The sequence below is a fragment of the Nyctibius grandis genome, chromosome 6 (assembly GCF_013368605.1).
Source record: "Nyctibius grandis isolate bNycGra1 chromosome 6, bNycGra1.pri, whole genome shotgun sequence".
Lineage (NCBI taxonomy): Eukaryota > Metazoa > Chordata > Aves > Nyctibiiformes > Nyctibiidae > Nyctibius > Nyctibius grandis.
Window position 1 is genome coordinate 86086196 of NC_090663.1, and position 127028 is coordinate 86213223.

At 48.4% G+C, this 127028-nt stretch overlaps 4 protein-coding genes and 1 long non-coding RNA gene across 14 annotated transcripts; 2 read left to right on the forward strand and 3 right to left on the reverse strand.

The window, feature by feature from the left end:
* Positions 1-8146: 8146 nt before the first annotated feature.
* On the reverse strand, positions 8147-14541 carry CCNG2 (cyclin G2). The gene is made up of 8 exons (XM_068403870.1): positions 14326-14541; positions 14005-14142; positions 12957-13094; positions 11699-11949; positions 11455-11533; positions 11277-11375; positions 10171-10376; positions 8147-9656 (listed from the first exon to the last, which is right to left on the reverse strand). Exons 2-8 carry the CDS (start codon positions 14113-14115, stop codon positions 9530-9532), a joined length of 1011 nt encoding a protein of 336 aa, XP_068259971.1. The 5' UTR covers positions 14116-14142; positions 14326-14541; the 3' UTR covers positions 8147-9529.
* Positions 14542-20806: 6265 nt separating this feature from the next.
* Positions 20807-28464, reverse strand: LOC137665075 (uncharacterized). 2 transcript variants are annotated; one of them, XR_011048440.1, is made up of 6 exons: positions 28341-28464; positions 27802-27955; positions 24487-24786; positions 22937-23013; positions 21993-22106; positions 20807-21183 (listed from the first exon to the last, which is right to left on the reverse strand). It is a non-coding gene; the product is annotated as an uncharacterized lncRNA (long non-coding RNA). The 2 variants fall into 2 exon arrangements; XR_011048439.1 differs by lacking the exon at positions 24487-24786.
* Positions 28465-28811: 347 nt separating this feature from the next.
* On the forward strand, positions 28812-55992 carry CCNI (cyclin I). Its single transcript, XM_068403299.1, has 7 exons — positions 28812-29198; positions 41939-42095; positions 49768-49902; positions 52346-52420; positions 52591-52731; positions 53513-53743; positions 54314-55992. Exons 2-7 carry the CDS (start codon positions 41982-41984, stop codon positions 54770-54772), a joined length of 1155 nt encoding a protein of 384 aa, XP_068259400.1. The 5' UTR covers positions 28812-29198; positions 41939-41981; the 3' UTR covers positions 54773-55992.
* Positions 55993-60295: 4303 nt separating this feature from the next.
* Positions 60296-108072, reverse strand: SEPTIN11 (septin 11). Of its 9 annotated transcripts, XR_011048384.1 has the most exons (13): positions 107988-108072; positions 84607-84721; positions 81060-81255; positions 78984-79170; positions 77130-77291; positions 75733-75829; positions 74568-74736; positions 70347-70479; positions 69526-69713; positions 65972-66031; positions 63509-64506; positions 63345-63412; positions 60296-61589 (listed from the first exon to the last, which is right to left on the reverse strand). XR_011048384.1 is itself a non-coding variant. In XM_068403298.1 (11 exons), the coding sequence occupies exons 1-10, from the start codon at positions 108012-108014 to the stop codon at positions 66016-66018; spliced, it is 1290 nt and encodes a 429-aa protein (XP_068259399.1). In that variant the 5' UTR covers positions 108015-108072; the 3' UTR covers positions 60296-61589; positions 65972-66015. The 9 variants fall into 9 exon arrangements, 5 of the variants coding, with proteins under 5 accessions (XP_068259399.1, XP_068259398.1, XP_068259396.1 ...); XR_011048386.1 differs by lacking the exon at positions 63345-63412 and having other exon boundaries at positions 64398-64506; XR_011048383.1 differs by having other exon boundaries at positions 63345-64506.
* A 4646-nt stretch (positions 108073-112718) lies between these two features.
* On the forward strand, positions 112719-114731 carry SOWAHB (sosondowah ankyrin repeat domain family member B). The gene has a single exon (XM_068404258.1). It carries the CDS (start codon positions 112719-112721, stop codon positions 114729-114731), a length of 2013 nt encoding a protein of 670 aa, XP_068260359.1.
* The last annotated feature ends 12297 nt before the right edge of the window (positions 114732-127028 follow it).

Genomic DNA, 127028 nt, shown 5'->3' on the forward strand with positions numbered 1-127028 from the left:
GTTCAATTAAGTAATCACGGTTAGATACCTTTCCAGAAGTGTACCAAAAAAGATTTGCATACCTTATGCTGGAAATGGGGGAAGAAGTGCTCCTCCAGTCTGGGTTTTCACATCCCATACGGACTGCTACAAACCATAACACACCTATTGCCTAGGTAAGACCTCAGCTGGTGAAGGCCAGGGAAGGCAATAGTGAGCTGGGGAAGAAATACTGTACAGGAACCAAACAGGAAAATATTACAGCTGAGGTAAAAGGAAAGAGAAAACAATTTGCTAATGTTCTGCTATGAGGACACAGCAGACTGCTGGGACACAGGACAACGGAGCTCCTGCACAGAGCTCACCAGAGCAGCCCGAAAAGCAGAGCTGGAGACAAGGGGCAAGGCTACTCCACAGGGTATTAACTGGGCTTGAGGTAGCGTTTTGCTAGGTCTGGATTTTGGGAACCAAACACCAGCAGAATGGATGGCTGTGCAGAGCAAACTGTCACAGCTTCGTGGTATGGGGGACCCATGCTTCAAGGATGGGCTTGGCTGCATGCCACATTGGAGATGACCCACCAGTCACCCTTCACCCTTTAAATTTTCTTTTATATGCTTCTCAAAAGAGTTTATTTTCCTTTAATGAAAGCCTTATGTCCAGAACCTGATGTTCCTTCTCTAGCCTTGATAGGGCATGAAAAATGGCTTCTTCTAAGCCCCCACTCTCTGGAAATGGTGCTCCAGCCTAGATCCTCCTCCCTGCACATACACACAAACCAGCCAGCTCTAAAAATGCTTGTGACTAAAGATAAAATAGTAAAACAGATATTCTCCATCACCTCATACTTTGTGATCTTTGCTTCTGTCTGTCTGCTCAAAACTTTCTGTTAAGACACTAGGCCTGGCCAATTACTCCTGGCTCAATGTACTGCAGGGTATTGCTGCTTCTGAAATGGAAATTAAAAGACTGGCCCAGGCTCAAAGTGCAGATTTGAATTTCAGACTTCCTGAAGTTCAGGAGCATTCTGACTTTGTCTTAATTCAGCCCACAGTTTTGCTTGCTTGTTTGTGTTCAAAAACCTGTTACTAAAGATAAGAACTTACTCAAGCAAGCGTTTGCAAAACTCAGGTGTTGATTAGGTATTTTATATACCAAGTTTTCCCTCTGGCATAACCCTAGGATGTACGAGAGCTGAGTTTTGGAGCTCATGAATCTCTTCAACTCCTTTCGAAAGTAGTGGCAGATGGAGGTGGTCAGCTACTGGAAAAATCACCCTCTCTGCACATAGGTGGAAAAATGCTGCTTGTGTTTCAAATAGCTTCCATAAATCTCCTCTGCTAGGAACTCCAACAGTCCTACTTCACCAGTATTCCTCAAGGAGTTACATTTAACATGGATGCAGCGTGTTGAAGGAGCAATTTCTGTTTCAACAGCAAGCTCTACGATTACAGCCCATGTTGCTGTTGGAGGAGACAGGCCACCTGCCAGCCCCAGTTAGGTGCTTACAGGATCTGATGAAGGTGGACCAGCAGCTGGCTAGCAGACAGGCCATGCTCCCGACTTCAGATTTACAAGAGCTGTTGCCAAAGCAAGTCCCTGGAGCTACCCACCTCCTCCAGAAATAGTGAACCCTGGGTATCCTTGAGTGATACAAAACCCCAAGGACTAATCCAGTCCTTCCACTATTTCGTAGCCAAGATGACACCACAAGACTGAGCCTGACACACGCAACGCTGACGGGGGCAGCAGCCCGGGGATGTGTAGCTGCTTTCACACAGAACTAGTTGCCTGGCTAACGACCAGGCCAAATTTTGCAGGCAGATGTGCGGGGTTTTCCAACCAGACAGGAAAGTGGCTTTACTCAGCTGGGTAAACTTCCAGAGCATAAATATGCTTCTCAAAAACCAGCCTCTTGAGGTCGGGTTTGAAGCACGGACAAGAGGAAGTACAGAAAAGTGTGTGCTGCTGTTAGCTACTTGAGAAAGTACTTTGATCTCCAGAGCTGACAACTAACACCTCCAAGAACCAATACCTTTCACACAGCATTTTATTTGCCTTTTATATCATCTAAGGCACACAGGACATCAACTGAGGGATAAGTACCAGGTACAGAGTACTGTCATATACTACTGCTTATTAAAAAAGGAGTTATTTCCCACTCACAACTCAATAAATAATGCTGAAAGATATAACCTGATCACAGAGCACAACATCAGGGGTGCGTTTCTTATGGAAACTTATGGAAGTTTCTTATGGGTTCATCTCATCTTCCAACATTAAAATGAAAAAATGGAAAAGAATTAAAGGATTGAGAGATTTTACCAATTAATTCAGTGTTATGTGGTTGGAAGAGAGATAATGTTGCCTCACCTGTACAGCAACCTGCTGCTCTGAAAGTGATGGTAAAGTTGTTGGTTGCAGCATAGATTTACCCTCGTTCCTGCTACAGCCCAACGTTTCTAACGCTAGCACCAGTCTCCATAAACTCCTGAGAAGGCTCCCAGGCTTCCTTCTCATTCCAAGGGCACTTTGAAATACTGGCTACTGAGATCTTTCTCCAGACTGCTCATTTGCAGAGCGGGCTGGTCACGCCTCCTGCTTAATTGCATCTAATTCCCCAAACTTACATCTGTGAATACGTGCTTACTGCACGTGCAGCTGCCAGCAGCTTATCTGATCAGTGAAGTAGCAATAAAAAGGTCCCCTCTTTGTACAGTACCATTCTCTGACCATCAGACAAGTTAATTGCCTGCTTTTTCTTCAGCTCCACATCTAAGATCCAATGGTTTTTCTGCTCTGGAACTATGACCTGGCAAGATCAAAGCTTATCAGCAAATACCCTGGGCTGAGTGAAAGCTGCCTGCTGCACCCTGAGGACATGTTACTGTCAAACCTAGCAGAGCTGGGCAGCAGGCTTGGCCCTGTTAAGCCCACAGTCAGCTGTTGTGATTTTGCTCTCTCAGGTCCTACTGTCCTAGGAGTGCTGAAATAGTACCTGGGGAAGAAAGGAAGCAGGGGACAAAAAGCAGCACCAGCCCCAGCTCCTGCTGTCTTTGGTAGCTGAATCTGGCTGGAGGCTCTGGACCAGTGAGCATCAATGTCCACCCGGACTGAGATTTTGCCTCCAGGACCACCTGAAAGGTGGAAGAGGGAAACACTGGAGAATGCACGGTGACGTGTAACCAGGAGCTGTGGACTAAAAGCTCTGATGCTAAATCAATCCAGAGAAAAGCTGAAGGATTACACTTGAGTGTAGGTGCTCAGGAGCCAAGTGTTGCTGCTGGGTTACTTGAAGAAAGCAGAGAAGCAGAGGTTAGACACCAGTGGAAGTTAGAGCCACTGTTATTACCCTGGAAGGAATTAATCCATATTCATCCTGGAGATCTGAGAAGAGTGCTAAGCTACCACCACAGCTAAGTTCTAGTTTATTAAATCAGCTAGTAGATGAGAGGATAAGAACCCAGACATTATTATAGCCAACAAAACAGCCCATAATTATAGTGATCTTTTGTATTTAGCTGTATCCAGGTGAGACTGCTATATGCAAATGGGAATCAGATACACTACACACACAGCAAGTAAGCGCAGGGCACTTAGTTCCCTGCAGTAACATGCCAAGCACACAAAGCAGACGGTGAGATTATCATTCTCATTTGCAAATGGGACAATGACTGAGTAAATTTCTATAGGGTGGGACAGCAGCTACTCAAAAGTCATGTTGAAAAGCCAAGACAACGCTAGGAAGGTAGCCCATATCATCTAAATGCCTTAACTAACCTTTCCAGCCTGTAGGAAACTGCATACCCTCAACAGCCATGGATGACAGCAAAGATGATCCCTTTTCTAGAAAACCATGGCCACAGCCTTAGGAAACTTACCTGCAAGCAGTGACTATCAGTACACAACTAGAATATCAACAAAGATGTTATAAGCACGATCCAACACTTACCACAGTATTCCTCCTTCTTCTCCTTCCCTTCTCATAAAAGAGCACAAACATAGTCCATAGGCTGCTCATAAAAATAGAATGCCTCAGTCTTTGCCAGTTACCCCAAAATCAGCCTTAATAGCAAGCAATAACCATGTAAAATCAAACAGTGTTTTTAGTATAGCCCCAATATTAATACTACAGCTACCTGGTTTGGTAAAAGCTGTGGAGAAAGGAAAATGGTACTAATTTCTAACCATACTTATGAGCAAATCCATGAGATGTGCTCTGTTGGTTCAGATAAGAAAATCTCATGAGCCAGACCCTCAGATCAAAGCCACCCCTTGTGCCAAATGTTCACAGCAGGGATTGTCTTCAGAGAACATCCCCTATTCGACATACCTCGGGCAAAGAAGAGAACAATACTCTGAGAACTAAAGTGGAATTAGAGAGTTTGGGGTGCAAGAGTGAATCCCTAACTTGGGTATAGGAATACTGCAGCAGCTAGGTCAGGGGCAACAGTAGCCTGTGGAGGTAACCCACCAGAGTACACGTCCTGAGAACAGAACAAAACCAAATTCCTTCAACGGAGCCACATTTGACTTCACAACCCATCTAAGTAGCTGTCTCACATTGCAATTACAGCACCGAGAGCATGTGGCTTTTCCCCCCTGCCCAGACAGGATAAAGATAGCAGGATTACATTTAATGGAACAGTGAAAGCTTAGAAAAGCAAAAGGCATCAGAGAGATGGCCTCAGGACAGTGCTCTGTTAAGACAGCACTACTGGATTTGGAACATGGCATTCCAAGAAGAGCTCTCAGCCTCGTGAGCAAGACACCAAAATTGCCTCTCGCAGCACGGTTTGAAGGGCAGCACGCAGCTGCTGCAGGAGCACAGAGCATCAGCTGGGACCTGCAGAGTCCCTTTGCTCTCCTACTTTGCTCTTTGTCACAGAACAGCTTTCCCCTCCTAGTTGTCTGACACTGTGCCAACGTCTCAGGCAAGGAGTTGGCATGTAAACCTCACTTAGCTTATCATCTGCGGCACAAACCATCACCCTACCAGCCTTTGTGTTGGTAATCTTGGCAGGACAGTAAGCCAAAACCAGGTATCACCTCAAGTCCTTTTGCTCCCCAACATAGTTAATGATTGAGCTCTGGATGAAAAAGACTTCACAGATCCGTGGCTCAGTCACTGTACATGAGCAGACTGCTATTCCCATCACAGTAATGTTTTCAAACATTTCTTATAGGAGCACTTCAAGGCCCTGCTGGGAAGAAACAGGAGGCTGAGCCCCACTCCCACCCAAGTCTGCAAGCCCTGCTTTCTCACGGGCCCTTACACATCCCTCCTTTCCACAACAGCTACGCAGCTCTCTGTTTTCAGCTGATTTATCCCTGACAACCGAGAGCTACAGGAAGGAGCTATTTCTATCTTTCTTCTACTGAGAGGGAACAAAGGAAGCAAGAGATTCAGAAATAGACAGAAGGTCAAGGAGGAAGCGTGTGACAGAGGAAGGAGTTGCATTTGCCTTTCTAGCTCCAGAATAAAATTTCTCACCACAGGTTAGTTCTCCCATTGACTTCACTAGGCGGGAACGAAGCCAGCACCGAGTGCTCTGAAAATCCCATCATGAATGCTGCCTTCATTTAGATGTTTTAATAGTGTTTACATCTCTCTGATGAAGACTTACTCGCTGCAGCCAAAAAAAAAAAAAACTACCAACCCACCAGCACTCTTTGAAGGAGAAACGAAACGCTTCATTAATTCAAAAATTGTTGAGATTGCAAATCAGGAACAGAACATACAGGTCTAGAGGCAAGATTACTAATAATTCATGAGCAAAATGCTATGTTTATGCAACACTAAGGATGAGATTTTAATTGCTTATTACTCTAATTGATTTCATTCAGTTGTTATGGCAACTTTCTCCTTTTAGTATATGCACTACACTAGACTCCTACAGGCTTAAGCCATAAAGCAAGGCTGACACATCACAGTTGCAACGTGCATCATAAATAATACTGATTATCTGCTCATATGATACACAGTAGACAGAGAGCAGAGTTAGGGCTGTCTAACACCTTCTAGGCTAATGCTGTGTTGTTATACACTGATAAAGTCTACAGTTTGTCAGCCATCCCAACATGACTTCCATGCTTACCTCCCCCAGTAACTACTCTCGGTTTACACCACTTGGCTCAATGCTTGAGCAAAAACAGTGGCCAGTTTGTGAAGCAGCTAGTTAGTAATGGCAGTTTTGTCAGCACATACGTTAGACATTATCTCCTCTATAGGCTGACTCTTTTCCAGAAAAGCTTTTAAATAACAGAAATTCAGAGCAAGAACTCAAAACCTGACAGTCAAGACCTGAAGTCAAAATCATGCCTTTTGCCATTTAGAAGAAGGTCAAACTTGTTCAGTTAAACAAGAACACCCAGCACAGGCTTGGTCAGCTATTCTTAAACATCTGCTCCTACTTCACTCTCCTGCCCAGTCTCTCCCCAGTGATGGTGGAATTTACACTGAAAGATTTTCTTGTTCCATGTCTCTTGTTACGCAGTCAAGTGGTGGAGAACTCAAGCTCCCTGTTTAAAAGTCCATTATCATTAGTTATGGAATGACAATTCACTAGAACCACTACTGATCCCTTGCAGCCCAATTCAGCCACAGGAAAGCAGCTGAGCAGTACAGTAACATCTCAAGATCCTCTCAGAAACCAGGGCTCATCTACACGGATGTGAACCTTCAGCTCTGCACTTCAAGTAAGTTAGGCAACACGCTATCCCACAAAGACACAGGGAGTAACATCCCAGAGCTCACACAGAAACCCTACAGCTAGCAGCTGTCCCAGGGGATCTTCCCCACAGAAACATTCCCTTTCAGCCCCCTCAGCCCCCACCCAAACCAGCCTTACTGACAAGGCAGTTATGAAAATGAGCACGGATTTAAACTCTGGAGACTGCAAGCGTTCAAAGCTTCACCTCACGGCACAAGAAAGCCCAAAGCAGCATTTGAAACCCATGCACAGCTCTGCTGCTAAAACAAGCCAACCACCAAAAGCCCCATTCTTTGAACAAAGGCAGGCAAACCTCCTCTGAGGGATACACAGCTATCTGACCCAGCGAAATCAAAGGTGAGCCGAAATTATCAAACCACAGAAGTAAACCTGACAACGTTCTTGCAAGCAAATTTCTTTTCATGGGACGAACTTGAAAGGGGCTGCATGGTACACCTCAAGCTTTATTAAACAGACTCATCTCACAAGCTGTTAGTAAACCCAGGGACATTGCCCATGGCTTCCCACCTTCCCAACAGCCCACCTACGCAGCACGCGGATTATCTGCCGCCTCCCGAGCGAGGTGGTTGCTGTACTGAAGCGACCTGAGTGGGCACGTTTGAAGTGGAAGCTGAACGTCTTTGCTGCAGCAGCTTTCATGTTCAAAGCGGTCACGAGAGACAGCAAGGAAGCCGTTGCTCTTCGAACATCACAGCATGTATTCCAAAGATGAACAGTCCCACTATACAATTGACTTTCAGTGGTGCGTGTGAGTTATTAGACAGAAGGGAATTTCATACAGAATTTAGGAATACCAAGTGTCCATCCCTCATCTGTTCTATGTGGGAAGTGAGAATCCCATCTATCATGATGCTTACAGCCATCTCAGCAGGCAGCTGAGTGCAGGTCTGGCTCCCTCTTTCAGTCTTTCTACAGCTGGGAACATTTTTCCAGCAAAAGCCATTTACAGCCCCTTATTCCTTAGTTTTTGTACTATTTGGGAATACTTTGGCAAGATGGTCTAGATGGGACAAAAAGGAAACAAGCTCAGGTTTGCCTGTGATGAGTTACTGGAGGTATTTCAGATTGCCAAGATGCAGACACATCCTGAGACCAGGTTTCACTCAGAAGACTTGCAACAGCAGCAACCACCAATCCATCAAAACCCAGCACACTTTGCCTGCTCCTAGTGGGAGCTCCCACTTGCCAGATGTGCGTGTGTGCCACTCACCACACTCACCCCACCACGACTGAGCCCAGCTGCTGCTGGGTGATAAGCGGAGGACACCTCACACAAGCTTCTAAAACTGATAGAGGCAAAGCTGAGAAGAGATTCACATCCAGCAGCAAGTCACACAGAAGCCTCTCCTTTTTCTTGGCAAGCTGCTTACCAGTACCATATAAAGCAAAAAACCAGCCAAAAACTTCAAGTAACCAACCATCACTCACACCAATTAACAAATACAGCACTTGGTTTATTTTTGTTCTCAACTGAAACAAGACTCAGTAGGTTGGGTACCTGCAACCCGAGTACTCCATTGCAGAAGCGAGCTTCCAGGCGCAGAGACTTGCAGTATTCAGATGTACAGTATTTATATCATACAGAGTACACAATAAATTACTATCTACATGCAACATACCTACAAAAAGTTACATACAATGTAAAAAAATACAGTATTTTCTGCTCGTTTTTTTTTGTTTTAAATTTTTTTCTGTACATTTTTTTCATTTACATTTTTATATACATTTTTGTAAACTTTTTGTGTTTTTATAAAACTGAAATCACTAACAGTTACCAACTCACGGCACCGCTCTCACCATCCTAAAGCAATGCTTGCATCTACAAAACAGCCTTCAGCTTGATTGCTCCTTCATTTCTACTTTGGCACCAACACACCTCACACCATTATTCTGAGCTAATTAGTCTGCTTGCTACCTAGCCATGTTCTCAACGTGGAGAAACGCAGTCAAACTTCAATTTGTGCTTCAATAAAAACCGTTCAGGAGAAACCATGACATTAATTACTTCATCAACATCACATTTACCTGATATTACTTCATAATATCAACTCTTCCTGCACTAACTGCTTTACATAAGCATGCAAACACACCTGATTATGACTCAATCAATAACATGAATATACTGAAAAACAACTACAAGGGTTAAATATTAAAAAGAATGTAGACTTATCAAGATTTACCATGTTAAGTCTAAGCTAATAGTATGGACTGACAAGATTTTAAACACACTGAAGTATACAAGGTCAATTTCAGTGTAAAAACATCTGTCTGAAAGAAAATATGAAATTATTCCCTGCCACACACTTTATACTAGCCTTTAGTGAAAACTAGTATTGACTACAAACCTCCTTCTTGCCAGTCATACTCCTGTTGTGAAATAGGGATTCCTGAAGTTTATAAAAACCAAGCTTTAAAAAAAATAAATCTACTTGGAGTACACAACTCAAGATCCTGCTGAAAAGGAGCACAGCATGTGAAGTGTTAAAGCAGTTTCAGTATTTGGCCCCTCTGACAGTAAATCATTTCAGCCTGGTACTATGTGTACATCTCATTTCACATGACCTACTCAGCCAGTTTCATCGGATCCCAAAATATTAAAGGATGGAGGGTACCCTCAAGAGAACTGGGAACTTCAATGAGATTTTTTCTTCCTTAAAAATACAACAACAAAAGGCAGGTACTCAAAGCATTGATATACCACAGCAATTCTTGCCTTAATACAGTTCACAGATCACCACCTCGTTAATTATTGCCAAAAGACTCTATGGTGCATTAAAAAAATCTCAACCTAGCACAAGAAAGACTTAATGTGAAGACTAACAGCTAAGAGTTTGCCACTTTGTTTTAGGTTTGAGTTCAAAGAAGAAGGTGCCTTCCAGATCACTCGGAGGAGAACTGCTAAGGCTTTCTTCTCCGCTGCTCATATCTTCACAGGAGTCTTCACTAGAAGGAACAGCAGGAAAGGTAATTTAAACACAGCACAACGCCTTGGAAGTGGTAAAGTGCTCCTCAATCCTGTCTTTTCATGCAAGCTCTCCTGTTCCTACTATAACATCCCAGATCTACACGCTCCTCAGCACTAAAGCACTTCAATCATAACAACGTACAATTTCCTTTCTCCTAACACCAAAAATCTCCTGCCAACCAAGAAGCCAGTGTTCACAAGATCAAATAAATTACTTTTAGAAGACTTCAATGCTTTGTAAGCCTCCCTGCCTTAGAAAAAGGAATGCCTCCCCCCACCCTGCAAAGCACTTGTACTTTCTGAACACCACAATGACAATTCCCCATTTTTTTTTCTTCTGTTTAAGACATATTTTAAGTCCATCAGTAATTTCAAAGCTAGCATTTTTTTCCAAGTAGTACTGAATAAGCCTAACTATACAGAGCTGCCATTAACATTTCTAGAAGAGGAGAATTCCCAACAAATTAACCAACTGGTAGAAGTTTTACTAACCTCTCACTTTCATTGAAGCATCCACCCTCTGGTATCGTTGGCAACTCAGGAACACTGTAGTAACTGTTTTGTAGAGTCTGGGCTGTACGTCTCGAAACAATCCAAACCAGCTTTTTATGATCAGGCTTGCAACATTCAGGAGAAGAATAATCTGCTAGGCATTTTGAGACCAGTTCCCTCCAGTAAAGCAGGTCACTATCAGTTATCTGAAAAGCAAAAAGAAAGAATCTATTTAGTCTATTACACACAGGCTTTAAAGATAACCCCTCCCTCCATTTTACCTGCTCAGAAAAGACTTAAGTATCAGTCAAGATGTGAGTCCTAAGTGTGATACTTGGTGAAAGTTGGGCTGCTTTTGAAGGCCAACTCCTATACACCTCCTAGTAATGTCCATGTTGAAGTCTGAGTTAAGCTGACAGTTTGCCTGTCAATTGCTGTTAACACTCTCATTATCACTTCCAAAGGAAAAATTAAACCAAGATGACGCCATTTTAAAATGGAATAATCTCATTATTTCTACTTCCAACCCTCAAGAAATTGGGTTAGTTCAATTTGACTATAAGAGTGAAAAGCTTGGTTTAGACCATCAGCTGATACAGTATGCAGCTAGAAGCTGTAAATCCTATGTTAGTTATTCAGGCAAAAAGAATAACCAGCCCAGCAGCCATTGTACTCCTATGAACTGACTGGAAGTTTCTCTAGAACATACAGCTAGAATTGTACAAGTTAAATCAGCTGCTTGTTAAAGCATGTATTGTGGAGGCATTAGGTCAGCATTTCTTCTGATTTTATACATTTAAGCTCGTTTTTTTTAAACCATAATCCTCTTGCTTGCCAGGCAGCTGCCAAGATGTGTCTGTGCAAAATGACTACCTGACCTCATGCTCTAAGCAGCAGCTCTTTGCATTTGTCATTCTCCCAACAAAACTGTGTTAGTTACAAAGTTGCAGACAGATGCTTTAAGACCCATTTCATGGCTTATTTCAGCTGATGCCAAACAGCACCCGTAAAAATTGCACACCGACAGCAGGGGTCCCTTAAATGTAACGTCGTACATCATTAACTGCACCTCACAACTGCCAAAGCAATCCACAGAAAATATTTACCTTCGAATGCTTTTGAACACGCAGAAGGATCTCAAACAGCTCAACAGATTTCAAAGTCTGAACTTCTAGAGTGAGAAGGCACAGGGCCAAGACAGACGGCTGGAAGGACAAAGAACACTGCTCAACATGACACGAATCAAAACCTACTCAGAAGTCAAAGAAAGCGACTTCTACTTACTTTAGCTTTAGAGAAGACTAGACGACAGTTGCAAGCTTTTAGCTGTGCTTCCAATTTGTCCAGATTCAATACTTCTTTCCTGTAAGACACCCGAGAGAAGAAGCAATTGTATCAACAAGCATTCACTTGTCAGGAAGCAAAAACTAAGGAGCTGCCTCCTCTACAGCCAATGCCACAATCATTTAAGAGGCAGCTAAAAAGGGCTTAAACATACAGACCACCACCAGCAGGCAACTCAACTCACCTCTCTGAGGTATGACACAGTACAATAGCATGGTACAAGTGCAAGAAGGTTAAGGCAGTAGTAGCTTGAAATTCAAAGTGCAACTTCTCTGAAATGATCTTTTCCATCCGTTTCAGGTCGGACACAGTGCATTTACATTGGCTGATCCGGATGATCTCGTGAGCAGATGGAATATTGCATTCTTCTTCCACTACTCGGGCAGCCAGCTGGAAGCAACAAACTCCAATGCAAGATAAATGCTTCGGTTTCACCTAAAAATAAGGGGAAGCACTATGAATACTTCCCCCCCAAACACCGTGCTTATCAAACAGCAACACCAACAGCTCACCCTGTTCTGAATATTCACAGTTCAACAGAGATTTGCTTATCTCAACCAGACCTGATGTCAGTCAGCTCACACACACCTCGTCATAATTAGTTTCATCACTTAAGTTTCAGCAAAACACAGCTGGCAGAGCCAATAAAGCAGTATCAATCTGCCACAGCTACGTCAGAGGAAGGGAAGCTCGACAGCTGAGCACCCTCTATTGACATTGTTCCACATCACTACACAAATAAACTGCAGTGAGAACTGTAATACCCCACTTCTCCAAGCAGCAGCACTCACCCTCATTTAAAGCCCACAGAAATCCAGCCTGAGCCTGTTCTAGGCAGCCCTATCCCTCTACAGCTTGTTCCTACCTCTGTTATTCCCTCCCGTGTACCAGCATAACATTTTGTGCAACCTCAAGGACAGAGAACTGATGCAACTTTTTTTCTGCCAACTTAATAATGGGGAACCAGTTTAAGTTCAAATTGTCTGCCATAAAGCAGCACAAACATGGAAAGAAAAACATTCAGGAAACTATCATTTGGTGTTAGTTCCAGCACTAAGCTAAGCTTTAACACAGTACCTATAAATAGGCTGTAACACAAATTTTGTTCCTTCTTAATTCCTCCTTTCCTAGTCTTTTACAGCTACATGGTGAAGGCTACAGACTTATTAGAGGAAATAACCTCGCTGCTCCGTGCCTTTAGAGTTAAGAGGCCATAGTACAAAATAGTTAATAAATCACAACAATATAAGCTCATCTTGCATGCAAAAACTATCCTCAAGTTTACAAAGGAGTACTTCAGAAATGTTGCTAGCATAGAATGAGCAAACAGCCACACTTATCTCCTCGATCACAACCTTCCCCTTTTTCTCAGACAAGAAAGTTCACAGGAAGCTCACATATTCCCAGCTGACATTAAAGCAGCTCCTCTCCCCGCTAAATACCTTCATAAGAGCCAAGAATCTGTCCAGAATGTTAACGGCCAAAACAAATGTTTCAGTTGCAAAACCGAAAAAGTTGGTCAGACTCCAAAGATCTTCCACCTTGGCATTCCTTTGTCTGGGACACAGAGTATTTTCATTCTACAGCAAGAGAAGTAAAGCCAGAATTATTCAGTGGCAACAGTCATGACTGACCGCTCACTCCCTACGTCATCTTTTACTTAAATCAAAGAGAAGCAATTCTTTTTCCTTAAATATATTTTTTTTTAACTTTAATTTAGATACTTGAGCCTCAAAACACACCCCAGGTACGTAGATTACAGCCACGTCCTGAGCCTCACTGGTGCAATTCCCAGTTTTAAGACAACAGCTACCAAGTGCATACACAGAGACTCCTGACCTTACGGAAACAGAGCTGACCAAGCTCAGCTTTTTCTCCTCTCTCCCTGCACGTCAAGATTTAAGCAACAAAAGTTCTGCTGCCAAAACAAACAAGCAGACTGATTTCAGAGAATGTTTTGTTAAACATTAAAGCCCTTCCCAAAAAAACTCGCAAGCATCCGAAGGAATGCAAGCCTGCCCTAAACTCAGTAAGCAACTCTGGTCATTAACACAGAAATGTTTATGCTTAGTTTATTTTTTTGCTGTTAAGCACTGAATGCTTCTAGGTTCACTTTGCTAACGAAAAGCTGGTAATTTCCCCATTTAATTGCCTACGTGACATCCCAGCTTTCCAACAGCGGTACAAAGCTCTCGAGATGAAAATAATACACTTCTCTTGGTTGTGCTTTCACTCGAAGTTTAAACAACAAATTTTAAACGCCTGAATATTTTACTTGCCCTGTAGGTCATAGTTCTTCGATAACAGTGTATGTTAGTAACTACAGACTGAGTCAAAACAACAGGGAAGTGGCGTTTACAGAGAAAAGCATTAACTTGCCCAAGTTACGCACATCGCCTCGTAGCTCGCAGAGGTTTTTTAAGACACGTATTCCCAGCCCTGAGGCTGCCTGCTCCCCCCGCGCCCACCCCCGCCCAGCTGCCCCCTCACCTCGGCGGCGCCCTCGATGAGGCTGAGCCCCTTCTCTCGGGGCTGAAAGCGCCCCTCCTGCTCCAGGTGCAGATTCAGCTGCTTGAAAAGCCACAGCGCCTCGCTGCTCATCTTCTCCCCGGCCTCCGGATCCTTCACCTTCACGGCAGACACAGGCCGTCAACAGCTGCCAGCTCGCCCCCCTCCCCAGCCCAAGGCCTCTCAACCGCCTCCCAGCCCCTGCCCGGGGGGGGGGAACCCCCACAGCACCGTGGAAGCGAACAAAGGGACCTGACAGGACGCCTCAAGGAGGGGGCAGCCCGGCCCTGCCAGCACACTCACCCGGGGCGGTGGTGAGGGGGCACCGGGCCCCCCCCGCGGCCCTCACCGCTCAGCTCCTCCACGGCGGGGCGGAGGAGGCGAGCCCGGCTCCCGTCACCGCCCGGACGCGGGTCGGCTCCGCCGCTTGCCCCGCATCCAGGCAGGGCCGCCCTGCGCCCCCGCCCGCGGAGGACCCCGCTGGCCTCCCCCAGCGAGTCACGGCACCACCCCCGGCCCCGCCGCCGCGGCCCCGCACCAAGATGGAGGCGGCGCGGCCCCGCCCCCGTGTTTTTGTTCTGGCGGCCCGCAGATGGCCCGCGCGGAGCGCTTCCCGCGAGGCCCGGCCGGTGAGCCGCCGCCGTGAGGTAAAATAGTCCGCCCTCAGCCGCGCACCCTAGGGGTGCCCCAAGAGGGCCCGGAGGTCAGAGCACGGCGCAGCCGTCCAGCGGCACGGCGACTCGGCGGGGAGCGCAGCGGAACCGCGCTCCTCCGGAAGGAGCGCTGAGCTCCGGCGGAGGGACACACGGATGAGCCTCATCACTCCTTTAAAGGGACCCGCGGCGGGGCCGCTGCGGCCGCCGACCCGTTTTAAAAAGTCCGCCCAAACCATCCCCCGCCCTGATTGGCCCGCGCTCCGCCAGCCGCTGATTGGCCGGCAGCGCGGCTTTCCCCCCGCCCCTTCCCCAACCCCACCGAGGGTGTGTTGTTTACCGGCAGCGATTGGCCGCCGACCGAGGGCGGGTCTCTCCTGATTGGCCGGGCCAGTTCTACCCCTGCCCCGCCCACCGCTCCGGCCCTTAGCAACCGTGACAGGGCCGCGGCGGGCGCCTGGCGCTGAGGGCGCCTGAGGGGGCCGAGGGCCGGAGCCCGCCCGTCGCCCGGCTCCAAGCGGCGGCTCCGCGGCCCTGGGGCACACCTTGGGCCGGCAAAGCCGCCGAGAAACACCTCCCGTCCCCGCAGCAATATCGCGCTGTAATACAGCCAAATGCTGACCTGCTGCCCGCCGTGGGGCGGCCTGAGGTAGCTCAGCTCCCGGGTGTCTGCGTAGGCCCCTGCTGCTGTTTCTCGAGGGTTCCAAACACCGTCTGTATTTAAAAAGTCCATTTAAAAGCTTCAAACCACGAGTTAAATTTATCCACAGTCCGTTTCAAAGCTTTTAGGGTGCGCGCTTCCAAGCTTCGCTTCATAATCACCATCCATTTGTGCAGAGTGTGAATCCGAGGGCCGATGCTTCAAGTCGAAGACACCAGTGCCTGTGGACCCCCTAGTCAGAGGCTGCACCAAAGGGCTTCTCAGCCTGCAGCTTAACAGAGCCGTAATGACAAGATAAAAACGGGATCTCGCAAAATAAATCACTGTCTGGAGGATTTGCGGGGCTGTTTCAACGCGTTCCACGTTCTGTCTGTTTTTCGTGGGCAAACACAAAGGAACAAATGTCCCAGGACCAAAAAACAGTGAAACCACAGTGACTCGTGATGTGTACATACTGGAGACAAAAGTCTGTGGTGGCGACTCGAGCAGATTAGCGTTCAGTTTGATCCGGTGAGGTTTCGCAGTTTCAACAAACAGCAAATGTTTATTAAATGTCGCAGTCTGGAAAAATAAGCCGCCTCCTCTACAAAACAGTCAGCAATGTTGCCATGCCAATCTCTGTTTCTAGGCACAGCTCCTGTCTGCTATGCCAGTGATGACAGCCAGCAATTTCTTCTAGTTTATTTTGATGACAAGCGCTCTTAGATTCCCCTAAACATGCACAACTTTTCCTTGGGATATTCCCAGCGCTCTCAGATATACCTGAGCACCCTTAAACACACCATGCTGCAAGGTGAATGAACTGGCACAGCGACTGAATTTGTTTTTTGTGGGATAAAAGTAGTTTTAGGCTCTGAAATAAGAGTTGTGGATCTGCTCCAGTTTGAAGAACAATGATTATTGTTAACGGAGCTGACTTCAAACCGACTCCTTACAGTGGTGTCATCTAGGTGGTGTTTACAGGATGAGGCGCTGAGATCCAGTCTCTGTTATCTAAATGCCCTTGGCGGTCACCACTATTTTTATTTCTACATTCTGAAGTGTATCTTGCCATCACAGAGATGGAGTATGGATGTTCTTCCTCCTCTGACTACTGTATTAAGCCACATAGTGGAATTTCTGTTTACCTAAACGGCAAAAAAGGTTCATTTTGTAAACACACAGCATGGCAATTCTAAAAATGCTAAGTCAGGCATCTACTTGAACACATCCATTCCTTTCCCTTTACTGATTTAAACCTAACAGAACACTGCAAAATTATCATTCATTTATCATGTAATTTGAGGGGGTAAAATCTTGTTACAAGAGCTTGGCTCAACAGCGCTCTCTCTGCAGCCTTGCAGCAGAAGGGCTCATTTTCTACATTAGAAGGATCCCTGCCCCATCTTTGTTCCTCTGTAATTAACTGATCTGTTGCAGAGAGCTGAGTAGGATCAAGAAGAAAAAAAAAAAACAAACCCCAAGGATCCTTATTATATGTGATGCACTCAGCTTTGGGATTAAAAACAGGGAAAATCAGTCTGCTCCCTGTGCTGTCTGGATCTGGCAGAACAATCAAGTGTTGGGGGCAAAGGAGGAGTCATGGTAAGGTCTAGAAATAAAATCTGTGTTTTTTTTCCCTCATGCAAGGAATAATTTTCTTTCAATACAGTATTTATTTGTACGGTGACGACAGCCTTTGAGAGGGGAATTCGGGAGTTAACACTGAACCGGAAGGCTGGTGTGAAATCAACAAAAAAAAGGAATTAAAACTGGAGGAAAACCCATCTGAAATCTTTTGGGATCCTAATAAAAGCAAAGATTTATACTGAAACCTTAATCTCTGCGAGACAAATTTGAAACTAAACAACAAAAAATATCTGTCATTTTTCTGTTGTGATGGGAGACTTCTCAGTGCTGTCAAATTAAATAGGTATTATTTTAATTAGCCTTGCTAAACTATCCTCCAGTATGGCTTGGCAAAACTTGTCCTGGCACCTCTGCACAGCAATTCATCAGCAATAGTTATGGATGGCTGACAGCTGTGCACTGACTAACACAGAGATGTTAGTTGGGCCTTGTGGCATGTGGATTTCCAAACTGAAATGGGATTACAAACCTTCATGATTAAGGGACATGCAGTAATTAACCCTCTAGACACAAGCAGTCTGCCCACTCAACTGCCAGCTGCCCTTGGACACCCAGGTAAGAACAACAGGGGTCGCTTAGAACAATAGTTTCCTTTGAACCACTTAACCAAAGAGCTCCACACGCTTTACAGCCACTAATTAATCTAAGTGCCCCACTGCTATCCCATTATGCTGGTATGGAAGACAGCAGCACCAGGAAAGTAGCAGTGCCCAAAGATGGAAGGCAGAAGTCAGAGTTGTGACTGCCTCTCTTCCCCTAAGACCAAACTGCTGCTACACGATGATTAGGAACTTAATATCTAATTCTCAGGGAAAAAAAAATGTGTCTAGTTTGGCCAACATCCTTGTTTTCTGCAGTGATTGATGGAAAAGACAAAAGCTCACGCATGAATTAGCATTTTCTTCAAATAAATTCAGGCTCATTTCAGAATATGGGTAAAGTCTCAAACATCAAGAGAGCCTGCATCAAATGAGATTAGCCCTAGAACCCTTTCTCCCCTTGAGAGCTGCTTGTTCTTTCGTAACTCCTTAAGAGGCATCATATGGAAAAAAAAAAATCTGTTTTAATTAAATGGGATGATTTGACAGTTCGGTGTTTTCTATTTAACTGAGAGGAGTAAAAGTAGGTTCTTTAAGCAAATAAAATAACCTCAGTGTGTACATTTTATTTTTATATAGAAATATACATATTAGAAAACACATATAAAGGCTTCACGTCTGTATATGTACACACATATAAATGTATCTAAGAAACATTTTGCAGCTTCTGTTGCTTTTAGAAGCAGCGGGGCCAGCGCCTGGTGATACAAACTATCAAAACTGAAGCCTTTGCACAGGCTCCCCCTCACCAGGCTCTTTGTGAGGGACAAGTCTAGGAGCTGAGATGATTCATAAATGTGGCAGAACATAAGAAATGTTCCCCTGACAGAAGCCCCTAAAGGATGGTGGCATTTGATCCCCTGGTAGCCATAGGAGTAACTGTCCCCACTGGTACAGCTCCTGTCTTCAGTATGGAGGAGTGTAATTTCACACTTTTCACCTCGTGGGTCAAGTTCAGAATTCTGCAATAAATGAATTTATTCAGATTTATTACGTGCTTCCTAAAAGATGAAAGGAGAGCAAGGCTTGCTGATCAAGGTTTAATGTAAAGATGAGGGTGGTGTTGGGGAAAAGGTTCACTGGCAACACAAACAAACCTAGAGACGAGCAATGACCATGTCTGTCTGCCTCAGTGACCACACACCGCATTCAAAATAGCTGTTGAAATTAGGAAGGAAGGGTGCAGAAAAAAGAAAATCAAGTTATTTGCTTAGCAGAAAGTATTTTGAGCCGACAAGACCCAAACAGAAATCAATGGAAACGTAGTAAATATAGGAGAAGCTGTTAGAGATAGTGATTTTTGTCTTGCTGCTCCAACATATGGCAAACCAGTGCCGAAATAGCATCTAACAGTGGTAACGGCTAGGTGAGAGGAGTTTCCACAAGAGGAAGCTCACCACAAGTTAGCCTACACAAGACAACTTGTAACAGCACAGCTGTGCTGGTTAGATGTATTGCTTTGCTATTTACATACACATAAAATTATGTATGCATTTAAGGTGGTATAAAGGTGCCACATACTGATACCACATACTTTGTTTACTGAAAAAAAAAGCTACGTATTTATACCATTGCACTGGTGTAAATACCCCTACACCAGCACAGCTGCATCGAAGCCCTGGGACAAGAGGAAGTGTGTCTGTATAATTTAAATCACAAGACTTCCTCGTATACAGAATGCCAAACTACAGCTAACAGAATCACAGAATCAACGAGGTTGGAAGAGACCTCTGGGATCATCGAGTCCAACCGTTGCTAACCACCAAGGGAGCAGCGTGAGACTTCTATAAGGGATGAAGTGTTGAAGGGGACTGCTTCACACCTCCCTTTTCACTGCCTCGATTAACATGTGGTCTGTTTTCATCCAATTTATGTTTTAATGCAGTGTTCTCCTCCCCACCCATTGGATCTGGTTTCATCTGAGGTCCTTTTGGCAGTAAACTGTCTCAGGGGGCATTTCTGATTCCCCTCTGACAGCAGAGAAAGCTAACTTCTGACTCCCAAGATGAGGCTGTTAGAAGAGAGAGATCAAAAAGTCGATTGGAAAACACATCTTTCCTAGAACATGTTCTTCTGTACAGTGGCTGGCATAAAACTTGTAGAACACAGCTGAAAATTTAATTGCTTGTAGTGTTAAAATCTTGATTCTTGAAGGAAATTCCACGTCTTCATTGAGAATTTTCACCATTGCAAAAGGATTTTGTTTCAGGAATAACACCGTGGGTAGACCCCTGCCTATTAGTTCATGGCTCTGAGCAAGCCCATGCTGGTAACCACGGAAAAAGGAAGGAACCAGGAAAGACTCCAAATCTGTGACACATTTGGTAATTTACCCGGTGAATACAAGTATCATTCGTGATTTCTGCACTGGGTGGGCTTAGGTACCCTTGGTATTAGTCTCCCTTGTGAGCTGGCTCAGTCTCACTGATTTCCATTACAGCTGTTGTCAGAAATCTATATTGCATCTCCAAGTCTATTAAAATATTGCTTCCTGTCTTTTTCAGATGATAATATCAGATACATACATCAATTTTCTGCAGGAAGATGTTGCAGGCAGTAGTTGTAATGGCAGCTGAAGATGCAGGCCCAACTCTGATCCCCCTGACATCGTTGTGCAGCGAGGGTAATTAGAAGTCAATAGAATTACACCAAATGCCTGAGCAACGTGCTTCAGTGCTTTTATGGCAATAATTTGCCTTCAGCACAAGTTAAATTGTCTGAAAGGAAGCTCTATGTTTCAATAACCTTGTGCTTGTCTAAGCATGACCACGTAACTAGCAGCTTGCTTAAAGGTCTCTTAATAACAATTTGTTACTGGAAGGTGCGTTTCATTCACTGTATATTTCTGTCACTTATTTCAAGTGGGTGCTTTTATTTAATTGACAAGATAATTCTAGGCAATGTTGTACTTAAGGCTTTTTAAAGTATTTTTTTAGAAAGGTAGTTGTGCATAATTTCAGAAGGCATTTTTCAAAATCGTAAGGGTTCTGCGTAAATGGAATTTAAATTAGTCATTAGAAGTTAAACCAAGAAAAAAAGAGCAGTCACCTTTCTGACTGCAGAATCAGGCAGCTGTTGTGTAAAATGATTTGCTAGGAGGCATTCAGTTACGAGGCCTGGGAATGGATATTTAAAATTTATTTTCAGATTTAACATGGTGCAAATCCATTTTAGATAATTTGGATTAAACACTGAGAGGCCGAAAGACCCTTTGCACAAAGCATCCACAAAACAATAGATACTTCCATCTTAATTTCTGTTCTTTAATCATGCAATGCAAGTATCATGCGAGAAAACAGGTAACAAAGCAAAGTATAGATGTTCTTCACCACAGAGCTCCTACGTGGCTTTTGGGACATGACACAACAGGTCACACATTGCACCTTACACCTCATCAGCTCTTAGCAGAGACCCTGCCTCAGTAGCAGTCAGTGACACCTTCCTGGCCACCAGTCTGATGTCCCCCCTCATTTCCCATCGTGCTGCTCTCCTCTGTGTTAAGACATTCTCACTCCTTACACCCTCGCTTTTCAGATTATCCAGTGTGAGTTCCTGAACACAACAGGCCATTCCATTTCAGTAAGCACACCTTCTGATGCCCCAGGCTTGATTTGAAAGCCTCAAGAGATGAAAAATCCCTTAATTATCTAATGTGCTGTGAGCAAAATACATTTCATTATCCTTTCCCAGGGTTTCTTAAGTTTACCTTCTTCTATGTCTTTTGCTAAAATTGAGTTCTTGGGGGCAATGTCTGTTATACTTTGCATAGGGAAAACCATTAACTGTAAATAAAAAACCATGTCAACCTGTATATTCTTCCCTTTATCAGAGTATACAGAGATTGTCACAAATTATCACACAGAAGGGTTTTTTCCAAATGTTAAGTGTAAAAAATGTCACCCCTCAAGACTAGTGGATTGGTTATTCTTACTCAAATAATTAGCAGCTGGAGTTCTGCAAGTCTCAGAGTCTGCTGATCTTACTCTATTTCCTATGCCAGAAATGCAACATTCAATTTTTCTCCTTTCTTTCCAAACGATAACTGCCTTTAGTCATTTCACGTCGCTTGGTGCATAATGTCCTTCTCATATTTTCCAAATATAATTATATTTTGTTTCACAAGATTAATTGCTCTGTGCTACTGTGCACAGAGATGTACAAATTTCCATGCACAGCACCACAGATGTTTTTCAAGTAACAGCTGCAGGAACATTTCCAGCATAGTTCTATCTTAAGCTACCATATCCAGGCACATTTCACTAACATACTCTTGATACTTGCCAGAAGAAATAATTCAGATGTACTTTCTCAGATGTACAGTCAGTAGGTAGCTCTGCCTGCCTGGAAATATCTGGGTCTAACTCCAGAGTTCAAACTGCTTAACCTTGTGTTTAGGATCACATATCACACGGTTCCCTAAATACTTACAGAGCATGCAGAAAATCCTCCAACACCTTGCCTCATCTGGGTCTGCTCTCCTCCTGCTGTCACTGCAGCCCGTGGCAAAGCTCCCATCTCCTTCAGGGGAGGAAAAGCCAGGCCCTAGCAGCAAGGATTCCAGAGTGAGGACAGGGAACAAAGACTGCTGCGCCCAGTTTTGCTGCCAGGTGATTTTTTTTTAGCAAAAAGGAGTTTATATCACTTTAGTAAAATCTGGAACCTTTCTTCTATCCCAAAGAGCATCAGCAAACATGATCCTGACCCACAGAGAAGTACAAGTCACTATGTTACTGAGCAGCAAATTATCCATTTAAAAAGGCACGTATACAAGTGTCACAGAAATACTATACATTTTGCAAGATTATAAACTGATACAATGCTGATACAAACTATCCAGGACATAAAAAATCCAAATACAGGTGATGGTGCTGACAGTGAAGTATAACCACAGTCAGGTAATTAACATGAACTGCCCTTAAGTAGTCACACGGAGAAAAGAAAGGAATTTTTATGTTCTGGGAGGGAAAAAATATAAGAAAACCTGTATTAAATGAGCCAGAGAGAATTATTTTTTACGATACTGTTACCTTTTCTCCCTTCCTGAAGACCATGATAAAGTTGCTTTAGCTGAAGGCTTGCTTGGAGTAGGTATACTCAAGAGTACACAGCTGTCGTTGCCTTCATTTACCTTGATGCCCATTTCCATGCACTTACCTTACTTATCTTTGTTACATGCTACGTGGAAAACTATTCAGCCTCATTTAACTGCGAAATTAGCCCTGCTCTGAGCAGGAGTTTGGCCTGCAGACGACCCTTCCAACCTCAGAGGTCCCTAGAAAACCTCCAGAGGTCCCTTCCAACCTCAGTTACTCTTCGATTTTATACAATTTATTGCAGTTAACACCCCTAATTTACAATGCCCATTTACTTACTGATCATGGATTGTGAAGGCAGGTCATTTTCTGCTCCTCCTGTACTGCCCCATCACTGCTCTGTTTTGCTCCTAGCACTGTTAAGAAAGGCCATAAGAAATTATATTGTAGTTTAGAAGGTGATTCAAGAAAACACACCTCTTCCAATGAAATTATACAATAATTAAACTTAATGGCAGATGACGACTATTTGAAAAGAGCTTTTCAAAAATTAGGCACCATTTTATCCTTTAGAAGGGCAGGTCAAAAAGGTTTGGATACAGATAGTTATTAAGAAGGATTTTTTTGCCTATAGTAATTTGGATTCAGGCACGTAGATCATATATATCAAACAAAATTAAGGAGAAATGTGCATGAAATATTAGGATCAGCTGTTCCACTGTATCAGTAAAGCAAACTGCAGAAAGTATCTGTTCTGGTTGAGAAAATTACATTATGAGGCCGGTTATTTAGTAAAAATAAATCAGGTAAAAAGGTTAATTTAGTGCCTGCAGTTCTCCTCTCCAAATTAATCACCGAATGTGAAAGAGGTACTTCATTTGCTAAATGTAAGCCTGTATTTCATTGTTCTGGATGAAAGCAGAAGTGTGTCTCGGCGTTACAAGCAGCTCTGTGGTGGGAACTGAGAGTAAGGGAATCGCCCTCAGCTCAAATAGCCGGGTTTGTTTCCCTAGTAAATAATTTATATTCCTGCTGTTAGGAAGAAGTTGCGAGAGACTGTTGGAAAGCAGCGTGGTAACAGCTATGAAGTCCTAAGAGGCCGTGGAGATGTTACACTTGATCTGGCACTCCTGTGGTTCAGCTTATGATGATTTCTCATGTCAACAGACTCCTTTTAACCTGTGATTCTGTGGAGTTACTTACAATCAAAAGCAAGTGGCTACACACCTGAGACTGCCTCTCCCTGCATGACAGCTGATAGCTTCTGATCAGGGAGAGCACTAAAACAGATAGTTGATTTAAAAGAGACAGAACAGATTGCACAACTGCACAATTTGTTGATTGTGCATGCAGCCATGGCTGCTCTTTGTTATCTTTATTTAAAAATGGGTTTAGGTATCTGAGACAGTGTAGAAGCTATTTTATTTATTTGTTAAATTTTTTTTTCTAAAGCTGACAAGTGTTTGGACAGGGAATTTATGTTGCTTTTTTTCTCATCTGTTTTGGAAAAAGTAAACCAACACAGAGTGCTTTGGAAGGGGGCTTGCTTACTGCTAGTGTCTCTTACTGGCCAGATGCTTCTTCCCGTTCCATGCCAGGACAACAATTCAGCTTCAGTTTCATGCATGGAACAGCTGAATTCTGCTTGTGAAACTGAAGCCAGGGTTTGTCTGTCCAGCTGCAGTGGACATCTACATTTTAAGCTGAAAGAAATGAAGGAGCCTGCATCTAGTTTCTTTTTTTTCCTTTGCCACATACTTCAGGCATACTAGATGATTATTTTTTTTCAAAGGGCAATTCATTATTGCCTGTAGGAACAGGCATAGCTAATGTACTTATAAGGTACAACAGTCTTATAATTTGTACATACTGACTTTCACACTACTTACTTGGAAAATTAGCATTCCATTGATTGATTCATTGCACAGAAAGGATAAGGTTTGCAAAAATAACTAGTGAGTTTAGATCAGTTTTCACAGAGGTCAAAGACAGTTCAGTGCTCAAACCTATTTCATTCCTCTTGGAGCGTTCCTATGTGCTGATGATTTTTAGTTGATGAGCACTTACTCCCAGGGAGCTGAGCAAAGTCTTGTTGGGTAATTTCACCATAAACCATTTTTTAGGATTCTCCTCGTTTCCTTCTGTTGCTTTTCCCTATGTTCCACAATATTGTTTTGCAAACTGTGCCTCTGGACAAAGAAAACGGAGTGTAACCTTCTTGGCAGCTTTTGAGAAATTGTATCCCGAGAGTCTTTCATTCCAGTCTTTGAAAAAAAGAGTTCCTCTAAGAAAAGAAGTCTTGCCGAGCTCTGAATAAACCTCAGTATGATATTTCTTCAGTGCTATCAGCACACATATCCCTCCTGATTGCTTCAATGAACACTCAGATGCCTCTGTGAAGGTTTCCTCTACCATGGGCAGGCAGCAGAGATGCTCCAGGCATCTCTCACAATTAATGTGACTTCTGACAAGAGTTCTGCTGCTCACCAGATTTTATGTCCAAGATCATTTTGGAAAAGAACAACAGGATTTTTTCATTAATTTTTTCTCAGGTTTTGTGTGTTTTATTCTTTAAACCAACAACAACACTGCCTGCTCTGGGCTGATCAACACTTGCTTGCTATTTTAAAGAACTCAGGTTAGCAGAAAATATAGGTAAGATATATAATGGTTGGAGTCAAAGCACAAACACAGGAATAACTAGGTTTATTGTGCCACTCTACACTCAACTCGACCAGCTAAATCCAAACAGTAATTCCTATTAAAAGTTTGCATGTCTCCAGCCCCTCGGGATATTCAAATGCTTTCCAAAACATTTTAATTTAGCCTCACAACTGACCTGACACGAGGGTAAATTTATCCTTGTTCTGAACTTGCTGTCTGCATACATATTTGAACTCATCAAGCTTGCTTGCCCATGCTGGACTTGGCGTGCACAGAAGTTGGGTGGATATGAAAATTAGCATTAACCTTTGCATCTGTGGGTTTAACTGGCTGGCCAGAAGTCACGCAGCGAATAGCACTTGGGTCTCCAGAGCAGAACACAGAGCCAAACCACAAGCCCATCTGGTTTTCCCTCTGAAGGGTGTTTAAGCAGCGCAGATAAAAACATCTGCTGGAAAGATACATGCCCTTCCCTTTTCCACACCTCGGGATTTGGCTGGGAGTCCTGTGGCGCCTCTTCATTCCCTCCACTGATCGGCAGAAAAAATCAGGCATAGCGTAAGTTGAAAGGCAAGCACTACAAATGCCTTATGTGGGATTTTCTTGTTTCCACTAACACGAATCTCTCACTAGTCTCATATTTACTGGTTTGTCACCTCCCCAGAGCCCAGTCTGCGTTAAGGCAGAGGCCACGCTGTGCCCGCTGCCCCCGTGCCAGTGCAGTCCTGTCAAGTCTCTTTCTAATAGACGTGCTTCGTTTCCCCCCGCAGGGAGGAACAGGCCTTCTCCCTGCTACCCAAGGGTACTTCTTCCCTGGCTGATGTGGCACTTGGGGGCTTTATACTGTTCCAAGGCTTCAGCTTTTTGTACACTGGATCAAGTCCCTGCGTGTGGAACACCTGCCTGTAATGGGGTAATGGCCTTCCTCCAGGTGCGCTTCATTACATTCACCAGTTAATTTGTTTTCCTAGGTTTAATTTTGCCTCTTTTGCTTTCTCCCTGGGCCAGTTCTTGCTGGTTGTGTCCATCTCTTTCTCAGCAGTCTCTCTAAATCCCTTGGCCTTGGCAGCCACTTACTCATGGCAGCCTGCCCACCATAACCCTCAGCTGCTCTGGGCACACGCTGTGTCTTTCTTCTCAGAGCGTGTAGAACTGTGCTGCTATTTTGACCTCTGGGTGGTTGTGCCCAGACCTAGGCCACCTCCTGCAGAGGCTGGAAGTGCTCCAGGGAGACCTCGCCTTCAGCTGACCACCCTGCTAGGACGACCTGCTCTGAGGTCCCTCCTGCGCCAGGTTACTCAGTCTCCAGGATTTCCTTTGGAAGGAATATCCATCCAGTAGCTGACCAGTTTATCACGCTACTTTCAACTCAGCTGGGTGCCACTTCAACTGTCCCTTCCTACTGTTACTGAGGACAAAGGACTGTGCTCGTACATACCCAGCTGAGGGCATATTCAGCACAAGAGGAATAAAAGAAACTCAGTTGCGGTATGTTAGCACTAGAGGTTCCTGGCAAACCATCAATTCCACAGTCTGCTGGTCTGAGGATGTGCCACACGGCCTCAGGCTCCCAACGCTGACATGGGAAGGGCCCTGATGGAAATCCCTTGAGCACATAAATATGCAAGAACTGCTGTAACTATGGGAGTGGAACAATCTTGGGATGGTGCCAGCCAGACCTCCAGCAAGAATTTCCCAGCTAGGAGCCTCAGCTCAATTATCTTCACGTGGTCACTGGCAGAAACTACCAGTGGGCCAACTGATTTTGGAAAACCATAACAGCTTTACAGACTTCTTAAACACTGATCCTTCAACAATGAGACCCAGAAGAATAAGAATGAAATTGGGAAAGCTAGAGAAAATTCCAGTGGGACTTGCCCTTCTCTGCACCTTCTCAGTTCTAAGAGGCATATCCTATTTCAAGATAATAAGTAAGAAAAATGAAAGGGAGCAGCACACAGCAAGCTTGGATTCGAAGAGCAGTTCACCCTATGCATAGAAGCATTTGGTTGCTGCAGCAAAAATAGCCTTTCGTTTCAGTCTTAGAAGTGTGACCCGAGAGTTACTATAGAAAGGGTTAAAAAAGCTTATGACAGATCAATTTTTAACAAGCTGATTCAGAGATAATTTGTCAGGAAATAAAGAGGAAAAAAATTCTATGCTTGATTTATGTCACTATTCTTATCTCCAGAGGAAATCCTCCCTTGTGCACTGTCTGAACAGCTAATAACTACAGATACTGGAAGGAGTTTAAAGCAAACGAGTTGCCTTTGCTCTGAACTTCTTGCTTTTATCTGTTAATTTCAACCTCTAGTGGTATAGCAAGGTTTTGCCACTCATCTTCACAGCACCAGGATGTTCATGCAAAGTGTTTATTCTGTTCCTGGTCTTTACTGTACAGTATGATTATAACACAGAATCATTGAATGGGTAGGGTTGGAAGGGACCTTAAAGAGCATCTAATTGCAACTCCTGACACACAACACACCCCCACCTCCAAAAAAAAACCAACTTCTGTTACAAAAAATGTGAACACTCACAAGTTTAGTTGTCCAGTTCATAAGTCGAGCGGACAAAAGGAACAAACAGAGCTGTGAGAAAACATCTGGCACTTCAGGCATCTCTATCTTCTGCTGTGAGCTGACTGCCAGAGCCTCCCATCTGGAAACGAGGAGGACAGTGCTGGGGAAAGGCCTAAGGAAGTAAATACACCAAGTAAAGGGTAAATTCCTGCTTCCATCTCGCAGGGCAGTAAATAAAGCAACTGTGGTGGTGACAGGGAGCTCTGTCCCAGCGAACAGCGGCCGGGAGAGGCGGTACAAAGCAGGGAGGCCTGGACGCTTTTGATGAGCGTCTGCAGAAGGTGTTTGTAAATAAACGCCTTCGCTTGTTGTTTCTCCGAGTGTTTTAAATTAAACTTTAAAGCTTTAACCCGCCCGCTGCCAAAGCGCCACAGAGAGGGACGAACTTAAACCTCCCCTGTGGCTGGGGCTGCTGCAAGGAGACGCCCCCCCGCGCTCGCAGGGGAAAGGCGAGCGGAGGGCGGCGGGGAGAGCTGCCCGCCCCGGGGCCCACTCACCCTCCGCGGCCACCGGCCGGGCAGGGCCCCACGGCTCCGTCACACGCGGAGCCGGGGCGGGCAGCTCCCACCGGAGCCCCCTCAGCGCCCTCACGGACACGGCGACAGTCGCCTCCCGCGCGCGCTCCCCACAGCCGCGCACGCGCCGCGGAGGGACGGCGGCGAAGCGGCTTCACCCTCGCGCTCCCTCCGCGCGATCCTTCCGCCGGGCGGCCGGAGGCAAGAGAGTCCCGCCCCTCAGAGCCGCCCCCGCGCCGCCTCCCGCACCGGGGCGCTCCCCGCCGCCGCGGCCCGACCGGGGGGCGGCGGGAGGGCAGCGTGTGAGGGGCGGGGGGCGAACAGAGCGGCGGCCCCGCGGCAGCGCCCCCCGCGCGGCGTTGTCCCCCCCCGCCGTGGTGCTGAACGCTGCGGCGGCCCCGCCCGCGCGGGAGGCGGGATGGGCTGAGGGGAGGCCGCCCCGCCGGCCCTTCTTTCCTCCCTCCCTCCCTCCTTCCCTCCCTCCCCTGCTCCCCCCGGGAAGCGGCTGGCTGCGGGCTGCCTCTCGCTCCCCTCCCCTTCCCTTTTAATTTTTATTTTATTTTATTTTAACCCCCCCCCCCTCCCCTCCTTCCCCCGCGCGGCGGCGGCGGCAGCCAGCCTTCCTCCTCCCCCCCCCCCCTCCCTCACCCTCTCTCGCCCCCGTCGCCGCGGCCCCGCTATGGCGACATGAGCCCGCCGGCCTCTGCCGTCGCCGCCGCCGCCCCGGACATGGGGCCCGCACGGTGCTGAAGGGCCGCGGAGGAGCCCCGCCGCCGTCACCCCCGTCATGGGGTGCTGATGGCCGGGCCCCGCCGGGCACCGCGCCGCCGCGCAGGGGAGGTGAGCTGTGGGGCGGGGGGGGGGGGGTGTGAGGGCGGGGGTCCCCGCAGCGGGATCGGGTGTGCGAGGGACCGGAGGGGGGTTGTGTGTGTGTGTGTGTGTGTGTGCACGGCGCCGGTGTGTAACGATTGTGCAAAGAGCGCATCCCGCGAGCGGTGCATTGTGTGTGCGCAGGCCGTGCCCTCCTCTACCCCCTGCCCCGCCGGTGCCCCGCTGGCCCCTGCCCCGTCCCCCGCCCCGTCCCCGTCCCCCACCCCGTCCAGGGGCTGAGCAGCGCATCTGTGCCCCAGGTGCGACTCCTCGGCTCTCGGTGGGTTTTGTTCTCTTGTCTCCGCTTGTACTTTGTTTGCAGAGATGCGCTGCGCTCTCCCTCCCTCCTTTTTTTGCTCTCCCATCTGCGATGGATGAAGTTTCCGTGAGAGAAGAGCGGCTTTGTGTTCTACAAATCCGTCTCCAAAGGGGTGAACTAAAGGAGTGAGGTCACCGTCGGTTATTTTATGCTGGTGGTAGAAAGCAGACTCGCAAAAAATCCTCCTGAAAACTTGTCCCTTGAGCACAGAGAAACCTGCTCCCTTATTCTCCCCTTTTGACCCTGTGAAAAAGGAACAATCCCACATTTTCCTGCTCCTAAAAGTAAGGGTGTTCGAAGGCAGACTGTTTCAAGCCTGAATTTTAAAAAGTCCTTTTCAGCATCAGCCTTTGTGTGCTCCCAAAACATCCTTTCCACAGTGTGCTGTGACAGCCTGTACGTGGCACAGCCCCTTTAAAAGACAGAAGGGTGAGATTTTTTTTAACAACTAAATACGTAAATTGAGCAAAATGATGATTGTGAATCTCCCCTTGTTGGAGTGATCTCACCTTCTCCCCGCAGGGCTGGCAGATGTGGCTGTGGCCCCCCCAACCCCTGGGGCTCCCCCCCAGCCTGGTGCCTCTGCCCCGATTTAAACCTGGGGGATGTGTCTATGTGGAGCCCAGGTTTTAGCAAGGTGAGACTGGGTAGAAGTTTGTCTCTCAAAAAGCAAAATCAGAGCAGCTTTTCCTTGTCTGGAGGGTTTGATTTTGGGTCCCTGCAAATGATTCAGTTTTGCTTTTAAAGTAGTTTGGCTGGCTCGTAAAGCTGGGGGACGGCTCGCTCTCGTCTGCGCCTGCATAGACCTTGGCGTGGGATGTGGGAAGCTGATCTTCTGGCTTCTCCCCAGCAGGAACTGAACTTTCACATGTATATATATACACTTCTAATTATCCTTCACCCCTGTTTAGAGCTTGTGTATGGTTTGATATGGCAGAACTGATCTGGGATGCTCCTTTTACGGTGATGGTTCTGTATTCTTACCCAGTCCTGTGCTTTGTTTGCTCCGAGTCCTTATTTAAAAATACTCTGAGATTGCCTCTGTCCTTCTGTCATTGCATGAGAAGAGCCTTGCTCTGTCAGGACCCTCTCCACAAAAGGTGGGATGCCTGCTGTCCCCTGGGGCAGTGGAGGGGTGCAGTCTGGGGCCAGCTGCATGGCTCGCCAGGCCAGCTGCGCAGCCTGGCCTTCTGGACTCTTCTGCACAACCAGGTGGTGAAGGGGAGCTCGGGTTGGTTCAGGTGTAGTTTTAGGGAAGGAGCTCACATCCCTGCGTCCTCGAGGCCTCGTGATGACTTTGGCTGAGGGAACAGACAAGTTGGGTGGTGGGACCTGTGTTTTCCAGGGCAATGCAGTATCCAGAGCTATCTATCTGCCATCTTAGGTTAACACTTCAATGCAATCAACATCTACTTTCTAGAGAGTGTTATTTTCCTATTTTCAGATCGTGTTACAGTAATCTTTAGACACGTACCAATTTAAATAGACCTCAGTCCAAGTGTGAGGCTGTTCAACGCCGTTACCTTTGCTTCTGTCATTGCCCTGGGATAAACTTCTCAAGTCAGTAGGTGGACCCGAGTGTTCAGCTTTTCACAGCTTTAAGCATCTCCCCTGTAATTAGCATCTCTTACATTTTCCCTTCTCAGCTTTTCTGCTCTCATCTGTTTGTGTTCCTCACGCAGGCAACAGAAATGAGAACATGAGCAGCATTGGTGTGGTGGAGCGTGCCTTCCCCAAGGGCCTGTGTGCAAGATGCTTTCCTTCACACACCTGCAGCAATGTGCTGGTTAAATTAGTAATTAATCTTGACCTCACACTGAACTGGCTTTTTGGGAGCATGTATATTCACAGGTTTAATCTTTGTGTTCTTACATGGCACTTCTTAGGAAATAAGGTTTGGTGCAGCTGTCATGCTGGTGTAAATTATCCATCTAAACTGGGTGATCTCACAGATGGATACACAATCTGCAGTTTATTTCACACTGCTCCATAGCCAGACAGAGAGAGATTTTAGAAGGCTGGGCAGGACCAGTGGCTTCAGGAAAACTAGACATATTTTGACTGCTGAATGATAACCCTTAGGACTCCCAAGGCCCAAACAGGGAGCAAAATGGGAGTAAAGGAGAAGACATGTATCTTCAGATTGAGTGAAACATGGTTATGGGATCTGAAGGTCCTCCCCTGCAAGATGTAGAATGGGTAACTAGAGCTAACCTGCTCAGGAACAAATGGTGGCTGCTTTCCTTTGCTCCCCTGACTTTCAGTGGGCCTAGCAAGGTACAAACCTGGGTACTTGTCACCAGGACGCTCTGATGAAGCAGCAAGAAATCCAGGCTGGCCATCAAGGAGGTGGATTTCAAGGAGGAGGCTGGTTCACTGAGAATAAAGAATAGTTTCTTTGAGAATCCCACAATAATAGCTATTTTCAAATGCAATAAAAGCAAGATGAAGTCATTCAGATGGAAGGAAAAAATCTCAGGTGTTTTCCATCTCTGTATGAAGCAGATGTGGCCTGAAATTTTTCCTTCCTCTGTGTGTCCTAACTGCAAATATTATCAACACTGACTTATTAACCATAATGGGTATTTGTGCTTGCCATGCAATAAACTCATCTAAAAGCTCACTCGTGAATAACATGTTCCTGCAGATACTCCATTTTGCTCACCAACCCAGACATCAAACATTTTCTTAACCGGGATGATGGGAGGTGCTGGATGAACCCATTTGCCAGAGGCTTTTGTGCCTTTTTGGTGCTATTACGGTGCACACAGCGAGATCCTGTTTCTTGGCTGTGGTAGCTCTTGACTCCAGCAGTGTGTTAGATGAAAACTTGGCTCCCAGAGACTTCAACCTTTACCTTCCTAACAATTTTGACCGTAAATCTTTGTATTTAGCTGTTCCTAACTGAAAAGCCTGCTTCATTTAAGGATGTAACTGCTTTAATAACATAACCATCAAATGCAGCTTAGCCTCCATTTATGAACACGCTGCAAATGTGTCTGTACTTGCACTGATAGGAGCAAAGGAGAACTTTGCACAACACGCTCCGTGGAAGCAGCAGAAGGGGAGCTCTGACTGCCATTCCATACTGCCTCAGACAGAATATTTTCTCTTTAACAGTACCCCCACCTCCCCAAGTTTCCTTCCTTGGCTTTATTTTATTTTAGGCTGAGGTCTGCTGTGTTTTTGTCCAGACTTGGGCATATCAAGGCTGTTACATTGATACTGGTTGGGCAGGAGAGATGTGAACGTAGGGAAGAGCCAGGACTGTGGCCATGCCATCCTGTTTTTGCGGACAGTTGGAATTAGGTCCTCGTCCATATTGTCTCAACAAGACGTTAATTAGTCAGCCAGCTCAAGCTCCTGGAGAATAATTAAGCTTTATAACTGTGGGTTCTCTTTGGTTAATGAGAAAGAGGAGACAGTACCCTCAGAGCCTAAGAATGCTGCTCTGCAGCTACTGTGCTGTACCTCATAATTGATCTATTGTTTGAACAGCAGATAATTCCTCATTTCCTCCTAATTGTCTCTTTTTAGTGCCTCACACTGTATCCTGATATTAGCTGTAATCGCTGATAATTTACCCTGAAGCCAATCAGAATCTGCAAAGCAAAATATTGGCCTTGGTGAACATTTACTCTTTCAGATAAAATTCTCTTTAGTTATTGTCAAGAGGAATCAAGCCATTGTAGTTACATGTTTTTTGGATGTGGGTGTCGAACTGGGTATAAACTTGTTTGGTTTTGTTGCTGTTCATTTATATTAATGACTGACTACTGCCAAAAGACAAAAAGAACTACTGCTGAATCCTGTTTCTCTGTTTTTGCCCATAGAGGCATTGTATTTATTTGGTTTCAGGGGATTATATTACTCAAAAAGTGGTGTGTGATGCTTTAGATCCTGAATGCCTCTTGGCCCCTGCCTGTAGAGAGTTAGCTTTTACGAGCTTGTAAGCCTCTGGCCCTATTTTATGAAATTACTGCTCACACTCATACTTTATGAGCTTGATTTTCCTCAGAGTGACTTCCTTCAAGTTACTGGTGATTTATAACAAGTTACATTGGTGATGGGAGAAGTGAATCATACTCTGCATGTGTTGCTTTTAGGAGACTAGCAGTGAGACATTACATAATGCCAGGTTTGCTTTGCCTTTTTGTTTTTTTTTTTAAAGCTTTCCTGCTCTGCTTTCAGCATTTGCTGCCTGAAGAACCAGCGAGCTGCTCTGGGCATGCAGCTGAGCCCTCACAACTGTGCTCCTTTGAGCCTAAAGCCCCTAAGAGCACAGAATGGTTGAGGCTGGAGGGGACCTCTGAAGGTCATCTTGTCCAACTCCCCCTGCTCAAGCAGGGCCACCTAAAACCAGTTGCCCTGTCTCATGTCCAGATGCTTTTTCAGTATCTCCAAGGATGGAGACTCTACAACCTCTCTGGGCAACCTCTGCCAATGCTTTGTGACCCTCACAGTAAAGAAGTGTTTCTGATGTTGAGAGGGAACCTCCTGTGTTTCAGTTTGTGCCCACTGCCTCTGGTCCTGGCACTGGGCATCACTGAAAAGAGCCTGGCACCCTCCCAGTATGTCCACATCTCTCATGTTCTGGGGAGCCCTGAACTGGACACAGCACTCAGGTGTGGCCTCACCAGTGCTGAGTAGAGGCAAAAAGATCACTCCCTCAGTCTGCTGGCAATGCTCCTCCTGATGTAGCACTTACCCTTCGTGAGTTCCTCTCAGCCCATTTCTCCAGGATGTCAAGGTCCCTCCGGATGGCAGCATGACCTTCTGGCATGTCAGCCACTCCTCCCCGTTTGGTGTCACCTGCAAACGTGCCGAGGGTACTCTCTGCCCCATCTCCCATGACATTAATAAAGACATTAAACAGGACTGGGCCCAGTTTTGACCCCTGGGGTACACTGCTGGTTAACCACCTCCAACTAGACTTTGTGCTGCTGATCACCACTCTCTGGACACAGTCATCCAGCCAGTTTTCAATCCACCCCACTGTCTGCTCATCCAGCCCCTACTTTCACTAGTGTGCCCAGATTTTCCCTAGTCTTCCTTTTGTCACCTATGTACTTGTAGAAGCCCCTCTTCTCTCTGACATCTCTTGCCAGATACAGCTGGGCTTTGGCTTTCCTGACTTCATCCCTGGCCGCACAGTGTTCCTGTATCCACAGAATGGTTAGGGTTGGAGGGGACCTCTGGAGATCCATCTAGTCCTCCGAGGTTACCCAAGGAATTGCCCACTACAATCACACCTTCTTCCTCGAAGTCTTGCAGGGTTTAGGATCAGATAGCCCATATCTTTTGGTTAAAGCCACATCTGGCTCCTCTTTAACTTTAAGGGTGGTAAACTTATTTTGGAGTTGTAAGCTCTGAGGTGGGGCAGGGACCTTCCTTTCAGTGCCAGAAGTCACCACCTTCCACCCTTCCCTTTCTCCAGAGGTTACACTCACCTTGATAGTGGGGCTAGGCACTACCTGCTTCTCTATTGCAGATGGAGGCTGAGGCTCTCCAAGCTGCAGAGTCCCAGAGAAGATCTTCTCTGTGTCCCATGAAACTTCTCGGATGCTGCACAGCCTGCTTACTACCTCCTGTAACTCCTTCCCTTGGCACCACAGCTCCTCCAAGACAACAAACCTCCTGCAGCACAGAGGACCACCTCTCCCAGCCTCAGAGCTGCAGCCTGGGGCTTGGAGGGCTGCACCCACCACCCAAAGCTCTACCTGCATCAAAACCTCCACCCTAGCAGGGGCAGCTACTCCAGCATCTGCCGGGGGAACTGCACCATACCTGAGGACCATACTGGAACAGATGTAGCCAAGTCCCCTTCCATGGCAACCTTTTAAATAAACTACATTTGGTGGTGGTGGTGTCTTGGGCCTGGCTCTTTTATAGACTTTGCCCAAGCACTGGCTAAGAGGGTGCTTGCCCCTCCCTAATTAGGGGGCAGCTGATGATGCTCGTTAGAAGCTGCTGGAACACAGCCTTGTGGCTCCCCTTCCCTCGTCCTTACCTAGCAACAGCAGCACCCTCGAGTTTCTCAGAGGCTTCCCAGGTGCTCCCCAATGATCCTGGACCTTTTAGGCTGGAAACAGCGTAACAATAATGGGCGTCATTTCAGCAAACACTCGTTTGTAGTCGCATTATACCTGTCTGGAGCTTCTGAACAAGGAGGTAGCACCATCTTTGCAGCGTATGACCACAAATTGTCCCATACCATGGTGTGATACCCCGGGGCACACAGTAAAGGCTCCCGTTCCCAACCTGGCAGGCCGAGCTCTGTGTGCCCAACAGCAGCAGGGCCCCTTCCCACCAAAATATTACCCCGAGACCCTTGGCTGGTGGTAATAAACGTTGTGAGGAGGTTACATCTTCGAGAGGCGTCTCGAGTGCATATCAGCAGCCAGGTGACGAGCCCACGGTGTTGAAAGAGTATAAAACGTAAGCGCTGCTTTTGCAAGCGTTCATAAAATGGCACAGAGGGGTTTTGGTTTGCAAAGGTTCTGGTTTTGCTCGATTTAATCCATGCAAGCACACGGCCTCCATCAGTTAATAACTTTTCCTTTGATTTTTAGGTTCAAATAAACCAAAATCTCAAAGCAGAACTCATTAAAGTGTATTGAGGTTCATCTCTTTGCATCAAACACATACGTTATGCAGCTGGAGCTGCTCTCCTCGGGCTGGATTCTGAGCTTACCTTTTATCCACAGTTTACTTGGTGGATTTTTTTTTTTCCCCAGGATTATCTTCCTGTTTTCTTGATGATTTTTTTTTGGTACCCTTAGGGAATGGCGTGAAGAACCAAAAGTGTTTTTGTTTTCTACCACATATTGCTCTACGAATCTGGTGGTGGTGAGAAGAGCGTGCTGCTGGTCACGGCGCAGCCCTCTCCAGAGGGCTCCTGCTCCTCTGCTGCAGTTGCTAAATAGACCCTGGGATTTCTCTGTTTCAAAACAGACTTAAAAACACCTCCCTTCCCTCCCATCAAAAACTCTGCGTTCACTTTTAGCAGTTGCAGACCCGTCTTTTTAGCTGGCAGAGCTGCTTTAAAACATTTGGAAAAATTCTTCAGCTTGGAAAACCAGCACTAAAATGAGGTCAGCTTTATTTGCACTCACAGGAAAAAAAAAAATCTGGTTGGAGGAAGAGAAGTGGCGCGTGTGTGATGTACACGAGCCTGCCTGAGCGACGCTGCCAAAATATCTCCGAGGCTTGTCTTTGTAGCGGGTTGTGGGAGTGAGCTGGGGGTGAGTCAGGGCCCTCTGTGCTCCCCAGCCTGAATCAAATCGCCTCTCTCCGAATTGAGGGCTGGTGGCTGGCTCCTACACAAGTCAGACACGCTGCTCGTTAGATTTTGCTCTCTAAACCCCAGAAACATCGTCCTCTTGGAACTGTTCTGTGGCACAGAAATGATGTAAAGGTGTAAAAGTAGTTTATGCCTTCTGCTTTTTTCTTCTCAGATCTAAGCAACACTGTAGGCATTTACCTCTGTCTGGCATAGATTACCAGGCTGCTTTACTGACACGAGGTGAGGAAAGAGTTAAGCCAAGAGAAAGCCCCAGATACTAAAATTAACATCCATCCCACCCCCCCGCCCACAGCTCTGAAATTTCTCATCACAACTTGCAGTGAGGCGATGTCTTCTAGCAGCGCAAACTGCGTTTGGATCGTTGGAAATCACAGATGGCTGGCTGGAGCTCGGAGGATTTCAGTCTCCTTCCTCTCTTCCTTCTGCTTCGCCTTCCTCCCCCACCCAGAAAAGTAATTTTTCGGGTCATTTTCAGTTTTCTTGCTGCTAAAGCTGAAGATTTGGCTGCTGGTGGCTGAAAATGCTTCCAAGGGCTGCAGAAAAGTGTGTGGTGGTTGGGCTCTGGTGGAATGACCCCTCTTGTCCAGAATACCCACCTGCATTTACATGCAAAGTAAAGGTAGTGGTTTCTAGGCTCTAGTCCTAGAAATCCTGTTAATTGTTTATGAAATGACCTATATTAAAAAAAAACAAACAAAAACTAACCCACAACCAAAACAAAAGAGGTTTTTATTACTGCCCTGAGTGATTTCAGTGATCCCATTTACAGCACAGCTGAATTGCAAGTGGAGGCAGGGGAAAATCAGCAACTGTGTTATGAGCGTGTTCTACCAGTGAACAATAGGTTCTTGTAACTGCAGCTTTTGTCTGCAGGAGGCACTTTTCATTGTCAGTGCAAGTGATTACAAAACCTAAGAAAAAAAATAATTAAAAATCGACTATTTTGCATCCTACAGCAATGCACACCCCTCCAAACTGTCTGCCCCAGTTACTGCAAACACAAAACTGCTTTTGAAAACCGTAGCCTGCAGCACTTAGCAGCGTAAAACTTCTCCAGGGAAACTGAAAGTACCTCTTTAAGTCAAAGTTAGCTATAAACTTGGATCAAAAAGCGAGCTTTATGAGATGGGTTATATTTTATGGACCAACTCAGGGCATTTTTAATAGATATTTCATAGATAAGCAGGTGAATTTTAATGCCTCTCACAAGTGAAAACCTCACACCAAAGTTTTGACTCTAATTTCAGAGCAAGATTCAACCTGCAGCTTGTGACCTTGCTCACAGGAGACGTCAAAACAAAACCCATGCTCTGTCTTGGCTCACTTCTCCTTTCCTAACTTTCCAGTGTAGCCAGTTGACCTTCCAGTGAAGACTAAGAAACTTTAAGAACTATTCAAACAGTGGTTTAAAAACTCCCAAAGTGACCACAGAAAAAAAACCCACACAACCCACCACCCTGGAGCTAAAGTTTAATTTTAAATCAGGGAAGCAGAGGCACATCGCTGGGGTGAGTTAGTCTGTGGGGACTGTCCCAGCTTGGGCAGTTCCTCCAGCCGTGGGGCTCTCGGGCTCAGTCATGGCGAAGTTTTTGGCTGGAGCAAATCTTTGCCATCAGGGCAGGTTTTACCATCTTGATCTGAGCAGAGAGAGGAGAGTGTGGTCCCTCCAAGGTCTTCACCCGACTCCTACATGCTGAATTTTGCAAAGCTGTGCCAGCCATCCCATTTCTCATCCTCTCGCTCTGCAGTGGCTCCCTTGTGTTTTGTGAAGCTCTGCACACATGTAGAGCATGCTGGCATTTTTTTTTATTTAAATGGCATGCATTTATCTGATTAAGAGCTATGTAAATTTAGATGCAAACTCATTTCAGCCCTCGGGGCACTTGGCGAGTTGCCTGGTGTGCTCTTGGTGCTGGAAAAGTCTGTGCACCGCTGTAACTCCAAGGGAAACTTTCAAGCACGTCATTCCTCTTCTTTTTTTTCTGCCTTATAAAGGTTATTGTGCCTCAGCCCTCACTGAATTACCTCCCCAGTTCAGAAAGGAAAGGTTATTTTCCCCTTGGCAGCTCAAGAAGAGTTGCCATCACTGCTCACTAAAAAGGTCCCTTGCAGGGCTGTTGGTATTTAAGGGTGCTCCAGGGACACCCCTGAGCTCTGTGCTGAGGGCATTGACCCGCCAGGGCAGTGCAGGGACAACCTAAAAAGGAATCAGGGTGGCTGAAAGAGCTTTTCTGGGCCCAGAGGCCTGTGAAACCCATTTGTGTTGTAGATATGGTGGGAACGGTGGTCAGTCACAGCAGGAAAAAAAAAAAAAGGTGCCTGAGGATGCTCACTTTGGCCTGAAATTTTTCAAGTGTGTTCTCCAGTGATTGTAGGGGTGGCTAATTGCTCTCTCTTTCCTGCAAAACCAAGGAAGGACCATCAATATTTCATGTTAGGAGAAGTGGTTGGGTTAAATATAGCTACTGCTTTTCCTGACAAGCTCGCTGTCTCCCAGCTCTCAGCTCTGGTCCCCAGCTTTGGCCTGGCCGAGCTTTGGGTCTGGGCTTGACCTCGCTGGTTTTCTCCATGCACATATTTCACCTTGTGCTCACACAACCCTTTAATCGCCGTCTTCTCCAGGTGTGCTCTGAGAGGCTGTAGCTGATGCTCTGTTGGATGTTACCCAGTGAGCATTACCTGGTATGTAGCAACTGGGAATCTGCAGGCTCAGTGAAATAATAAATAAATTGGAAAAAAAAAATATTCACCCACCTTTTGCTCTGCACAGACCTGGAGAAACCTCTTTTTTTTTCTGGGGCTCTTGAGTTGCAAGGTGGGAAGGCTGCACTCCCAGTAGGGGACATGGTTTCTAGGGTCTCCCAGCTCAACTCCTGTCCATCTGCCGGAGGGGACACAGTATTTCACCTGCCCCTGCAATCTGAACTGCTTTTTTTCCATCAGTGTGGGGGTGCAGCTCTCACTGCTGTCCTCATTTCCCAGGGCTTTGGGAGCAATGGTGGGTGATATGGCCCTTGGGAACCAGCCCAGCCCACACTGAAACCTGTGGTGTCTGATGGGAGGATGATGGGAGGATAATGAGATGCTAATGAAGCCCCCCGGGGAAATGAGCTGGGGAGGGGAGGCTGTGAGTGTGCATCCCTGTTTCCCTTTTAGACCCATTTACAGTGGTCTGAGTGTTGCCAGGATCACCCTGAGGTGTAAAAAAGACATGCAAGAGTGAGTAAATGCCCAGGAAGGTGCTGAGGTTCAGGCCAGGTTCTGTTTAGAGGGATGTAGTTTCGCCTCTTCCAGGCAGAGTCTCCCTCTTGGCAGGTGGGGAACTCTAACAGGGATGTTTCAGTCCCCAGCGATACTCAATTAGCCATTTGGGGGCTGATGGGTAGTGACTTTGAGACCTGCTGCAGAGCATTTTGATCCTGTTCAGGATTCTTGGATCCGAGGTGCTCCCTCCACCTGGAAAAATCTGTATATTGCCCCAGTCACCTTGGGTCATCACTGGAAACCTTGTGTAGGGGTGTGCCAAGCCAGCACAGCCTCTCCTTTGTTCATGGAGAAGCATTTGTTTTATAAAAATCTAATATAAAGGGGTTTCTGTTCAGCACTGAGAGCCTTGACGTTTATTTGCCACTTAAAACCTGCTTGGCTGCAAGTGGGACTTGTAGGTTCTGTGTGAATCGTGCCCATTAAAAACTCCTGTAAACTGATAAGGAAAAATATTTGTTCTACACTTTCCCTTACCTCTGTGAAAGCACTCCGAATCCTCATTCCTTCAGAGCTGCTGCTGTTATTATTTATAATAAACTGATTGTTTTCACTGTGAATTTTGTTCCTCTCACTCAACCTGTTGCCTTATTTCCCATAAATACAGCATAAACTGTTGTATTAAGGAGCTAGTCTTTATAAGGTTGGCCAACATCCACCTGTTGAGGATTTCACAAGAGCTCGCAGAAGGAATTGAAAGTTTAAACAACTTTCCCATGGATTTACCCTTCAGGCCTGAATTGTTTTGCCTCAGTGATTTAATACCGGCAAGAAATTTGCGGCCAGAGTAATGGCAGGCAGTGTTAGAACAACTGGAATAACCTTTTCAGTCAGAAAGCAGGTGGTGGAATCTGTTGCCTTTAAAAAAAAATTTAAAAACTCTTGCCTCTGCTTTGTTTTTAGTTTAAAATTTACAAGTTTCTTGACACTGTTAGGCTGAATACTGTAGGCCTTGCAAAAATTTTCTTTGTTGCTTACCCAGCTTGTAGTAATTTCATGCTTTGCAAAGGCTGTCGCTGGGTTTGCTGCTTTTTTCCCTCCTTTAAAACTCATTTTCTATCTAAAATTAGAGATGTGCCCTAAAGTTTAGTGGATCTAACATATTTTCAGAGTGCTTAGACCCGAGAGGAACCTTCCTGAACTCCCTGGTACCTCTGCATTGCACATGAAACAGGTCACAGCTGTGAGAAGCTCCAAACCGTACTGTGCAGAGAGGGAAAACATGGATCTTTTTGTCGGGCTTCAGCTTGTAAATCATTTAAATTCTCAAACAAGAGTTCCTCTGTGCACACAACTCCCTGGTGCTGCTGAGAGCACTGGGGTAAGGCTGGCACCAAGCAGCCTCCAAGGCTGGGATTGCTGAAAATCCTTTGAATATCAGTTTTAACTTCCCTTGAAGTGACAGGTAGACTGGTTTGACCTTCAGCGAGATTTGGGACTTACTGAAGTCCCCTTTTATTTGCTGTACAGCTCCTCCCTCTTCTCAAGTGTTTTTAATAAAACACCCCTGCTTTTTAGTGCTGCTGAAGCAGGAGAGGTCTTGCCTGATTGCCTACAGAAGCAGAAAACCTCGAAGTGGCAGGACTTTCCAGCCCACATAGTTGTTGGAGACCTGTGGACGATTCTGGCCCAGCTTTGTCTGAATCTGAGCTGACTGGTTTGGCTTTCCCTGAGTGGGTTGGCCAAGTACCCGCTCGCTGTCGGTGTCACAGATGAGCCCGTGCCATTTCTTACAGCTTTAGTCACCTTTGTGCTTGCTTTTGCTCAGCTCACCGGCCAGGCGTGCCTCAGTATTTCACCAGGCTGTCTTTGGTTTTGCAGGTGGCTGTATCCAGCTGGGTGGCAGGTGGATCCAAGGGTTACCATGAAGTTTTCAGGACCCCTGGAGAGCCAGAGGTTGTCTCTCCTTCTGGAGATGGCAATCTCTAGGGAAGCTCAAATGTGGAAAGCACATGTGCCGAAAATTCAGCCCAATCAGGTAATGTCTCTTCTCCACATCATTCATCTTAGTAAAGGCATGAGACTATCCTCTGGTGTATTTTTGTGTGAAAAGTGAAGCTGTTGCATGAGTATGTTCTGCTTGAGACCTGGGAAATCAGCCTCTGAAGTAAGTGATTACTTTTTAATTTGAGGGACATACCTGCCATCAGGGGTACAGAACACACTGTACAGCATGCAGTGTTAGGTCTCTGCCGTTGCTTGTGAGAGCACGTACATATGTTATCTTAATTAAATTAATTTTACAAATTGTGTGGGTAATTAACGCGCCTTTCTAGTGGGCACCAACTCTGCAACAGCTCTTAAAAGCAGCTTCATGTTCTTGGACCAAGTTCCCTAATAACAGCCTTGAAATGCTGGTTGCTTTCCACGTGAAGTGACATCTTCCCATATGAACCGTTACCACTAGCTTAGCTCAGGCCTCCTCCTGAACCCTCCCTCACAGGAGGGTCTGAGCTACGAGGAACGGCTGAGGGAGCTGGGGGTGTTTAGCCTGGAGAAGAGGAGGCTCAGAGGTGACCTTATTGCAGTCTACAACTACCTGAAGGGAGGCTGTAGTGGAGTGGGAGTCGGCCTCTTCTCCCAGGCAACTGGCGATAGGACAAGAGGACACAGCCTCAAGCTTGGCCAGGGGAGGTTCAGGTTGGACATTAGGAAGAATTTCTTTTCAGAAAGGGTCATTAGCCATTGGAAGGGGCTGCCCAGGGAGGTGGTGGAGTCATCATCTCTGGAGGTGTTTAAGAACTGGACATGGCACTTAGTGCCATGGTCTAGTTGCCATGGTGGTGTTAGGGCAATGGTTGGACTTGATGAACCCAGAGGGCTCTTCCAACCTGGTTGATTCTGTGATTCTGTGTGAAACAGCACATTCACAGTGACACCCCGACTTTGCTGCCTTTCCCCATTCTGCGCCAGACTCTTCCCCAGTGTAGATCAGCCCAGTTCTGCAGGGTGGGCTGTAGCTGCATCAGCTGAGGCCGGGTGAGGATCTGACTTGGGAAGGCACTGCCTACTTCAGAAAGAACCCCACTGACTGTAGTAAGACTATGGAGCAGAGCCAGGCGCTGGCCTGTTCCAGTGAAGAATGTTCTCGTAGGACTGGAGGAGAATTCAGGGTGGAGGGGACCGCAGGGTGTCCGTAGCCCAACCTGCTCCTCAAGTGTTGCTGTAGGGCCAGCTGGGAGATTGGACCAGGTCGCTCCAGCCTGAATTGTGTTTGTGCCTCTTGTAGAGGAGCACGTGCACTCAAAACCACCTGTGAGCTCCACACGTTTTGTTTGAAACACCATGTGAAACGTGAGGACGGTTATCACGGCGTTTCTGGTACTTTGGCACTGGGTTGGGCAGGAATGACCACGCCAATGGGCTCAGAGCCAGCGTTGCTGCTCTTGATTCATGTGAAATGGTCGTGCAGTTATGTCAGCAGTTGTCAGAGCTAATCAGTGTGCTCTTTGTTTTTTCCCTGTTTCAAACAAGAAGCTGCTGTTGTTGTGTAGAAGCAAATGTGTTTTTAAGGGGCTCAGTATTAGCTTTGTTAATCCACATTTAGGTTTCCACCTAAGTGACCTGGTTGTCGAGGTGCTGAGTGTGTCGTAGCTGTGGCTGTCTTTGGGCACGTACAATTTCACACCCTGGTTTATGGTACACCAGCCTGTTACTCCATGCTGGCAGTATTCCTGGGGTTAGTGATTGTAACGTAGGGAGATAAGATGAGAGCATAACAAGATAGGTGAGGGACTCAGAGAGTGCAACCAAACAGGATTTATTGTGTGAAAATTGCACGGGGACAAAGCGTTTGCATTTTTGTCTGGGTGAAGTTGATCCTGGTGGCTCAGAACCCACCAGCTGCATTAGACAGTCCTCCTGGCAATCCCTCCCTTGCAGGGCTGCGTCGTCACCCTTTGAAGATGAGGTTCCCCACCCGTGCCACGTTCGAGTTGTCAGCCCTGTCTGTGGTGGAGAGCAGTTGTCCTGCTGCCAGGGGCCTTGAGGGGGTCTTAACACCGCTGAGGTTGAGGTTTGCAGCACCTGCTGAAGCGTTGGCCTCAGTGGTCCAAAGCCAGTGTAAAGTTGGTGCTCGATAGCAGAGTCTCAGGTCTGGCCTGGACAGGTACCAAGTTTGTCCTTTTAGTGTGTAATTATGATGATGAAAGACCTCTTCCCCCTCCTCCCCTGCACTTCAACAACATCCCTGAGGTCTGTGCTTGGGAGTGTTTCCTGGCCCTCTCTGCTTGTCACCCTCGGGAGCCTACTCCTGGAATTTCCACCCCCAAAACTTGCCTTTGTAACCTTTTTGCATCCACTTCTGCAGCGTTCGTTTCGGCAGTGTCGCAGTCACGGCCATTCAGGGTGAATTACCCCCTTTTCTGTGGTATCTGGAAGAAGGTCCTACTCCCTCACATCTCCTGCCTTCTCCTGAAAACAGCTGCAGCAGCCTAAAACCTCACTGGTGTGGAACTGGTGTTTATTTCCCATGACAGGCAGGAAATCTGCATCCTCCTGCGTATCAGATCTGGCAACCCGAAGCGCGTGTAACTTTCCATTCCTTGCCACAGAGGTAGGCTGACTACAGAAGGGGATTTAATGTGGTCATTTGGTTTGCAAATGAGAAAACGTGAGTGTGTCTACAAAAAAATCCGATTGGATCTGTTCTTCAGGAGTAAACTTTTACTTTTGACTCTTTAGGAGACATTTTTGGTTCTGATGTTTAAACCCAGAACAAATTCTGTTTCTAAATACGTGTCAGAGTTGAGCTCTTTGAAAGGAAGAAACTCGTAGTTACAGAAACAGGAAGACTTTACATTTTTAGTACAGGATGCAGAACCTGTTGGGGCCTTCAGACCTGATCATGTAGGTGATTTTTCTGTTTCATTTTTACTTTTTGTCTGAAAACTCCCATTTCCTACTGGCATGTCTATTTCTTTTTGTTTCCCCCCTTTAAATGTAGGCCCCTGGCTCGGGGTATCTGCAATATATCAAAGCCAGATGTCACAGGGGCTTTTCATCCTCAATAAATAGCGGGGCTGAGTCTGGAACCCTCCTAGTGCTTCTAATTGTATTTGGTCTTTTTTTTCCCCCCTTCTGTGTGTTTTTTTTCCCTCTCGGGTTATACATTATGCAGGTGACATTCAGAAGTTTTCATGTGATTAAGGTTTGAGAAATCAAGCAGTAAAGACTGGTCAAAGGTTGGTTTTTGAATGTTACCAAGTAACTTTGCAGCAGAGAGGCGTGTAAGCCAAGATTTATTTATTTTTTTCATAGAAGCACAGCATCACTTCTATCATTTCTCCTTTCTAGCCTGTTCTAGCTCTTTCTGTCTGTCTTCTCGTTTGTTCTCTTGAGGAATCAGGAGACCTCAGTTTATTTCCACTTTTTCCACTGTCACAGCACATGACCTTGGGTCTCTTTTAACCTTCTGGTGCCTGTTTTATCCTGCGGGCGGTTCGGAGCCTGGCTTGTGCGGTCGATGCACCCAGCTCTCGTGCTGTGCCGAGCAGCGAGCTCCCTGCCCCATGTTTGTGCACAGAGGGCAGAGGCTGTGCCACCGGAGCTCTGTGCTGTGCCACTAAACCGTGGGCAAACCCTGCGAAACGCCCCTTCTGCGAGGTACCAGGAGAGCACCGCGCGTTCCCAGCTGGTGCAGCTGAGAAGCAGCCCCGTGGGCGTCAGTTGGGGGTGGCTCTGGGTAAAACAAGCGCTCCAGAGACCCAAGGGGACACTGGTTTGCCCTTTCCAGAAGCTCCCAGTCCTGATAAAGGCCACCTGCGTGCTCCCCGAGGAGCCCACAGCGGGAGGAGGCACAAACAAATAGGGCAAAGAGCAAAACATCTCTGGGACAGCAGACACTAAAGAAAAACCATCAGGTAAGGTGTTTTTCCTAGATTAGGCAGCAATAAAATTGAGCCATGTTTGAGTTCACAGATAATGTTTTTATTTTAGACTGCATTTTCCAAGTGTCTCAAGGTATTCTGAGAGATGATTTGTGCTGTGCTCACACTCTGGAGCCTGACTCACGGCCTCCGGCTCTCCCGTCTCATGCGGTGGGCCCCTGGGTCAGGGATGGTAACAAGGTGATGCGGCTGCCAGTAAACACGGGACAACAGCTCTGTGTGCCTCCCCCCATCGCCAGGGCCTCCCGGGCAGCTTTGTGGTGGGACACCTAAGGAGTGGGGTTTGGGGACTGGACAAATAGGGTGTCGGCCATCACAGCTGCTGGAGGCCTCGGGTGCGTGCGTTGGGTGTGTGCCTGTCAGGAATCCCAGTTTGTGGTGGCAAAGAGCTGGCCACACATGGACGGTGAGCAGGAGAAGGCCACGTCTGGGGGAAAGTACCTCCACGCCAAAGAGGAACTTTTGCTTTCCAGCCCAAAGGGACTTTTTTTACTTTCAGCCACTGTAGCGTCTCGGTTTTGCTTTTAATTTTATGTAACTAAGGAACAGCGACCTTGCTGCTTAATTAATTTTACAGTGCTGCGTTTCTATGTGTGTTCCTAGGATGGCATGGGTCCACCTTCGAGGGAGAGGGACAAAGACTGATAGGTTTGTGTGGGAAGCTTGGAAGCAGCAGCAGGGTGTGGGTGCGGTGGGACCTGGTCTCATTCCTTCTGCCTGTCGCTTAAACCGGGCTGTAACGAACTTTCCTAGTGCTGGGGAGGGGGTTTAAATCCACCTGGTCTTCCTGTGAGAGGGAATTCTCCCCCTGCTCTCGTGCTCCTTTATTTGCAGAGACTGGAGCAGACAAACTTTTTGTAGGATTGATGTTATGGCAGAAAAGAGCTGGAGATCCACCTCCCTTCCTTTGCGTCCCCAGATAGTTCTGAGGAGGCCAGATGTGATTTAGGAGCCTTCCTCCTGCCGTGCGTGTACCTAGATGTGAGCTCACTTTGCAGTTGTTCCTTCAGATTAAAGGAACACGGGGACTGGTTTTTGTTGGTTTTAACTTTATATCTTGCCTAGCTACACACAAAGGACAGTTGTTAGCAGGGACTGAGGGTCCAGTTGCTGTTCTTCATGTTATGGCCTCGCCACTTAAAGGTAACTCCTGACTCTGGAATGTTGCCTTTTGGCCTCATGCTGCCCATGAAGGGTGAGAAGATGTGAGGACAGAGCTTGGGAGGGCTGGAGACAGAGAGGCAGCGTGGAAAGACGACCTCCCCCTTCCCACCCATGGTGGTTTTAGGAGAAGGCCTAACCTTTGGCAGGCAGAGGGGAAACAATGCTGAGCCAAGACAGACACCACCAGGAGCTGATGCCCATCTCTGCCAGGCTCCAGCAGGAAGGGGATTTGCCAGGAAGGGAAGGGGATGGGAAAGATCCCAGGAAGGGAAGGGGATGGGGAGCATCCCCCCGAGGCACGGCTCCCCTTCCTGCTGGCTTCACCAGTAACGCAGGACCAGGGCGGTGAGTTACGAGTCAGAGGCAGGTTGTGAAAGTCAAGTTTATTTTGCCTGGTGGGGTGGTTGCAGGTTGGCTCTTCACAGGCACACACCGAGCTTACCTGCTGGATGCACCCAGGTGCTGCACTTCCAAAATAATCCTTTAAGCTGCTTGAAACCTTTTAAGTCTGCAGCACTGCCCAAACCTGCCGTGGTTATAAGCCCTTTTGTACAGCTTTGTCCTTCCATTTAGGAACAGGCCCAGGGAATAAAGCAATAAGGAACCTCACCGTAACTATTGCTCCTCCCTTTTCTGCCCGTGGTAGGTTGGGCTGTGCAGCCCTTGCTTTGCTCCAGCAGTGTGCTCTGGGACAGCCAGTATTTAACAGGGTCCTGCCCCTGGTAGGGCTCACATTTCACCCTTAAATTGCAATAACGATTTTAGAAAGAATCCTTCTTTCTTAGAATTGAGAAAATGCATTTTCTCATCTCTCCTGAAAAACAGTAGGTGCTTTTTAAAAAGCCACGCTATAGTCAAGGGGCATCCAGAGGTCCCACCTCGATTAGACACACAGTCTGAGAGCAGACACCCCCCTGGATCAGACACACAGTCCTGCTGACGCCGTTGCACCGTTGGGGCTTCAGGAGAGAAAAACAAGGCAGGACTTTGTTCTCCTCCGAGGAGCACCTGATCCAGCACCCACGGCACGTGTTGCAGGCAGAGGTAGTATCGCTTTATTAGTACAGCTGGAAGAAACAGCTCTGGATTGTGCAACCCTGTGCCTTCAGACCAGACCCCTGCTGCTGCTGGGCTTTTTCTAAGGGAACTGGGTGGCCGCAGTGTGGTGGGACGTGTGTCCGGGAGCAGCAGTACCCAGCTGGGCACCCACTGTCCCACAGCCCAGAATTCAGCCCCAGGGCTCGAGCCCTGCCACCTTCCCCACCCCTTCTGTCCCCCGCGGTGGTGAAGGGGGGGCTCAGCACCAGCAAGGAAGTTAAGCACAGAGTAAAGGTGTCATGCTGCAAGTGACAAAGGTGTGAAGCCATGTCCTGTGGAGGCCTGGGTGTAATTACAGTTCTGCCTACAACAAGGCTCTGCTTTCACCCATGCTCTTGGCTCCAGGGCAGGAGAGGCAGTAAAACTGTAACGAAGCCTGTTACTGTCTGTGCACGGCACACGGTAGGTACCTTGGGGATAGATGGAGCCTGAAGTATTTATTTTGCATCAATGTTGGGTGTTTTTTATTTTCTAAAATTCTGATACTTCCCCCCCGCCTCCTGTGTTCCTGCTGGGAGGGACAGCTACAACCCAGCCCAGCAGTGAGGGTTGTTTGCTTCTCCACAGTAACTGGTCAGCCAACACTTATTTGGTTTCTTTCTCTCCAACCATCTCAGCAGTACAAGGACCCTGAGCAGAGCAGAAGACATTTTGGGTTCACTTTCGCTTCTGGACCCATCCTTGCTCATCACCCCCAAAACTCCCCCTTGAAGTGAGACCAGACACTTACCTGGTTGAATTGAAAGGCTCCAGCAAAGCTGTAAATATTTCTGAACAAAGTCAGAGAGAAAGATTCGATGTCAATGCCTGAGCTGTGTGTGTGGTTGAAGTTCAGCTATTGTCCAAACAGATCAATGGTGGTGACTTGGGCCAAAAAGTTAAAAAAAAAACCCAAACCCAAACTTTTTTTAGGTGAAATTGTACCTGCTTTACCCCAGTTCACAGTTAACTGCACTGCTAAAGGGCTTCTGTAAGCTGGTTAGAATTTATTTTTTCTGGAATTTATTTTTTCTAACATACCCTGAGCTAAAAATATCCCCCTAATTTGAAGGAAAAACAAACCTTTCCTCTCACAACACCAGCTCAGTCCCTCCCCTCTTCTGCTGGAGAGATGTGCACCCGGCCTGGCTCCCAAGCTGGGTGTAGATTTCTGTGTATCTACGTGGTTCTGAGGAGGTTACAAAAAATAATTAATCTCCTAGAGCTAAACTGGAGAATACCCTGTCAGTATGTGAGATACTCCACGAGATCCCTCCTCTTTTCCCCAGCGTACAGGGATGTTTGAGGTTGTGTAAGGAAAATTCTCTTTTCCAGGGCAGATTTCTTGGGATGGGGTAAGTAACTGCAAGAACAAAGTGGTGATTGAGGCTGGCTCAGGGCCTCCCCTTCCCAAAGGAGGCTTTGTTTCCACACTGAACAGCTCCTGCGGAGGTAAAATGTTTGATCTTTTCTGACTCGCTCAGCCTGTGTATAAGAATAGTTTGTTTTTCTCTCCCACAGGATGTAGCCATTTCTCCCAAGCAGAGGGATGAGGTCATTCAGTGGCTGGCCAAGCTCAAATACCAGTTCCACCTTTATCCAGAAACGCTCGCCCTGGCCATCAGCCTTTTGGACAGGTTTTTAGCTGCAGTAAAGGTAAATATTTGCAGATACATAAACTGAAATAGATTTCTACCACCCACTCAGCTATTTCTGTGTACACTCCGAGTAGCGTGGCTGTACGGAAATGCTTACTTCCCTCCTCTGCTCTCACACCCTCTTCCTCGCTCACACACGTATAGGACAGGACCTGCACTGCTCCAGGAGCTTAATTTTGGGTCACCATCTCTGGAGGTGTTTAGGAAAAGCCTGGACATGGCACTTAGTGCCCTGGTCTAGTTGCCATGGTGGTGTCAGGGCAATGGTTGGACTCGATGATCCATCAACCTGGTTGATTCTGTGTTCCTTTAAGCAACCAGAAGTGTCTGCACAGGTTGGGCTTTAGCTAAAAAGAGAACAGTCTCAACCTAAATTGACTCATAAAGCTAAAGGAAATGCCTGCTAGCCTGCAGGTAGAAACCAAGGCCCAGGGCCCTCTGACAGCAGAGTCAGGGAAAGCCCCTGCTCACTTCTTAATTTCTCTGCTGTTTTAACTGCATTTAATCTCATTTGTACCACCTAGAACTGCTGGGAGCACCTGCTAGCAGCCAACTAGCTGGAGGAAACACATGTTTGAGGACAGGTTTGGGCCTGGCAAGTGTCTTAGTGCAGGGAAATGAAAAAAAGAGGAAAAAAAACAGACAGAGGCAGAAGATAGAGCCAGAGGTGATGCTTTTTTGGGGAGCTGTTCACTACTAACCTGCTCTGTAGCCACTCTGAGAGCCTCAGACTGATGGCAAGTCAGGTGGGTGTGCAGGAGAGAGAGGTAAGCAAGCACGGGTGCAGGCCGCCAAAGTGACAAGGAATATGGGTGCCCGTTTGGTTTTAAGGCTGTTACACCCTAGAAACTGTTTAAAAGAAGTTAAAACTGAGCATTTGGGCTCCCTGCAGCGGGGTCTGCTGCTCTTCTCTCCCTGCGAGTCTGCCACGGAAGCAAGTTAGACGTGGTTTGCACCCGCCAAGTGACTGAACAAACTCTGGGTCAGCCCGAACTCGCTGGCCTTGAGTTGTTAAGTCAGGCTTGGGGCAGCCTTATCTCTCCCCCTGTTTGCTCAGTTACATTCCGTGCTCAGCAAATGTGCCGTCTCGTCTGCACGCGTGTCTGAGCTCATCACCGGCACCGTTAGGTCAGTGGCACAGCCTAGGAGACCTAAGCAGAAGAATATGTTCTTAAGTTTGGTAGAATGCAGGTGTAATCATCCTTTAACCTGCCCTTCCAATACTAATAAATATTGATAATGTTCTAATTACAAGCCATGGAAGTTTTTATTTGTAAGGAGATCTTAAAGCAGCTGATTTAGTGAAGTATTGAGATGGGAAATAGATTTAAATCCCTAATGCCCTCGAGGACAGTTTTTCTTTCAGTAGTTTGCAGCAGCCAAGAAGTCTGCAAAGAAAGGAGCCCCCTGCGTGCAGGAACGCGGAAAGGTGTTGTGTCTGGGTGAGCTTTGTTCAAAGAGCTCAGGGCTTTGTGTTTTTTTCTCCCATAAAGCCAGCATTCCTCTGATGAAGCTCAACTCCTGTTTTTTTACCAGGAAAAAGTTTAGACAAAATTATTGTTAAAAATGATGTGGAAAATATAGGGGGAGAAGCAGCTTCCTTGGTGGTAGGAACCTGCTCTAGACACCTGCTTTTCCCTGCACACGACACAGAAGGTGTCCTTTGCTGTACGTTATTTTGGGCTAACTTAACAACTGTCTTTGAACCTGCCTGTGTGGTCAAGAACAAGTTCCAGTCTTGCCCTAAGGGAATTTTTTCTCTTTCAGTGACACCTGAAAGCACAAGCAGACACGCACACGCACCTCCGCGCCCACGTAGTGGATTCTCTATGTGTATTAAAGTTCAAGTTTAAATGAAAGCCACAGCTCTAGGCATAGCACGGTCCTTTTTAATTAACTGAGTGTAGAGGGGCCCAGCTCTCCCTCCATAACCCCTGGGCCACAGTTTTGAGAACTGCAGTGTGAAATTACACGAGTAGTGATTGTTATGGATGTTTTATACCTCCCTAGGCAAACACAGCATTTTAAAATTCTCTTCTCTTCCTTCCTACTGTGTGTCTGACCCCCAGCAGCACTAACAGCAGAGCTCTGCTGAAGCAGGTGGAGCAGCGATGTTTTTTTGCAGGTGACAACCTCCCCCTTCTGATTTTCTCCTTCCTGGTTCTCCTACACTGCCTAAAAACAAGCTCTTTCCACTCCAGCGCTGCACATCAGTGGGTGCCAGTCAGGATCACGGGGCTGGCAGAGTGTTGGGTCAGGGAGGGTGGGTTTTAGCTTGGCACGGCTTGCCACCGCCGTGGCGTAGCTGGGGGTCAGCCTGCTGGTCCAGAACGCCTTGCAGGGGCGGCTGAGACACAGGGGCTCAGAGAGGATCACAGATAAGATCACACTTAATTTTTGCACCACATTCTCAGAGACTTCTCTGCTCTTCTGTACCCTAGGCCCGTCCAAAGTACCTGAACTGTATTGCAATCAGCTGCTTCTTCCTCGCTGCGAAGACCATCGAGGAAGATGAGGTAATTTTTTGTTCTTTCTACCCGAGCATTGTCTGAATGTGTAACTCCTCCAGCCCTGCCTTTGCTTGCACACGGTGGCCGACGCTTGCCAGGGCAGGAATGAAGCGTTTTATGTGATTTCTATAATTATTGGTTCTCTTGTTTCTTTTGTTTTGTGTTGGCTGTTGCAGAGGATTCCAGTACTGAAGGTGTTGGCTCGGGATAGCTTTTGTGGTTGTTCTCCAGCTGAAATCCGCAGAATGGAGAAGATTATCCTGGATAAACTGAACTGGGATCTTCACATGGCAACGCCACTGGATTTCCTTCATATTGTAAGTATTTACCTTCTTTCTGGTGCCTGTCGGTGTAAATAATGTACCTAGACAAAACCTCTTACCTGTAGGGGGGCACAGACCTCAGGATGTGTTTGTAATTCTAGTTCCTGAAAGAAAAAGCCTTGCCAGAGAATTTCAGAGGAGACTTGTGACACTTTGGGCGCCATTTCCAACACACGGGCCTGCCATCTAACTGTTCTGAGGCGTGTTAGACCATGCACTAAGACTCACAACTCCCAAAACCTTGGCCCTAAGTCTTAATTGCTAGTGGTTTTGCTCAAAGCTACGTGCCAGGCAGCACAAAACCAGTCAGTACAACCACGGAGACAGCACTGATGCTGGGTGTGGTCTGTGCCCGCTGTGGAAGGGCACAGCCAGAGAACCAGGTGAGACAAGACAAAGGGAAGGAAAATGTCATGAGGTTCTCTGTCGAATTTCATCCTCTCTGCTTGCTCGAGGAGTTTTTGTCTAGGATGCCTGAACTGCCAAACCTGTGGTGTTGAGGGAGAAGGGTGGAAGGGGATAGCTGTTTGCAGAGCCCCGAGAAGCCTGGTCCTCAGGCAGGTGACACGTGTGATGGCAGGTCCCACCAGAACGGCCGCACCAAGCTGTTGGTGGGTTTTTTTTCCACGGTGTGGAAATTGCCTTGAAGGTTAAGCTGGAGGATCCTCGTGCATCCAAGACATGTCGCATGCCGTTCTTGGGGCCTGACCTGGCTTGGCCTGTGGGGTTGCCTGCTGGTGACGCCAGCTGCCTCGTGTGCTTGTTTCGCCCCCAGTTCCACGCAGTTGCCGTGTCCAACAGGCCTCAGCTCCTGACCATCCTGCCCAAGCTGAGTCCCTCTCAGCACGTGGCGGCGCTCACCAAGCAGCTGCTGCACTGCATGGCCTGTTACCAGCTGCTGCAGTTCAAGGGCTCCATGCTGGCGCTGGCCATCGTCAGCCTGGAGCTGGAGAAGCTGCTCCCCGACTGGCTGGCTCTCATCATCGAGCTGCTCCAGAAGGCACAGGTGAGGGTCCAGGGGCCGTGTCCTGCTCCATACCCCAGGGATCCGGGCCAGCGGGGGCTGTCAGATCCCCAGCTGCTGATCGCTGCCTGCAGTGACGCTTGTGCTTCAGCCTGGGGGGATCATTAGTTGGGACGGTTTGGCCAAGTCTTGATCTTGACAGCACCCAGTAGGTGACAAAAGGAGGAGCTGTGTGCCCTGACCTGTAGGGCTTTCTGCAGCAGGGACAAAATAACATGCTGGAGAACATCCTAGTTAGCTGCTCAGTTATGGTGGTCTGACAAACACTCAAGCTGCTAAAAATTTGCAGTAAAACCTTTTAATATCTGAAAGGTTTTGTCCCCACACTATTCCCATGAGGTGTAAGGAGGAGCAGGGATGTATCTTATGAAGCCGTCACGTTGGGGGTCTTTTAGGTCCTTTATCACTGTCTCCTCATCCAGCATATCCCTGAGAGGCGGGGTGCAGGGGTGGCCGGTGTGTGCAGAGCCCCAGCCCTGCCCTGGCTGGCAGCCTCCTCTCCGGGGCAGCGAGCCCACAACGCCGGTGTCTTTGCTTGTCTTCCCCCTCCAGATGGACAGCTCGCAGCTGATCCACTGCCGGGAGCTCGTGGCACATCACCTTTCCACCCTGCAGTCTTCTCTGCTGCCCAACTCTGTATATGTCTACAGTCCCCTCCAGCACACCCTGGTGACCTGTAACAGAGGAGCGTTCAAATGCCAGCCCTCCTCTGTCCCAGGGCCAGGGTTCTCCAAGGACAACGGCAGGCCAGAAGTGCCACTCACAGGTACAGCCGCGCTCTACCCGCGCCTGCCAGCTCCCAGCGGCTGCAAGCAAGCCTCTGCCAAGCGTAAAGTGGAAGAGATGGAAGTGGACGACTTCTACGACGGCATCAAGCGTCTCTACAACGAAGACATCGCTCCCGAGGTAGTGGCTCTTGAAAACATGGGCTCTGTTTGCAGCGCTGATGTCTCCAGGCAGGAGGGCAACGTTTCCCCTTGTCCGCCTTTACAGCCGGTGTCTGTCATGTAGCTGTGACCATGTCACCACCAGGTCACCACCTGCTCCAGAAACCAGCAGAACCCGGCACCCTGTGTTCTCAGGGGGGGAGAAGGGGCCATACCTTGTCAGGCTGAACTGAAGGGAGCCAAAAAAAAACAGAAAAAAAAAAAAATCCCAACCCTTTTTTGAATTTTTTTCTTGTGCGGCTAATTATAGTTCCACTATTTAAGCACTTAAAAACACAAAAAAGAATAAAAATCTAAAAAAAAGACCCAAAAACCAACCAAAAAAAAAAAAGTAGCAAAAAATTGTTTCTTTCTAGTGTTGTCAGTTCCACTGTTTTTCTGCTCCTGTGTGTTGTAACCCATTCTCCGTGTCCCAGAGCTCACACCAGTCGTGCAGAGTTGTTCCAGGTTTCCCAGCCAACTAACACCTCTCTGACCCCATCTCCTCCTTGCTCTCCTTCTGCTCGCTCCTCTTTTAATTCTCAGCAAGTCTCATGCATGACCTCCTGTACCAGCTGCCCTTCACCACAGCCGCCTTTGCCCTTTCTAAAGACAAAACCCGTTTTTGTTTCGTTAGCACTTTGGTGTTTAAATGTGAGAATATTTAAAAACTGGATTTAAATAAAAGGTTAGTCAGGAAAAAAGCCAAACCCAACGCTTGCAAAGCTGCTCCACACTCGAGTAATAACCACGGGAGTGTGAACGTACTCTAGGAAACCACTAGGGCTCTGTACCTTACACAGAGAGTCCTCTGAGGTGAAACAGTTTGTATTTTCACACACAGAAAGCAGTTAACAGATTTGGTATCACTTGAACAAAAAATACTATTTTTTTTTATTGTTTGCACCAAGAAATGTTGCACTCTGGATTTGCACCAACTCTTGACTCTCTACGTCAAGTGTAAACCTTAAATTCTGTTTTTTTTCCCCATGTTTATAAGCTTTGTGTGACCAGCACTGCTCGGTGAGGTGCTGGGGCAGCGACGTACGCCTGAGGTTTGCAAGGTGTGCAACTATCAGCCACAGAACCAAAAGACCCTAAACCCTCAAGTTTAGTGTTCATGTAACTCCTAACCAAGAGTAAACCCCTTAAAAACGTGTCTCTCCCATGTTCCACCTCTGTTTCTCAGAATGACCTGTCCCAATTGTAAGCTCTCTCCGCAGCCCTGAGGAAGGTATCGTACGTGGAGCCATTGTACTGATGAAAGCCTTCTGGTAGCAATAAAGAACGTTGTCCTGGATCCCAGCTCTTGTTTGTGCTTTTTGTCTGAGTCCAGGAGCGGTTTTATGCAGAGGCTGCAAGGGAGCTGCTCCGTGCCAGACCCGGGAGAAGGTGGCTTTAGGGGCGCTGGGCAGCCGGGGTACCAGGGGAGCTGCACAACAAACCCTACAGCGGTTCCAGCTTCAGCCCCAGCTCTGGTGCTCCTCACTCCCCCCTCAGTCACCAGGCCCTTCCTGGGACAGCAGGACGCTGCTTCATCTCACCTGCCTGGTAACCAGCTCCTTTTTGGGACTCTGAAGAGTGAAGTTGCCCATGGCCAGGCTGGCTGTAGCTTCCTGCTTGCCTGACATCCCATTTGATCATGAGCTCGTTAGTACAGACTTCGTATTTCTGCTCTTGTCCGTGAGCTCACAGCTTACAGAGCAGATCCTGCTCCCTAATCTCGCCTTCTTCCCGGCTGGCTTTGACCTCGTGCCCTTCAGGAGGAGCCAGCCCCTCCTGCCCCAGCTCTTCTGAGGTGCCATCCTTTTTGTTGGCCACTGTGACAAACCTCTTGGGTTTCAGCTCTCTCCCTGCCCGTGTCCTGGAAACCCCCTCCCGAGGCCTCGTTTCTCCAAGGGGTGTGCGCCTTCCTTCCCTTCCAGCCCTTCCTGCCATCCCTACGGTAGAACCAGCCCCGACCTTTCCTCTTTTCCAGCTTAGTTTCCTCCAGCCTTTCACCAGCACACCCCGAGCAAAACACCCCGTTGCTGAAGGATTTCCACGACACTTCAAACCCACTTCAAGGCACGCATCTTTATCAGTTAAATTACACAGCTTTAAACAAAAATAACTGCCCCGATTCCCAACACTCCATATCACAACGTTAGCGGACTCGACCTCCCTGGCTGCCAAAGGAGCTTTCATGCTCCTGGGTCCCATCCCCAGTCTGAGCAGATCCCCTGTTTGTTCTGCTGGCACCATGCACAAACCCACACCTGTTATCTTCTGCTGGATACAGGCAACTCCACCAACAAAAACCAAGGTTCACACTGACAAAACCCAACCCCTGTTTGGTAGACCTACCTCTGCAGGGTCCTGCTGCCAGGCTGCTGCCCGGCCGTCCTCACGTGGGCCCTGGGACACTCGTGGGCCAGCTCTCTGGCTGTGTTGCCCAGCAGCATCCCACTGCCTTTTGCTTTTCTGGATGCAAAAGGTAAAAATCCCAGTCTGCAGCTGCAAACACACCTCTTGAACTTGCCTCTTCTCCTCCTCTCCACCTCTGCTGTGAACCCGCTCGTTTCCAACGCACCCTTTCAACCCACCCACTAAGGAAATGCTCAGTGGTGCCCGTGGTACCTCGATCCACCCGGAGCCTGGCTGCCCCATTGAGGCGTACGGACGCAGCAGGGCACAGGGGATCACCTTCCAAAGCCACCCGTGCCCCGTGTGCAGGTGCCCAGCTCGCCTGTGAGCCACGGGCAACACATAACCAGACTGGGTGCACCAGCTTAGCCCTCCCGCTCTGCTGTGGACCCGACAGTGCCTCAGGGACTGGCTGGCCTGGGTCTTGGAGGCCAGGGCTAGCACACGGGCCTCCGCAGGTGCCCACGGCAATGTCACGAGGTGGTCTTCAGCTTGCAGCTCTCCTCCTGCTGCTGGTGCTGAGGCCACCCGTGTCCCAGGCCAGCGAGGAGCCCAGGGGACACAGGTCTGCATTGCTGGGTGTACAGATCTATGGTGTTTTGCAGCTAAAAAGGTGATGCCCCAAGACAGGCTTGCCTTGGAAAACGAGACACATCTGAGCAAGACCAGCTCCCCCACGTAGCAAGGTCCGGCTGATTTGGAAATAACCTGCATTGCCAGAGAGAAAAACGATTTCCCACTTCCCACGCTTCCTCCCCACAAAAAACCCCAGGTGATGACACAGTCCAAAGGTGGCCCCCACCCATCCCCTTGTACTGCGGTGTTAGAACATGAGACTGCCCAGGCTCCCTGTTACCCAGCTTGTGCCATGGGGCACGGCCAACCTGGAAGTTGCTCCGAGCTCAGGGTTTGGGGAGTTGCTTGAAGTTCAGTTTTATTCTGCAGCAGTGACAGGAGGGTTAAGCCCGCAGGCATGGATTTAACCTTGGGCACCCGCTCACTCCTGTGGATGAAGCAGCTTTCCCAGCTTTGCTGGTGACACCAAGTGACAAATAACCTCCCTGGACTGTCCAACAACAGGTTTCACACTGCCATCCCCTCCCCATGCTGACACCTCTTCCCCTAACAGCTGCCTGGGATGGAGGAAGCGAGCCAAAGGGCACGGAGGAAGCGAGCCAGCGGGCATGCTGCCATCCCACCCCCCCAGCCCCGAGGTGTGGGAAAGCCTCAGCCACGCTCCCGCAGCTCAGCCCCGTCCAACACGCACGTCTCGCTACCAACACCACCTGCAGTGCCCGTACGTGCCTTCTGCTCTCTGTTGCCCTCCCTCTGCCCCAGTATCCACCACCACCAGATTATGGGTGTCACATATTTCATTCTGTTCCCCCCCCCCTCTCTTAAAACTCCTTACGGCTTTGCCCCCCCATGAATTTACCTTTAAAGAAAAAAAAACACCAGATAAAGAACAACAAAACCCCAAATCAAACCCCAAAACCTTCTGCTGATACCATCTGCCTCAACAACCTGGGGCAACAAATTCCAAAAGTTTACTACCTGCTCTAAGAATGTTACTCCGTGTTTGGGGCAGGTTTCCTTCTAGCTACGTGCCCCTCTGGTTCTAGTCCTGCCCATTTGGTAACTATCAAGTCAGCATCCACCACCACCACAGCTCAGCAGCCTTGGTAACCCACAATCACAGAGGCAGGCTGGAAGGGACCTCTAGAGGACACCAGCTGCAGGCTCCAGCTCACAGCAGGGCCGCTCCTCCCTCTCCTCTCAGCCCTTCCCTCTCCAAGCTGAGGCCTCCAAGCCTCTGCAGTCTCACCTGGCAGGCTGCTGCTCCATCCCTTTTATCATTAGTGCCCTCCTCTACCTCCACTACGTCCTTCTGGAGACATCAAGTCCAGAGCTGCATGCAGACTCAAGGCACCAGCACAGCAAAACTCTACAGCTGCAAAATAAAGGCAGTTCACGTAAGTGTTGGCATTTGGTTTGTACCACTCTGCTTCTCTCTATATAAAGCTTTAAAAACATTTCTACTTGGAGTTTAGAAGTCAACCAACAAAAGGGTTTTGCCCCTCTCCAAACCTTCTTGATGCAGCAGCACTACTGGTGGGTCACCGAGCCCCTCCAGCTGATGAACAACCTCCTCCTGTACAGCCCAGCACTTGCCAAGGGCAGCAGAAATGCTCCTCAAAGCAGAGGTGTCGAGAGCTCCTGGCAAAGCCCAGGGCTGACCCGGCACACAGGAGTCCACCAGGACACTACTTCAGTGCTGCCAACCTGCAGATGTGGTCACGACTTCTCACTGTCACACACAAGATTTCACAGCCGCGGGGCACAGCTCCATGGGTAAGATGATGGGGTCAGTAGCACTTGATGGCCTCCCTGATGGTACAGGATAAAAAAAAACCCCACCACCACCGAGGTTTTTTCCTTCTTACTCGCAGTAAATGATGCCCAGCCAGCCATGGCTGAGCCTGGGCCCTGAACCACTGTCATCAGCACAACGTGGGGGACCTGACACGAGGTAGAGCCCAGCAGAATACTCTGTGCCCATCCATGATAGTGAAGTAAATAACAAGTGACTATTTCAAGAGAGAGTCTAGCACAGGCCAGACTCCTACCACCACCACATAAACCCATACTATAATTTTTAAATGGGGGGGAAGAAAAAAAACCCCGGGCCAGAGACGGTGCTCGCTCTGCACGAGGCACAGGGGTGGCTCAAGACCCAGCGTGCCCCAATCCCTGACTGATTTCAGAAGACACGTGGCTCAGCCCATCGCTTTTGGCTAGATGTGAGCAGCCCCGGGCGCTAAGTCCCACCAGAACACACAGGATTCCCTCCTGCAAGTGGGGCAACCTCTTCCCAGTCAGCAAAGCATCCACAGAGTTTTGCAGAAGAGAAGGATTAACAGAGGGAAGGTTTAATCCAGCAACACCCTCAACCTGGAAGGCATCAGCTCCTCTGCTTTGTCCTCACAATGTGAGGAGTTTCCTAGCCCTGGCTGGCTCGTGGGGAGCGCTGGTGGCTGCAGAGCAGCCCCTCAGCAGGTGCCACCTGACCCACTGAAGCCCATTTTTGGTATTAATGCAAATTCTGTCCTAAGATACATTTGTGCCAATACCCCCAGCCCTTCAGCACGGGATTACACCCTTTACACACCAGGTAAATCGTTACAGCACACGCACACGGCCAATATTTAATCATCTTTCTGACTGTACCTATAAAGTCATTTGGTTGGTTGCAAATGTTTCCAGGATAAACAGTTTTTCTGCTGCTCTAGAGAAATAGCGACCTGGCTGGAGGGAGCTCCTAGGGATCTAACCCTGTCACAGCAGAGCGCTGAAAAATATTGTGCTTCTGAAAAAAACGCAGCAGGTTTCAGCAGAGACCTTTGGCAGCTTGTGCTTCACCCTTAGATTGGAAGAGGCCAAACCTCGACAATTTAATAGTACCTTGTCCATGGCGGGTTAAAGGAGGCGAATTCCTTCATTAAAGTTCACAGATGAGAAGAATAAATCACTAGTATTCGGTTAAAAAAACATAAGTGCATCACCCCACATGAAAAACATCCGAGGAGGATCAGGGTGTCTCCTTCCATCCACCCCAAACCAGCTGGAGGTCACTACACACCAAGTTCACGAGCTTCGTTTTTTTACCTTCAAACAATACTTGGGCACTTTCCAAGCTGAATTAACTTCCAAAGTAAACAAGTTATAAACAACTACCCCACATTCAAGACTGTTAAAAAAATAATCACCAATTAGGCTTCACGAAATATGAAGCCCTCAAACGAAGTATGAGTGAGGCCAGCTCAGGTGTGCAGGAGACACCGACGCTGCTCACACAGAGGAAGATCAGCCAGAAAACAGTAAGGCCTTGGTGGTCCAGAGCAGGCTCCAGCAGCACAACAGGACCCACCATCAGCCGTCTCCGCTTCGTGCGACTGCATACTGACACCAAGGAGTCACCCAGGTCTAAGGACTTATGTTCAGCCCATGTCAGAGGGGCACAGGACGTACTTGTGATGAAGTTGTGGTGTCCAAAGCAGCCAGACTTGATCTTTAGAGGCAGAAATGAAGTCCTCCGGCCATGCACACTCACCCCCATCCACAGTCTCATTCTATTTGTCATGTAGATATCATGGCAAAAGGAAAATGGGGAGGGAGAAAAGCCCAAACCAGCGAACCCAGTGCAGTGTCTCACGTTATGGCCAAGCTCTCTCCTCCGGCCGTCACCTCTGTCATTTTTGGGAGCCTCAACTCTGCTGGAGCCGCGCCGGGAGCGGACAGATCCCCCACAGACACACAGCACAGCGCACGGGTGGAAAACAGAGAGGGAAGGAGAGGAGGGCGGACGTGATGGAGGAATGAGATGGCTCTTCTCGCGGTGGGGCTGCCCGTAGCCGTGGGCTCTTCCAGTGCCCTACGCTCCCCTGGGAGAGAGGGTGTGGGGGCTTTGGCAAGGTGACGGTTACATAAAGAAGAAGCTACAGAAAAAGAGAAAAACAGAAAAGAAAAGAAACAGAGGTTCAGAATTGAAATGAAAAGTGAGGGGGGGGGGAAAGGAGAAACAACATTTTGAAGAAAGCAAGCCATGGAGGAGAGAGTGCACTGGGGAGGGGTCATACAAACCAGCTACACCGGAGAGGCCGGGACCTCTTTGAGACACCGACTGATCTGGAGAACAAGCTCAGAACCACCACAAGAAGCGACTGACAAACACCAGCACAAACCTGCAGACGCCCCTCAAAGGCACAAACCAACCTGCTGGGAAACCTCCCCCTTCCTCCACCCCTCCTGTCACACCATTACAGCGTCACAAAGACCCACACGTTTGGGGATAAATATAGTTCCTCTCCCCATGTCGAGTGTCGGCACTATTGTATGTGTAACCTAAAGCATTCAGAAGAAATAACTGAGCTTGTGCTATGAGGTTATTACTCAATTTGTAATTCAAAAACTGAAATACTTTCACATCAATAAAGTGACAATATCTAACAGATGCGTACATATCGTTTGCGTTAACACTGGATGGAGGATACACAGTTATTCAGTTACAAACATGGGTTATTTTCCAATAGCAAGGTAATAAAGTTCTACATCTATGGTTTAAGGCAATCAGGATATTAAAAACGTATACAACATTTCGACCGCTGTTCACAGCTTGATTTTCCGTTAATTAAAAAACCCTTCATATTTGTACAGCTCCACGCTGACGAGAGCGTGGGGGATATCACACACTGCCAACGCACCCAGGGTCCTCGGAGAAGAGGCAAACACACCTCTAACAGCTTAGAAGGGCAAATGGCAACTGGATTCAGCTGGGCAGATCTGATACGATCACACACAAAAAGACATTTCCCTTCTTGCTTGGGTGTTTGAGGAGAAGCAGGATGAGAGCTACCCAGAGACACGCTGGTCAGGTTAAATAAAGCCATGCTTAGAGAGAGGTACAGCTCTCCGTGAGGGGATTTCAAGCCAGCAAAAGCACACAGAGGGGCTGACCCAAGCTGCAGTTTCCAGGCTGCCGAGGAGCCCGGGGTGGGTGCCAGGCACGGCTTTCCCCCGTCCCCAGCAGATGCGAGGCGATGCATTTAACCACCGTGAGCTCAAACAGCACCTTCCTACTTATTGCCCTCCTGGAAAGTAACGGTGCAACCCCAGCAAGCTTTTGGGGGAGCAAACCCTTCCTCATCTCTGCCTTCCCAGCTGACTGCCAGCCTCTACAGAGCAATCACAGCCCCTCACAGCGACCTGGATTTTGGTTGTTTTCCCATTCCGGGCGTTCATTCCCTGCCCTGGGAACACCATCACCCCAGAAACCCCCCTTTCAGTGTACCTTCCTGCTCCTTTATTTATTCTAAGGTTTGAAATCCACCTTGTCAGCAACACACAGCATCACCAGCTCGTTACCATCCCTGCCTAACGCTCATTAAGTGCTGTGGTGCCTCTCAAGCCAGGCTTTTGCCCCTACAACCCTCCGTCGGCAGCTTCCCCAGCTGTGCAGGCTTCAAGCACGCAGAGCAGCTGTGCAGGGTGGCTTTGGGCAGCCAGCAGGAGCTGGGGGTGATGTTCCCTATGGCCTCAACATCTCAGCAAAAGCAGATTATTGCAGGTAGTTTTAAAGCAGTTGTAACAATGCCACTTGTCAGTAAGTGGACTTAAAGAACCCCTCGTTACAACACAACTGGGTTTGTAGCAGCAGCGAGGTGGAAAGGTGAGTCTCTTACTACTGTACTTACATGCAAAGGGGAAAGCACATCCAACTAGCTTTGAGTGCATCATTTACTCCATGCAGAGTCAGGGGCTACTGTGAAAACAGGCATAAGTGAAGAAGAGAAAAAAGCACAGCAGTAACAAGCTAAACATGGCCCAGGGGTTTAAGGAGAAAAAAAAAAGTCATTACCATCTCATTTGGCAAGAAACCAAACCAGCACCTTTAACTTCTGCAAGTTTACAGTTTATTCCCAGTTTCTCCACAACAGCTTGCTTTTTGCTGGAGAAAAACTCAACCAAAAATACATTAATGCACTTGGCCACAGCTCTCTGTCAAAAAAAATATATATATACAGCTAGACTCAGCTGATTTCCCCTGCCAAACGTCCCTTGAAGGGCTGTTAAATGAAATAGGACAAATAAATGTTAAAATTATGTTTTCTACTTGGCACAACATGCTGGTGATTAAAAAGAGGACATGCACAGAGACAGCTGAGGCAAAGCATACTGCCACGAGCATTCAGTGATGTGTGTATGATGGGACTGTAAAAAGCTCATGCCAAAACCCAAACTTCTTCCTCGATAACTCAAGATTTAAAGCTGGGTTTGCCAGAAGCCACAAGAGCCAGAGTTTCACTTTCCCAAACAACCCCCTAGCAAACCTATTGAACCTGACAAAAAGTGCATCATGGTTGATAAGACCAGGAGGTGCCATTTAAAAAAACCCAAAACAGCAAAAAAAAAAAATAAAGAGAAAAGGCTTGACTATTTTATTTCCAGCTTATTTATCTCCAATCAATTTTTGCTGCCTGTCCACAACATCACATTTAGATATCCTCTTCCCATAGCCATGTTTAAGCAGTGAGGGTTAAAAAGCAAGACGACCCAAAAGCTAACCCCCAAAAACATTTCCCAACACAACACTGCAGAAAAGGTGATAATTCTGCCCTTTTTTTTTTTACCCCCTCCAGATAGGCAAGAAATTTCACCCCAGAAACAAGCAAAGAACTGCAGTGTGTGAGACTTAGGTGGGAAGAGTTATTTTTAAGAGTGCTTTAAAGAAAGAAACAGGCGACTACCTAGCTAGGAGCAGTGGAAATGCTGGCTGTACATCAGCAGAAGAGAAAGAAATCCAGTGGTCACAGGGTAAGCATGGCTCGCCACCTCTTGGGAAGGAAGGGAAAGGCTCTGTCCGAAAAGCAATGGCACAGAAAACACACATTAAACAGACCAATTCCCACACCGTGCTGGCCACAGAGCAAGGCCTGGCTTATCCTACATCTCTCCTTCCACGTTCAAGTGACATCTGAATGGGACATTGTCCCTGGGGAACGGGGAGAATGTATGTCCAGGCTCCCTCTCTCCCTTGACAGAGGGAGCTGGGGGTGTTTAGCCTGGAGAAGAGGAGGCTCAGAGGTGACCTTAGTGCAGTCTACAACGACCTGAAGGGAGGTTGTGGTGAAGTGGGAGTCAGCCTCTTCTCCCGGGCAACTAGCGATAGGACAAGAGGACACAGCCTCAAGCTTGGCCAGGGGAGGTTCAGGTTGGACATTAGGAAGCATTTCTTCTCAGCAAGGGTCATTAGCCATTGGAAGGGGCTGCCCAGGGAGGTGGTGGAGTCACCATCTCTGGAGGGGTTTAAGAAAAGCCTGGACATGGCACTTAGTGCCATGGTCTAGTTGCCATGGTGGTGTCAGGGCAACGGTTGGACTCTATGATCCCAGAGGGCTCTTCCAACCCGGTTGATTCTGTGACATGAAATTCTGGATCCCACAGCTTTGCAAGGCTGGATTTAAGTGCGTGCAGGAACCCTCCTGAAGGCTCTGAGAGGATGCTGAAGGCAGCTTCCCTCCCTGCCCAGGTATTTGACTCCCTAAGGGCTGCTACGTCTTGCTAAGATCATGCACGTTGCAAACCAGGTGCTATTTTAAGCGAGGCTGCAAAGGTTATGGCCAGGCAGGTAACACATGGAAAGCAGTAAGGAGCCATGGTCCTTCTCCCAGGCATTCAGCAGGAAGGGTGGCTGCGAAAACACGCCAGCACGCGACAACAAACCCAAGGCAACTAGTATGACCAAGGCAGACACCAAAACCAGGAGCTAATAAGAAATATCATGCAAATGTAATGGCATGCAAGGTCAGTTAAGCTTGTGTTATCTACACACACGTTCCCCCCTCCCTCTCCCCCAGCAGTGGGACTCATGTTGCTCTAAGACATGAGCTATTGAAGGAACATGGGTCAGACCAAAGGCCAGGGTTTAGCCACGCTGGGCTGCGGCCCTGGTACAGCAGCAGTTCCCTGAGCCTGGCTTCTGCGGGCCCAGGGACCCCTTTGGCACAGGGCTAGTGCAGCCAGCCCGCCAAGAGGGACCTGATCCAGTCAGTGATGCTCATCCAAGCTGCTGACGTCCAGCCCTGACTCTCAGTTCAAATTTGGGGCCAAAAATGATTTACTGCTGCTGGTTTTGACCAGAAAAATACATGGTATCATCACCTTGCCCTTCCACCCACCCCTGAACTTCCAGTTGTTTACAGTCCTGTACCCAATCCTTCTTCCTTCTTGTTCCCACTATGTTATTAGATGAGTTAATAGTTATTCATGTTAAAAAATAAAAATTAAAAAAAAAAGAAAACAGATGGCAGAGACACATTACTGCAAAAGCAGGTGAATGCAGGAACATCCTTGGCTTGACAGGCTTTATGTGAAGCTTGCACTGCAAGTTAAAAAAAAGAACAAAAAACAAAAGAAGTTAGCAATAATAGAACCCAAAATGGAAAAAAAAAAAAAAGAAACCAAAACCAAAGAAAGCTGGGAGAGCCAACACCAGCAACCCTCTCTGGTGGGTGTGCATGCAGATGGATTATGGAATTAAAAAGAAATTAAACCTCTACTCTAGCCTGTGACAAGCAAAAGCAAGAAGAAAAACTGAGGGGGCAGAACTACTGAACCACCAAGCACGTGAGTGAAGGTTACAGTCTATTCTATAGTCTAATATAGAACTATTATATAGAAAGGAAACTAGAAAGAAGTTTTTCAGCTGGATGTCAGAAGTAGCCTGAAATAAACAGAAACAGAGCCCTCCTGGGGGCTGAGGATGAGCAGTAACCCAAGGGCACGTGTTGAGGCACGCAGGTGGCCATCTACCAAACAACAGGCAAGCACCAGAAGGCTGTTTGCTGCTCCTGTTTGGTTTTGCCAAGTCCATTGCCAGGAACCATCTCCAGATTGTTCAGATTTGAAGCACAGTCCCATCCCAAAATTACAGCAGGGGCTTGATAAGGATGCTCAGCCTCACAGCCAGGGAAGTACTTGAGTACATGTCAATTCTACAGTCACGCAAGTGTCCGAGGTACTCAGACGTGCTGTCCTGAAAACAGCACACTCCTGTCATCAGACCAGAGCAGCAACAATTTTAGATGAAAAAAGCATAAGCTACAGGAATCTGAGAAATGGATTACAAAAAAAAAGGTTATAAATAGCCAAGTTGTTCCTACAGGAACAGTCTGGAAATGAAGAGGGCCAGGTTCTCCCTCACGGAGTTAGGCCAGCAGCAGATTTCACCCCGAGCCTTCCCTCCAGCTTGCACAGCACAGTGGGAAGTCTCTGTTGGCCAAGTTGGAGAAATCTGATCTCACCTTGAGAAAAAAGCATCGCTGTGATTTACTTTCTGGGGAGGCTACAAGGATCGTGCATGGCAAGGATTTCCTCTGGCAGCTGCACAAGAGCCACCACAGCCCGTGTCAGCACGGAGAAAGGTTGCAAGCCTTACCTATACCAACTCCAGGTTTTCACTAGAGTGCAAGGAGCAACTGAAAGCCTTTAGAAAAGCCAAGGTGTGCTACAAGGCAGAAGCATCAGCATTTCCCTTTAAAGCCTCTGTTAGTACCTGAGACACTCAAGAACAACCGAAGCAGTTACAGCACCTGGTGTGGAGCCACACTCAAAGGACACACTACAACACGTGCGTTTTCCTCGTGACTGGGTTTCTGTGAACGCAGCAGCAAAGCAGAAGCTGTGTTTGTCGTGGTCTCTGGAAACACCCATGTATCACACCCACCACACTGCATGTGCCAGCCAACCTCACAGAAGCAAATAGTAGCTAACACCAACTACCACAAGGTACAAAACTCCCCAGACCATTATATACTGCACTGGTCTCATATCTAAGAGGTGAAAAATCTGACTGCAGAGTTCTTAAAAATATTAAGCTACCAACTCTATTTAAAAGGATCTTAATTTTTTATTTTTTTTCAGGAAACAGGTCACCATGACCGAGTTCTCCCGTGAGGGGAGACCCGTGTTCCAGCCTCTCCTATTTCAGCACGCGTGGACGTGAGCTGCAGACACTGTTCCCACAGGTCAGCGTGACACTGATGGGTCTGTAACGATCCTTTCCCCAGCAGAGCATGCAGCACACAAGCACTCTATGATAGATTTCAGCTGAAGGCCAGGTTCTCAGTCAGCATAAAGCAGCACGGCTCCATAGGAGCTACGTCAATTCCCATTAGCTGAAGAACTAGCCCTAGGCCCTCCCCACCTTCCCCGGGGAAGCCAGGGGCAGAAGCAACAAATGCCGGGTACCAAACCAGCAGCAGAGACAGGGGACATGCAGCGAGCGCCAGCATAACTTCCCAAAGCATAAAAACACACCAGTATGTTTGCAATCAGACAGGAGCTCCCAGGCTCCTGCTGTAAGACAGCTCAGGCCTGGCTGAAGCTCACAGGTTAGCAAGGAAACACAAGTGTCTACACCACATCCCTACTAGCGTTTTGGTTCTTCCAACAGCAACAGCTTGGTGTTAATGGAGTAGGTTACTCTGCCAGAGCCCAGCAAGGAAGGCACCCCCCTCCACTATCGGCTGGAAGGAGAAGCATGGAACTGTGGGTTTTGTGTGTGGGTTAAAGGAGCATTTTCCAGTGGTATTTGCTGCATCACCATCTTGACAGCTTTCCCCATTGCAGTTATTGACTAGTGCCATCATCACAGGTGACCCAGAAAGGACTGGCGTGAGTATTCCCTTACTGGATGTGGAAAAAGTGGATGGAAATCACAACAGGAGACCTCACAGCAGCCTGTTGCAGGAACCTGCCTTGCTGTGCTATGCAAACAAGCCACGCACAGCCTGCTTCACCTCTGCAAGGTCTGGCTTCACTGTACATATCACATCTAAGTGTTCTGGTCTTTAAAGCACGGTGAAGTAGCCAGTATCATGTAATAAACGTGGATCTCTTGCACTGATAGCAAGCTAAACATACCCACCTCCAAGTACAGGCTGCAAGGAGGAGGTTACGCCAGTTTGGATCAATCCAGAGCTCAAGATTTTCAGCAGAGCTCTGCAGCGACTTAACTCTGAGCCCAGGTCAATGGCCACGTTCCTCCAGTTTCAACGGAAGCAGAGTTAGGTCCAAACCGAGCACATCTGAAAATCCCGCCTCCAAATACTGACCACAGGACAGACACTGTCCACAGACACACTTGGTGCCTACTAAGCTGCTGGAATCTCAAGCGTACTGGAGGGTACAGGATTATATTCCTAGCATATGAATATAAAAGAGTAGAAAACAGTGCCTTTATCTTTACTAAAAGGTATGGCTTTCTTAGCTTATTATCTCAACTCAACACAACCACAAATGCCATTTACCTGCGATTAAGGTACCATAGTAATTTAGGTTTTTAAAAAAACAAACCCCAAACTTCTTGTCTTTAAAGTAAACTTCCAAGTATTCACTTTTGGCGCTAGCATTTCCCATGTAAAAATAACATGGAGGTTTTGGTTTCTAATCTACTTCTACGTACAACTACAACCTTAAGGAACGGGAAGGGGAGACTACTCTTGGGTGAAAGAAAGGACGGGTAAAGACCTCCTTAATAACTTTGGCTGAGGCAGGTAAATCTGAGTCCAGAACATCCCAGAGCTGTTCCAGAAGATGCTGGACAAATGACAGGTCAAACCTCCACCGTCCGATTGCTCTCCCATACCAGTCAGACTTTGACATAAAATTTGAAGGTACTCTTCTAGAGAAGAAATTAAGATCATGTCCCTGGCCCACCCTTTAGAAAAAAATATTTTATTTCATCAGGCTGATAAAAGCCCAGTTTCCAGTCTGGTAATGGGGAAAAGCAAATACAGACATGCAGCAAGAAAGAACAAACAACCTCCCAAACTGTAACAAACCCTACAAAGGACGTGGGTGACATCCGCTTACTTTTTCTTGTCCTTGTCTTTCTTGGTTTGTTGAGAACCTGCCTGCTGAGCCTGTGACTGTAATAGCTGAGCTGCTGCCTTCTTTTTTTGAAAGTTGTTCAGCTCTTCTTCAAGTTCCTTCTTTTTGTCTTCCACTTTTTTCTTCTCTTCTTGATGAGTCCTCTTTAGATGGTCAAACTTTTCGTGAAGCTGCCGGGACAGAGACAACGAGAATGGGACAGGAAGAGAAGAATGTGTCACCCCAATTATGGATAATGATGCCTGAAGTGGTTCTGCTGGCACTGAGGCCTCAACTGCATTAATAACATACCCTACAAAGCAATACGCTTCTCTGGAGCTCTTCTCTGTACTTCTGTAGAAGCACACGCTCCTCCCTGAGGCCCAAGAAACAGCTCCTTCCCCTAGCAGAACGTGTACATTTGCACTGTCCCACAGCAATCAGTGCTGACCCATCGCACCAAGCAAATCACAGCAGGGCAGCTCTGTCATGTCCCTCTATAACTACTCTGAGTGGGACCTACTGTCCTCTGAGAAGTCCTTATCTACTTACTCAATGTCTCCAGATGCGTGCAACTGCTCAAGGGCAGCGCTGGCTGTACCCTAGCTGAAGACCCACTGCAAATCAACATTGCTTTGAGTAGCAAACATATTCTCTCCTTTGGGTGGGACTGAAGAGGTGAGAGAGAAGAGAGGGCTCCCACAACACAGCAAGGACCTTTGCAGGCTTGATGTTGGAATCTGGATGCTCACCTTCTCAGGGCTCTCCCAGAAAAGGCCCAGCCTAAACCCTCATACACATCCTCTCAGTTACAACATACTCACATCTTTCTCAGCTTCCTTCAACTCTGCTTCCTTCTCCTTCACTCGCATGACGAACATCTGCCTCATTTCATCCTCCTTCTTCTGGAGCTCGCCCAGGAATTCGTTCCTCTTTGCTTCGTAAGTCTCTTGGAGACTGTTAAAAACACAGAAAAAACAGTCAGAGCTGTGTTTCAAGCACAGTCATGAGTTTCCAGCCTTTGGCAATCTTACTGCGTTGTATCATCACAAAACATCGTCAGAGATCCATGACTGCAACAGAGGCACCATCACCTCCACTGAAACCAGCCCTACCTTGCTAGGTGGCAGCAGTGGGAGACAAACTGGCCAGCAGAAGACAATCATGGTGTTCAGGACCCTGTAAATCACTCAGCAGGCAGGATGACTATCCCTGAAAATACACAACTACTACCTAAGCATCTACAGCATCCCTGACACTCACGGGGCTTGTGGTTTGAGTCCCACCTTCCCACCTCTCCCACTGTTTGTCCTGAATCTCTTCATTTGAAGTGCAAGATTTGTGGAACAGAGGCCTTTAGCTGTAGAGGGAGGCTAAGCCTTTGCGAACAACCAGCAGCGTTCTTCCTCCAAACCACCACATTACTGAATTCCTTCATTCCCCTCTACTTCTCAGCATTCCTTTGGTTCCCCAGCCCTGAGATACCGCAGCAAAGATTTGGGACACCAAATCTGTTGTCCACGCACCTCTGAGATTTTCAGAGCCTCTTAGGAACTCTGGATGCCAAATTCCTCTTCATTTTATTCCTTAAATGGATTTGGGTCTATCAGCCATAATGATAGTGTGGGAATGATAACTATTTCCCCTGAGATGCTTTCTTGAAAATGCATTTTTAAAATGAAAACTCCACTGATATCACACAGATACGTTGCATCCATGTGCCTAAGGAACACATTAGCCACTGGGCTAGTGGAACATCTTAATCTCATTAAAGCCAAGCTTTTGCCTTTCCTCACAAGTGGTGGAGGTTTTGGTGACTTTTTTGTTGCTTTTTTTTTTTTGGTGGGGGAGGAATGTTGAGCTGAGACTTGACAGATAAGCCCAAGTCTTATGTTTGACACTGCTAATTGATGGGCACTTCAGTTGCCTCCTGAAATACTCCTCAGTCTGCCCAGAACTGCTGTTGCACAGCACTGGCCACACACTGGAGGAATCATGCGATTCCAGCCGACCACACCAGCTTCCCACACACTGAAGCAAAAATGCTGATTCTAAAAATGACAAAAATCTTTTCATGGGAGAACAGGGCAAGAGGCATCTTTGGCTTCTTAACTAAATCAAGAACCAGACCACTCACAGCAGACAGAGATCAGGAGACTCAAATCAACACCTCCCTAAAATTCTGTCTTGGATTAATCCTCTGAAACTTAAATTCATAACCCCTTCTGAAGGGTCTGGCTAGAGAAAACCCTGAGGGCAGATTAGCCTTCACTGCTCAGTGAGCAAAACTGACTCTGCAGTTAGGGCCACACTATACTAGGGAGCAGCAGAGCCTTACGGACCAAAACAGACAGCTCTGCACACTGCTAATCGCATCCTGGATAGCGAGTGATTTCTTGCAAAGCCCATTTCCAAAAACACAATGCCAGGGGATGGGCAAGCAGGAAAAGGCTGGCAGGAGCAAGGATGGCAGTGGCTTGCTGTTAAGTTGCCCCAGGTTCAATGCTAACCAGGCTTCAAGCTTAAAAATTTATCACTAACCTAAAGCCAGCAAACTTAATTCTCTACTGAAGTGACTCTGACTTCCAGAGGAACAAAGTTCTCAGAGAAACTGGCCCAGCACCTCCAGGCTGCTATGAAAAAAAAAAAACCCTTACAGCGCTAAGGAATAACAGTCCAAACCAACTGGGATCCCTGCAGCTTCTCACGGACAGAGGACAAGGGAATTTGCTTTTTAAGCATACAAATAAATGAACCTAGATTACAAAAGCAGCTTGATTCCCCAACACACACCCACACACTGAATGCTGCCCTTGTAAATAATGTCTTTTACAAAAATATTTTGAGAAAATTAACCAGAACAGCAGAGAAACCAGACCACAACAGGCACAGGGCAGCAGAAGGGTCTCTGTGCAACAGACCACCCCATTTCATGGAGCAGATGCCTACGGGGACACTGATGCTCCCTCCTCGCCTCCTGCAGCTGGGACAAGCCCTGCCAGCAAGGTGGGTCTCAACCACCACCAGCCTCCCTTTTTCACACCTTGTGCCAGCACCTACACAGCACCAACGGTTTGCTGGGGTCTTTCCTCCTGCTCACCCTCAGATTTATACAAAGCTCCTTGCTCCTGGCTGAAGAACAGTGGTTCCTGTGGCTCCCAGGGCCTAGACCCAGGGGAAAGGCATGTTTTTGATCCCTGGTCTCCAAAGGAAGAACAGGAAGACCCAGACATACTGTTTTCTTAATATATACATCAGCCTCGACCAAACAGCTTGGGATCATGGGTTTTGTTTGTTTATTGGAGGGAGGAGGCACCCAGAGCAAACTGCTCTGAACCAGCATGTACCAGATGGAGAAATTCTGTACATTTTCATTTCCTTTCTACTTATAGCTTGGTCAAAAGAGGCCTCGTGTACAGGAAGCAATGGAAATTCCTCAGATTCCTCAAAGGGAAGGGCTGAGCCCATCTTAAGCCATTGCTCTCCAGAAAGGAAATCCAATAAAGCTTCACACTTGGGCTTAGTAACAGAAATGGGCTCCACTGATTCCAGCAGAGTTTCTGTGCTACAAAAGAAATGCAGCTGCATAAACTCAGCAAGTAACAAACAAAACCCTGAACTGATGCAAACTCCGTGTCATAGCGCAGACCTTGCTCGGCTCACCGTGGGGTGCTGCTTTCCAGAAACGTGAACACAAGGCCCCCCACTCTGCCTTCTGCTCCGAAGCCCACCTGGCTTTCCCCTGTTGAGGATCAGAGATGAACCATGTCCATGGTGATCTGCCCAAGCCAGCCCGTTTCAGGCATGGGCACGCCAACTCCTGACGTGCACGTGTGTGATGGGGGTAAACCCACAGCGATGCACATTTAATTCTGACTGCCCTCCCCTGGGGCAGAGAGGAGCGTGGGATGCTGCTAAGGCAGCGGGTGCAATTGTTGGGGAGAAGTTGGGGAGGACTGGGAAACAGGAAACCAAAGGAGAAAACAAACACTCCCTCCCAGATTCCCACACAGCTGCTGTCCCTGGCTAATGACTTGGGCTTCGGACCAACAAAGCTGTCAGACAGCATAAACTCTGTGTTTAGTAAAAAGCCAAACCTCAAGCATCACACACCCTCTTCACATCGCACCTTGGACCAGCTGTGAAAGGCTCTAGGAGGGTCAACAGGAACATTTATCCCAGGATCTCCCCTTTGGTAATGATTTATACCTCAACACACGAGTCACCTTCATCTCGGCATGGACAAGCTGCACTTTTCAAGCCCACCAATGCTACGTGGCCCTGACCTGCAGTCGAGCAAGCTGGTTGCAAAACCCAGTTGAGTGTGCAGGGGAGGAAAGGGGGCACTACCGTATCACCTGACCATCTCAAACCCTGCCCTTCTCCAAGAGCAAGAAGTGCCAGGAGGAATTTCTGCAGTGACTAACAAACTCCCTGTTCCACAGATTCACTCAAGTCTCCACAAAGCTCATAGTACTGCCAGTAGAAAGATGAGCATAAGCTTCACTTCAGACTCGACAGTTCACAGGTTTTAGGAAAGCAAGAGCAAGGGTGGAGGGGGAAAAACACAATCAACTTCCCAACCCCAAAATGAGATTCTCCCACCTTGAAAACATGACAAGTCAACAATGTGACCAGTTAACTGACCTTAACTGTTCCCAGACACGCCTACAAGCCGTGACTGGGTACTACCACCAACTCTCCCACTGTGTCTTACAAAACCACGCTCCCTTCCACGGTGCTGAGGACACACAGAAACCAGGGAACAGCAGTGATCCTCACGGCAGGCTCTGCATTACAGCCGCCTCTCAGCCACATAAAGCAAAGGACAGTTTCAAACAAGGACAGCAAAATCAGTTTGAAAAGTCCAGTGAGGAACTGCTCTCCACGCTTAGTGACAGGAGGAGCATTTAGAAACGGGTCATATTCTGCTCTCAAAACACATCCCCTTGAAGCACTCTGGTGACAGCTGCTCTAAGTGATCATTTTGTACAACCAAAACCTCCAGCCTCTGGTTGTACAAGGCCCGAGTTGTGCTTTCCCACCTGAAAGGCTTGCTGTCTGGATCCGTGTCCTTGAATCCCATCTCTTCCAGTTTGCAGCGCCTGTACAGCTCGTAGTGTCGGGTGTGCGTCTGCTCTCTCAAGTCCTCCATGTTCACTCGGATCAGCATCTCCCGCAGCTTCACAAAGTCACAGTGATTTTCATTTTCAACTGCAAAAAACACCATGCAAGAAGAGAATGTTAAACCCAGGAGCCAGGTCCTCCCTTTCCATGGACTCGGGCTCCGGTTTAGCAAGCCTCAGAGTTCTTCAGGCACACAAGCAGAACTCCAAGTCAGCCTGCACCAAAATGTCTTGCTGAAATGGGGGTGAAACCATCCCATGCCAACACACAGGCACCGGTTCAAGGCCTTTCACTGGATTTACAAGATCTCTGTTGCCCATCTGTCACAGAGCTGCTGTCTCTCCGTGCAGTTCTGCACCAGCAAGGTGAGGAGCCATTCGCACACAGGATTTCACTTCCCACTCAAACCCACCCTAAATCCAAGCCACCCACAGGGGCCCAAGGCAGGCAGCAGAGCCTCGGTTTGTAGCAGTGGTGAAAGGCAAGGTTATGAGAAGACCCCACCAGAGATGCTGTACCCTTTCCACGCCAGCTAACCTCACAAAGGAGCCCTAATCCCCTGCTCCTGGCACTCAAGGGAGGCAGCACACAGTACAACATGGCTTCCCATAACACCTTCTGCTGGGAGCAGGGGTTGGTGTGCCATGCTCAGCCCCTGGGTGACCAAGTTGTTCAGCCTGCAGCTTGCTGGGCCATTCTCCAACTGGATCCACAGCTGAAGCCACAAGCAGACCACCACTGTCTCAACCCTGGGCTTCTCAGCACTGGTTGGGAAAGCAAGGACCAGCCCTGTCTTTGGCAGCTTCAGTACAGCCTGGGTTGCAAACACAGCCCTAACCAAACTCCCAGTAATGTTACCCTGCTCTTCCCAAAGCCAATGGCTAGGATGACCCCACCACCCTTCCACCAAATCCCCTCCATGTCTAGATCTAGGTTGCAAAGCTCTGCTTTGAACGAGAAGTCTCAGAGCTGTGATCTTGCCTTCCCAGGACAGATTTTGATAAGGACCATCCAGAGATCAATGCACCTTTCATCAGAATGAGGCAGGATAACAAGGTCTTACTCGTGCTTTCGGTAACATACCCTGCACAACGCCCCAGGGGTACTGCCTGGCTTTGGCCATCTTATTGCCGATCTTCACTTCTTCGGTGCTGCCAACTACGGCAAAAGGAAGGTGGACCTACAAAAGGAAAGGGACAATAAGGTTAGAGAGTTCCTTTGTTGCCTTGCCAGGGATTGTTTCTCAAGAAAGCTGTTTGCTGTGGCAGCTGTGATGGATTTAAGTTGACTAAACGCCTTTGCAATTCATCTGGTGTTTTTGAGGGAGCAACAGGACTGTCTGGAGGAGAAACCTGCTCAGACTTAAAGTCCAAAATCCTGAGCTCCTAAAAACAGGAGAGAGGTACATATTTTTCATGTAATTACAAAGCATGACTATTTTAAGCACCGAAGTCTTACAAATTGGAACTGAATTTGAACACTGAGGAAAAATAACTGTCAAACAATAAAGAAAATGAAGTACATCCTCCCGAGGAAGGTAGGCTAAAAATTGAGGGGGTTTCTGCTGCTAGAAATAACTGCTAATGCTTCCTCTTAAAAGGGCAAAGCTGTGAGCAAGGGGAAGACCAGAGTTGACCCAGCCCTGGGCCGACACGTCTGAGTCACCAAGCTCTGCTACGTCCCAGCCCCTCCGTGGGTGTGGTGGTGACAATGTGGGACCTGCTCCCAGAAGTGTGGCTGCTGCCAGGAAGGATCTGGCCGCTGCCACCAGCCCACTCCCTGCCTTAACAGCAGCCAAAAGGGCTCTGGGAGCGGGTGCCGTGTCGGCCGAGCTGTGGTCACAAGCTGTGTGGGAGGGGAAGAAGCCATGTGGCAGAGAAGATGCGATTAACCAGCAAAGGAGTTTTCCTGCAGCCCATGTGGAGGCCCATGGGAAACGGTTGTTTTCCCTCTGTAAACCCCACTAAAATATCGGGTCTACCCTAGCCCTGTTTGCCCTCAAATCCCACCCCTATCGCTAGGGGAAGGGGGTGAAAGCCAGAGCCCTTGCCGCTGGTGGCCACCGACCCTGCCGCAAGCTGGAACATCGCTGGTGACGCCCCTGCTCTCACCGGAAAGCAAAACAAAGGCAGAAGTGAATCACCTCCCACTAAGCAACAAGGGGTCGTTTGGGACAGGAAACCCAAACCCCAGCCCTCTGCCCTGACCGTGTCGGGGCCTGCCTCCCATCCTCTTCCTTTCCCGAGATGGGAATACTGCAATAGTGGAAGGAGATGAAAAAATACTCCGAGGAGAATCGTTTGCCATATAATGAAGTATATCAGTCCAAGAGGCCCATGTGTGACAGGTATCTCCAGCTCCAAAAGCCTTCTGGCCAGCCTGATATCTGTGCTTAGAGTGCAGTTTTAAAGCCAAAAGAAGCACGGCACAAAGTGTCCCACGCAAACCAAGGCAAGTAAAATCCCGCCCAAAAAACATACACTCATCGTGGCGTTTATCTCGGCCACTGTCTCCTCATCCGTCGGGAACTGGTAGATCTGGACGCCGTTGCTGACCAGCTCGCTCATGATTTTACTCTTGAACTTGTGCAACTCGTTTTTTGCAATGGTGTCAGCTTTGGCAATGATTGGGATGATGTTCACCTGCAAGACAAGGACAGCACCTCCACATACAGGACTGCACATGGTGCATCACCGGGAGAGGACGGAGAGCAGCACATATCCTGCAGCAACGGCCCTCTGAGTGCCACCAGCAGAAGACCTTCCCTGGGACTGCTGCTGGCAGCACCTCTGCCTTAGGATTTTCAGGCAGCAGCGATGGCAGCCTTAAAAAGAAGCCAAATGCAATTTGGCAACACGCTATTTCCCGTCCTGTTGTATTCCCCTCCTCATCTGAATTGGCTGGACAGGAAATGCTGTCAGAGATTATTACAAGCTGTTCCAAAAAAAAAAGGAAATTACCATCTAGGCACTACTCCTGCACTCTGCAGCAGGCTGGATCACTGCAAGAGCCACACTCAGACAACAGCCTCTCGTGGGCGTTTGCTCGGGTGCCGTTATCAGGGACACCCTCCAGATGGACAACTTTTTGTCTTGGAGGATTTGCTCTTCCTTGCAACAGCACACAAATTGTAGTGAGGAAGATGTTGATATTGACCTATATGGAGGGATTTTAACTATAGTGCTTGAAAATCCTCTTATATTACATTGCTTAATTCTGTTGAGAGGATGGCCTGGAGTTATGAAAACCCCCTTTGCCAAAAGATAGAACACAAATGCCAATTAGCTCATTCAGGGTAAATCTCCATAACCATATTTTAAGTTGAATAGGGCAGGGGTCCTTCTCCATCACTGCATAAAACCAATCAATAGGCCACTCTAGGAAATAAAACCCCATTGTCATCATTTCTCTTCTGCAGAATCAGCATCCAATAAGCCAAAGGTGCAAGGTGGACTGATTTAAATTGCTTCATAATGATGTAAAGAAGTAGAGATAAAGCTCAATTTAAATACTCAGGTTTTACATTTGTACCTCAGTTATTTTCCCTAGAAGAAGAGAGGTGAAATCTTCTTGCAAGTATCTATTAAAACATCATGGTTTAAACCAAGCTGGGTTCCCATTCTCACTAGTCAGGAGGGTAGCTGAAAAAGCACATGCCAAGTAACATATTTATTCAGGTTCCTCTTGTTTATCAGATTATGGTTAGAACAGCACTACATTTGCCACAGAAGATCAAATCGCTGTTTGTGTCTGGCCAGATGCAGTCAAAGCACACAGAGACAGCGTTTGGATCTGGTTTTCACCCATTAGTAAGATGACCTCAAGTGTTTCAGAAGTACATCTCATCTCATACACACTTACCAAGTCAGGGTTTGTACAAGAAGCTAATTAATCTGTTGGACAAAGTGAAATAGAGATGGCAACCACACCTCTGAGTGCTAGAGCTAGCAGAGTTCAGCTTCAACCTCCCCTCTTCATTTCTGCATTTCAGGAGGAAAACACGCTTTTCTCTCTCTTTCAACAGCCAACTGATCTTTCAGCTGTGAACAAACCTGTCACTGAACTTGGCAGAGTTCACCCACAGGAAAATAAAATCATAAATCCAGTTCCCTGCTCTCAGATTGCTAACGTTAGAGCATAGCTGTGGAGCAAGCGGCCAAGTTTCCCAACCCGAGATGGGACTGGACGAGGGTAGGAGCCTCACACAGCATCTCTGCAACTCCCCACTGCTAAAAACAGGCAGTATTCTTCTGAGCAGGTTTAACTCAGCCTGTGGCAAGATCATAAAAGCAGTAGTAGGGCCACGCCAGGGTCATAATAGGAGCAGCAAGTACCTTACTGTCGAGCTTCTTCATGGTGACCAAGTCTAGGGACTTGAGTGAGTGCCCGGTCGGTGCAATGAAATAGAGGCAGGCGTGAATTCTGGTGTCGTGGTAGTTGAACAGGGATCGTTTGATCTTCAGCTCTTCTTGCAAGTAGGCTTCAAACTGCGCGTCGATGTATTCTACTATAGGCTTGTAGCTGAAGAGAGAAAACATGGAACAGAGAAAACCAGGGTGTTCACTGCCAGGAAAAAAAATAAACATGGAACTGCCACCTACCCCAGCTTGTCCAAAAGCTTCTTTGTGACCTTAAGAGGGAAGGGAGATTCACAAGGGGATAAAAGGAACTCTTCAGGAATTGAAGCCTGTGAGCAAAGCTCAGGAGACAGCTGCACTGTTTGTGTACCTTGGAAGGACCATTTTGTTGAGGGGAAAAAGCTGTGTAACATGCCCTGATCTGACTGATTGTGCTTCTGGAAAGGGAACTGTTCAGTTTGTGTCTCCCTCCACCAAGGGCAGCCCTGGGGCCTCCAGCCCAAGGAAGCTCTCAAAGGAGGGTACTGAGACCAGGGCACCAACACTGCCACTGCCTTCTGCACTGGCCTCACAGCAGTGTTAATGCTCTCCCTCCAAAGCAGTTGTGAGGAGGAAATAGGCCAGCAGGAGTTTCCAGGTCCTCCAGAAACACCCTCGTGACAGCAGCCAGCAAGGCTCTGGTCCGGCCCCTCTGCTCCAGATGCCAGCGCAGCTGTGTGAGCAGTTGCTCAAAACCCTCAGTGAAGCAGGGCAGACTCTTGCTTCATTTACTAAGTGAGAGCTACAGCAAAAGCCAGCCCGTGCTGTGGGAGAGCTGCTGACTCCACAGACAGTACTGAGCACTGCTGGTTAATCTGCAGGCACAGAGGGCACCCCGAATATCACCAGGTGGGTTTGTAACACGACTGCTGCTCTGATTTCTTGACCACAAGACTTCAAGAACCTCAGACAGAGGCACGTTGCAAAGAAAGCAGTGAGGCCTTACACTGGGAGATCATATTAGAGAAAGCATCTTAAAAAGCAAAGCAAGAAGAGACTGGGAGGACTTGAACTAGGAGCACAGAGAAAATCCCACCCACCGCGGACATATGTGCCGGGACACAGCAGGACAAAAGCCATCCCTAAGCCCTGCTGCCCTGTGACTGTCCCTCTCCAACTGCCCGAGAGGGAGGGTGGAGAGGCTTCACCACCAATACTGCTGCCTCTTCTTGTCTGCTGAATGAAGCCAATGCAAAGTGACCTGGCAGTAACGAGCTGCAGAGCATCCCCGCTCCCAGCACCTGCTCCTCCTCGGAGCAGCTTTTGTTCTTGCCCGAGAGCATATGGCAGCGTGTGACGTGCAGAGCTCTCCCCCAGCCCGCACGGGCCCCTCACCACTTTGGCTCTGTAGCATTAGTTAGGAGCAGGAGCCCCAAAGCGGGGGCAACAGTTGCATTTTGGGGTCGGGTCAAGCAGCAAGGAAGCGTTACAGAAATAAAGCACTGTAAAATCTTTTCTAGAAATCTAGTTTTCTCCCTACTGAAGAGGAAGCAGAACCTGCTCAATCTCCATGCTAACAGGGATCTTGGTGGAAACTTGGACATTAAGCTTGCATTTTCAAAGAGCTGTCCAGAGTATTAACTTCATGCACACAACACGGAACTCAGCACCTCGATGCAATGTTAAAGTAAAACCCACTTTGACTTGAACGTTGCAGGATGGTGTGAACAGGAACTACGATCTGAGTTCCAGCTCCCTAAAAGATGCAGTGTAATTGCAATTTGAACTCATGCTTTCAAATATTTACATGTTTCTACTCAAGCAGAGACTTCAACTAAGCTGCACCGAGACAAGGAGGGCAGAAATACAGTTTCAGTGCTGTAGCCGAGTTGATCTGTTTGTTCTTCACTTCAGTTTCTCATCACTTCTACCTGTCGCATGGGGCGAGTGATGTTAGGATGAGGAAACCCCCCCAGGAACAGCGAGGGACCTACTCCCCACGCAGGGCCAGGCCCTTCTGATCTCACAGCACATCAGCACAAGGATTCCTGCTCCTGACAGCAATCAATTTACCTGTCATCTTTGTTAATCTGATCGCCAAATCCAACTGTGTCGACAATAGTCAGCTTCAGACGGACGTTGCTCTCCTGGAGCTCGTAACTCCTGGCTTTCAACCTCACGCCGGGCTCGTTGTGCGTCGCAGGGTCACTTTCAAACTTGGTGTTGAACAGAGTGTCCATCAACGTCGACTTGCCGATGCCAGTTTCGCCTGAGCAGACAAAGGCAGCGTTAGTATGGTCCGACTGCTCTTCCTCACCTCATTCTCAGGCACATTCGCCAGGCTAAGGAGTTATTCCACTTGGGCAGCAGTGGGATTAGGCTACGTGCACATGGCTAAGCAAAATAATCCCTGCAGGAACAGATGTCTTCTGAGACAGTCCCCACCTTCACCAACCCCCCAGGGCTGAACCAGGGACTTTGCGGACACTGGGAGGTGACAGCAGCTCTGGCTTCTGCTGCTGGGCTCCAACTCATCTCCTCGCAGGTCACGCTGCCTGGGTCTCTGCAGCACACCTCGCAGACATACCCCATCAAAGCACCACACGCTGGGGATGTGAACCCAAAATGAGCCCCTGCTACACAAAAGCTGCTGCCCTGACAGACACTGAGATAAACCAAATCCCTTCAGAGCTAGAAGCCATCACCCACAGGTGAAGAGCTAAGCTGCTGTGCTGGGAATGGCAAGAGAAATTTGTGGGCTGGGCTGGGTTTTCAAGGGAGGTGGTACCACTCTGGCATCACCAGAGATACTAAGCCCCACTGACCTCAGGGATTTTTCATTATTTTGGGGAAGGAAAGGGGCTTATTTCACACACACACACAGAGGCACACAGTCTTTTCCAGTAATACTATTGTTAACGTTTCCCATGGGAGGGGAATCGGAGAGGATAGGATGAGGTTTATGAGACTCCCTGAAGAGAGGGTACTAAACTGGAGGAGGAGGAAAAAAAAAAATTAAAAAATAAAACAACAGTCTTAAGAGCTGTTACTTTGACATTTGCCAAGTGAGCCATCCTCCTTGAAGAAGGGAAAGGACTCCTTCCATGACGAACCAGCAAATGCCTGCTGCTGCTAGAACCCTGTTACTGGACTTTCTACACCAGCAGTGCAAGAGAGAAAAATAATCATTCCTCTCCCCTAAAGCATTTGCTTCCAGTGGTCTTCAGCTGTTGCCCGTGGTTTTTACACTGGTATGACCTGACCAGTGATGCAGGCTCCCTCCTGCTTGAGAGCATGAAGAGCCCCAACCTCCTCACCTTGCAAGTGACAGCTGTATTCAGGACAGCAAGAAGCTGTTCTTACTCGAGAAATATTTAATTATCTTTTTAATAGTGTAGGCTAAAGTCCTAGTTCTGATATAACTTTCTTTACAGAAGCAAGTTATAAATTCTCTCAACTCTGAATTTGATTCCCAAGGACATATCTGATTCTCTACATGTTTTTATGCCTTGTTTTTCCCCAGCTCAGTTTCCATTCCTTTTCCAAGAGAATCACAAAAAAAACATAGTGAAACTTGTACAATGAATATTTGAGACAGGAAATAAGATTTTAAAAATCTAAAGTGGCACACTGCTTAGACACCAACTTTTAAAACTACTGCAGTTCACTAATCCCCAGTGCAATTAGTAACATGTAAGAAAGCATTAGCCTAAAACCCATTTTTAAGGCAGAAGTGTTTGCTTAGCAATTACACCCTCAAACTGCTGCCCGTGCTGGGAGCACGGGGTGGGCTGAGGTAACATCCTGAAGTCACCCCAACTAAAACGATGCTGGGATTTGGGACAGATCTTCTGGGCTGCAGTGGGCAGGCTCTGGCATTTGCAGGTCAGGCTTGTGCAGGGTCCTATCCCAACCTCTTAAACCCCCCCAAAATCTGAACAAGTGCTGAATAATAGAAAAGCAAAGCAAAATATCAGGTGGGAAGAGAGGAGCCTGCATCTGGGATTGCCCTCAAGCATCTCTCTGGGCTGCATGCAGCTCTCCTAGCATGAAAAATCTCTCTCTCAAAATATGCAAACCCCCTATTTAGAAGGCCTCAGAAAACCACACAGTATTTGTGTCCACAGAAACAAATACCACTACTCAGCAACTACCTGTTGCTCTGCGACACTCCACAGTTCATTTTGCTGGCTTTGACTCTGACCATTTTCCATGCTGGGCTCAGGAAGGTAAGAGATTACTTACGGCCCAGTAAAATCGAGCAGAGATATGCTGGTCACAGCATTCCTACCCTGGGAAGTTGCAGGACATAGAGCAAGCTTTTAAAAAAGAATGAACAAATGAAAGAGGGGGGAGACAGAAAGTATACACGACATGATAGCTCGAAATCTGGGCCCACACAGAGCACTACCCACGTGAAAAGATCAGTCCTAAACTGATGGCACTGACTGTTAATCTCTGAAGCTACAATACTGCAGCAATTTGTGTGAAATTTTAATTTGGGGCAAAAAAGGGTTGATCACATTTTACAAGAGGAAAGAGTTGGATCGAATTGCTGTTAATGGAGACATATCAAGTCGTGCTAAGAGAGGAATATTTACTGCAAGAGAAAAAGGCAATTAATTTATGCCATTTTGATCAAAGAGCTGCCTGCTCATCGGGATGTTCCCTGCTGAGTTTTAAATGCTTTCATGCTGCTAGGAGAGTCACGTGAGGGTTGGTAGCTTGAGTGTGCAGAAGTACAATTCTCCTATCTCCTTCTTCGACATGCAAAGCTACAGAGAGGAGTCTAGTTTGTTTGCCAGATTGCTTTTCAGATGGCTCACCCTGCACCACAGACAGAAATTCTCGACTTGCTGTAGAAAAATCAGTCAGAGGGTTGGTTTTTTCCCAGCTAATTAATGTAACTAATTAGAAGGGATAATATTCCCTGCTTACAGGCTTAAATGAACAATGAATGGGAAGATGATGATTGCCAAACTAAGAATAAACCCCACAATCTTTGTTGATTTATGGAACCACGTTCTGGGGGCATCCTGAAGGTGGGAAAAGCAACACAGTAACTCAGGCTACAAAACCAACTTGCAGCACCCAGATTAAATAAGCAGAGAACAGGTGACAGGCTTTTTTTCTCAAATACATCATTTGGAGACTAAAAACGGCATCATTTCCAACTGGAGAAACTAAGAATATAACCAGGCAGGTGGGCAAAGCCTGGAAGGGAAGGAATGCAATATACTGAGCAACAGCCTCCGCGCCCAACCCAGGGAAAGGCAGATTTAAGTTAACATTCTTTTAAAAATACATTTCATTCCCAAGTTAGCTCAGCTTCCTTATGGGCAGCCCTTGGGGAAAGCAGAACTGCAGAACCATTGGAAGGGTAGATTTTTAACACCTAGAAATTTCCATCTTTTGGCTCAGGGGACAGGGTAGAGAAAAGGAAAAGAAGGATACTAGATTTTACCCCGAAGCAGCTCTGGGAAGAAACTGTCACTTCCCTGCCACTACGGTCCCCACGGGCTCAGATCTGACCCTTTGCAGGAGGGAGAAGGTGCCAATCTGTGGCTACTTGTGCACCCCTTGGCGTGAGCTGACCGCCCTGCGGCACAGGATGACTTACCCACGCAGAGGATGTTGAAGCAGAAGCCCTGTGACGTTGACTTGTTGACCAGCTGATCAGGGAGGCTGTCGAAGCCCACGTGGCCAGAGAGGGACAGGTTCCTAAGGTCATCGCTCTGTAAGACCAAGAAGAAAGGCATTTAACAGGGTTGCAACACCTCTTGTCAGGGAAGAAGGCCGTGCCTAGTCCTGTCAGATCACAGTTATGCCAAAAAAAAAATAAGACAAACCTCCTCAGCAGCCCTACAGCAGCTCTGCTGTTGTTACATACAACGTTTTTCTCCAGAAGTTTGTTGCCCTTAAGATACTAACCTTTCTCCAACCCCAAACCTTTCCAGCAGAGTCACTCCACCTAGGCTATACCGTTGAGCTGAATTACAGCTGTGGGCAGCCTCAGCCTGGTTTAAAGATGCTGGAAGCACCAGCTTCTTTTGCACAAAATCAGTGGGCTTTGGACCAGACATGGAAAAAGACACTCTTACTTGTTAAAATAAGAATCAAAAGTGGAGGAGGACTTCCTGCTCTCTGCACAATTGCTGAGCATCCCCACTTCCCTCCTCAAAACATACAGACCAGCCACCGATTGCAGGAAGAAATAAGTTACATCTGGGCCAAGTGTTGATGAAAACACCAAAGAAAAAAATGTACAGAAATTCTCTGAGAAAGGCAACATCTCAAAATAAAAATGCCTAAGTCTGTGACATGACCATATCTAGGAGGGATGGAGCAGGGGCTCCATCACCTCACTCACCTGCAACAGTGACTTTCCTGGAAGAGCCCCAGGCAATGGAAGGAGACCCTGGGATTTGTGCATGATGTGAGTGGGTTAAATTAAATATTTGTAACATTAGTATTTTTAAAACACCAGCAGGCTTGGGTTTATGATTAAGTGAAAGGAGTCCAGAGAAGATCCCAGAAAGCAAGAGGTGCCCATGACTCAGGCGCTGCACAGAAAGTGGTGGGTGGTGAACATCTCTCAGCACAGCACCAGTATCTTTCCCTGATATATTTTGGGAAATCAAGTACTGCCTCATCATCAGTTACTCAGCAGGAACAGGAGTTTGACTCATCTCTTGCATCTGTGTCAGTTATTTTTTTGCTGCATACCTTCTTTGGTTTAGTTCCTTCCCCCTTGCTTTTTTTTTCCTGCAAGTGGCAAACATCAACAGCAGAAAAAAACAGAAACAGTATCTCTACACTTTCCAATGTCAGATATTTTTCATAAGCAATTTTGCCAATTAGCCCCATTTCATTGGGCTGGGCAGTTCTGGTTTTATTAGCCCAACAGTGCTGCAGTCACCAGCCCTTGGGCTGCCTGGGGAGGGGACAAGGACTGAATCCACTGCAAACTCAGGAGAAGCTCCTGAGCTCCAGGTTTATCAACATGGAAAGGCAGCCTCTGCTGGAGAGCAGCAATCATGATTGCTCACTGCACAATTAGCAGAACAGGCAAGTGACTCACGTGTTCAGTCTGGCAAAACAGAAGTGTTTTAAAACAACGGGATGCTAAGTCAGATGGCCACACTGCTCTGGCTGTGAATCGCTGTCACAAGCTCCTGAGAAGAGTCCGTGGGCTGGGTTTGGATCTCAAATGAGACATGCCACTGCGGACTGGGTGCCTCCTGCTGAAGACTGGTCAAAGGCTGACATAAGCAAAGGCTCCTGCCCCCTGGAGACAAGCCCAGAGCCTCCAAGAAGCCAGGGGGGCAATGCTACAAGCATTGATTTATTTGTCTTGCCACAGGGCTCTCCTTCCAGAGGAAGGCAGCAGAGCTGCCCAGGCACTTCACCCCAAGTGGAAAGGCTTATCATCACCCTGCCCCACTGATGTCTTCTCATGGGAATTCCTCATTTTCTCTCAGAAGATGAGGAGAGTTCAGCATGCCTTTGAGCTCACCACAGCGACTCTCTTTCCCCAATACTGCACCTCAATACAGCCCTGTTTTTAAACAGCCTTGTTTTTAAACTCTTCCTTAAGACACAGTCACTTCTCCTTTACTGAACTCCACATTATAGGGGAAATCTTCCCTCCATCTTCATACACCATCCACATGAGCAGAAAGTGATTCTAAACCTCCAGAGCTGTATGCTAATCCTTACAAAAGCTACAGAGCAACAGGAACAATTAAATGCTTGTTTATTGGGAAAGATGCTGATGACTATTTTTCTTTGCAGAGTGACCTACAAGGCATCCCACAGTTGATATTTCTTGGGTCAACAACCACCTTTCGGATACTGTTATCACAGCTGCTGCTTTAACTCTAGTAGGGGAAGGGAAGGGGTAAGTAAAGCAGAGATGGGTCTGCAGAGGCACAGTGTCTCCTAGGTGCTACCACCATAAAGAGATCAATTGTCAGGACTCCATGTCCTAGTGCTCTTAATTTTAAGGGGGAAAAAATGCCTTGCAAAAGACCAGAGAAGGTTTGCAATCTCAGAGCCCTGTCAAGTCTACTTTGGATCTGGTTTTCTTCATACATAGCTCCTGGTGGCAAAGGTTTCCTAGGTCAAGCAGTGCTGTAAGGGATGCTCTGTGGCAACCAGTGGTTTGCCTGGATGTAATTCAGTGAAGCTTTACAAAACAATTTGGCTGACGAGGCACGTGCAAAGAGAGAATCAGCTCATTCCTCCTAAGCCACGGTGGCTTGGCAGAGCGAGCAGGAATAAGAGGAAACAAACTGATTTTCCCCATTGCAACAGTACTGCCTGCGTGCAGACGAGGAGGTGGCTGTAAAGGTGGGTCCCAGGACCACAAACGCATCCCTTCTCCCGAGGCAGCACAAAGCAGAGCCATGTCCTCACACTTCAGAAGGTGTCTGGACGCTGATCCGAGAGAAAGCAGAATTGCTCTTCTCCTGGGGAGAAAAAGGAGCATCACTCCCAAAAGCCTGAGGAGGAAGGGTCCACCAGGACCCCTGCATTTATTGCCCAGGTCTGCCCACCTCACTCAGCACTTAACCACGGTAACAGATGTTCCCTCAACCCAAGCGAGCTCCTGGCGGAGCCCCTTCTGCTTTAAGGCTGCTGACAAAATACCCCCCTTCAACCCCTCCTGGCAGCTGGGGGTCACTTTCACACGGTCTCTGAAGAGTTAAAGAAAACAAAAACGAGCCTCAAATTCAAGAGGGGAAATATGCTGGTATGCAAAATATTGAGCTCAACCACAAATATGAAGCAAGTGTTTAGTTATTGGAGGCCACACGACTTCGGAGGCACCTTTAAGAAATCCTGAAAGCTTTTATTGTTGTCAGCAGCTCAGGCCAGCTACATTTTCGCCCCATACCAGGCGCACATTCCCGCGTTTCTGAAGTCATCTTAGATGCTGCATCCAAAGCCAGGGACATCAGAGATACTTTAGTCTGCTCAGACAACAATGTGGCTCAGGACAGAGCAGTGAGCACAGAAGCAAAGCACAGTTGGCAAGAGATGGATCTATCCTACCCTCTTCCCGTGTTAAACCCGAGATTCAGGGTCCTTGCTGGCAGGGCACAACTCCCAGTGCCCACACCAGAGCCAAGCTCACTGATTAAGTTCCTTGCAACAGCACCCACAACCCCCATCCCTTTCCTTATACAGACTTAAGTGATGGTTAAACCCTTAACTCTTGGACAAGGGAACTCCAGCATAATAATATGGGGGGAACACAAAAAGAACGAACAATTCCTCTCCCCTCCTTGCCATAGCTAGCGCAGTCACGCCGCAAGAAAACAGCCCGTCGCAATCAGCCAGTTAATCAAGAAAGGAAGGATTCTGTTGTTGTTTCAGGCTAGGATAACCATCAGTGTCACCAGCAGCGGAGGGGGAGTTCCTGTCTCCGTGCTTCTGCTGCTGGCTGGAAGATGTCTCCGCAAGCCACTGAAGGCTGGGAGGTCTTCCCCCCCCTTTCTTATTTTCCCCTCTTAACAGGGAGAGCAGACCCCGTTAGAAGACATCCTCATTCTGCAGATTAACGTGCCAAGCAAGCCACCAAGATCCCTCAGAGAGGCAGGCAAGCTGGATGGCTAACACCCCCCACCCTGCCACCAGCCCTCCTCGTGACTCACTGCTGCTGGTATTGCCCCCAAGGGCCCGACCCCAGTAAACTCTTGTCCTTCCCAGATAAAGCTGGCACCAGCTGTAGTTGCTCAGGGGCACACAGCTCCTCAGCAGAGCATGCTTCATCCAGTAAGTCCCTTGCCCCAGTACATCTAAAACAATAGCAAGGAGCCAGGTCTCCCTATTCCCAGTAACAAGAAACACCATCAAAGCGTTACGGTATTTCTGTGACCAGAAAGGTCACAGGGAACACAAAAAGGTTCTCCTTCAGCGTGTTGGTTTTCCCTTTAATCCCAGAGAACTGGGATAGCGGAAAAGGTTATTTTGCAGGAGGAAGGCTGGAAGCAATTTGGCCAACAAAGCACATGGCAGCAGCAGACAGGGAAGGGGAGGTATGGGTCCTGTGCTGCCCCTCCTCGCATAGAGTGTTGCCCTACAGATATATGAGATTTATCTGGGGAATCACCGGCCAAAGGAGGCTGCCAGCCAGCCAAAGCAAGGGGTTCCCCTGAGGAGACGTCCTCGGAGACTGGGCAACGCTGGACACGCTGACATTAGTGCAAGCAACACCACACAGAACTGATGGGGAAGGAAACGTCCTCTCTCCAAGGCTGGCTCCCTAAATGAATCGCACGATGACACGGGGACAGCGAGCAGGCATCTCAAGCCAGCCCCTGCCCAGGTACAACCCTGACTCGATGATCCCAGAGGTCTCTTCCAACCTGGTTGATTCTGTGATTCTGTAACCCACGCAGGCAACGCTTGCCAGAGGCAAATCCACCCCAGCAAAACCCCTGTCCCCATCCCAGCTCCCCCAGCACGGATGGAGCACGGGGAGGGAATCACAAGGCCCATCTCCCCGACATCGAGCGCCAAATATCCTGGTTGCCAGCGGCTCGTGACTGCGAGCCACAGCCCCTGCCACGCGGCAAGGAACCGCTCCCTGCAACCGACGGAGCCGCCGCCGTTCCCGCGCCTCCGAGGCTGGCTGGCGGGGAGGCGAGGGAACTGCTTACATTGGCACGCTGCAGCCCCGCAGCAGGAGGATGGAGAAAGAGGATACAGCCGCATTCTTCTGGGAAGAGGGAAGTCAGCAAATTCTGACAGTTCAGAAGCGGCTGTGGAGAGGGGGAATGAACGTTTGTCTTCCAGGCAAAATGTTTGGCTAAAGGTCAGCACCAGCTCAGAGCACTAACGGTTCCATTTGTGCCAAGAACGGACACAAAAGACATTTTCCTCCATAGGTTTCCAAAAACCATGGACTTTTCTGTTTGGAGTCAAAGTAACTAATGCCTCTAACAGCCCCTGATGTCACAAACTGCTAACCAGCAAGAAAAAAAAAAGCTGGACTTCGGGGATGATAAGGACCATATGTGCATTCCAGCAAGGCTTGTAAACTCACTGAAGGGAAGGGGGAGGAAAAAAAAGAGAGAGAAGAAGGAAGGGAGGGGGGGAAGAGAGACATAATGTGACAAACAAGAATGAAGACCATCCAAAGGCAGAGCCCAATGAGAACCAGATGCTCTTTGCTCCTCTGGCCAAGCCCTCTCCTGACAGGAGGACGACGTGCAACTAACTGCCTTTTTGAGCGCTTGTATGAGGTTGAGGAAATAAAATGGGAGTTATTGTTCAGTGCCAGGCTCCCGAGGTTGAAATGCCCCACTCCCCCCATTTCAAAAAACGACCCATGATTTATTGTAATAATTCCCCAACCTTTTGTCTTCCCAAGTGCCACGTGCAGGGAAAGGCAGATATCTCCCTTTCAGCATCCCCAGCCATCCTCCCTCAGCCAGGCACAGCAAGGAAAGTTGTAGGATCCTTCACACCAGCCCTCTTAAGGGTTAAAACCAACTCAGATCAGTGTGGCAGAAGCTAGCCAGGAGGCTGCAGGAAGCCATGCTAAAGGACATTAGAAATACTTATTTTTTTCCAGTTCTTTTGCCCTTTTCCAGCCCCTCTGGCTACACAGCCCCACACCACCACAGACACAGCTATAGCCCAGCAAGACAGTGGAGAGGAAAAACCCAACAACAGCCATTTCCTTCGCTGTTCCAATGTCATAAACTTAAAATAGCCCTGAAACAGCTGCATCACAGGCTGTTAGATAAGTGGGTTTATACTTTGCTAAAAGCCTTTAGCTGGAGGCACAGCGCAACGTGGGACTCGACACAGCAGAAAATGCAATATGTGAACTTGGTGAGACTCCCAGTTAGGCTGACGCAGAGGCCGTTTGCAGGCAGCTCTCCGGGACACCCATCCTGGGCACAAGAAGGCAAAATTAACACAAACCTGGGAACAGTTTCCCTCAAACCTTCCCCAGGCTTCCACCACCTCCAGTCCAGCTAGGGGTGTGAACACAACCTGAGCAAAATACAGAGGTTTTTAGAAAGGAAAGCAGCCCATGGGGCTTGCTTATAAAACTAACAAGGCAGCACTGTTCCAACACCTGAATCCAATGAAGGGCCACTCCAAACAAAAAGCAGCAGCTTTCCTTGGGAGGTGGTGCAGGCACAGCCAAGCAGTGCTTGCAGTTCCTTAACCCCGTGTTTTCTTTGCTGAAAAACCGTAGCCACACATCAAGGGCACATTTTGTCAGCTCCCATTCAACAAGCTCGAGGACTGAAAGGTGCCCCATATCGTGCTCTGGATAATTAATTAGCCCTGGGACCTATTAGCAGGATGTGCATTAATACTGTGCCCTGCTGGCTGGCTCCCAAGCAGGTGGGGGACACCATGGCATGGTGCTGCCCTGCACACAGACGTGCCACACTTGCCTGCACAGACCCAATTTCCAAGTAGAGCACGCAGAGCTGTGTATCTAAAGGCATACAGTTTCAGATCATTTATTTATTAGTTCTCTTGAGTCTGGACTAAAGAGTTCAGGTTTATCACAGTAACTGTCTTCATATCAAAATCCTATGACAAAGTTGATATACGCACATGGTTTCTTCAATGTCCAGGTACCACAGCAGTGAGTATGGACAGGTCTCAACTTAAAAAACCAAAAAGAATCATCATTTAGCTCTGTGATTTCACACAGTCAGTGCACCAGGAGCTTGTCTTGGGCTTGGACTTACTGGAGGACCTAAATGAAGCAGGGAAATGTAACTCCTTGGAAAATCCCTACCATTTCAGCATCCCAACAAGTGCTAGATACACACTGGAGTTCCTCAGGGAAGCTCTACTTGTCCAGCACCACCAAGAAAGTCTCAATCCAGCTGATAGTGGATTGAAAGAACTGGCTCAGACCAGCTTTTCTTAAGTTCATATGCAACACCCACATATGACACTAAGGATATTAAATAAAAGGCCAGAGAAAAGATTTCAGATTTAGACAAGTTTGGTTTTACTCTCCCTAGTAATGCGTACACTTGACAAAGTAACAGACAACAACAACAAGGAGGAAAATCAGATTTTAATGGACTCATTTTCTGAGTGTTAAGTCACACCTGCTTAGAGAAGGAAAAGGGAACATGCATAGCCCCCTGTGGTACAGGAAGCTCTTGTAGGGCACCACAGAAGTCATTCATCCTTAATAAGAACAGGTCAGCAATCAAAGAATACAGAGGATTACAAATAATATCGTTTGCCTTAGCGTGCAGTTTTCCATCTTCAGCAGGAGCGAAAGTGGAATTAAGTTGAACTGAATCTGCGTGCAGAGGAAAAGGTCGAGGTTTATTGAATTATTTAGCTGACAGTTTTGAAACATTAGTCCCTAGACCTCACGCTCTCAACTGACTCAACAGCAACAATGTTCCCCACTCGCCTCCAGCAAGTCTCTGTTTTCCTGCCTTTGACAGGGAAAGCCTATTCAAAAATTTTCATAAGTAGGCCATAGCTTCAAGGAGCAATTCCCCATTTTAGCTGAAGTACTTCCTTCCTTCCACCCCATTCATCCCAGATTTTTGTGGTTGCCTTGAAAGACTGTGTTTTGTCTTTCCAAAAATGTTAATTGGCCAGAGTTCTTCCAGAGGAAAGCCCATCAGATCTAGAGCCACCACACAGTCATAACACTGGTATCATTGGGAGGATGTGGCACTAGAAGGCCACTCCACACCAGGCTTTTTAGTCCATTTCTGGACTCAACAGGCAGTGCAAGACAAAGCTTTTTTCTTGCATGCAGCCCGCAGACAGGAGTGTTCCCACAGTCCCCTCCACATCCATCCCTTGCAAAGGGGCAGGATCACAAAGGCGTTTGATGACCACTACAATCCTGGTGATGCTCCAAGTCATAATGAATCCCCGGACAGGACACCGGCAGCTGCCCAACATACACTCAAAAATGTCTGAACTCCATAAACACGCAAGAGATACTGCTAAATAAACATTTACAGCACCAGAAGAAAGGATTAACTCTCCAGGCACAAGAAATCCTTGTGTGATTTCTCACACAAGCTCCAGTTTTCAGGTTGTGGCAGAGATAAGCCTTTTATTGCAGAGATCTAAACCAACTCCCATAACCACCAAGAGTCTCACCCTGTCCTATAGCTATTTTCTGCACTGGGGTTTATGTGGAGCTATTCCTCCCCACCCACTGAAAAGGGAAAAGGCTTTCCTTGCACTCTGTGAAAGATGTTACAGAGCTTCAAGTCCTCACCACAGCACAGGCCACCAAGGCCTCTGACACAGCACAGCCAAACTCCCTTCTGAAGCTGAACATGTCTGTCCTCTCCAAAACACGTCCTCAGCCTCCACGGCAAACAGACCAGCAAGGGAATCCAACTCCCACAACTATTCTTTTGCCTGGGCCAGAGGAGCTAGCTATGAAGTCATAGAGATGTTCTACCAAGGTGAGATCTACAAGAGGGAAGTGAGAGACTTGAAGTCACAGCACCACTGGAGTCAGCCTGGGCAGCCCCAGCTAGCACCACAGTAGAGAAAACATCACCTTTTCTCCCCGTCCCTCCCAACCCCCATACATCAGACCTCCAAATCATGGGTACCATCAACTTCATCTGCTAATTAACTCAGGAGGAGCCCGTGTCAGCAAGCCAGCCAAGCCAGCCCAAACTAAGCCAGCTACCTACCATCTGGAACAAGTCAGCCGGACTGAGGCTTTGCAGACACTACAGAGAAACCTCGTGCTGCCTCCCTGCCCTGTGCCACAGCACAATAGCTCAAGGGGATCTCGATGGTGTTGCCAACGAGCATCAGCAAGGGACTCCTGCAGCCCCGACCCTTCTCACCTCACGCTTCACTGGCTGCAGGTCACCCACAGACAGGGATAAAAAGGAACGGGTTGTGAGCAAGGCTGAATCCCTCTGCAGGAGATGAGCCTGGGAAGATGGCCCAGCAGGGAGGGCTCCTTCCCCCAGGCACAGGCAATGACACCTGACTTTAGGCTTGTCCGACAAGTTGCTTTTGCAGGGACCTATTTTCCAAACACCTCTATTACTGAGGCAGGAATTCCTGGGGAATTAAATAAATAGTTTCACTGGTGCAACTGGGAATATATTATAAAGGCAATGAGGCCAGAGCACAGCTCACTGGATGCACCAGGCTGCCGAGCTGTTCGAGCTGGATCCTGGCAAGAGGCAGCAGGTTCACGTGCAGCCCCCAGCTCGCCAAGACACCCATCAGGAAGGCAGGGGCAGCACCAGACCCCCAATTCCTGCTGTGTGCACATGGCAAGGTCCTGGCAGAGCCTCTGAGCCCCCTGGGTGTCCCCTTCCCAAGCACACATGGCCCTTAGCCGTATTAGCCTCTGAAAGGCTGGGCAAGCTTCTCACCAGAGCAAGCTCAGATCCCACCAGGGACTTCAATTCCTGTAGCCACCTCAGCTTTCCGTTTTACACGAGCTGTGATGATCTCCTTCATGCAGCGAGGTGGCTCCTCAGCAGAAGACACGTCTGAAGCGAGCCGCAGAACTTAATTTCTGAAGGCTACAATTTTATCACCTCAAGTAAAAGCAGCAACTTTGTGTGTGTGAGAGATGTCCAGGAGGGAAAAGCTGCAGAGGAGAAAGGCCCTGGAAAAGCACGCAACTCCATGGTATTCCAGGTAACAGCCACACAATTTGCCTTTATTTTCTTGTGCCTTTACCTGTAGTCAGGCACAAACAGCTACTGAGGCAACTGAAATAACAAAGCCCACCTGAGCTGGGGGGAATCCAGGCCTTGACTTCTCAGCAAAACACATGAGCACACACAACCCTGTCATTTAAAACTGCTGTGGCTGCACACCCACTTGACACAAGTGCTATAAGCAGGCCTGGCAATGACTAAGAGGTTTGGTATCATGAACTAATACTAGTTGTGGCCTCAGCTAAAGCTCAGAGATTACTTTTACCCTTCTCCCTGCCTCCTTTGCCAGGCCTCATACTTGCTACCAGGCTTTCCACCAAGATGCTAAGAATTTCTAAGCGGTCAGGCTCGAGACAGAGCCCGCTGCACGTCCTCCACTTCAGAATACACATGAGCGTGTGGTACAAGCTTTATAATCTGTTGTGCAGACCAGCCCCCCAGCGTGGAGAAAGCCTTTCCTCTGCAACACAGCAGCACACTGCAAATTCCCATCATCAAGCATTTCAAGCAGATTTATTAGTTTAATCCTAATAATCCGAATAAAGCCAGATGTAGAACTGGCATAAGTCACTACGTGTAGAAAAACCTGCCCACAACCCCCCCCCCTCATGAATCTCTCCTAATAAAGCACAAGCCCCTACAATTACCCTTTTCCTCCTTCCCCATGCTCTGGAAACCAAGCCAGCTCGGTGCTACCAGGCTGGGTGTGCAAGGGGGACAAGGCTGGCACAGGTGTCCTTTCACTAATGGATTTCTCTCCCAACAAAAGTGCTTCTGCACTGGTATCTAGCTGGATGTCCTGGCACTTGGGAAAGACAAAGTGCCACATTAAAATCCTTAGGCTGGGAAGGGAGAGATCTCTTCAAGATCATCCAACATGAAATAAAAAATGAGTAAATAAGACATCAAGGTCCCACACTTCCCCTTCACACAAGTAGGCTCAGATGCCACAAGCCCCTGAGCCTTCAGCCAGCTGGTCTGTTTTCAGAAGCTCAGCATTTCTTGGCCAACAGTTTCAATTTTTGCTCTAGACAAAGCAACATACATATTCCAAAACAAGAAAGCCCAATGGCAACAGTGTATCAATACACAACATAAGGAAATAAGCGAAAGAAAAATATTTTTCTTTACTGTTGCTAAGTTTTATTAACACTAAGAGTTATTTTGAACAACTACCTGTAGAAAACAAAAACTCCTAAAGGAAAATACTAACAGTATTTCTATAAACAAACTTACATTGGTGGCTACACTCCAGACACTAATCAAATGCATCCTGTAACCATAAAATCCTTTTCTTATAAATAATTCTGAGACCTTGATCCAAAACCTACTATTAACTTTAGAGGGTCTAATGCTCCAGCCATACAAAGTTTATTCCATCAGGAAAACAAAAAACCCAACCAATCCACAAAAAAACAACACAAAATTCCCTCTAACCTCAGGAAGCTTAATGCACACTAACATCATCAAGGCCTGTAACCCTCTGGGCTATATGAGTGATGTGCCATTTTCCAGGTGTTCAAGAGGAAGGGGGTCCCATGGCCTTTGGCCAGCACTCAGAAGCAGGGTAAATTGGCAGGCACAGCTCTCACTTGGCCACTCTCTGAGCTCTGGACACCAGACAGAAGTCCCTTTGGAATCTCTGTAGCTTTATACCTTTTGACCTGATTAAAGTACAGAGACTTGCATCTCTAAAATGAAGGAAACTCACTTTCTAGTCATTGGATTTTTTTCCCCACATCTATTGGCCTGGAAATGCGAGGGGAGATGCTTTCATGGCAGGCAAAGGGACAAGCTCCAGGACTACGGGGGTAGCCGCAAGTGTCATTTTTCTTCCTATGCAACAGGACGTTTACTGGCAATGCTCCACTGGCCATAAACACTTCATCGTGCTTCCCAGCACCACGGCTCTGCCAGGAAAGGCCTGCAGTAACAACATGGTTTGGTTATCAGTCTCTTTCAAAATAAAAAGAGAAGACCCTCTGTGTTTGAGTCAACATTTATTTAAAAGATTACATGCTCTATGGGAACTTGGGGTCTTTAACTAGAGAACAGTGACCTTGCATTTGAGCTGGTCACTGACCCCCCATATGGGCAATGTGGTGGTTCCCACTGCTTCAGCAGTGAGCTCCCACCACCGGCACGGCGCCCACAGAGCTCCAGCAGCCCCAGGGTAAGGTGGGCAGCTCGCTGCGCTGGCCAGTTCCCTACAGGTGACAACTACAGGCTGAGCTACAATATTTCCTAGTGCCCTCTCTCAGGGGATAACACCCTGCCAGCCCCTGAGGAGTTTCTGCTTGGCAAGTTTTCATATCTGATGCAACAGCCCAACCTCCACGAACAAACCTGACACAGGAGTTTCACCCTCCCGTCTGAAGGCCATGCCTCCTCCAGCCAGTAGCTCAGGCAATGAACCACAAAACTGAGGGCTGGCAGAGGGGTAGCTATCATCTACGGTGCTCCTCAGGTATGAGGATACGCTTTGTTATTAAAACCAGCGTGAGGGGTAAATGCCAGACTTCAGTGGTGTTTTCTGCCCTGCCACGGAGCGGCTGGACGGGCAGAGAGCAAACCAACCACAATTAGTGGGAGGCAGGCACTGACCCTGCCCTACACCCTGTCAGAGGCTTCCTATCCGCATACCAGGGATCCCAAATGCCTTTGGGAGCTGGACCTTCCGCTTCTGGTATCTCAGTGCTGCTCTGCCTGCAGTGTCGCGACAGTTTAATTAAAAGCAGGAGGCTGAAAAGCTGGAAACGGGCAGGGGAGTGCTGCTGGGCTCACATCTGGCTCTAGTTCGGCGCTGAGGCAAGGCTCCCTTTTCTTCAGCTGCAGAAAAGGCCCCCAACACCAAGCTCCTGAGCCAGGCAACAGGTCTGTAACGGTACCGAGCTGCCTTTGAGCTGCGAGATCAAGCGACCCAGCGTTTGCCCAGACAGTCCAAGCTCTTGAAAGGAGGGGATTGTCTTCCCTACTGACAGAGATATTGCAAAGGCTGCTTGGGAAGAGCTGGTAGCTAAATATCTCTCCCCGTGTTGCTTCCCACTTCTTTGATGGATGCAGAGTACTCATATTTAACACATTTCTGCTTACTTCAGAATACCCTGCCTAGAGCCCAGTGCTGCTCCACAGAGGGGCCAGTCTTTAGGAATTAATTATGACACTTCCAAACATTACCCTGAGCTAATCCAATGTTGTTTTTCCTGCAGTAGGCCGCTGCTCACAAGACCATTGGCAGAGATTGGCAAACCACTAGCATTCACCCACGTGCTCGCTGGCATCACGTTCTTCCAAATTCATAAATTATTCCATGCACAGGCTGCTGCAACGTCCATCAGCTGTCGATGGAGCCCTGCTAAAAAGGTTAAACCAGAGCCAGCACCCACCCCCATGGATGAATTACTGTTGGCCACCACATTCTGCTTTGTCCATCCCAGTCATGTTTGTGCTTTAAAGCAAAGCAAAAGCACTCGGTTCCAGACTTAACTGTAATTTCTGCCCTCCTGTCAAGACTTGTGCTGTAGCAATCCATGCCACTGCTTGTAACACACTAGGGTTAAATTAAACCCACCCTTGCAGTGTTGTTGTCATACATCCCAAAAGCGAACAGAATGAATTCTCTAGCATACTACCCCGCTGCTCAGACTGCTCCCACACAGTCAAGCTAAACACACACCTAATACAATTTGAAGTCTTGCAACCTTACGAGTACAGACAACACATACTGCACTCCACTTGGTTGAAATACATAGCTCAAGGACAACTTTTGCAAAGGAAGAACTGAACATTTTGCAAGGTTGTTTCTCCAAGTAACAATAATAAGCACGAGGATCTGCTGCTAGCTTGCATCTCCTGCAGTTCCTTTATGCTGTAGCTTTGTATATTTGCATTACTCAGATTTCTTCCCCCTTAGCCAGGGTCCCATGCAGGTCACAGACTGCCCATACTAGATCCCATCTTCCAGGCTCGACCCCAACTCCTTTTTTCCCCCTGCGAGCACCAGGACGGGCAGCAGGGCACGTCAGGTATCCCTCTGTAAGCAAAGCACTGAACTGTTCAGCTTGGCCAACTATGCCAGCACATACCACGGCACAGCTGAGCGCGAGCCGACCGCGGAGCAAGAACGACTGTGACAGATGAGCAGGGGTGCTGCCGAGGGAGCAGGCTCCGCTGCGCTCTGCTTCATCCCAAGCAGCAAGGCTTTAGAGACCTGACAGAGCAGGTAAATCGTGTCACGACTTTCTGGAGCCAAAGCTAAAGATTCGGGAAGACAAACATACCCAAAGGCAAATTCAGCCTGCTCCAAGCAAGCGTTTCCTGCAGAGGACTAGTGAGTTCACATGAAGGAGCTTCCTGCTCTGACACGCTCTACAACTCCAAGCGCTGCAGACCTGCCTAGCCCAAAACTGGGGCACAATTCCCACGTGCAGCGCCTGTTCTTGCCCTTGGCTCAAGTTATTTAATGAGATACCAAAGCAAATGATCTGCTGCTGCACATTCCTTATTACCACTGCAAAGGCTGGAGGTGCAGCAGTCTCCACCTCTGCTTTGCTCAAAGCAGTAGGTAACGCATGGAGCCACAAGCAGCACTGCATGGGTTGCTTACACCCCAGAGCAGCTGGGGGCTGACAGGTAAATAATTGCTCTGGGGACCTGGTAAGGCTTCAAAGAGGAAGGGTAATGCCCAGCTCTTCCTCCCTTCCTCTCACAACTGTCCAAGAGAAAGAGCTGGGTTTGCACATGCACCGCTAAGGCTCCCACTCTGCACGCCACAGGACCAACAGAGCTCAAGAGCCTGGTCCTGCGGCAGGCCAGTGCATGTTGACCCCAGGAGAGTCAGTGCAGGCAGGAGAGGAGCCCTTCCTCGGGTGCATGATATTTTTACTCACATCTCCTTGGGCCACTCAGTGGCCCCCAAGGGTGCAAACTGGAGCATAAACCTCAAGAGCAGACTTGCACCATCTTCCTACTCGTAGTGAAGCCAGGAGGACGGCACCTATCCACCCACCTCCATCCTCCCTCCTACCATTCAGCACCACTGAACCATTTTTTAGCCTGTGTGAACTTTACACTTCCCTTCATCACATGTAAGCTGGATCACAGCTAGCCTGCCTGGATTTACACTTCTAGCCTTCTGGCTCATCCCACCGGAAGAAAACACCAGGTTGCTTGGCTAGGCTATAAAAAAAATATTGCTTTCCTCAGGTTATATCAAAACCAACAGGGCTAGGTTTGTAAAGGTGACCATGGCCACGCTATTAATTCCTCAATCACACCTTTACATCTCACAAAACAACGGAATTATGGATGGAGAAAACAAAAGGCATACCAAAATGAAGGGTTTCGTCCAGAACCACATAGCAAATCAGGAGCTGAAACACTCGCAGCATGCCAACCACACAAGCTGTAATCCCACGAGGCTCTTGTAATTAATGATCTAATAATGAATAATTGCCTAACTCCCAATGCTGAATAGCAAAAGTGCTTTTCAGCAGGATGAATATTCAGCTACCTGGAAACACAAAACCCAAGGTCCCCTGACACTACTATTTTTTGGCAATTATATCTCAGAAACCAAATTAAATTCTTCAGTGACCACCAGCTGTGCATCCCAGAAAGTAAGGAACTTCTAGAAGTTGTTTAGTATCAACTTTCAGCCCAGCATCTTCATAACTCAGAGCATCAGGAAGGGTTTCCCACTGAAGAGCTGGCCCAGGGCCAAAGCAGAGACTTTACAGGCAAGTTTTCCCCACTGTGAAGCAGCTCCCAGATCTGGTGCCACTTTCCACCTCCACTGGGCACCAGGGACTTGTGCTGCAGTCACCAAAACCCCCCACTCCCTGCAAGACCTGAGCATTTATTAGGCCTATGAGAAAGACAGGAGCGCTCTGGTGCTCAGAAGACAGGCTGGCACCAAGCACCTGCTCAAAAGCAGGCTGAAGGCTCAGAAATCCTGATGACTAACCAACCTCTGAAAACAGATTTGAGTGGGCAGGGGGAGAAAAAAAACATAAATTAGGTCAAATGCTTCTGGAAAATGCCAATTACTTTATATATAGCAGATTGGACTTGGATGTGATTTAATCTCAGCTTGCTGTTGTCAGATATTAGCCGAAATTCCCTGCTTTGCTTCGGCTGCCATATTAAAGTGCCACGTATTCAATATTAATGAGACAGATGAAACAGAATGAGGCTAGATTGGCACTTTCTGTGATAAAAGATACTTGGTGGCAGAAAAGCATTCATTTAAAAGCATTAAGGATTTCTCTTGGCTTGGAATTTACATGCAATATACAGGAAACATATTAATTAAAAATCTTCTGAGTCTATAAGCCAACAAAGGCATAATCCTTGATTTATTGTTTCTTCTGTTAAAAAACAACAGCAGCAGCAAGCTGAATTACCCGGCCACAACCAGGGAAAGCTTTACAGGTAAAGTTGCTGACACTGATTCGAGAACTGACTTCCCCCCCTCACTGTCTACAGCCTTGTGCTTACACACAGATAAGAGAATTTCAGAGCGCAGAACTCTGACCAAGAAGGAAAAAGCACAATGAGACCTGCCATAGCTCAACCTGGACATGAAACAGATTTGGGGGAGGAAAAAGAAGCAACAAACAGATGTGGTGGTGAAGTGGTGTGATTTACCACGAGAGCAAGCCACAGGAGGATCCAGCAAAATCCCTGCTCCTCTTGGGGTCTCGACACGAAGATTTGAGGACTGCGCGTATGTTCGGTCCCAGATGGCTGCGTTAAGCCTTATAATCACTGCTAGCATTTACAGCTAGCAACATACCTGCTCACAGTATGATCACCTAATCTTTCAGCTGTAAAATAATATATTTTATTGTAGGGAATATAATGAGAATCAATGAGAACTGTTTCCAGTTATTTAATTCAGCAATTTCTGAAAATATCAATCTTGACATCTCAAACTAGGCACAAAACAACAACAAAGACTACTGAAGTATCATTAGCCACGCTGTTTCCAAGTTCGTTCTGCAGATATCCAAGAAATCTAATCCTACCAATTAAAACCAAAGGAGACAGCAGAGAAAAGGAAATTCTTTAATCACATGAAGAAGCAAGAAAAGGAAAATCCAACTCCATTCACGCACAACCTCTTCATTGGCAGCCCTGTACGTTTCCTACACACATCTGGAGGATGTGGGGTAATCCACGTTATTGCAGGGAGATGCCAAGAACGACTGTCAATGATAACCAGATGCCTTCACCTTTCCAGGTTGAAAATTTCTTATTTCCAAGCTAGGCTGTTGCCTGCCAAATTCTGTCCCGGACAAATAAAGCCAGGACCGTTACTCTGCTATTCCTCATTCATCTGAAAGCTGCCAGAACTCCCAGGCTGACTCAGATTGGAGGAGATGGGTTTTCACAGGGCCTGAAAGGGGATGATTTGTGCGCTTCGAAATGCAAAGATTTGGCTGTGGCCACAAGTGGGAACCTCTATCTGAAAGGATAAAAGCAGACTCGCAATTGGGTCTCTGGTGGAGTTTGTGCTCTTGTACTTCACCGCTGCCCTGCGGAACAGGGAAACACAAGCTCGTGCTGTCACTGAGCGAGCCAAGCAAGCTGTCTGCCAAACTTGCTCCTCTCCCACCTTAATTTCCCTTACAGACAAAACCAGAGGCTGCCACCACCAGAGTGTCAGAAACTTAATTCAAGCCACGGTCATGTGCTTAAGTGAAGCATTTAGCACACTTGGTGCACTCATCACACGCCTGGCAAATAGATTCTGTCGAGTCTCTTGCTTACACAGGACATCCCACCTTACGTCGCACCCAGTGAACCCCCCAGCTACACATCCACAGGCTTTGTGGAACACCTTCAAATCCAGAGACAGCCCCAAACAATCCTGCAAATCATTCACAAAGATCCCCCTCAGGCTCCAAAACACTATTTCTCCCCTTCCACTCCCATCATGTGAGAGAGGTTAATATAATTTCTGAATGAAATACATGAGACACATGCAGATTTCCAGAAATGATTCCTATCAGAACCACTGCTGTGCACAGGAATCACTTCTCCAGAGCCACTGGCAAAGTGGGACACATCTGTGGCAAAACCAACATGTTTCTAAAACAAGTCTTTTTCTATTAGCTTGTGCCAAGTATTCACGACCAGATCTGGTAAAGAAATAACCCACCATTACAGTACTTCAATAGCATATTTCCAGCAGCTCAATCCCATCTGAAAATAAAACTGGGATGGAGAAATGGTAACAGAAAATCCATTTAGATAATAAAGATCTAAAGAAGCTACAAGCTGAGATGGAAAAACAAACAAACAAACAGCCAGCTTAAGCCTGCAAGAAAAAGATTCAGCTCCTCCACGTTTCCAGCCACTTCAGAAGCTCTAATTGCAAATTCAGATCCTAAGGCTACTCAGCCCCTTTTCTAAACAGAGGCACAGTATTTTTAAATAAGGAGTTCTCAGGATAGCTCAAGAGTTATCAATCACAGAGCTCAGCAAAATCGTTGTACTGCCATAATAAACAGCCATAACAGCCTTTGGACTACGTGTTTCATGCCAGCAGTAGGTATCACTGGTGTTGGACGAGCAGAGCACTCAGCCCCAGGGAGAAGGCTTGCAGAAGGGCTGGGTATTGCTAATGGAAAACCTCAGGGAGCTTTTCCTCCTCCTCGTGGCTCTTTCTCCACTGCCTCATGCAATGCCTACACCCGCATTAATCACAGCTGCGTATGAAAGCAGCTCTGGCTACTCCTGCAAGTGCTGGCCCACATACATCCAAACCAGGCACCATGGCATAGAGGAAGGGGAGAGGCATCCAGATGTGATGAAGCAGCCAAGAAAGAGCATCCCAAGAAACATCATCTCTCATTCCCATCTCACTGAAAGCATCCCATCGCAGCATGCAAACTAGCACTTATAATACAGGAAGAAAGATGATGATTTGGGGTAATTTTTTGTTACCACCACTTTTCGCTACGACAGCGAGACCCTGAACTTGGTTCTCTGCCTCTGATCAGGAGCATTCTCCACCAGAATTAATGCTGAACGCTAAGGGCACCGTGGTGTTTGTCTGAACCATTATTACGCATCACTTATTACAGTACGCTGGAGAGCTGTTCACAGAGCTGGAAGGGAAGGCAGCTAGGTAGTACACCTAAAAAAAGCCCCAAGTACTATTGTGGGGCCTTTTTGGTTTCTTTTTAAATCACCTGGTTGCACCCAACTGTTCTGAGCCAAAACTGCTTCAGTATCTTGTCCTGCCAGAGCCACTGTAGCTTACAGGACTGAAGCCGAGAGCCAAACCAAGCCAACAGAGAGGTTGGACAAGGCAGAAGCATCTGCCAAGTCAACACAAGACCCTGTCCCTTTGGCATCCCTCAGCATTACCTCGAGAGGAAGAGGCATACCAAGGGCACAAAAGGAGCAACAACCCTCCAATCTCTCCAGCGTGGGCAGCCAGCCAGGAAAGCCATTTCTCTCGGGGGGTGCAGCGGTGGGAAGGGGACATGTAAAACATGCCTCAGCTCTGAGTAAATATTTTACTTCTCAGATTCATGCTGCTTGCTTAATCAATCTCCATCATTATTTCAGAGGCCCTACTCAGACACTAAAATTTATTCCCCATGATGTCATCTACACAAAATAAGGATTTTCCAAGCATGTCCATCAGATCCTGACTCCAGGTCAGCTCACTTCATGCTGGAAAAGCCCGAAGCCCTGAGCTCATGGTGAGCTGGACACAATCTGCCCCACGAGTGAGGCAGTGCAGAAAACAAGGCAAGGAGGAGGCAGGTTCCCACCATTGTTAACATCAACGGGAGCAACAAGGATTGTCTGAAAGAATTTCCTACTGCAGACAAGGCACCGAGGTGAATAAAGGAAACGAAGAGTTCACAAACTAAAATACAGCCCTGTGTGCACCGCCCAGGTCTGCTTCCCTGGCACAGGCAGCTGAGCCAGGCCAGACCCAAAAAGCCACACTTGGCAGCCGACAGCAGGCGAGGAAGCCAAAACCCATGCCCCTGGCCACCTCAGCAGCGCCGGCCAAGCCCACAACATTGCCACATTCCCTGGGAGGAGCATCCGCAACCCCGCCACGCTCCCTGGAGGATACCCGGCAGCAGGGACAGCTCAGCCTGGCAGTTAACTTGGAACGCACGCTGCAAAGTAGCCATGGCACTGCTGACCTGTGTCTGGAGCAGGACAACCCACTCCCTGCCCTAGGGTCCATCCCCGACCCGCCTCACCCCCCAGCCTCTCTCTGTCTCTCTACCTGCAACAGCTCTTCTCCCACCTTCATCAGGGAATATGACCAGACACTCAGCTAGCAAGAGCACAGAAACACAAAGGTCTATCCCCTTAGAGCTCATGTCACTGTCTAAAATCAGTGGCCCTGCTCCACCCACCAACACGCAGGGCTGTGGCTTTCCAAAGGTGCTGCCCCACAGCTCTTGCCCACCCCAGCGGGCATTAGTAGATCTGTTGCTCAGAGAAGGACAAAGCATGTAGGTTCTTCAGCTCCATTAGCCCTGCTCTACCTTCTTGTCTCTCTCTTTCATTCCCTTCCCTCCATGGAAACTGGCACTCTCTCATTATCAAGTATTTTTAAAACAAATGGAAGAATACACTGTGCTGTTTTAATCTCTCAGGTAATGTTCTCCATGGCACCCATGTAAAATTTGTATTCCAGTTTCATTTTCCATCAATTTCTGTTTGACTTGAAGGGAAGTATATGTTAGTGTACATGTGTGAGTAAACGTTAGTTTTGCTCCTTTAACTAGACCAAGCTATGATTCTGTAAACATCTAGGATAAACAAAGAGAAGGGTAGGGAGGCCAGAGCCCTCTTCCATGCTCTGAACTCCTGAGAAACCACCCAGCACTGGTCAAGATGCTGGGAATTACCCAGGAGGAGGAAGCGGGTCCCCTACCTAGCACATCTCAACAGTTTCCAGACTGCAAGAGGCTTACCTCACACCGAGCCCAGAGAGAGCCAGCACAGATGACCATCTGCATCCTTTCACCCCAATGTATGTTCAAGCACATGCATGGCTTTCATCAGCTGAGAGGTCCCATGGCAGCTCCTGGCACCAATCCTGCCAAGCCTTTGCTTATGCATGCCTTTACATCTACACACCGAGATCAGTCGCTATTAAGTCAAGTGAAATTACAGGCAGTACGTTACACATGTGCCTTCCCATCTGTGGGATCAGGGCCTTCAAAGGAAGGCCGCCCATCCTACCACAACACACCCTGCTCGGCTCCAATTAAACACAGACACTTCAGAGCAGTTCGCTCAAGTCATTTTTTATGCATGCTTTTACAATTAACATAATGTCATATCCGGCCAGGACGTGAAAGGTTGTGACTCAGGAATGTTATCAGAGTTTTAAGTCAAATAAACTCGCTTTTCCTTTCATTCTTCCTTTAATTCTACCCTCACGCTCCCTCCAACAAGACACATACCACTCAGAGCCCTTCTAAAACATGATTATTACATTGAAAGCTTGATAGGCAAACGTTGGTCAGCCTTGCCTTGCTCTGCTGTATAACAACTATTTCTCCAGACTCCCTACCACCCAGCAGCAGCATGCAAAGCGGTAGCAGAGAGGATTAGATAAGAAGGTATACGAGACAATACGCCCCCAACACCTACTGAATAACAGCCCACTGTCCTTTCTTCTCTTATCACCCCAGGATAAGACAACTCTTCTCCCAAAAGCACCGACCCTGGAGGATGAACGCTCTGCTGACCAGCTGCTTACGAGGAATCTGAGTGCCCTCATCCTTCCCTCCCCACACGCACGTGCTGCTTCTGCTGAAGGATGCTTTATTCTGCAGTCAGTCTCACTGGACCACACTCGGCCACATACAGATGTGAATTTATTTTAACTGGTGCAAAACCCCCTGGGGCTGTTGTTTTGGGATTGCTAGTGGGCTTCGATTAACCAAAAATATGAGAGGCTGAGTACTGGCATCAGTTTAATATAATGACAGAAAAATAAAGCAAAACACATACAGAAGAACAAAAGGCAATCACGTCTCGCAATAAACCACGTTCCCGAGTCTATTCATGTTGCAAGGCTGCTACTCCACACAAAGCAAAGCGGCTCTGCTTGGCAATACCCTTCAGCCTGCCCTAAAAACCAGCTCAAGCAGTGATTTCAATGCATCTTCTTGCACCGAAAGACAAACTTCAATTTCCAAGCATGCTTTAGACCTTAAGATCAAGGAATCGCTTCATAAGCAGCTTTACAAACAGCTGGTATAATTTATAGGTATTCTGTTAACCAACATCAGCTCTTATTTTGCTTAGCAGCATAACTTCCCCACCTCCAGTAACACCAGTAACCCCATCTTTATACATTCGCTTCGCCACATCAGAGGAACCATAGAGCCCCGCAGATCCATAAGCGCTTAATAAACGCTAAAAGAAACTGTCTCATCCCGATCACATCTTGAACACAGACCATCCTCTCATTGTGAGAAGGAGCCACATTCAAGTCCTCCGCTCATGGGCAACATCTGTTTTACTCACAAGCACTGAAAAAGTTACTGGGAAGTCGGTCAAGTCTCTCTCCCTCCCCCGGCCGATGCACAAAAGTGCATTCAGGCTGGTCATGGTGGAGTTTCATTCACGTTTCTGCAAGCTGGATGCAAGAGAGGCTTTTTTTTTTTTCCGGGAAGAGCATCTGTTAGTTTTTGTGCGTTTGGGTTTTGTTTGGCTTTTTTTTTTTCCTCTATAAAAGGGGAAATCCTTTGTCTTTCTCAACCTGAATATAAGAAACTCCCGGCCACCACGTCCCCAGAAAAACGGTCACGCTGGAAGATGCCCCTGCGAAGGCTCTCGCCGGGATTCCCATGCCTCGCCCGCCGCAGCCGAGCCTTTCCCCAGGGGCTGCGGGCACGTCCCCGCCGCCCCACTGCCCACCGGGTGCGAGCCACAGCCCTCCCTGCTCCCCAGCGCTCCCATCCACGGGAACCGGCGGGGCCAACACCCGCCGCAACCCACCGAATGCAGCCCCGGCCGGAGCAGCCCGGGGACCACCGCCGGTGCCTCCCCGCAGCCCAACGCCAACGGCTCCGGGAGGAGCTGCCCGCCGCCGGGCCCGGCCCCGCTGCAACAAAGCGCCGCGGCCCCAACCGGGGGCGAAAAAGTTTTGCGGGGCCCTCCCCGCCCCGGCAACGGGCGCAGGCGGCGGCGGCGCCCCCCCCCCCTCCGCCGCTCTCCGCGTTACACCGCGGCACCGCACCCCTTCAACCCCCGGCGTGGCATCCCCGGCACCGCACCCCTCCGTGCTTGGGCAATTCCCCCCCGCATCGCCCCCCGCACGCACCGCCGGTCTCCCCACGGCCACGGCCATCGCGGTGCAGTGCGCTGCGCTCCCCGCCGCCGCCTCTGCGCCGCCTGCTAGGGCTGCAACATGGCCACCCGGCGGGGAGGGCCCATGCGCAACGCAAAGGGGCCGGGCGGCGAGGCGGGACCCCCCCGGCCCTCCCCCGGGCCGCCGGGCGGCGCCGCCCCGCCCGGGGTACACCGAAAGCAGGCTGGAGCCCGGGGGGGCTGCGCTCCATCCCCAGCGGTAATTGCAATTAATCCCTCTCTCAGCGCTGCTCTGCCCCGCGGCCCGGCTGGGGAGGGGGAGCCCGGTCCGCTCCCTGCCCGCACCCCCCCAGCCCCGCCGCTCGTACCTTCACCTGTAGAGGGTGACTCTGTCCCCAGCCCCACAGCCATGGGGGGGCAGCTGGAAGAGACACTCAGCTGCTCCGGGGGCCCTGGCAAAGAGGTGGCCAAGCAAGCGACTGGCAAGGTCCTCCTGCCACCCGTTTGGTCAAGGAGGAGTGTGGGAATTCAGCAGAGAGATATTTATGAGAGACAGAAGCTCCCACAGCTGTGGCTGTTTGCCAACAGGAGCCCCTAATGCCCTCCTTTAAGCAAAACCAGCCACCCCCTTCCTCTTGTCTCTCAGCTCTCCCCTCTGCCAACGCATCCCTACTGTGGTTTTAAACCAACTGGGTACACCAAACAAGTCATGCCCCCGTGGCTGGTTGCTCTCCCCCTCCAGTAAATGATTTCCAGGATGAAGTCTAGCACAGCTGCCTCCTTGCTGCTCCAGCTAGCAAAATCCTTAATATCCTCATGTTAAGCATGATCCCCCTTTACCTGCAAAGATGGGAGTCTTAGGGCTAAATTCAGTTCTGCTCCCAAGCCTTCACCCAAGGCAGCAATGAAAGAAGGACCTGCTGGGTCAGATCCTGCAGCATTTTGCAAGGCACAAAACCCCAAGAGGCTACAAACAACAGAGACCTTGTTCACCACACACATGAATGACATGTTGAATTAGACATATCAGAGCTACCCCTCTGTATAAACACCCACAGAAGCAAAACAAAAAAGCCCAAAGGATAAAAGCTAAGAGCACCTCCTCCAAGTAAATGGCCCTGGGTAGTAACAGACCTCAGGGGGACACTCACTGCTCGTACACCCTTTAACCTAAAGCTTTTACCTTTTCACTCCAAAAGCCGTTTTTGTACCGCTATGAAGAAACACGTGGCTGTAGAGGGCTATGAAGTCCAGGCACTTCCTTCCTGCAGCTCTTTTTATGGTGTTTTGAAGGACTCAGGAGATTCTGTTTGAGAGTGGTCACCCATGCCTGCTCCCCCAGACTGAACAGGAACCCAGGGAAGCGCACAAGCATTAAGGGGCACTGCTCCTCAGCTGGGCTGAGGATCTGCACCTGGGGCAGCAGCCCTTAACTGGGCGCAGGTGCAGCCATCATTAGTAAAGCTGCTACACCAAAAAACCCTGAATGGGTTTCTACCAGTAAAATTTTGCAAGCACAGTTGACACGGTGCTTTTATTATAGTAACGTGCTAGGCAGTACTGCTAACATCCATTGGACTCTTGTTCTTACTCTTGTAGCACATTCCTCCTGCATGCACAGCTCCAGGTGAGGAGGTGGCGAGCACGCCTGTGCTGGGACATGTGCTCTGACCAGTGCAGCCTCTGGTGGAAATCTGCTGATCATAGCTGAAGAGTTGCCTGGTTGCACCTGGGGGTGAGGCAGGCAGAGCTTCCCCTCGTCTGAATTAGAGGCACCCACGACATTCCTGCATCAGTGTAACCCAACTAATGCAAAGATCTTCTACATTTGCAAAACCATCATGTGACTCACCGTGTCCTTCCATGGCCTGAAGCTGGGAGAGCTGTGTTTTCTCCACGATACTCATGCACACAGACCTTCCTGGGTATGGCTGTTCATGCTGAAAGAATGGGGGAAAAAAAAAACCCATCAAGACAAAGAAATGTGCAATATTTCTAGCTCTCAGCTAGCGTAGTTCCTTGCATTCCTAGTGTTCAGCGGGAAGAAGCAGACCCTTCGCTCCTGAAAGTTTCATGACTGCTGCTAAAAATCGGTACCCGTGCAAAGGGAATTGCCAGTCCCCCATTCCAGAGCCCCTGTGGGAACAGTTTCCCTTTTTCCAAGGCTGTTTTGCATCATTTTGCAGACAGGGCACATCAATGCTTTAATAACCGTTTGTGTCAGCTGCAGGGAAACGTGTCAGTTTACATGGGATGAGAAAATACACAAGTAGACACAGAACTTGGGTTAACTTACCTCTGGTTGAAAAACAAACACAGGTATGTAGCTCCCTAAAGGCAACATCTTCTTGCACAACAATACGAAGCTACGAGACTAATTGGTGGGCTTATTTTTTTGGTAATGTTGAAGTAATGCTTGATCCTGCCTCCATTTTGTGATTAGCACTACTCACAACTTACATTTCACCCAAAGAATCAAGAGACCTGCAGCAGATTTTCCATGTGCCTACAAAGGGTATCGACAGACAGCCATAACCCAACAGGTTACAACCAACCACCGTGTTGTTGTCCATCATCCGAGCTACCCAGTAAGTAACACGCTCCCAGCCAGCAGTGATGTCAATGAGATGTGTTAGTTTACCCCATTTCACTCAAACCAGCTCAGTGAGGCTTTTCCAACCTCAGCATCAGCATTCAGTGCCGGTCTCAGTCCTGCAGGAACTTCAGGGAATGCTTCATGTTACCTCAGTGTGTTTCACAAGTTCAAGAAAAAAGATTACAGGGCGAGAGGTGACATTTCTGAGGAGAAAAACCTCTATTTTTTTTAGTCAAAGCTAAGCTTATAGTAAGCAAGATAATACCTCCAAGGGTGTTTAAATGAAAATACGGTATCATGGAAAGCCTCCTGCTTATGCCTTAATCCATTAAACCAAAACAACACTTTGATAGCAGCGTTATCATTTGCCGCTGTTATTTCCTTGGATTTGTTATCTTCACCATCTACCCTCCTATTTGTGATCACAATTATATCATTATGCTCCGTTCATTTAACCTCAACTGCTTCCGCTGAGAGTGTGCTGCTATCACAGAGCTGTGACTGCAATTCAGGGCTCGTCAGAAGAGGGAGAAAGGTATTTATGCCTTGAAAGCATGTGCAAAATGATAAAATATTAACACGAACCTTACCCTTTCCCCAGCACCTGCACCCTACTCACATGAACACCACTCTCCTACAATATACACCACACAGAAAACCAAGAGCAGGTCGCCACCCAAGCGACCCAAATCTTGGCAGGCTGGAAAACATTTCTGATACATTGCCTAAACTGTAACTTCTAACCTAGAAACTTGAAAGTTTCTTTTAGGGCTGCTCCCACCACTCCAAAGGTTACAGTTTAACAGCCCTGCAGCTCCACTGGGCAATTTATCCTGCAAACTGGCGTGATGTCGTACTGTGGCAGAAAGAGATGGTTTAGAGTTAGCAACCCAAAAGCACAGACCTGGGTAGCTTGCTTACTTGAGAGCGACAGCAAGACACAGTCTTGCACGTGTTTGCAGGGTCTGAACCTGAAAAGTTATCCTAAGGTTTTGTGTTACCGAAACAGAAAGCACAAGCCTGTACACACCATCTATTGCAGTCTCTGCCCGGGGTTTGTGAAGGTTGTGTACACTTCTGGGTTTGCAGGAGGCTGGAGGATATTCCAGCTGCCCAGATGACAGGCAACTAAAAATATTTATGGTTACTCAGAAGCCTACAGTAGACATGATTTCTGGAGCGTGACTTGGAGCCTGATCCAGACCTCTTTGAAGCCAGTGAGCCCATAGCAAGCTCAGTCCCCCCATGCCTCTGTTCCCTGACTGGAAGACAGAAAAACCATCACACTCTCTGTCCCACACTTTCCATCCACTGTTCAGTCCCCAAACTCCTTGGGGCAGGGGCTGTTGTTTGTCTGGTGTACACAGGGCGCGTTGCCCACTGGGGCACTGAGTTTATCCGTCCCTCTCATCAGCAACACAACAACATCAGATCCCCACTCTAGTACAACGTGCGTCCAACCTACCTCAGCCACGCAGTGAGCACAGAGATGACGTGAGATATAATGTGACTTCAGGCACTGTTGGTATTGGTGTGTGGCTGTCGCACACAGGCACAATCCTACGCACTTGTAGTAACAACTACCCTGAACCACATCACACTCACATATCTTTGTTGCCAGTTTTCCTAAGTCACAGAATCGCAGGGCTGTGCGGGTTGGAAGGCACCTCTGGAGATGGTCACACGGAGCAGGACTGTGTCCAGTGGTGCTTTGAATGTCCCTGAGGATGGAGACCACAACCTCTCCAGGCAACCCGCTCCAGTACTTGACCACCCTTGCTGTAAAAGAGTTTTTCTTCACACACAAACAGAATTTCCTGCATTTTCATTTGCGCCCATCACCTCCTATCCATTTGCTGACATAAGGACTGAGAGAATCCTCTTTCTCCCCACCGCCAGCCCCTCTACCCTGCTTCCCTCCTTCACCGCCGCTCTTTCTCACCACTGTCACCCCAGCCCCGCAGCCCCACGGGCCGCCACCCCGGGCCAAGGCAACCGGAGGGTGGCGGCCCGGCTGCGAAGGAGGAGGAGGAGGAGAAGGAGGAGGCGGAGAGGCCCGGCGCGGCAGGAGGCGGGTTTCCCCGGCACGGCACCTGGGTGCAGCGCCGAGCACCGACGTGCAGCACGGAGCACCGGCAGCCCCGGAGCATGGCACGGGAGCTGAGCCAGGAGGCCGTGCTGGACTTCCTCTGGGGGGCCGGGGGCCGAGCCCCCAACACGGCGCTGCTCCGCCACTTCCAGCGCTTCCTCCGCGACCCGGCGCTCACGGAGCAGCAGCGCCGGGAGCGCCGCGAATACTTCAAGAGCCTCGTCAATTCCCTGGCCACCGTCCACCCCGCCGCCGCCCCCGGCGCCTCCAAGGACATCGTCCTCCGCCGCAGGTACCGCGACCTCCTCGATGAGGAGCTGCCGCCGCCGGAGGAAGAGCACGAGAAGGAGGAAGAGAAGGAGCCGCCGCCGCCGCCCCGACGCGACCCCGACCGGCGGCGCGGCCCCCCCGGGGAGGCGGCGGAGAAGGGGCGGCCGGGCGGGGGGCAGCCCCCGGGGGGCTGCGCCGCCCGGGGCCGCGGCGGCCCCTGCTGTGAGTGCCGCCGGGCGCGTCGTGCTGCCGCCGCCGCCGCCGCCCCGCCGGGCCCCGGGGCGCCGCCCCCCGCGCAGCCGCCGCCGCCGTACCGGACCCGGCCGCTGTCCTCCAGCCCCTGGGCGCTGCACCCCGACGGGCCACCCCGCTCCCGGCCCCCCGCGCTGCCGTCGGGTCCTGGGGCTCTGACCCCCGCCGGGCCGTCACGGTCCCGATCACCACCGCCCGCCGGGCCGCCCCCGTATCGGACCCTGCAGCCGCCCGCTGCCAGACGGTCCCGGTCCCCACCGCTGCCGCCGGGGCCCGGGGTGCTGCCTCCCACGGAGTCAGCCCCGTTCGGGTCCCTGCCACCACAACGCCCTAAACGGCCACCCCCAACCCAGACCCTGCCACTGCCATCGGGCCCCAGGGTGCTGTCCCTATCCCGGTCCCCGCAGCCACCCCTCACCGAGCCGCCCCCATCCCGGTCCCCGCTGTTGCTGTCCGCCCCAGCGGTGCTGCCCCTGTCCCGCTCCCTCCAGGCACTGCCTGCCAGCCCATCCCCACGGCTTTTCTCACGTCCAGATGTGCTGCCCTCCACCAGGCTGCCCCCAGCACAGTCCCGGTCCCTGCAGCAGCTCCCCACTGGGCCATCCCCACCGAGGGGATCCAGGGTGCTGATCCCCAACGGACCAACCCCATCTCAAGCCCTGCTGCTGGACCCATCCCCAAACCTGCCACTGCCCCCAACCAGGCCACTCTCCTCCCAATCCCCACCACAGTCCTCCACCCAGCCACCCCCTGCCAGGCCACCCCCATCCCAGTCGCTGCTGCCAGCACAGGGCCCCGCAGGGCCCCAAGCCCCAGAGAGCAGCCCCCCAGCACCACTGCCTGTCTTCAGGAGCATCAGGTGCCAGCTTGCTTTGTTGGAGATGCAGGGCATCCCCCCATCGCTGCCAGATGACTGCGGGCAGCAGCCCCGCACCACGTCCTCCAAAAGCTCCCTTAGGAACGTCACAAGCCGGGGGCTGTCGGTGCCACTGGGGCAGCGGGAGCACGCCTGGCTGGTGGCAGTGTCAGCGGGGTGCTGGGCCCAGGTGCGGGGGCTCTTCCTGGAAGAGCCGGAGCTGGCCCTGCAGCGGGACTTCATGTCAGGCTTCACAGTCCTGCACTGGCTGGCCAAGCACGGCGATGGGCCAGGCCTGCAGGAGCTGGCAGTGGCAGCGCAGCAGGCCGGGCTGGCCCTGGACGTGGATGCCCGCTCGGGCTGCGGGTACACTCCGCTGCACCTGGCTGCCATACACGGCCACCAGCTCGCCATCAAGGTGCTGGTGCTGCAGCTGGGGTGCCAGGTCCAAGTGCGGGACAGCAGCGGGCGCCGGCCCTGGCAGTACCTGGGCAGCTCTACCTCGGGGGAGATCTGGCAGCTCCTGGAGGCACCTCGCGGCACAATTATGTTCCCCACGCAGCCCCTGGCCCGCAGCGTGTCCTCTGTCAGCAAGGTCTCGCTGTCTGCTGGCAGGGCAGCGCTGCCTGCCTGCCTCAGGCCGCAGCACGGCCGGGGGGCAGCATCCCACCGAACGGGCAGCGAGAGTGACTGAGAGACAGCCCCCTGGCAGGCCCTGCCAGTGGACAGGGACCTTGGTGGCCATCCCGCAAGAGGAAGCCAAGCAGGCAGAAAAAAAGCTGTGAAACATTGAACCTATTGAAGAATGTACTTTTAAATTAATCCAATGAACCGTTGTCTGAGCCTCTCTGCCCTCCCTCCCATTTCTCGCTCTTCCACCTGTGAGAGGATGCAATGACTCTGTTGGAAGCAGGCAGAACCCTTGGTAGGCAAGTCCTACGTGCCCCACAGGGCGGGCACCAGCTGCTGGGTGCAGCCATAACCACCAGCATTAGTAGGACCATAGGTTTGGGGTCTCAGACTCAGACTTCACTAGGTGTGAAGCTTGCAGCCTGGCCCCAACCAGGGTGGAGTGCTTGCTTTTGCTTACAGCAACAGATCGTTGCTGGTCCTGGGGTTTGCAAAACAACTTGTTTACACCGCCTAAAGTCTGGGGAGTAGCTAAGACTGCATCCCTTGTTAATCCCAGCGGATTAAGGATGAGTCCCGCTGCTAAAAATGCAGCTGATCAAGGTCCAGCCTTCCAACAAGAGTCCTCAGAGAGCGACTGGCTGTGGCAGAGGGCGGCTGGACAGCCCCGAGTAGAGGAGGGTGTAACACACCCACGCCATTTCTCAGCCTGCCGTGCCCCCCAGCCCATGCAGGAAGGAATGCAGGGCAGCACTGCAGCCCCACTCCTCCCCACGACTGCCCCGCAGCACCGATACCACCCCCTCCTTCCTGCACCTCCTGTCCCTTCCCTCACACCGCAGGACCACAAAGTTAATCTTGCACCTCATCTGGCTCTGCTATAAATCCTTTATGAAGGCAGAAGAGAGCTAAGATACGGGAGACAGGGGTATGTCCCGGCCTGGTTGATGCTACTGCTGCTGGGTGACCCCAGCTATAGGACCAGTGGGTGTCGGAGCTTGTGAAACTAGGGCTGCTGGCCCTGCTTCAGTGGGACGCTTTGGGGCAGACCAGTGCAGTAGGTGGGACTGCTCATGTATGTGAGGCATGTCCTAAATGCCTGCAGTTTCAGGGAGGAACGGGAATCAGGGCAGCAGAACCTGACCCTTGCATAACACGCATGCTGGGGAATGCCTCCAGTCCTTGCTCAAGCACTAATTGAGGTTTCCACTTTGCTTGGGGTTTATTGGAGGGAGGAACTCTTTCCCGCGGAAGGGAAGCTACTCTGCCTGACTCTGTGGCCACAAAAGGTTGTGGCCTTTTCCCAGGCTGGTTTTCTCCTTTTACAAGGGAAAGAGCTCAGTAAACCACGGCAGTGTCCTGTGAACGACCGTTCCTCTCTCAGATCCAGCTACGGGTTACAGCCTAGATCAGCACAAATGCACTAAGTGGCTGTTGCCTGGTAAAGTGCTCTTCCACCACACTCAGAGCCATTACCACAATTCACACCATGCACCAGGCTCCCTTGCTAAAGCCTTCCATGAGCCTTGGCTACAAGCTCTTACAAGGAACCTGCTGACAAGGGTATCAGGGATGCCACCAGAGCCTTCGTGTACAGGGAGCTTCAGGGCACAAACCCCAGATGAAAGCAGTTTGTGAGCTGACTAGAGCTGTCTGGTGGGGAGCATACTTCTGCTCCACAGCCATCTACAGCTTCCAAAGAATAAGGTTTTCCCCTTACTATCTCCGGTGTTTCAAAGACGAAGGAGGACAGTGCTACCTTGGGATTCTCATTTTACAGCCTTTCCATGACCTTTCTCCGTGACACAAATCTAAATAGCACCTTTTTTTCCTGCATGTTGCAGACCTTGTTTGCCACCTTTTCCAGAGCAGTTTTCTCTCCCTAGCAGTGTTTAGTACAACAGTCTAACAATCAACTGTGAAATCATTTTGTGACCATTGCTCACCTGTTGAGATGACACAGACAAACTGCTTTCTCCAATTTTTAAATTATAAAGCAACCCCGAAGAAGTCAGAAACTGCAAAAAACCTTTCCCTACTGGGATCCAGTGTGCATTCACTCTGATTTATCACCCTAGGATTACTTAGAAGTTCTTGGACTGCAACATTGGTAATACTGCACAGCTCCCACACCACACTTTTTAAAAGCAGCCAGTCACTGCTTGTAGGAATAACCACTCTTTCAACCCACAGAAAGCCTCATCCTCCAAGTTTTCTGCTGGTGAAATAAGCAGCAGACAGGGTGAAACCCATCTTTAGCCCATTGTGGAAGGCAGGACCAGATCTTTCATCAGCCGTGCCTGGAGGAATCACACGGCTGCCCTGGAGCACCAGGCAGGCAGGGCGATGCCAGGCATGACAGGTCCAGTCCCCCAGGAATAATCCACCCCTGGACACACACATGCAGCCTGAGCATCTCCATTTCAAAGCGCTCCCGACCTCCTCGCTACTTACTTGTCATCCTGCCCGGCCCCTTCCACACCCGTGCAACGCTGCTGTTTCCTCATTGCAGGTGGACGTGGCTCCTTGCCTCACACCCAATCCAGGCATCTGATTGTGCACCACCCTGCAACACAAGACGTGTCACAGATTAATGCACAGCAGGACTCTGCCCTCTCCTCTCACTACTTTTGAAAACACACCTCCCATTTGTCGGCTGCAGGTGATAAAGTCCATCCCTCTGCTCTCTAATGCTTATCTCTGACCAACTCCTTTGTACTCTGAAAGCCATGTCCTTCAAAGGAGTGGGGTGTTTTTTCATGCAGTAGCCTTTGGCCACCACATACTGTCAAGCCTGTGAACTCCAAGCCTTACAAAGTTCTGGCGAAGCTCAGTACCTCCCTTCTCACCCCCTCCGTGCTCCTGGGGCACGTGCTTTCGCACCCACTCATCAGACTGCTGACAGCAGACAGCGCAGCAGAGCTGGGTGTTGGTACCCAGTTGGTCTCTTAAGGTCTCAATTATGTTCCCAAATCCTGGCTCTGATCAGACTCACACCGCAGCCTTTACTAACAGAAGTAGCACAGGTGAGCTGGCAATCTGATGTGATTGCTCAGCTATTAATGAAGTCTCTTTGTTAATTACCAACCATCCTTTACGTGTAGGGTCTTTGTCACTTAAGCCCAATAGAATGGCTTCTCAACTCACAGGACTTTGCAAGACTAGCACTTAAATTAGCAATTATTTATGCTGAATGGGGACTTAAATAGTTTACACACAACTCTATAGCAAGAAGAATGTCTTTCACGCTTTTAACAAGTAATGAGACAACCCCAATTGCTACTAAATATTGTTAAAACCAGAATTTCTCATGACTACATTTACTGCAAGTAGTACCAGATAGCAGGTTGGCATGGTGGGTTGTACAAGAAGAAAAAACCCTAATTAACTGTACAATTTTCTTCAGCCTAAGTTTCCCTATTAAAATGAAAATTGTTAGCCCTTCAGGGGAAAAAACTACTGTCTTTGGAGACTGAGTCATACTGGAAAGCACTAAAAGTTGAATTCTTACTTCAGCTAAATTAATATCTCTCATCCCCAATATGAGACTATTTAAGCAAACAAAATTTGTTTTAGCATTAATAAGAAGAGAGAAAAATATTTTAAGAGATCAACTTAAGCTACTCTAGTAAAAATGTTTAATGATAATGTATCAAAACAAGCTACTAAAACACTTTTTTTTTTTAAACATACATGAAAAACATTTACAACATTAAATTGTTTTACTTCAAAACCAAAAACTATTGAAACAATCAAAAATAGTCGCACCTCAAAAACTTCTAAGAGTATTTAATAATGTTCTTTCCTGGTCTACCCACTCCCAGTCACAGATATAACTTCCACACCTGAAAAAAATAACATTTCCTGTCCCCTTATATAGCCTCAGTGTGGGGTGAGACCTGCTTAAAAGGAGGCTGGGTGAGGCTGTGTTCTTATCACATATAGTAGTTTTCTTCTGAGGCTGGAGGCTTGATGGAGCTTCTCTGGAGAGCAGTAGGAAGGGAAAGTAAGAGGAAAAAAAAAACTATATGATTTTTTTGGGTGCTGTTTTGTGGCTGAGGGAATACAGTTGTGTTTTAGTTGTGCTAATTTTCAAAAAACAAAAAACTAACAGATTTTTATCTTACTTTTAGGAAAAACTTAAAAAGGATAAATGTGGAGGTAGGAAACTTCTAGTGCAAAGCATTTAGTTGTTGACAAAAGAACCAGTGAAAACAAGATGAAACTTTCAAAAACTAGAAGAGGAAGACATAAAAGAAGGTATTATAAAGGACAGAAAATCAGAAGAAAAAATACTAAAGTTGTCCTTAAGAGCTGGTGAGTGGGGGCAAAGTGCTGCAGTCCCTTGTATGATCTAAGGGATGGTTTTGGGTGGCTTTGGGACAAGTGTTGCAGCCTTATGTAGGTTAGTGGTACACGGAGTGCTATGGACAGGGGGCTTAGGGCTGAGGCACCACGGTGTTAAATCCCTAACCAAGCACAGCAATTTCCAGTGCAGTAGCTTGTCTATAAAGACACAGATGGGTCTTCTTGTATAGGTTATGTTTTTTTCATTAGAGCACTTAATTTGACCTGATGGAGCAAATATTTTTATGGATGGTTTAAATATATATATGGGATTTCAGCAAAGTCAAGACACTTAAGCTCCTAACATCTATGAGGCCTTCCCTGCTGTTCATAAAATACAAGCAAAACAAAAACCTGTATTTGTGGAATACACCTTTACCCTGATATTATTTTCTTTTAGGTCTGATGGCACTGAAGGAAAGCACAAAACTGCTCATGGCAGATTAGTCTGATAAAGATTTCTGATGCTTTTGTCTCTGTGACAGTGTTTCTCAGGCAGATGTGTTCAAAGGCCACAAGCTATTTAAAACGAAATTTTTTAAGAAGTCAGTTTCTGTTGTGAAGGAAACACCCATCAAAACTACCCATGAGTTTCTCCACATAAGCATGTTAGTCTGTGGGGACTGGCCTCGGTTTGCATTTCTAATGCTGCTGTGGGAAGTGATGACCAAAGTCCTTCAAGATGAGTCACAGCAGCTTCCCCCTTGCTGCTGGGGCTCTGTCAAAACACTTATTGGTTTGTCTTTCAGTTTTCCTGAGACACACAGCTCTAGACCTGAGGAATGTTCTGATGAATCTGATACCAGGAAGAGGTGTTTTGTGGTCTTTAATGTAGCACAGACCAGTCTAATTAAAGTGGGAACTGGAAGAATTTGCATTAGTGTGTGTCTCAGGCCTGGAGTCCCGTAATAACTCACCAGGGAACGAATAGCTTTGCCTGGCCAAGCACAGAGCAGGTGTCACCACAGGTTGTCCAAAGTCCTCATGGGAGTTGCATGCCACTGGTAAATAGAACAGATTGCTTAGGGGAAATGGGAAGGTCTTGAGTCTTAGCTAAGAGAAGAAATACCTCCTGGCCTTAATGGGAAGTGTTACTGCCACAGGGACGCAGAGCTGTGCTCCCTCCAATAACAAGCACTTCACCCTCCTTATCTCCCTGGTGTTTCTGTAGCTGCCTGGTGATGGTATCTAAAGTGCTGCTCTCTTATCAGAGGTAAATGGGTACATGGGGCTGCAGCCTTTGTCTAAAGGGCTGAGAGCAGCCTTGCTGTTTTGGCACCCTGTCCTTGGCCACCAGGAGCCAGCACTTAGTACTGTGGTTTGCCTCTTCTCCTGGCCCTAAAACAAAACAGGGAGCTGATAAGGAGGAAGGCAGGGTTTGTCCTCAGAGCCAGGTGGTTTGCAAGCTGGGTAGAGGCCAGGGAAGACAGTGGGGCTCCAGAGCAAAAGCCCAAGGGAAAAGAAAATGCTGCTGCTCACCTGCAGCATGCAGGGCTTGGGTAGAGGCTATGCAGAGCTTGGGGGCAGCCACGGTCCTTTCCCTGTACCATCACTGGTTTCCTCTCTTGCAGCTCCAGTCTCCCTGTGACTCTACCCAAGGGAAAGCCTGCCTGTCGCTGTGGACTGCTTCATATCCCTGTGCCAACACCTCTGGTCCAGGCCACACATGCACCCATGTACACGGGCTGGGCAACCAAGGTGACACCCTGTGCTGGGACCCTGACTTGACGCCCAAAATTGCACTACCTCCTGTGTCTGAGGGAGGCCCTGTCCCTTTCCCAGTGTCTCTGCTTGTACCAAGTGGCATCAAGTCACCCTAAAGACAGGAAGACATCTGCTAGGCACATGCTGAATATTATTCAGGAGTGTAAAATGTAAATGCAGGAAGGGGATCGACTGTTATACAAGAAAACATGTATAAAACAGTCCAACTGCATTAAGGAATGTCTTGCTCTTTTCCTTCCTAGATAGCTGCTTGTATTAAAATATTTCATCAGCTGAGTTTCCAGCTCTGTTTGAGTCATAACAGTGACAAAGAAGGTAAAGCATGAATCTTGTTTCAGCATATTTTTTTGCTGGATGTTTATATGCCACAAGCCTGTTAACTTGTATTTGTTCTCCCTATCTGAGTCCTGGTCATCACAGCCCATAGGCAAAGACAAGGAACGTATGACAGCACTAGGAGACACTGGCTTACAGCAAGCACAAGCAGCTGACAGAACCCATCACAAATCCATGTATATAAAGCCTCTTTTCTGGGGAGGGGGGATGAGCAATGTTGTTTCATAACATATAGTATGTATGTGTCAAAACACATCTGTTTCCAGAAAAAGATGAGCCACTGCATGGTACTGTACAAAGCTGTACATCTCATTGACTAGATGAAGCTGAAGTGTTTTTGGGGGTGGGGGGAAGGCAATGAAATGTTCTTGCCAAGGCAGGGCAGTCTCCAGGGCAAGTGGCTTTAATAAATACCATCTACAGGGGGTCAGTAAGCCTGGCAGCCTTGCCTCCAGGTTAAGGCACACAGATGGGCACAGTCAAGGGAAGTTGCACATTTTTCTTTGCATAAACAATGGAACTGGTTTAGTCATCTGCTGAATGGCATGCTCAAGGGAAATGCAGATCTTTCAGTTGAGGAGTTGTTTGCATCTGATTTGGGTTTTTTGTCTCTTTGCTTTATAAATACTGAATAGATGATTTAAGCAAACATCTTGCAACTCTCCCCTCTCCTTGGTTTCTTGTTGCTGCCTCACATCAAGCCCGAGGTTGCTGTTCCTCACGGTGCTTGCCTACTGATCTAATGCTGGATGGCTTTTTAGCTGCTGGATGGTCTGTGCTGGAGGTGAGCAGCAGCCACTCATGGATCTGTATGTCCATGCATCAGATGCAGCATCTGGAAAGTCCTAACCTTCCTGCCTGTGGCCAAAGGGGAGGGCAGCTGCACTGGTGCTTCCCTTGGGTTTTGGTATCTAGCAGACTTTGGCAGGTGTGCTGCTGGTCTGTCCTTGGGCTGACACTTCCAAAGGTGCTGTGGGATTATGTGCAGTGAAGCTCCGTCAGACTGCTGGCTGCTTCCTCTCTGGTGCAGACTCTCATTTGCCATGGGAGGGCAGTGCCTCAGAGCATGCCAGGGTGGAGGCTGACTAATGTGGTGGTGGTGGCTGCATTGAGGCAGGCAGTTGTGTTTGTGCTCTCCCATGAGACTTGAGGGCATGCTGCAGCCCATGGCGTGAGTCATGGCTGAGGCCTTGGCGTGAGTCTCGCTCTCCCAATTTCCTGCTGCTTGTCAGTGTGAGAAACCCTGTCTGCTCTCCTTCTCCCTAGCATCCTGCAGGGCCCAGGGCTCCCCACCACTGCCTCATTTCATCATGCCATGGCCAGAAGGTTTTATGGACCCACCCAAGAGCTGCAAGCGAGAGCACCACAGCCCTCAGGGGATTTAGGAGCAGGGTTTCTGATCTGCCCACAGTCCTCAGCAATGATGCTCTTGCTTCCGAGCAGAACTTACTGAACCGCCACTTGTGAGTATATTTCTCAATGTGTGTGATGTGTGTGTATTTCTAACTGGCTCTTTCTTTTTTAGCTGTTAGCTGAGATGTCACATTCCAGTTATCTGAGAAATGGCCTGTTGTTAGTAATGGAAGACAATCAAATTACCTGCCTGCATTTGGTACTGAGTTACAGCTGCTGTATTAAAGGGATCCACTAATGTTAGTCTTAAACCTCAGTGTATCTTGGTTTGTTGCACATCAACAGCCAGAGAAGATCAGAGCTTGTTTCTGAAGCAAGTGAGCCCTCACAACCCAGGACCCATTTCAGGTAAACCTGAAATCTGGCTGACAAAACACTGAGGGAGAAGGCGGCAGGAAGGGGCAGCAGCTTCACCCCTATCATTTTGAAGGCCCTTCAGTATCTTGGCGCTCAGAATGGACAGTGTTAATGTTTCTTCTAAGTTTGTTACATTTTTTAATCAGCTTGTTCTTCCCAAGGCTTTTTCCAAATACTTATTGACAATTTTTTTTTGCCTAAAATTGAATTTGAGAAATTTGATCCAGCTTTAATACAATCCTTCTCACTGTGGGTGGCTCAAAGGAGACAATTTCTGGCACACACATCTTTTTGTGGGAAAGAACTCCAGATGGCTTGAGTTTCTAAACCAGCCTGGCAAGCTGCATGGGCTATATGTCAGGCTAGAGGAGAGCTTTTCTAAATCAGTCCAGCTTAAGGCTGCTGGAATGCTTTTGTGGACACTGGGCTGATGGAGAAGGCTTGGTCCTACCCTATTCAAAGTCATGGTGAGGTATTTTCCCCCATTGATTTGAGCAAAGCTACAAACCAAGAAACTACTTTATAGTCCTTCTGTACAAGGGACACCTCTGCCTTGCAGGTTTTGCATAATTAGAGTGATAGAAGGAAAATCAAGCCTTAAAAAGTCATAAGGAGAAAATATAAAAGGACCAACATATTATTTGTCAGTTGGTTGCAGGGGCAGGAACCCATAGCCAGTGCCCTCTGCATCTCTGATAGATGGAGAAGGTGGGAAGGGTGACTTGACTACGCTGTTCTTATCAGCAATCCAGGTTATGCTTGCCCAAGTTTCCCTGCAGCTCTCCTGACAACTTGAGGATGTGCAGTCCTGGCAGTGTCACCATACCATGAACGGGCCTGTAGTTAGCCATGCTGGCAGAGCAGACAGCTCTTCAGCTTGAGCACAGCACATCTTGCTGTTGCAGAGCATTTAAACCTGAGCAGTGCAGAGCTGCCTCTGCCTTCCAGCCCTGCTGAAGCCGCTCCTGTGTCAGACAATAATGAAGTAATGCTTCCTGATCTGTCTACTGTGGCAACACAGGTCCAGACCTTTGGCCTGGAACGGGGCAAATGTACAGTTCTCTTTCAGAAGAGCATCCCAGGCTTCTTGGCAAACCCCACAAGCTTTAACTTTATGGATGGCACTAAGGGGTGAAAGCTGATTTGTGAATAAGAAATGAAGCAAAGGCTAGATCCCCAACCTGTGTGCAGTCACCATAGCTCAAGACAAAAGCTACCTAGAAGGCACGCTCCAGTGGTGATCCCTCTCCATAGACACTCTTATTTTTAACCAGAACAATCTTTCTCCTCTTGCTCCACTCACACAGGGTCCAGACCCAGCTAACCAGCCCTACTCCCTGAGCACCCTGGGGAGGGCAGTGCAGATGCACTCCTTCCCAGCTTTCCTCACCTCCTGTGCACCATGTAAACAACTCCAAGGCATGTACAGATTTTATTCAGCTGGTTAAGGATAGGGAAAGGCACAGTTCCCATCTCCCCCCTGCCCCTCCAAGTCCCCTTGCAGCTGATGACGAGTTAAAAATCAAATCCAACTTGTCTGGAGCTAGACCACAGGAATATCCATATGGGAAGTGCTGCTATCCTTCTGTGATAGCCCAGTGAAAAGTGTTCCAGGGTCTGTTCCCTATTGCAATGTAGTCATAGATGTAAACAACAACGTTGTTAAGAAAAATAAATAATAAAAACTGCCAGAGTTGACAGACCTCTGGAAAACATGCACTTGAAGGGTTGGTAACCTGTGGTCTGCTATGAATTCATACTGCAGCAGCTGCTACAGCCTCCAGCTCCAGGGTGAGATCCTGCTGTTTGGGGCATGGTGTCACAGGGGAACAAGGGCAGGTCTGTCCCACGTGATGTGGGTCTCACACTCGAGTATGGTAAGAAAGGGTAAAAGGAGTGGCCTAGCAGCAGGGCAGCAAGCTGCTTTCTACTGCTTTCTTGCAAGCATGGTGACTTTGGAGGAGAGATTAATCTTCCTGCTGAGCTGCTAAGAGGAGGAGAAGATGTACCTGGATTCATAAGTTTAGAGTAGCCGGCGCCTCCAATGAGGAACAAATACAAAAGGCTCCTTTGAGACGAGGCAATAAACTCTGAGGAGAGGTGTTTGCCACCTGCAGACTTACAAGGCATGGGGAGAGGTGCCAAAGTGAAATGAGTCCAAAATAAGCCCCAGTTCTGGGTAGTTAAGAATTTGCTCCAGTTAAATCTAATCCACTGAGAGAAACACAGGGATTGTCAGCTTGGGTCAGTGTTAATGAGGGAAATAAAATGATGAGACATACTTTAAACCCCAGTGAAGGGATCAGCAAACTCCTTTCATCACTTTGAGATAGTGCAAGAAGTTCTTTATAATTAACTTAATTTATAATTAACCTGGAATAGAGGTGCTTCCCTTTTAATGTAGGGAAAGCTGAAATTGGGAAACCCTCTGGGATAAACATCCTGTAGTGACATGTGGCCATGCAGCCTCAGCTGGCATCCGGGGTGGACTGGACCTTCAGCCCTTCTTCCTCCCAGTGCTTTGGGAGGCTCAGCACCTGCAGGCTTTGGGAGGGCCTCTCTCCCTCCTGCCAAACTGGACTGTGGCTCCAGACTCATCCTTTGTCTTTCAGGAGCAGGCAAAGGATTTTTCTTGGGAGTCTGGCTCCCTCCAGACCAACCCTGAAGTTTCCTCCATGGATAGCATAGGGCTGGAAGATACCATGGTGGCGAGAGCATTGTTTTAGCCAGCCATGCAAGGGCCCTTTGGTGCAGAAGGGTTTAGAGAAACTGTGTGCAACAAAACTCGTCAGGGGGTTATGACTGCTCGAGGAAAAAGGCAGGAACTTCTCGGATGAGACAAACTAACATGCTACAGAAGAAACAGGAAGAATTGGACACATCAACAGCAGTAGCAGAGGATTGCTAGGTTAAAGTCCCCACATATTCTAAGAGGTAGAAAACAGCCTTGTATGTGTGTGTCTATATATATAACATGTATATCACGCTATAACAGCATAATATTTAGGTTGCAAGAGTAAGCAGGGGCTATTGCTGAGACCAGGATCCCATCCAGCCACAAATGTTTGCTAAAGACAGCTCGAGAGAAAGATGCAGTCTTTGCTCGATGAGCTGAGAATGAACTTCTAGAGACAAGAACAGATCTTGCCCAAAGAAAGTACAAAAAAACCCCCTAACTTAGAGCAAACTGTAAGCTTCAGCTCACACCAGAGAAAGGTGAGGAGTGTTTCTTGTTGTTTTACTAGTCTAATCCTTGCACTAGTGAAGATGAACTGGAGCACTTTTTCTCCCTCCCTGGCCAGCCTGAGTGGTTCAGGTGTGTGTTCCCACTGGTGCAACGGCTGAAGCAGTGGTGCCCTCCCAGGGAAGCACACGTACAGTACTGCTGTGCTGGACCTGGGGCCAGATGCCAACTCCAAAGGAGCAGAAAGCCACTATTCACGCTCTCAGCAAGAAGTGGGACCTCTTTCCGAGCTACAACAATTAATAACTTAGGGTACACAGCATCAACAACTACCAGCATGTGTTGGTTCAATGCAAGACAAACCAGACGGACACCAAAGAGCCAGCAGCGCTGGCCTCTGCACCCCATGTCATGCAGGCTAGAGAACGTACCCTAGTCCTTGAGTTGGCCAGCAGCAGGGGTGTGTTCTGGGACCTTCCAAAACCAGGGGTAAGCCATTTCTAATGACAGCATTGATGAGCCAGGGATATGACTCGCCAAGGGCTAGGGTGTATTTTCTCTCGCGGAAGATTAAAAAGAGTAACAATCAGCACGCTACATCCTTCTGGCATTTATGTTTTTCTGAAGCAAATCTGGGGCATTTCTGGGGAGTTACAAGAAAATCAGGAGTGTTTTAAATCAGTGGCACGACCAAAGGGTTTGTTGCTAAACCAACCAGGCTGCCAGTGCAGAGCACTCAAGGAAAACAAACAGTGCAGTCTCCACGTGTTATTCAAAAGGTATTTCCCTGTGTGAACGAAAGGGTCGGCGGAGGAGACTGCGGGGCAGAAAAGCAGCTCACAAGAAATGTGCATCTCAAAGGGGAGTCGGAGTGGCCAATGCTATGGCACTGCACGGCCCCAGCACCACAACTCCCCTCGCCAGCAGCTCTGCCTCCAGAAACGCTGCAGTACTGAAAGGAGGAGAGAAGTCTCCAGGGATTTCCCAGAGCTGGATGGA

Bases quoted from the DNA above. Each gene is read 5' to 3' on its own strand.
- CCNG2 (XM_068403870.1), bottom strand. From the start codon at position 14,115: ATGAGCAGCGAGGCGCTGTGGCTTTTCAAGCAGCTGAATCTGCACCTG. The intron at 11,950-12,956 runs GTATTTAGCGGG...CCTTATTTTTAG, and splicing joins GATTCTTGGCTCTTATGAAG to GTGAAACCGAAGCATTTATC. The intron at 10,377-11,276 runs GTAAATATTTTC...TTTGCTTTTCAG, and splicing joins GTGTTCAAAAGCATTCGAAG to ATAACTGATAGTGACCTGCT.
- CCNI (XM_068403299.1), top strand. From the start codon at position 41,982: ATGAAGTTTTCAGGACCCCTGGAGAGCCAGAGGTTGTCTCTCCTTCTG. The intron at 52,421-52,590 runs GTAATTTTTTGT...TGGCTGTTGCAG, and splicing joins AGACCATCGAGGAAGATGAG to AGGATTCCAGTACTGAAGGT. The intron at 52,732-53,512 runs GTAAGTATTTAC...TTTCGCCCCCAG, and splicing joins CACTGGATTTCCTTCATATT to TTCCACGCAGTTGCCGTGTC.
- SEPTIN11 (XM_068403297.1), bottom strand. From the start codon at position 108,014: ATGGCCGTGGCCGTGGGGAGACCGGCG. The intron at 79,171-81,059 runs GTAAATTGATTG...TTCTCTCTTCAG, and splicing joins CAGATTAACAAAGATGACAG to CTACAAGCCTATAGTAGAAT. The intron at 77,292-78,983 runs GTACTTGCTGCT...CTTGTCTTGCAG, and splicing joins TGAAGAAGCTCGACAGTAAG to GTGAACATCATCCCAATCAT.
- SOWAHB (XM_068404258.1), top strand. From the start codon at position 112,719: ATGGCACGGGAGCTGAGCCAGGAGGCCGTGCTGGACTTCCTCTGGGGG.